The following is a 126,844-nucleotide window of genomic DNA, read 5'->3' on the forward strand; positions in this document are numbered from 1 at the left end:
AGGAGGGCACCATGGCTTAGTTGGCTAAAACACTTACCCGTAAGTAGGAGATCCTGGGTTCAACTCCCAGTGGTGCCTTGTTGCCAGCCCAAAGGGTCTTTTCTTCCCACCATTCTTCAACATGTAGCTGGAGTTGGTTTTACCTTTAGTTGAGCTTGGTGGTGCCCTCACAGTGGGAGTAGGATAATAGCAAAGAGCAGGAGGTGCCCTAGGGGTTTGATTTAGTGCAGCTTAGCTAGACTTGCTAAATCAAGCTCTGGAAGATGGATTGCAGCAGCGATCTCCACCAGAGTGAAGACATGGCCTAATGGTGCAATTAGTTAGATGCCGACACTAACAGCCCCACTGCTGGTAACTCACTGAGGCTACATCTACACTATAAGTTTTCTCCTTAAAAAATATGTTAATGAGGGACTCAATTGCATGAGTCACAATCTCATTTGCATATTTTCAGCCAATGGGCTTGTTGTGCAAAAACAAGTAGTGTGAACGTTTTTTTGCACAAAGCCCCTTTTTTCACAAGATTCTTATGCCCCCCAAAAAGAGGTATCCTGATCTTGCAGAAAAAGGGGGTTTTGCACAAAAAGAAAACTTCCACACTGCTTGTTTTTGCACAACAACCTCAGTGGAAAATCAGTTTGCCAGAAAATATGCAAATAAGATGAGACCCTCGTTAGCACCTTTTTTGCTGAGGAAATCCGTAGTGTAGACATAGCTGGAGATTCTGGTGCTGATCATGCAATAGAAGCACATTATGTTTAAACAGCTGCCGTATGAACGTACCTGAAAGTCACAAGGATCAATGATCTGTGTGAAAGGCAGGTGGCCAGTAATTAGAGCCCCATGGATGTTGTGTGCACAAGGGACGGTAGGAATGTGCACCAGTCAGTCTGATAACGGTGTTTAGTGTGTGTTTGTAACAGGCTCCTGCCCATCTCCGGTAGATTTGGGCACCTCCTCCACCAATTGCAATACACACTAGGCCGTTCCTCACCAGCTGGGTCTGGTTCTTGTTCTTCTGCACAGCACAGCCCGTGGAGACCAGAGACCTGCCATTGGGCTTCCAAATCACACCCTTGTTGAATGGATGGAAACAGAAACCAGACACACAGCGGGTTTGAGCTGGCTCCAGCTGAGGGACGGGTTTGCCTGGTTTATGGGCATTGGCACAGGACAGCAGTAAGGATTCGTCTTCATTTATAGAATCCAAAAAATAGAAACCTAGAATGTAAGGGAATTGGAGAGATAAATATTTCCATTGAATGGTCAGTTGGATTTGAAGTAACGCTCATATAATTTGTAGTCTATCTCTGAGCTACTCTCCCCGAAGTTTGCATTGTTAGGAGTTGAGAAGGAAATAAGAGGCTTTTGCAGCCCACGCACCCCTGGGCCTGTCTCTATCACTTCTGCCTCTTCCAGGTGAAGGGAGGCCGCTGGGCCCAGCATCTTTCTACCCAACCAAGGCCGGCTTTTGGGGAGAGGGAGGGGCCACTGGAGCTGCTTGGTCCCCTGGCTGTGTCCATGGGGAGGTGGCTCTGCTGAAAGCCAGACTGGTTTTCCTATTGCTAGGCAGGACTCTGCAATCCATGTTCTCTCCTGCTTTTGTAGCCTCTGTTGCCTTCTGCAGGTGTCCCTTCTGATGGGACAGGCATGTTCTTCTCTGGGTTTGGGTACCATGTTGCCCTAGGAAGGGATGTGGCCAAAACACAGGCCTGGCTGTGAGCAGGATTTGAACCTGCACAGGAAAACCCTATTGGATTTTATAAGGCCAACGCCTCAACAACTCGGCCATCACAGCTCAAAGTAACAGCAAGCCAGGGAAACTCATAAATAATCTCAGTACCCAGGCCTGACTTCACCTGACCCACAGAATTCACTCAGCAAAACATTTCTCCAGTCATGCAGAGGACCCCTGGCTGTTCTGGTCTGAGGCTGGCTTAGAGGGGAGTTCTGCTTCCAGGTCTCCCTCCTCCTTCTTGGTCTTCTTCCTTCCTTTCCCTCCTTCTTCCTCTTCTCGTTTCCCCTTTTCCTTCTTCTCCTTGGTCTCCTTGGACCCCAGTTTATATAGTGAAAATTGAGTCCTACTCAACCAATTATTTTAATATGATTTTACTAACCAAAGCTAACATACTATTATGATTTACCTAACCAATCACACTCCACCACCTTTGTTGATTTTCCCCCAGCAAAATTAATGATACAGCCGACAGAAACAGTTACAATCCAGACAGCGATCACACAGACAAACAATAGGAAAGTGAAGAGAATTATCATAGAGTTCAAGCGGAAACCTCACAAAGGAGATTCCAGGCAGCCAGGCCATGGGGGTCTCTGAAATTGCCCCTGTCCTGCCTGGCTGTTGCCAAGGTTGCTCTGTGAGGTCACTGTCTCTCAGTCAATAAGCTGAGGTGCTGTAAAAGTTCCTTGTGATGTCACTGCTGCTTTGCAGGCTCATGTCCTGCCCCTGGCCAGCCCCTTCACATGTGTGAGCTGCTCCCCCTCACTCAGGGCTGGTTCTGGGGCTCAAGCAGGGAACATCAGAGGCTGCTCAGGGGGGCACATTGCTAGGCCAGGGGCCCTCCTGTGGGGCTGTGAGTGTTGCTGTCCCTGCTGTACAGACAGGGCCATAGAGCCTCAGGAGGCTGTAGCAGTGGGAGACACTTCCCTGGTTTCGGGAGGGAGACGAAACGTCAAGGCCCATGACTCGGAGCCAGCTACAGATACCCATGGAAAGCTGATTTTCAGAGGGGTGTGATCAGCCCTTCCTGTGTATCTGGCTTCTTCAAAGGGGCTTAATCAGGAGCTAAAAGTTGAAGAAGGGAGATTTAGAAGGGAGAATTTCTTCCCCTGACAGCTTTTTCTGTGTGCTCCAGTGGCCTAATGGACAAGGCCCTAGCCTCCTAAGCCAGGGATTGTGGGTTCAAGTCCCATCTGGGGTGACAGTTTCTCTCACCGGCAAAGAGTTTACATTCCTCTGGTCTCTGAAACAATTAGTGTGGATGCTCCACAGTTGCTCTCTCCCTCTCTGCAGAAGCTGTTCAGACCCTGTACTAGCAAATGCTGGTGTAAGATGCAGATCTTAGTGCTAAAAGCCCAGGTATTCAAAGTCAGAATGAAGAGGCATATTTTACTCTAGAAGGCCCAGGAGTGACAGCCTGTGGCAGAGCAGGGTCTGTCTGGAGACAAAGTGGACCTGGGGATGAGAAGGCCCATAAGAGGCAGAGACTCCAGAGCAGTGGGGTGGTTAGTTATTTGGTCTGGCAAAAGGACAGAAAAACCCCAGGCCCTGAGCAGGGTGCGGGTGAAGCCCATGGGGCAGTTTGCCTGGTGGGGTTTGGAGCGTGGAGAAGCTGTGAAGCTCTGTGAGTGGATAAGGTCCCTGGCTGAGCTGCGCCACCAGCCTTATGTGCGACTCAAACTGTCCCTCGTCCCCTTTTGTGTCTCTGTTGCGCTTCCAGCTTCTTTCCTCAGGTATGTTCATCCGGCAAAGACCCCAGCAGGGATCTTGTATCTTCCTTTGTGCATCTCAGCTGCAGACACAGCCAGGGCTGGAAGGAAATTGCTGCACTTTGGGAGTCAAAGGTGTTGTCTGGGGCCACAGAGCAGTTTCACCCAATAGCTTGAGGGGGGCACCATGGCTTAGCTTGCCTTTTTTAAACAGGAGATCCTAGGTTCAACTCCCAGTGGTGCCTTGTTGCTTCCTTTGCTCACATTTTCCCAGGTCCTTCTGGGACACAGAAGAGGCCTCCCCTGGCCACCCATGGAACTGCTGGGCTGACCCAGGGCCTGAAAGGGGCTGTGGCTGCTGCTGACAGGGAAGAAGCTGGGAGGTAAGATGCTGATAGCAAGAGATTCCAGCTGCCTCTTTGCCCTGGGTCTCAGTGCACCATGCCAGCCAGCAGCCACCTTGACCAAATGTCAAACCAGCTGGACTAGCCAGCCCACGTCACAGTGAGTCGCTAGTGGCCCTGTCAGAGAAGAGCCATTGGCAGCTGCAGAGACATCCCTTCAGCTGCCGGACACGCCTTTCTAAAAGGGCTATTTATAAGCTGTGTTTGGGTTGGCTGGCTAGTAAAGTTGGTTAGTTCTTGAAGCTAGTAATGCCAAGGTCTTGGGTTCAAGCCCTGTGCTGGCCACAGATATGTTTGCTGTGGTGACTGTTCTACCCCTGTCTCCCTCCTTTAGCTGCCTGCTATGGACAGGGAAAGAGAAATAGGCAAAAGACTGTGAGCTTTTCAGGAAATAGGTCAGAAAACTGGTAAGAGGAGGCTCCAGCCTGCACAGACCCAGGGGCTAAAAGGGCCTTGGCCTGGCCTGCTTTCCCCAATAGCAGGGAAACTCTTCTCTTCCCTCTATTGTGGGGCTACTCATGGACCTGCTGGCTCAGCTGTTTAGAGCTTCATGGTAATAATGCCCAGGTCACGGGTACAAGCCCCATGCAGACCCCACAATAGCTGAATTAGTTTTGTTTGAGCTGCTCCCCACGAAAAGCCGTGAGAGGGAGCCCTTAGCTGTGGGACCCACTTGTGCCTGTTGTTCAGGGTTAAATAAGATCTCCCCCAGGAGGTTGCCTGTTCCCTTCCCACCTTGCATTGGCTGGGAATCAAATCAAGCAAGGGACAGCAAACGCCAGGCACCATCATAGTCTGGGCCACAGATAATGACCCTCTTGGAGCTGTGGTCCGAGGAGGAGTCCCCGCAGTCCATGTGGAGGAATGTGGACATTTTTGGCCAAATGGCCAATGGTCTAGGAAAGAAAGGCCACCTCCCTCCTACCAAGTCAGAGCCAAGGTCAAGGAATTGCGACAGGGGTATGTGAGGGAGGAACCACATTACTGTGCATGCTCTCTGAGAGGATGAAGAGCGGTGAGAGGCAGCCCGCAGCTGCAGAACCCATTTGTGCCTGTTTTTTCAGGGTTCAAATAAAAGGTCAGCAAGGAGCTATGATGCTCCCTCTTTACATTGCATTGGCTGGGAATCGAAGCCAGGTCAACTGCTTGGAAGGCAGTTATGCTCACCACTATACCTCCAATGCCTGCCTGCAAAGTTTCTGGGAAAATTAGTTAGGAAATCCTACATCTGCCGTGAGGCTAGCCAGAGGCGAGAGGGTGCCTGTGTGGTTTGGGTAAAGCAGAACTTCTTGGCTATTAGGCAGAGACCAGAAGTGGTGACGCTGGGGTAGTGGCTGCCCTGCACTCTGCGTGGTGTGAGGAGCTGGGCAGGAGAGGAGTCCCAGAGGTTGTTGGGTAGGAGAGTAGAGTTTATCAGACTTTGGGCTAAGCTCTAGAGCAGCCAAGGGAGAGGTGGGGAAGTGACTTCTGGATACTCTGTGTGGCCCGGGGATGCGGACCAAGAGCCGTCCTTGTGTTTTTTGCCGTAAAGTGTTGTTTCTGTGTCCTTTGCCTAAGATCGAGCACGTCTTCCTTTTGGAGAGCCATGTCACAGGTACAACCCCCAGAGACCCCTTCAGGGACACATCACAGGACCAAGCAGGGGGCAGCACACACCAGGCACTGTCAGTGTCTGGGCCAGAGATAAAGACCCTCTTGGAGCTGTGATCCAAGGGGGTGGGGGGTCTTTGCAGGCCCGGCAGTCCAGGTGGAGGAATGTGGACATTTATAAACATAAAAACATAAGAACGGCCATACTGAGTCAGATCTAAGGTCCGTCTAGCCCAGTGTCCTGTCTGCTGACAGTGGCCAGCACCAGGTGCCCCAGAGGGGGTGGACCGAAGACAACGATCAAGCGATTTGTCTCCTGCCATCCCGTCTCCAGCCTCTGACAAACAGAGGCCAGGGGCACCATTTTATCCCATGGCTAATAGCTTTTATGGACCTAACCTCCATGAAATTATCTAACATATGGCCCAATGGCTGATAGCCTTGCAGAGAAAGGCCACCTCCCCACTCCTGCATCCTAGACCAAGTCAGACCCAAGGTCAACGAATTGCGGGAGGGGTATGTGAGGGCCCGTGAGGGCAGGTCCCGCTCTGGGGAAGCACCGCAGCACTGTGCATACTGTGAGGAACTGGACCGAATCCCGGGGTGTGGGGAGCCCCTGTCTCCAGGGAGAGTTGTGGAGTCTGGGATGGAGACACCTGGGCAGCAGCAGCTGCAGCTTCAGGATGACAATGTTGATGACCTGCAGTGCCAGGAGACGCAGGAGGACTCACAAACGTCTTCAGGCAGCGGGGAGGGAACATCAGGTGAGTGCTGGGAGGTTGCAACACCCAGGACATGTCGACACTTGCAGTCTCCTTCAGGAGAGGGATGCAAATGGAGACATTCAAAATTGTAAATGAAACCGGGATTTAAATATCCCGCGCTCTATTTGCATAATCGTGTCCGGGTGCTGTTTCAAAATACTTTATTATGAAATAAAAAACACCGTTTAGATGCAGTTATTTGGGGAGAAAACCCTTCTTCTGAAATAACCCTTAAACACTCCCCTCTGGTCTGGACGTAACAGCAGTGTCAGCGTTTGCTAATCGGGGCTCTGGACAGCACCTGCACAGAGGGAGATGGCAACTGCGGGACGCCCTGACCCACTGTCCCAATGTCTCCCAGCAGAAAAGAAAACAAAAGAGGCCAATGCAAACAGACCCCTGGCAGCCAGGGAGTCAGCACGTCGGTGGGTGGGACAGGACGCTGGGGTCCGAGCTGGGCTCTAACTCGCTGGGTGACCTTGGCCCATTCAGTGAATCTCTCCCTGGCTCTATGGCCCTGTCTGTACAGCAGGGACAGCAACACTCACAGGCCCCACAGGAGGGGGCTGGTTTGATGCTTCACCCCATGGCCTAGCAAGGAGCCCCCAGGCTCCCCCTGTGTTCTGGGAGCCAGGTTTGCTGTGTGAATTCTGTGGGGCAGGTGAGGTGAGGCCTAGGCACTGGGATTAGTTACCAGTTTCTCAGGCCCTGGGGCACTGTTGCGCTCACAGCTGTGGTGGCTAAGTGGTTAGACTAGAAATCCGATAGGGTTTCCTTGTGCAGGTTCAAATCCTGCTCACAGCGAGGCCTGTGTTTTGGCCACACCCCTAACCTGGGCAACAAGCTGCACAACCCCTGAGCCACTCTCCCAGTCCCCAGTCAATCCCTTTCTGCGCCTTCGAGAGATACACGGGCCATGGTGCCTCATTACGGGTCCCTGAGCTCTAGGGGCTGCTGGGCCCTTTGTGTCTCTCAGCTGTAGAGGAAAAGGCTTCATGCCTGGTCCCTGCTCCCAGCTTGTTTGTGGCCAATAGGAGCTGCCTGCTTGAAGCCCTGGCCAGTCCCCACAAGCTCTTATTCACCCAGGCGTGTGACCTGTGCCCCCTGCGCAGGGAAGGAGCTGCCTGAGAAATGTGCTTGGCTGCTGGGAGTGTCTCCCAGTCAGAGCCTGCCTCTGGCACCCCAGCCCCTCCCTTCCCTCAGCCCACTGGCCCTCCCTGTGATGGAAAAGGGCAAAGACTTGTCAGATTTCATTAATACAGATGAGGCTGGCTTCCCTGACTGGGAATTGAACCCAGGCCTCAGCAGTGAAAGTGCTGAATCCTAACCACTAGACCATCAGGAACATGTGAACCAGGTTCTTTCCTTACCTAAACTAGCCTTTCACAGGAAGTGGGTCTGGCCCACGAAAGCTCATCATCTAATAAACCATCTTGTTAGTCTTTAAAGTGCTACATTGTCCTGCATTTTGCTTCAACTAGCCTTTCACAGGCCACTTTCTGTCCCCTTCAGGACATGGGTCCTTTTTCCATTGCCCAGAGGGGACAAGAACAGAAACCAAACAGAACATCAGAACAGCCAGACTGGGCCATGCCAGTTGCCCAACTAGCCCAGGATCCTGTCTCACAACAGCAGCCAATGTCATTGCCCAGTGGGAATCCTCGGGACAGACAATTGTTAAGTGACCCCTCCTGTTGCCCATTCTCAGCTTCTAGAATACACCAGCTAGGGACACCTGCCCTGTCCATCCTGGTTAAATGCCAATGATTGAACTTTCCTGCATTAAATTATCCAGTTCTGTTTTGGACCTTCTTGTAGATTTCACCTTCATAACATCCTCTGGCAAGGAGTTCCACTGGGCGCAAAAATGGTTCTTTTTTGTTTATTTTTAATTTGGCTACTTACCAGTTTCATTCTGTCACCCGGGATCTTGAGTTGGAGAAAAAAAATTCTTCTTGCTTTCTGCACCCCTGTCATTATTACATGAAACTCTGTCCCATCACCTCTGAGTCTAGACTACATCTAGACTGTGCTCCCCCCAGCATCCCCTCCCTCAGAAGAAACGCACCTAGTGGGGCACGGAGCTGCTGGGCCTGGTGGAGTGTTGGGAGAGGGGCTAGTGCTCCCTTTGTGCACGAGAGGTAGCAGGATTCACTCCCATCTTCTCCTGCCTGCTCGCTGGTGCTGAGGGGCCGGCCCCTTTCCTGCTGCCCCAACTCTTATTCCCACAATGCACTTTGTGCAGGGCCTGTTGGTCTTTGTGCCAAGGCGCAGGGCTGGGAGCCAGGACTCAGGACCCTTCCCCAAATATACAACCCCCTCCCCACCGCAAACCCTCTGTTCAGCTCACACTGTCCAGGTGCCTCCAGCATGGGCTGAGCAGGTGACCTGCTCTACAGCTGGGAGAGCATCAGGCACCTGACCACAAGTCTGATCAGTCTGGGGACCAAGCTCCATTGGGCCTCAGACACCCAGCACAGGAGTAAAACTGCCTCTGGCAAATCTCAGGACAAGAAATGTGAAACCCACGGAGCACAAGGAGCTCACAGCAACCAGCCCAGCAGGTCCCACTGAAGCTTGAATTCAGATTGTAGGATTCAAAGTCCTGAGTGCTGCATCTTACACCATGGGTCCTACATATACAGCTTCTGCTGGGGACCTGGGATATTCAGGTCTCAGGCTGGCCTCTGCTCTTCTGGCTTCCCACCAAGGCTATGTCTACATTCGCGGCTTCTTGCACGAGTAATATGCAAATGAGGCTAAGTGTGGAATATCTCCACCATTTTTTTCAGAAGAGGCTTTTGCTCAAGAAGGAGTTACATCTATTACTTTTCAGGAAGAACGGCATTGCGTAAGACGGTTTTTCTTGCACAAGAGGGGCAGTGTAGACGCTCCTTCTTGCACAAGAACCTCTTCTGAAAAAAATGGTGGCTCATTAGGTATGCAAATGAGGGTCAGCAAGATTCCATGCTTAGCCTCATTTGCATATTACTCGTGCAAGAAGCCGCGAGTGTAGACATAGCCCAACAGTTTCATCTCCCAGGACTCTCTGGCTACATCTCCACGGCACATTTATTTTGGAATAAGCTATTCTTGAACAGTGATACCTCGTTAGGGTCCAGCTCAGTCTGGGCTCACTGAGGGTCCATCCCACCTGAGATGTGTGTTACACAAAAGCCTCGTGTTCCCTGCCTAGTGCACAATACGGGCTGCAGGTATCTGTTTTGTGTGGTGGTGTAGCTCAGTGGCAGAGTGTTCAACTGCAGATCAAGTGGTCTTTGGCTCAAATTCAAGTGCCCCCTTAGGAAATTTTCCTTCAATAGAAACATTTACCTCTCCAGTTCTATTGCATCCTGGAATTCTGTTGTATGTGGACTCTTTAAATGAATACAAACCCTTAATGTTTTCTGGCACCAATACACATAAACCAGGCAAACCTGTTCCTCAGCTGGAACCAGCTCAAACCCGCTGTGTGTCTGGTTTGTGTTTCCAGCAATTCAACAAGGGTGTGATGTAGATGCCCATTGGCACGTTCTTGGTCTCTAAGGGCTGGGCTGTGCAGAAGAACAAGAACCACACCCAGCTGGGGAGGACGGGCTGCGGTCAACGTTCTGGAGTTCGATTTAGTGAGTCCAACTAAGACCAGAGAGCACCTGACTAGGGGCCAGAAATCTGCTCTTGCTGCCTTTGGTTTCCTGCTGCAGGGACATGGCCAAGCTCAACTGCAGGAAGCCGACTCCAGCTACATAAGGAGGGATGGTGGGAGGAGCAGACACATTGGCCAGGCACCACTGGGGGCTGCCTCCCTCACCTCCCCCGTACCTGGCAGGTGCCTGGGCCAGCTTAGCCATGGGGCCGCTCTCTGGGACAGCGAACATGGACACAAGGCAGGATTCTCTCATTCTAGGACCATTTGTTGGTTTTTCACCTGTCACAGCTACAGACTAGCAGGGCCCCACCGAAGGGAACGACTATGTGGCCCTCAGACCTTTTGTTTGCTGTTGCCCAGGAGCTGCTAAGCTCACAGCTGTGCTGGCCAAGTGGTTAAGGTGTTGGACTTAAAATCCACTAGGTTTTCCCAGCTAAGGTTCAAATCCTGCTCACAGCGAGGCCTGTGTTTTGGCCACACCTCTAACCAAAGCAACAAACCCCTGAGACACTCTCCCCACACTCCCCCTCCCCTGTCAATCCCCTTCTACTTCTTTCAGTGCCACATCCAGACTGAAGAGGACACTCTTTCTCTTTCTATGAGGCAGAAGGACGTGTCCAAAGAACAGGGTTTTCCAAAATTTGGTGCCCTGTAGCAGCAGATGGCAGGAGCCAAAGAGGCTTGACAGCCTGTTCCATCCCAGCGCGCCGCCCTCCCAGCCTGCTGCTGCTCCAGGAGGGGGTGTCAAGTCATGTGCATCGGGGCATTCGTGATGTCACGTGTGATACCAACACACAAAGCCCTGCCCCCCACCCCAGGAGTTACTGGCAGATGGGCACAGACCCTCTGTCCTCACCTCCTCACCTCTGCAACCAGCCATTCCCAAGGGGGTGAGTCTGGGCAGAAGGTGATTCCAGGACTCTGTTCCTGCCCTTGTGGCCAGAGACACCTGGACAGAGAAGCAGCCCCAAAAGGCCCCTCCATAGCTCAGCTTATAGAGCAGAGGACTGGAGCAGCTGCCCCTAGGTGGCTGGTTTGACTCTACTTCCAAGGAGAGTTCTTTTCCCCTCCCCTGGATGAGGCAGAGCAGGCAAGGCCCTTCTAGGGGGGACAGACAGGTTCTCTACAGAGGACCCAACCAACAGCTCAGCCACAGAAACAAAGGTCTCCTGCCAGAGCCAGGAAATGAACCAGACACCTTTAAATCTTCAGTTTAACACTGTCCCCACCAAGCTAGTTCAGCAGCTGTCAGGGAAGATTTTCCCCACAGCAGCACACAAGAGAGCAGCTGTTGCCAGTGGCCCTGTAGGGCAAGATGAGCTTGACCAAGCCTCAGACCAGCTGGACTAGCCAGCCCACATCACAGTGAGTCACTAGTGGCCCTGTCAGAGAAGAGCCCTTGGCAGCTGCAGAGACGTCCCTGTAGCTGTCTGTGGTGTCTTTTCCAGCACATGCCTTGTGAGGCTGCTGGCTTGGGTGTTTAATGCTTGATAATAGTAATGCCAAGGTTATGGGTTCAAGCCCCATGCTAGCGCCAAGGCTGTTTGGTTTGGTGCCCTGCCTTTGTGGACCTACCTGCTATGAACAGGGAAGGAAAAAAAAGTCCTGAAAGGTGGAAGAGTGGAAAGGAAGTATGGAGCAGAGTGTCAGCTCCTCCTCCTGTAGCACTGCCCATGTAGGAGAGAGAGAAGGGGCAGTTTGAGTCACTCAGCTCTGCCCCATGTGAAAAGGGCAAGTGTTGCCTTAGCAGTGAGGGAGAGGTGGGAAGGAGCCTGAAGTAACCTCTTGGGTCACAGCTGCTGTAACATGAGACAATGAGGTGAGAAAAATGACTAGACAGTGGCCAAGTGAAACATCAGGCTGGTTTCCCTGAGTGGGAATCAGACCAGACCAGCAAGAGTTTTGTATCCTAGCCACTAGACCACCAGAGACACCTGACACATGCCTCTTTGCTCACCCACACTAGCCTTTCGCAGGATGAGGGAGATGAGGGTCCATTCTCCCTTGCCCAAAGAGGACAAGAACAGAAACCAAACAGAACATCAAAGCAGCCAGACTGGGCCATGCCAGTTGCCCAACTAGCCCAGGATCCTGTCTCACAACAGCAGCCAATTTCATTGTCCCGAGGGAATCCTCAGGACAGACACTTGTTAAGTGATCCCTCCTGTCACCCATTCCCAGCTCCTGGAATACACTAACTAGGGACACCTGCCCTGTCCATCCTGGTTAAATGCCATTCATTGTGGCCACCAGGGCTTCCAAAGTTGAGTAGCTCTGCATTAAGGGTTCTTATTAATGTCAAGAACCTCAAGCAATGTAAAGCCAGAGTGTGATGGAACTGGAAAGGAAAATATTTCCACTAGAAGGAAATTTTCCAAGAGGGCACTTGGATTTGAACCAAGGACCACTTGATATGCAGTCAAACACTCTGCCACTGAGCTACACCCCCACAGAAGTCGGCATCTGCAGCCAATGTTGGGAACTGGACAAGGAACAAGAGACAAGAGGCTTTTGCATAACTCACATCCCATGTGCCACCCTTGGGCTTGGTCTCCACACTGAGCAGGTGGGTGGCAGGGGTCTGATACTGTCACAGCTGCAAGGCAAGTCACCCACCTGGCCCCTGAGCTCCATGTGGACAGCAGCCAGACCGTGTGAGTGGAACAGAGGGTCGTGGGGGGCGGGGATTTGTATATTTTAGGAAGGGTCCTGAGTCCTGGCTCCCAGCCATGCACCTTGGCAGAAAGACCAACGGCCCCTGCACAAAGCGCATTGTGGGAATAAGAGTTGGGGCAGCAGGAAAGGGGCCGGCCCCTCAGCACCAGCGAGTAGGTGTGAGAAGATGGGAGTGAATCCTGCTACTTCTCATGCGCAAAGGCAGCACTTTTCCAATGCAGCTAATTCTGCCCCACCTGCAACCTGCCTCCAGTGCTGCTGCCACTGTCTGGCCCAGGAGGGCTGGTGTCCAGCAGCTCTCTGCCCCAACGTGGATGGTTTTGGGGAGAGCAAGTAGGAAGTGGGGGTCGGGGCGGGAGGGCCACTGGAGCCACTTAGCCCCCTGGCTGGCTCTGCTAGTAAAAAGAAAAATTGGAAATTTCTCTCCTCATTGGAGAATGTGGGCATCGATCCCACTACCTCTCGCATGCGAAGCAAGCGCTCTACCACTTGAGCTAATTCCACTGCTTTATTTACAGAGGCCTTCTTGGAAGCTCTTCCCTTCTCCAAAGAGATGTCGGCCTTCTAGGTCAGTTAGTCCTGGGAAAGGAGAAGGCTCCAAAAAGGCCTCAAGGGCAGATCTCAAGGAGACTCCCTGCAGCAAAGCCATGGGGAGGGGGGGGGGGGTCTCTGAGATGGCCCCTGCCCTGCAGCCTGTCCCACCTGGCCATTGTCATGGACTCTCTGTGAGGTCACCACCTCCCAACCTCCATTAGCCAATAAGCTGAGGGGCTGCAAAAGGCCCTTGTGATGTCACTGCCACACCCACCCCTGCCCTCCAGGGCTAATGTCCTGCCCCAGGCAGCCCCTTTGCATGGCTGAGCTGCTCCCAGGGGTGAAATGACACATTTCTTACAGGGACTGTTCTATTGGGCACCACCCCTTGGGCTGGGCAGGAGGGAGGGGGAGGCTCAAGGCAGGAAGTTGGGGGAGGGGTTGTGATAGGACAGTACCTGTAAGAAATTAAAGTGTGGGTGACTCAAGGCAGGGATTTGGGGAGTGTGTGACGGGGCGGCTCAGGGCAGGGGTGAGGATGTGGGAGGGTAGAGAAGTCAGGGCACAGGATCTGGGATATGGGGGAGGCTTGGGGCTGGGACTGTGTGTGTCGAGGGGATCCCTCTGCTCTGTGCTCCCTGAGGCCCTTTAACACACATGGACTGACCTGGGCGCAGGCCAATGAGGGGGGTTTCAGTGAAGCTACACGTAAATGGATCCCTCTAGCAATCCCTGCCAGCCACACGCACAGGGGGAGGGGACTTTAGCCAAGGAAGCAGAAGCAGCCACTCTGAGGGAGGTTTAGAAGCAAAGATGGGCTGCTGCCAGGATGGATGAGGGGATGTCACAGGGCACGAGCATGATAAGGGGACCCGAGAGGGCCCTGCTGCACCGAGAGACATGCCAAAGCCTGGGATTGAACCAGGGACCTTTAAATGTTTCATCTAAGGCTCCGCACACTGAGCTGCCAACAAACCCGTCTGGCTCATTATTAACTGTCCAGGATGTTTGGCAGCCGTGTCACAGCCTGAGTGTTGCTCAGCACTAGTAGGAGACAGGGAGGGACAAAATGGTCTAATGGCACCTGCAGCCTTTCAGAACAACCCCCAATCCCAACCCCTAGGACCAGCCCTTCCCTCCATCCTTTCTGGGGTCTGAAGGGAATTGGCTGGATGCCAGCCCACCCCAGTGTCAGCCTAAGGATTGACTGGTCTGTAAAAGCTGCATCCTGGAAATGAGGAAGCAGCTAAAGTGACTCTGGTGGGACTGGAACCCACAATCTGTGAATGTCTAGCTGGACTCACATTAACCACCACAGCTTAGAAGTCCAACATGCTTTCCATTGCACCCCAGAGCCTGATGGGCTGGTGAGTTTGATATCTCCACTCTCTGCTTTGCAGCATGGCAATTGCTGGGGGGAGAGGGGGGGTCTGTCTCTTTTGGGAGGAAAGGAAGGAAGATGGAGGGGGGCCACTGAAATTAAAGGAGAGAGCTGTAATTGGAGAATGTGGGCATCGATCCCACTGCCTCTCGCATGCTAAGCGAGCGCTCTACCACTTGAGCTAATTCCCCTGCCTGCAAAAGGGTTTGCTGCCTCACCCACCTTGTTCCAGAGCCCACAACATCCCTGCGAGTGCTACTTGTGAGACTCACACCTGTGGGTCGGCTAGCTCAGAGGTTTAGAGGACGTGGTGCTCATATCACACTGACGCGTCTTAAGAGCAAGCCCCTTATTTCAAGCTATAACAGGCTCGCTATTCTGACGTCCCTGCATGGGGATTTATTTCCAAGTGCTGTGTAGCCAGCCCCAAATTACAAAATAAGCTATTTCAAAATAGGCGCATCGATTATTTTGAACTATGGGACGCACCCCTAGTGAGTTAGAGCTGAACTCTGCCCCCAGCTCCCTGCTTCACCCACCCACGTACTGACTCCCTCACTGCCATGGGGCTGTTTGCATTGGCCTCTTCTCTCTGTAGCCAGGCTTCAGCCAGGACTGAGACTCAGGCAGGAGAATGTGACCCGGCTCCCTGCACCTGGGCCCTGCATTTCTCATCCCTTCAGAGACACTTGCTAGTGGAGGAATCAATCACAGTCACATGAGTGTAGATTATGAAACTTTGTAGTTGTTGTTGCCTTGGAAACTCCCCACAGACCTTCCCCTGGGGTCCCGGGCAGCTGCTCACATTGCACAGCTCACTTCGAGGTGAGGGTGCTGTGTAGACGTGCCCGTCCTGTTGAGGGCCAGCCTGCTGGGGGGAGGCTCTGGCCACTTCCTTTCCTTGTCTCTCTCAGGCTGTGTCTACACTGCAGGGCTACGTCTACACTGCAGGCTTTTTGTGCTAGAGCAACTGCTCTTGTGTAAAATCTTGCAGCGCGTCTACACTGAAGGCACATTTTTGCGCAAGTAAATGTATAGTGCAGCATCAGACAACAGGGCTTCTTGCACAGAAGTTATTGCTCTCCCCACGAGGAATAAGCCCTCTTGTGCAAGAACTCGCCCACAAGGAGGCAGTGTGGACGGGCAACAGGGGATTCTTGCTCAAGCCGAATATCTAAAATGCCCGTCAGAGCTTTCCTGCGCAGGAGACCGTCCACACTGCCATGGGTGCTTTTACGGAAAAGCACTTCCCTTGTGCAACAGCACATGGCAGTGTGGACACAGTGTTGGGCAAGACCTTTTGCACAAAACAGTTCTTGAGCAAGAAGTCTGCAGGGTAGATGTAGCCAGGGGGTGTTTGGGTTTGTTACCAGCACTGAGCTTTGTACAACAGCCCAGGGAACATTGTGAAAAGGCAAAACCTTCCCGCCCTGGGTGTCCTTGGCCAGTCAGCAAGTGGCAGAAAGATTCCCTGAAGTGCTGACTTCAGGTGATTTGAAGCAAATTGTAACAGCTCAGATGAGGTGGCCGAGTGGTTAAGGCGATGGACTGCTAATCCATTGTGCTCTGCATGCATGGGTTCGAATCCCATCCTCCTCCTGTGTTTGCAGCCCTTTCTCTTGCCTCTCCCAGAGGTTCAGTGCCAGCCTCTCCTGCAACCCTGCCTGCCCCACAGGGGAAATCTCCACAGAAACACTCCCAGCTGGGACCCTCAATCCCTTCTGCCCTCAAGGGGAAACCTCACAAAGGAGATTCCAGGCAGCCAGGCCATGGGGGTCTCTGAGATGTCCCAGCCCTGCAGCCTGTCCCACCTGGCTGTTGCCATGGCCCCTCTGTGAGGTCACTGCCTCCCAGCCAATGAGCTGAGGTTCTGCAAAAGTTTCTTGTGATGTCACTGCTGCCTTGCAGGCTCATGTCCTGCCCCTGGCCAGCCCCTTGGCATGTGTGAGCTGCTCTCCCTGCCCCCCTTACTCAGGGCTGGTTCTGGGGCTCACACAGGGAACATCAGAGGCTGCTCAGGGGGCCACATTGCTAGGCCAGGGGCCCTCCTGTGGGGCTATGAGTGTTGCTGTCCCTGCTGTACAGACAGGGCCATAGAGTCTCAGGAGGCTGCAGTGGTGAGAGACACTTCTCTGGTTTCAGGAGCTAGATGAGATTTCAAGCCCCATGACTTGGAGTCAGCTACAGATACCCATGGAAAGCTGATTTTCAGAGGGGTGTGATCAGCCCTTCCTGTGTATCTGGCTTCTTCAAAGGGGCTTAATCAGGAGCTAAAAGTTGAAGAAGGGACATTTAGAAGGGAGAATTTCTGTCTCTGGCACTGTCCCACCTTACAAAGAATTTACATTCCTCTGCTTTCTGAGACAGTTGGCAAGGATGCTCCACAGTGGCTGTCTCTCTCTCTCCCTCTCTGCAGAAGCTGTTCAGACCCCTCACTAGCCAATGCTGGTGTCAGGTGCAGCTCTGAGTGCTAAAATCCCAGGGGTGCAAAGTCAGAATGAAGGGGATGCATTTTGCTCTAGAAGTGACAGCCGGAGGGAGGTGGCTGGAGCGGAGCAGGGTCTTTCTGGAGACAAAGAGGAGCCTGAGGATGAGAAGGCCCATGAGAGGCAGAGACTCCAGAGCGGGGGGGCTAGTTATTTGGTCTGGCAAACTGGCATGGCCCAGTCTGGCTGCTTTGATGTTCTATTTGGCTGTTCTTGTCCCCTCTGGGCAAGGGAGAATGGACCCTCCCCGCATCCTGAAGTGGACATTAAATGGCCTGTGAAAGGCTAGTGTAGGTGAGCAAGGAGACATGCTTTATGTGTCTCTGATGGTCTAGTGGTTAGGCTCCAGCACTTTCACTGCTGTGGCCTGGGTTCAATTCCCAGCCAGGGAAGCCCCTGGCAACTTTTACCAAACAACTCCATAGTCAACTTTAATGGCCTTAGTCAACTTTCTTGCCACATGTTACAGCAGCTGTGACCCAAGAGGTTAACTCAGGCTCCTTTCCCACCTCTCCCTCACTGCTAAAAAAAGGGTCTAATGGTGCCAGCAGCCTTTCAGAACATCCCCCAGCCCTTCCCTCCCCCTTGGCTGGGCACTGCCTGGGCTCAGGCCGCCCCAGTGCCAGCCTAAGGGCTCTGGAGAGGACAGGGCAGCTCCAGGGGCAGAGTCCTTTTTTCTGCAGTAGCTCAAACCCAGCCCCTTGGTTCCAACTAACTTTACTCCTCATTTTTTGCCCTCTGTGTCTCCCCCCCAACACCCCCCCCCCCCCCCCGGGAATACAGTCAGGACTTTTCCCTGTTGAAAGAACAAACTCTCTGGTTTTTATGTGGGGAATGTAGAACTGGGGAGGGGCTAAGGAAAGACCCTGGGAGGGGGGTGGAGGCTGGGAGGAAGGGCTAAGGCTGGCACCTTCCTCTGGTGGTCCCACTGCCTCCTGTCAGGGTCCTCAGCAGCGCTGGGGGGGGGCTCCAGGGGGAGAAGCTGGTTCAGGGGAACATGAGCTGCTGGGCCACTGAAGCAGGCCCCCAGCAGCAGCCTCTGTGCAGGGCTCACACGCTCCAGGCCTCCCGGTCATATTGAGTCTCCCCGTGTGGCTTGGGCTCCAGAGCCTGCCCCCCAGCTGGTGCCTTGAGGTAGCCACTGCAGCAGCAGGAATTTGGGCATCAGGTCCCCTGCTTTTGGGGACAGGAAGCCAGGCCAAGGCCCTTTTAGCCACTGGGGCTGTACACGCTGGAGCCTCCCCCTACCAGATCTCTGCCCTGATTCCTGCAAAGTTCACATTTTTGCTTCGTTTTGCTTTCCTGTCCATAGCAGGCAGCTAAAGGAAGGGAAGTTACCAAACCAAACACCACTCTGGCCAGCATGGGGCTCGAACCCATCACTTTGGTGTTATTAGTACCACACTCTAACCAACTGAGCTAGCCGGCCTACAAAAGTGCAGTTCACCAGTGGCCCTTTCAAGAAAGGCGCCTCAGGCAGCAGCAGGGACGTCTCTGCAGCTGCCAAGGGCTCTTCTCTGACAGGGCCACTAGAGACTCACTGTGACGTGGGCTGGCTAGTCCAGCTGGTTTGAGGGTTGGTCGAGGTGGCTGGCGGCCGGCAGACCCAGGGCAAAGAGAAGCTGGAATCTCTTGCTGCCAGCACCTTGCCTCCCAGCTTCTTCCCTGCCAGCAGCAGCCGCAGCCCCTTTCGGCCTCTGGGTCAGCCCGGGAAGGGAGGCAGGAAAGGGGCCTCAGTTTGCAGGTTTCCGAGTCCTGAGCATTGCCCATGACACCAACCACCCCTCAATCAACTAGGCCAAACTGGTGCCCAGTTCATGCCCACTGGGACCTGCTTTACTTGGTTTCTTTCCACCCAGAGCCCCCTTCTTCTTCTGGGCTGTGAGGAACATCCCTGGGATACTCTCATATCCCAGCACAGGGCCATCTCTCCAGTGACAGGAGATGGGGCTGGGCTTCTGACCTGCTCCTCTGACACCTCCTGTCAGTCAGCTCCATCACTCAGGGCATGCCAGGGAGTTGAGTGATTGTGCCCTTGAGTGGCCTTCTCAGTCAGCCAATCAGCTTTGTGAGGAGTTCATGGAGGCAGGGCAAAGAGCTCTCTTGTTAGGCCAGCAAGGAAGCAGCCAAGACCCCACCCCCAGGGATCCGGCTGGAGACTATGTGGAGGGAGCCGCTGCCTCTCCCCTGTGTAGCCGGCACTTTCCCAGTGGGGCAACTCTGCTCCCTGGGGCCTGTCTCTACCGCTTCTGTCACCACCAGGCAATGAGAGTGTGAGTGGACTCCCCAAGGGGTGCACGGTGAGAGGCAGGGGGCTGGCGGCTCAGGGAGGGGCGGTCCCAGGAGGCAGAGGGCACCTGTGACTCTCGGCTGGCAGCTGACACTCTGCTCCTTGCTTCCCTCCCGCTGCTTCACCTCCCAGGGCTTCTTTCTCCTTCCCTGTCCATAGCAGGCAGCTACACAAAGGCAAGTCACCAAACCAGACACCCCTGTGGCCAGCATGGGGCTTGCACCCACGACCTGGGCGTTATTAGCATCAAGCTCTAAACAGCTGAGCCAGCAGGCCCACGAGGGGCCCTTTGGGAAAGACCCCACAGGCAGCCACGAGCTCGTCTCTGATGGGGCCACAGGCAACTCACTGAGATGTGGGCTGGCTAGTCCAGAAGTCAGAGGAGCAGGAGCCTGGGTGGGTTCAGGGAGGCCTTGAGCAGGAGCAGGTTCGGGGGAGGGGCTGCTGGGCCACTGAAGCAGGTGACCAGGTGGTTGGCAGCAGCGCTGTGGGCTGGGCACATGGTCCCAGTTTCCTGGACATACAGAGCCTTGGGGCAGTCACTGCAGCAGCAGGAATTTGGGCATCAGGTGACCCCACTGGGGACAATGGAGGGAAGAGAAGAGTTTTGCCTACTCTTGGAGAAAGCAGGCCAGGCCAAGGCCCTTTTAGCCACTGGGTCTGTGCAGGCTGGAGCCTCCTCCTACCAGTTCTCTGGCCTGAGTCCTGCAAAGCTCTCAGCCTTTTGCCTGTTTCTGCTTCTCTATCCATAGCAGGCAGCTAAAGTGTGTGGTTGGCAGGGACAGAAGCAGTCACCACAGCAAACAACTGTGTGGCCAACATGGGGCTTGAACCCATGACCTTGGTGTTATTGGCACCACGCTCTAACCAACTGAGCTAGCCGGCCTTCAGGAGCTGAGCTTACAAATGGCCCTTTCAGAAAGGCACCTCCGGCAGCTGCAGGGATGTCTCTGAAGCTTCCAATGGCTCTTCTCTGACAGGGTCACTAGTGACTCACTGTGATGTGGGCTCACTAGTCCAGCTGGTTTGAGGTTTGGTCAAGGTGGCTGGCGGCCGGCAGACCCAGGGCAAAGAAGCAGCAGGAATCTCTTGCTGCCAGCACTTTGCCTCCCAGCTTCTTCCCTGTCGGCAGCAGCCGCAGCCCCTTTCAGCCACTGGGAAGAGAAGCAGGAATGGGGCCAAGTAGCGAGTCAGGCTGAGGGGGGCAGGCAAAGCTCATCTTGTCTTGCAGGGCCACTGGCAACAGTTTCTCTCTTGTGCGCTGCTGAGGAGAAAAACACCCTGAGAGGGACCAGAAAGACCCATTTAAAAGATTGTTTGGGGGGGAGGTACCTGCTAGCGCCAGGCGGGCAAGAGTCAGAGCCTGGCAGCTCCTGGGGACCACACAAGAGACCACAAGGGTAAGCAGCAAGCTCCAGGCAGGTTAAGTTTTAGGGCCCAGCCCATCTCAGCCAGGCAGATCATAGCATCAGACTGAGCTCCAGGGGGCATCGGACACAAAACTCTCTCTTTGGGGATTCTACAGATGAGGAGCCCAAAGCTCATAAAGTTCGAAGGTTTTGCAGCAACCAGCCCAACCCCAGCAAGACCCACAGAGATTTGAACTCAGCTCACAGGATTCAGAGTCTGAGTGCTGCCCCTTACAACATGGGACCTACATGAGCCAGCAGTGACTCAATTACACTGAACTGGAGCCTCAGCTCATGCCCACTGGGACCAGCTTTGCTTGTTTTCCTTCCACCCAGAGCCCCCTTCTTCTCCTGGGCTGCAAGGAGCATCCCTGGGACGCTCTGAGACAGGCACAGGACTGTCCCATAACCAGTCCCACCCCACCCCACCCCACCCCACCCCACCCAACCGGCTTTGGAAGAACAAAGGGAGGGGGGCCTAGCTAGACTGCTCCCTTCTTACACACTTCAAAAAGTCCATTTGTAAACAGGCCAAGGCCGTGTGGCCTAAAAGATAAAGCATCTGACTTTGGGTTGGATGACTACAGGGTTTGAGTCCCTTTGCAGTTGTGTTGACTGTGCTTGTGGGTTCTGGTATCTCGTGCTTGGAAAGGTTCTTTGTAACGATATGTATCCATTGGAAGGCCTCTAGCTATTCAGCAAATCTAACCTTTACCATTCTGCAGAGAGGCAGCAATTAACTGTACAGCCTGGGCTCACATTCCATCTAAATAGCATTTCAATAGGGTCACACTAGGCTGTGAGAAGGGGCTTGGATCCTAAGGACACCCACTGTCACCAAGTAAGAAACAGATCTCAGGGTGGGTAGAGAAAACTTAGTTAACAGCATTTTGTCTGGCAAAAAACTGCTTATCAGTGTTTGTGCAATTGGCATTCTATGATTATTCTCCTCACTTTCCTATTGTTTGTCTGTGTGATCGCTGTCTGGTTTGTAACTGTTTCTGTCTGCTGTATCATTAACGTTGCTGGGGGAAAATCAACAAAGGTGGTGGGATATGATTGGTTAGGTAAATCATAATAGTATGTTATCTTTGGTTAGTAACATTAAACTAAAATAATTGGTTAAGCAGGACTCAATTTTCACTCTAATAACTGGGGTCCAAGAAGGAGACCAGGGAGAAGAAGGAAAAGGGGAAACGAGAAGAGGAAGAAGGAGGAAAAGGGAAAGGAAGGGAGAAGACCAAGAAGGAGGAGGGAAGACGTGGAAGCAGAACTCACCTCCAAGGCAGCCTCAGACCAGAGCAGCCAGGACTCCTCTGCATGATTGTTGAAATGGTTTGCTGTGTGAATTTTGTCAGGTGACGTCAGGCCTGGACACTGGAATTAGTTACCAGTTTCCCTGAGCTGTTAAGTCTCAGACCTGTGATGGCCAAGTGGTTAAGGCATTGGACTAGAAATCCAATAGGGTTTCCCTGTGCAGGTTCAAATCCTGCTCACAGAGAGGCCTGTATTTTGGTCACACCCCTTCCTAGGCCAACAAGGTACCCAAACTCTGAGACCCGGGAGAAGAACCTGCCAGTCCCATCAGAAGGGACACCTGGGCTATGTCTACACTCACAGCTTCTTCCATGAGTAATATGCAAATGAAGCTAAGTTTGGAATATTACTGAGCCTCATTTGCATAGCTAATGAGCCACCATTTTTTTCAGAAGAGACTCTTGCACCAGAAGGAGCGTCTACACTGCCCCTTCTTGCACAAGAAAAACCCTCCTGCGCACTGCGATTACACCTATTACTTTTCACTAAACACAATTATCAGACTACCCGGTGCACATTCCTACCTTCCATTGTGCACACAACATACATGGGGCTCTAATTACTGGCCACCTGCCTTTCACACAGATCGTTGATCCTTGTGACTTTCAGGTACATTCACATGGCAGCTGTTTGAACATAATGTGCTTCTATTGCATGATCAGCACCCGAGTCTCGGGTTGCGTCTACACTGTGAGTTTTCTCAGCAAAAGATGTGCTAATGAGCAGGGCTTGCCAAGCAGCGGGAGCTCTGCTCGCCAGCCACGTGCTTTCACATGGTTCTGCGCATGTGCAGATCGCTCTGCTCCAGCTCTTCCGGGATGTAATTACTTACATCCATGGGCGAGTAGATTACATTATTTGCAGAGCCCTGGTAATGAGGGTCTCATTTACATGAGTCATGATCTCATTTGCATATTTTCTGACAAACTGGTTTTGTGCTAGGGTTGTTGTGCAAAAAACAAGCAGCATGGAAGTTTTCTGTTTGTGCAAAACCCCCTTTTTCTGCAAGATCAGGATACCTCTTTTTTGGGAGCATAAGAATCTTGTGGAAAAAGGGAAATTTGTGCAAAAAAAATGTTCACACTGCTTGTTTTTGCACAGCAATCCCATTGGCTGAAAATATGCAAATGAGATTGTGACTGATGCAATTGAGTCCCTCATTAACATATTTTTTACAGAGAAAACTTCTAGTGTAGCTGTAGTCTCTATGAGCCTCACTAAATCAAACGCCTAGGGCACCTCCTGCTCTTTGCTACTATCCTACTCCCACTGTGAGGGTACCACCAAGCTCAACTGAAGGTAAAACCAACTCCAGATACATGTTGAAGAATGGTGGGAAGAAAAGACCCATTGACCTGGCAACAAGGCACCCCTGGGAGTTGAACCCAGGATCTCCTGCTGACGAGGCAGGCGCTTTAGCCAACTAAGCCATGGTGCCCTCCTTGAAAGCAACCCTAAAACTGTTCTACTTTATGGTCCCAGACACCCCCTTCCCATTCCAAAGTGCAGCCGTTCCCCATTCCCCTCCAGCTCTTGCTCTTGCCATGACTCAAGGTCTGCGCAGCTGGTACCCAAAACCTTTCTGTCAATTGTAGCAGCAGGCCCCAAAGGGACAGACCCAAGGCAGCCGCCTGGTCCTAAGGCCGGGCCTGCAGCCAGGGGGAGGGAGAAGAATCTCTCCTTTCAGCTGGAGTTGAATCAGCCACCTAAGGGCACTTGCCGAGCACCCGCTACAGGCCTCTGCTCTGAGCTATGGAAGGTGCCTGGGGCAGGCTGCTTTGCCTATGTTGGCCCTCTCATGAGTGCCAGGGCAAGAGCCCCCCGAATGGGAGGGGCAGAGGAACCCAGCAGCACAGGGGTGTCACAGGCGCTTCACCCGCAGAAGGACCCTTGAGTGATTCAGGCAGAAACGCCGCGTCTCGCTCCCTGCAGCTCCCCTTGCTGCCCTGGCAGGCGCTGCCCCTTCTCCCACTGGCCTGGGCCTGGCCTCCCTCCCCGCCCGGCACCACAGAAAGCCCCTTGGCGTGAGCCTGGGCAAGCTTAGGCCCTGGGCTCTGGGGCCAGCCCCGTTGTGTGTCAGAGCCCCCTGGCCACAATGCTACTCCAGGGGGCCTGGTTCCAGGGCCTCCTAATCCCAGGGACTGGGGGGCTGGAGGCCTTTGCCCTGGAGCCTCAGAGCTCCCTCAGTGCCACCTGCCAGGAGGGGGAATCTCCCGCAGGGCCGGTGCGATGTAGGAACCTCTCCCAGGGCAGTGCCCCCAGCCCAGTCCCTGCCCCTTGTGGGGGCAGGTAAGAGATACCCCCTCCCCTTCCCCAGAGAGCAGCCCTCCAGGGCTATAGGGGGCGGATCTGGCCCAGGGCTGCTCCCAGCAGAGGTGGCTTTGATCCCAGCCTGGGTCCAGGGAAACTGCTCCCAGCTCCCAGCATGTGCGAGGCTGGGGGAGTGAGCAGATCAGCGTTTGCAGATATTTACACTTATTTGCATAATGCGTATGCAGATATGCAGGGCTCGGCAATTAGGGCAATCTGCCCGCCCGTGGTGAGTAGATTTTAGCCCGGTGCGGCGCTCAGTGCAGTCTGTGCATGCGCAGTGATATGTAAATAAAATGTTACTGGTCTGGCAAAAGTTTGTGAATGGTTTGTCTGTCCATGGTATAAACACAAAGGCTGGAAACACTGGCCTGATCCCTGGGAGCTTGCCGAATGCAAGGCAGGGAAAACATTGGGTGAAGGGAGGGGGCATATTTTCCCCACCAGGCCTTTGTTCCTCGGAATCCCTGGGGACGTTGGGTTTTGTCTCATTTTTCTTCCCTTTTCCCTGCTTCCCTCTTTGCTGTGAGGAGGGGGCAGCTCTCGCCCTTGCGGTGGGAAGCCATGGTACAGGGATGGGATGGGCACATGCTCTGAGAGGGAGTCCCTGGGCTGTTTGGGGAGAAAAGTTTCTCATGTCTACTTTCCTCCACGCCACCAGGATGGCCGAGTGGTTAAGGCGTTGGACTTAAGATCCAATAGATGTTTGTCTGTGTGGGTTCAAACCCCACTCCTGGTAACTTCCCTTCTTTGGTGAGACATTGATCAGGATGGTGTTTAATCCTGCTGTGAGGCAGGGGACTGGACTTTGTCTCTGAAGGTCCCTTGGGCTATGTCTGCACTGGTGGGTTCTTGTGCAAGAGCACATCCATGCTGGTGTGTGTGAGCTGTGCTTCTGTTCAAGAGCATCCATGGCAGTGTGGATGCTCTCTTGTGCAAGAAGCCCTTTCTTACCACACTTTACTATAAAACTTCTTGCACAAGAGCGAGTGGGCAGTGTGGCCCTTCTTGCGCAATAACCGACCAGTGTAGACACAGCCTTCCAGTTCTATTCCCAGTTCTGATTGGCTGAGCAGGGGCCAGTCACAGGGAAGAGACTCAGGACTTTGTTAAAGCGATGAAGAGTCCTGTGGCACCTTATAGACTATCTGAAGTGTAGGAGCATAAGCTTTCGTGGGCAAAGACCCACTTCGTCAGCCACTGGCTGAGCCATCCCTAGGCTGGGCTGTGCGGCTGTAGCAACTTTGAGGCACTTTATTCTGATCCATCAGGGTGTGAAACTCCAGACTGAGGGGGAGTTTCAGCATCAGGCTTCTGGGTCCTTTTCTTCAGTCCCCACCCCACTCAGTAACCCACCCCCAGCCTCTTCCAGCACAGCCTGCCCCACCTTCCCCTATAGGGCTTCCACAGGGACCTCTGTCCCAGGGAGAATGGGGAGCCCCTGCCCCCAGCATCCACCCAGCCTGCTGCTGCTCCCACAAGAGCAGAGGATTCACCCGACACAAGTAAGTGCCTCTGTCCCCCCTGACCCGCGCTGCTGGTTTTCCCTCCTATGTAGCTTGCTGGCCTAGGTAAGGTCACATGAGACTGCTCATATCACCCCCTCAGCACGGAGCCCTGGGCAGCCGCCCTGCTCGCTCAGGTCTCAGGCTGGCAGGGCCTGCAGGGATACTGGGTTTGAATGACAAGGTGTTGGAGCAGCTATTAAAAGGCTTCTTCCTTGGCAGGGGCTTTGTGCTTGTGGATTGGCTGTTTCTTGGATGACTGGTGCTTGCACATGCAGCTGGGCTTTAGCAAATCAGAATGAAGTGAGTCATGAGTAACCCAGCGCCTCTGGAAATGGGAGTGGAGTAAAAAGTACAATATTGTCTAACAAAAATAAACTAACTTGAATAAAAATCAAAGTGTGACTAAAATAAATGACTTGAGTAAAGTACAAACACCCAAAAAAGGTCTTGAGCAGTGTGATCAAGTATTTCTACTTAGTTATTTTCCACCTCTGCCCGGCAGGCAGGGGTTCTTGGCCCCTTGCTGGTCTGTGGACTGGCAGTTTGTTACCACTGACTTAGAGGAGCCCCAGGAACTGCAGTTTCAGGAAGAAACAGCAAGAGATTTTGATTGGCTGCCAGGTGCTCCACATGCTAATCAGGAGGCGTGTTTCTGTAAACAGGGACATGGAGCATATTCTAATATACAGATTTCTAAACCTAGTGGAGTGTGTTTGAATGGGACAAGCATTTTGCTGACATTATTTCTGTTTCACACAGATGTTGTGTGAAAACATTCCTCATGAGGAGAAAGTGAATGCACATGAATGTGGGTGTGTAGCGAGCAGGCTGCTGTTAAGACTGTGCTTTCAGGGATCATTTCTATAGTTGGTAACTAGAGAAATACAGCTGAAAGTGGTTGGTCTCGCTAGCCATGAGGATGAGTGATAGTGTTCTCTTCTGAGTATGAAGCAAGCAGACAGTGTTGTTTTAATGTAATTGCTGTCTGCTGTTGATGATTGTTCCTTCTTTCCTGTTGGGAAGCTGGAGGAAGAGAGCAGAAGCTGAGTGGTTGGCTACTGTCAAAATGTTTAAAATTAGTTTTCAAATAGAAAGGAGCAGGGATTTCACTTTATAATCCTGTCCTGGCTTTTCTTGAATTCCTGGTTTTACATGTGCTACCCTGATCCTGATGTCTTCATGTTGTTCTCTCACCAGCTTTTGGGTCTTTTTCCCTGAGCTTCTCACACTCAACTTAGCTAGTCTCTTAGATCTGCTTCATGCGTTGTCCCTCATCTGTTCCTTGGTGGCCCTGGGAGAGACAGATACTAGGTGCAGCCAGGTATTAATTATCCCTTGGGTTAGTGTCTTTCTCCCATAACTTGTAGCTAAGATATTTGTTAGTAACTGGCAGAGGCCGCTGGGGCTCACCCCCGAACAGGCGCCCACAGACTCAATATTGGTGCACAAGATGAAACTCACCCTGCTCCTGGAACAGAAACACTGATGAGCAGTGAGGCCCCTCCCTGGCAGCACTGAGCAGTGAGAGCTGAGTGACAGGGGAGGCAGGTCCAGGGGAGAAGGCTCCATGACTGCGTGAGAGGGAGGCTCTGCCCTGGCCAGTGGGGAATCGTTGCCTCTCCGAGGGGCCCAGGCCTGGTGAGTCATTTCCCCAGGTTACTGAGTGGGGGCTGGAGCCAGTTCTGTGTTGTCTCCTTCAACAATCAAAGCAAACCAATGGATCTTGTGCAGACCTGACTGCGCTGGGCTAGTGCTGTGTGTGCCACAGAGCTTCCTGCAGGGCTGCCCACACAGCAGAGGGGAGGGGCAGTTTGAGTCACCCATCTCTGCCCCTTCTGAAAATGGCAGGTGCTGTCTTAGCAGTGAGGGAGAGGTGGGAAGAAGCCTGAAGTAACCTCTTGGGTCACAGCTGCTGTAACGTGTGATAGTGAAATAAAAGGTTAGGCAGTTGTCCAGAGGGTAAATTGACCAGGGATCTGTGGCTGGTTTCTTGGAACCAGACAGGACTTGTTCGGGGTACGTGTGATATGGGTGCTAGGACCCCCCACCTGTGTATTAGGCCCGGGGCCATCTGGGGCACGGATATTGCTGAGGTGTCGGAGGGGTTTTGCTCGTGAGGCTTCAGGCAGGCAGCTGAAGCACTCTGAGACTGGTTTGTGGCCTATTTGGAGAGGTCACCAGTCTGGGGGCTGTAAGGAGCCCCAGATTTGAGCAATTAGCCCTGAGCGGACGTCCTCAGCTGTGCCCAGATACGGCCCGGTCCGTCACAGGGGACCATTCTCCCTTGTCCAGAGGGACAAGAACAGCCAAACAGAACATCAAAGCAGTCAGACTGGGCCATGCCAGTTGTCCAACTAGCCCAGAATCCTGTCTCAGGACAGCAGACAGTTATTAAGTGATCCTTCCCATCTCCCATTCCCAGCTTCTGGAATGCACCAGCTAGGGACACCTGCCCTGTCCATCCCGGTTAAATGCCATTGATTGACTTTTCCTGCATTAAATTATCCAATTTTGTTTTGGGCCTTCTGTGACGTAGTGGGGGTACTTGCTGGGCTGTGGTGACCCCTGCTGTCTGGAGCAAGACCCAGCAGGGAAAACCTCATTATGCAAAGCTAATGCCAAACTTGTTGAACCAGTGGCCAGACACCCCCCATGGAGAGGAACAAAGGAAGGTGGAAGGCTGCCCTGGCTGGGGGGCAGGGCTGGAAGTTGGTTAGTTGGTGGCTGGCTGTCTGTGAGCATGGAGGAGACAGCCTAGGGAGAGGAGCTGCAGTTTAGGGGCCCAGTCTCCCCCCAACTCAAGGGGGCCTGAGGCATCCTAGCCCAGCTCTGTGACCAGATTACATCTGTGCTGTGCTGTATCCTGGAGAGGCAATAAACTTCCTCTATTCCACCGGCTGGTGCGGTCTGTTTGTGCCATTTCGGGGTGCAGGAGACAGGGGACCCCCAACGCGCCGTCACACCTTCTTGCAGATTTCAGTTTTGCAACATCCTCTGGCAAGGAGTTCCACTGGGTGCAAAAATGCTTCCTTTTGGTTTATTTTTAACTTGGTTACTTATCAGATTCATTCTCTCACCCTGGTTCTTTAGTAGGAGAAAAAATAATTTCTGCACCCCTGTCATCATCACATAAACCCCTGTCCCATTGCCCCTTGCTTGTCCCTTTCCCAAGCTGAGAAGAAGAAGTTCCATGAACTCCTTGGAGCTGCTGTTCCAAAGAAGAGGCATTTCCCGTGGAGAAGATGCCAAGCCCAATCCCCTACACAGCGCCCCAGGAAATACCAATAGACATTGGGAAAGCTCCCTCTCGGGCACAAAGGCAGCACTTTTCCAATGGAGCTAATTCTGCCCCACCTGCCCCCTGCCTCCAGTGTTCCTGGCACTGCCTGGCCCAGGAGGGCTGGTGTCCAGCCGCTCTCTGCCTCAGTGTGGCTGGCTTTTGGGGAGAGCAACTAGGAAGTGGGGGAGGGGGGCTAGGGCAGCCACTTAGCCCCTGGCTGGCTCTGCCAGTAAAAGGATGATGATCTCCCTGAACACTGGAGAATGTGGGTATTGATCCCATTGCCTCTCACATGCAAAGTGAGCGCTCTACCACTTGAGCTAATTCCCCTGCTGTGTTAAGTTTGGCCTTCTTGGAGGCTCTTCCCTTCTCCACAGGGACGTCTGTCTTCTAGGTCAGTTAGTCGTGGGAAAGGAGAAGGCTCTGAAAAGGCCACAAGGGCAACTCTCAGGAAGGAGACTCCCTGCAGCAAAATCTTGGGTGGGGAGGGCAGCGGCAGGGTGTGGTCTCTTTGATGACCCCTGCCCTGCAGCCTGTCCCACCTGGTCATTGTCATGGACTCTCTGTGAGGTCATCACCTCCCAATCTCCTTTAGCCAATAAGATGTGGTGCTGCAAAAGCCCCTTGTGATGTCACTGCCACACCCACAGACCTGGCTCCCCTTTCTTTGCTACCAGCAATTGCCATGCTGCAAACCAGAGAGTGGAGATATCAGGCTCTGTGGTGCAATGGAAAGCATGTTGGACTTTTAAGCTGCAACAAAATACAGGACTATGTAGCACTTTAAAGACAAACAAGATGGTTTATTAGATGATGAGCTTTTGTGGGCCAGACCCACTTCCTCAGATCAAATAGTGGAAGAAAATTGTCACAACCATATATACCAAAGGATACGATTAAAAAAACCGAACACATATGAAAAGGACAAATCAAATTTCAGAACAGAACGGGGATGCGGGGGGGAAGGTAAATGTCTGTGACCTAATGATATTAGAGGTGATAATTGGGGAAGCTCTCTTTGTAATGGGTAAGATAACTAGAGTCTTTGTTAGGACCCCGCCGTAAAGTGTCGAATTTTAGCATGAATAACAGTTCAGAGGATTCCCTTTAAAGTGCAGTTTTAAAAGGCTTTTGAAGCAGGATGCAGGTAATTAAGTCATTGAGATAATGTCCTTTCTGAGTTAAAATGGCAAGAAACTGGTTTTTTTCTGTATTTTGTTTCAGCTACCCTAGACTAACGTGGCTACTATTCTATCACTCTTTTAAGCTGCAGCGATTCATGTGAGCCCAGCTAGACATTCAAAGTTTGTGGGTTCAAGTCCCATGAGTCTCACTTTAGCTGCTTTCTCATTTCCAGGGCACAGCTTTTACAGAACAGGCAATCCTTAGGGTGAAACTGGGGTGAGCTTGAGTCCAGACAGTTCCCAGCAGACCCCAGTGAGGATGGAGGGAAGGGCTGGTTCTCGCGGTTGGGGCTGGGCGTTGTTCTGAAAGGCTTCAGGTGCCATTAGATCGTTTTATCCCTCCCTGTCTCCTACCGGTGCTGAGCAACACTCAGGCTATGTCTGCCCTACACTGCTCTTCTGGGAAAAGCTACGCAAACTTCAAAACCCAATTTGTGCAGCTTTTTCTTCTGCTTTTTTTTTTTTTTTTGGAAGAGGCTTTTCCGACATTTGGCCTGTTGCACTGGGCAAGTCACACAAGGGAGGCAGCAGGCAGAGCCGGCCCAATGCACCAGCCTCCGAGGGCAGGGAGGCCAAGGCACAAGCAGCTGCCTGGCCTAATTTATCTGGCTTCCCCAGGTTGGCACCCAGGGGCATTATCAGCTGACGTTACCTCCTCTCTGTCACATGAGCATTGGGCTCATCAACAGGCTGGTCAGCAGCAGCTGCAGTTACCTGGGCACCGCAATAAGAGAAGACCCTGTGTTTCTGCCTGGTTTTGAACCAGGGACCTTTTGCGGGTGAGGCAAACATGATAACCACTACACCACAGAAACACATTTCAAGGTGTGGAACTTGTCTGACTGTTCTGTTCCTGGCTCTTTCTAACACCCTGCTCTGCAGGGAAGGGGATGCTCCTTGTGAACACTCCACCTCTTGTTCTCAGGGGAGCACCTAATTTCCTCACCAGCACCTTGAGATTTGTAGCTCAAAGCTGGAGCTGCTGTGGAAGGAGGTGAAGCTATAGAAGCTGACAGGGGACAATCAGCGGGCGGAGGGTTATTTTTTCTCCCCCCTGGGCTGATGTGGCTAGATCTGAGGAGAAGAAAATCCTCTTCCCTTCTCCTCAGAAGATGGAAATTGCAGTTGGTTCTCTCTTTGGTTCTACTAAAGCTGGACCCCAGGACTAGACTTTTTCTTTCTAAAACCCTGGTGAAAACTGAGAGCCAATTGCTCACAGGCTGAGAATGTGAGTTAAGGAAGGGCACCGCCCAGCATGGAGCTTGAACCCATGACCCTAAAATTAAGAGTCTCATGCTCTACCAACTGAGCTAGCCAGTCTGCCTGCAAAAAAGTTCCTAATATCCCATCTCAGTGTAACAGGAGCCAAGTGTTCTCCACTGCCTGACTCAAGGCTCTTTCTTGCCCCTAATGTGTGGTTCTGGTCTGTGGAGAGGTTTGAACTCGAACGCCACTCCCGACACACCCACTTCTTCCCCCACAAGGAACGGCCCCATTTCCATCTCTCCAGGGACTGGTCCGTTTTCTGCAAAATGCTCAACCTGTTTCATTTTCTGCAGGAACGAGTGGGATCCATGCGCCCTGTTCCCCAGTGAGAGGTATGTGTCCTCTTCCCCCCTTTCCACAGACACAGCAGGCCAGGGGGCTATAAGCCTCCAGAGGCCCCTTCCTACTTGGCCTCCCACAAAGCTGGGGTGCCAGAGGCAGGCTCTGGCTGGGAGACACTCCCAGCAGCCAAGCACATTTCTCAGGCAGCCCCTTCCCTGCGCAGGGGGCACAGGTCACACACCTGGGTGAATAAGAGCTTGTGGGGACTGGCCAGGGCTTCAAGCAGGCAGCTCCCATTGGCCACAAACAAGCTGGGAGCAGGGACCAGGCCTGAAGCCTTTTCCTCTACAGCTGTGACACACAAAGGGCCCAGCAGCCCCTTCTCTCAGCTGTGCGTGGGGGCAGGGCGAGCAGGGAATCTGCCTGAGGCTCCTTCCTGCCATGTTGGGTGGCTTCATGGGCTGGATCCAGCCCGCTGGCCTGTATTGCCCAGGCCTGGCTTAGAGGGAACCTTGGCTCTGGGCTGGGGGGGAGGGGCGCTGCGGAAAGGCCAGTCTGGCCTTCCTGGGCAGGGCATGACGACATGCGGCCAAACATCCTGGACAGAGAATTATAGGCCAGACAGGGCTCTTATCACAGCCAAAGTAGCTCAGTGGGGAGAGCGTTAGACTGAAGATCTAAAGGTCCCTGGTTCAATTCCAGGCTTTGGCATGCTCCAATAGGGGCTAATTACTTCAAGTTGATGGTTTTGCTTAGAGCTGTTATCACAACCTGCACTGCAGGAGGAAAGGGGAGATGAGCTGCATCCTGGGGCTCTTCCTGCTTTCTCTTGGCCCTGGGTCTCTATCCTGCCACAGGGCAGGTACAAGGGCTACAGTTGGGGGGAATCAGGTGACACCACAAAAAACACTCCCTGTTGGCAGTGCTGGAACATGGCACCACATGAGCATGTTGCTAACACCCATGTCTCCCCCCCTCAGGGCCACTAGAGATGTCCTTGCACCCTGGAGTTGTCTGTCTGGGCCATACACTCACACACACTGGCCCCTCCCTTTCTAGGGCAGGGCTCCTGTTGTTCCTTGCTTTACTCAACCTGGGAGTTGGGCTTATCCCCAAGCAGCAGGGGCTGTGTTTACCTGGGGAGCCACAAATAGGAGCAGAACCCCCTGTTCCCACTTTTTGCTTGGCTTTGAACCAGGAGCCTTTTGCACATTAAGCAAACACGATAACCACGATAGCCACCACCCCACAGAAACATGCTTGTCAGTTTTTTTCTGTACATAAACTTGGAGAAATATTCTGTTACTATTTCTTTGCCCAAGGCAGAGCAAGAGCAGGGAACAAGACCCCCCCTCCCAATACTTCTCTAGACCCTTTGCTCCCAACACGGGGTGGGGGTGCACCTCGGGAGGAGTGACCCACCTCATATCCCCAACATTTCTGCCCTTCATGGATGGACCTTTGGGGGAGGCCCAGATGCTCCATCCTCTCACTCAATTCCTATCACACACTGGAGCAGGGCAGCCCCCAAGGGTAGGGCTGAGCCATGGGGTGCTGGGCAAGGGGCAGAGGCTGCAGGAGCTGAGAGTTTCCCCAGAGCCCAGGGACCCATAACAAGGCACCATGCTCTATGTCTCTCTCAGAAGGCGCAGAAAGGGATTGACGGGACAGGGAGAGTGGCTCAGGGGTTGTGCAGTTTGTTGTCTGGTTAGGGGTGTGGTCAAAACACAGGCCTCGCTGTGAGCAGGATTTGAACCTGCGCAGGGAAACCCTATTGGATTTCAAGTCCAACACCTTAACCACTCGGCCATCACAGCTCTGAAGTCAGTAGAGTCCCAGGGACAGGGAAACTGGTAACTAATCCCAGTGCCCAGACCTGACGTCACCTCCCCCACCGAACTCACACAGCAAACCTGGCTCCCCGAGAACAGAGGGAGCTTCGGGGCTCATTGCTGGGCCATGGAGTGACGCATCAAACCAGCCCCCTCCTGTGGGCCTGTGAGTGTTGCTGTCCCTGCTGTACAGACAGGGCCATGGGGCCAGGGAGAGATTCACTGAATGGGCCAAGGTCACCCTGCGAGTTAGAGCCCAGCTCTGCCCCCAGCTCCCTGCCCCACCCACCGACGTGCTGACTCCCTCGCTGCCAGGGGGCAGTTTGCATTGGCCTCTTTTGTTTTCTTTTCTGCTGTGAGACATTGGGATAGTTGGCCAGGGCATCCCGCAGTTGCCATCTCCCTCTGTGCAGGTGCTGTCCAGAGCCCCGACTAGCAAACGCTGATACTGCTGTTAGGTCCAGACCAGAGGGGAGAGTTTAAGGGTTATTTCAGAAGAAGAGTTTTCTCCCAAAATAACTGCATCTAAACGTTGTTTTTTATTTCATAATAAAGTATTTTGAAACAGCGCCCAAACGCGATTATGCAAATGTAGCGCTGGATATTTAAATCCCAATTTCATTCACAATTTCGAATGTCTCCATTTGCATCCCTCTCCTGAAGGAGACTGCAAGTGTCGACATGTCCTGGGTGTTGCAACCTCCCAGCACTCACCTGATGTTCCCTCCCCACTGCCTGAAGCCATTTGGGAGTCCTCCTGTGTCTCCTGGAGCTGCAGGTCATCAGCGTTGTCATCCTGAAGCTGCAGCTGCTGCTGCCCAGGTGTCTCCATCCCAGACTCCACAACTCTCCCTGGAGACAGGGGCTTCCCACACCCCAGGATTCGGTCCAGTTCCTCACAGTATGCACAGTGCTGCGGTGCTTCCCCAGAGCGGGACCTGCCCTCACGGGTCCTCACGTACCCCTCCCGCAATTCGTTGACCTTGGGTCTGACTTGGTCTAGGATACAGGATGGGGGAGGTGGCCTTTCTCTGCAAGGCCATCAGCCATTGGGCCATATGCTAGATAATTTCATGGAGGTTAGGTCCATAAAAGGCTAGTAGCCAGGGGGTAGGAATGGTGCCCCTGGCCTCTGTTTGTCAGAGGCTGGAGACGGATGGCAGGACACAAATTGCTTGATCGTTGTCTTGGTTCACTCTCTCTGGGGCACCTGGTGTTGACCAGTGTCAGCAGACAGGCTACTGGGCTAGATGGACCTTTGGTCTGACCCACTATGGCTGTTCTTATGTTCATATGTTCACAATGTCCACATTCCCTCCTCCTGGACTGCCGGGCCTGCAGAGATTCCCCCTCGGATCACAGCTCCAAGAGGATCTTTATCTCTGGCCCAGATACTGACAGTGCCCGGTGTTTGCTGCCCCTTGCTTGGTCCTGTGATGTGTCCCTGGAGGAGTCTCTGGCGGCTTATGCTGTGACATGGCTCTCCGGAAGGCAGAAGCGCTAGATCTTAGCCAAACGACCCAGAAACAACACATTACGGCCAATAACACAAGGACGGCTCTTGGTCCGCATCCCCGAGCCACACAGAGTCTCCAGAAGTCAATTCCCCACTTCTCCCTTGGCTGCTCTAGAGCTTAGCCCAAAGGCCGATAAACTCTGCTCTCCCACCCAACAACCTCTGGGACTCCTCTCCCGCCCAGCTCCTCACACCACGGAGAGTGCAGGGCAGCCACTACCCCAGCGTTACCACTTCTGGTCTGTGCCTAATGGCCAAGAAGTTCTGCTTTACCCAAACCACACAGGCACCCTCTCGCCTCCAGCTAGCCTCATGGCAGACGTGGGCTTCCCTCACTAATTTTCCCAGCAGTTTTGCAGGTAGGCATTGGAGGTATAGTGGTGAGCATAGCTGCCTTCCAAGCAGTTAACTTGGGTTCAATTACCAGCCAATGCACTGTGAAGTGAGTGCATCAAAGCTCCTTGCTGAGCTTTTACTTGAACCCTGAAAAAACAGGCACAAATGGGTCCTGCAGCTCCTGGCTGCCTCTCACCCCTCTTCATCCTCTCCGAGAGCATGCACAGTAATGTGGTCCCTCCCTCACATACCCCTGCTGCAATTCCTTGACCTTGGCTCTGACTTGGTCTAGGCTGTGGGGGTAGGAGGGAGGTGGCCTTTCTTTGCTAGACCATTGGCCATTCAGCAATAAATGTCCACATTCCTCCGCATGGACTCCTCTGACCACAGCTCCAAGAGGGATTTTATCTGTGGCCCAGACAATGACAGTGCCTGGTGTTTGCTGCCCCTTGCTTGATTTGATTCCCAGCCAATACAAGGTGGGAAGGGAACAGGTAACCTCCTGGGGGAGATCTTATTTAACCCTGAGCAACAGGCACAAGTGGGTCCCACAGCCAAGGGCTCCCTCTCACCGCTTTTTGGGGGTTGCAGCCCAAAAAAACCTAATTTGGCTGTTGTGGGGTCTGCATGGGGCTTGTACCCGTGACCTGGGCATTATTAGCATCAAGCTCTAAACAGCTGAGCCAGCAGGCCCAGGAGTAGCCCCACAATAGAGGGAAGAGAAGAGTTTTCCCTGCTATTGGGGAAAGCAGGCCAGGCCAAGGCCCTTTTAGCCCCTGGGTCTGTGCAGACTGGAGCCTCCTCCTACCAACTCTCTGGTCTGTTTCCTGAAAAGCCTCAGCCTTTTGCCTGTTTCTGCTTCCCTGTCCATAGCAGGCAGCTAAAGGGAGGTAAAACAGTCAGCACAGCAAACAACTCCATGGCCAGCATGGGGCTTGAATGCATGACTTTGGCATTATCAGCACCATGCGCTAACCAACTCAGCTGTTGGGAAGAAGGAAACCACAAGCCTGGAGCAGGTGCAGAGGCTGCCATGACTGGCACTGGCAAGGCAAGGCTCTGACTGCAATTTCTGGGACAGGTAAGCCAGCACCACACGCCCTTGTGATTTCCTGGTGGTGTTCATGCTCAGAGAGCCTGAGGTGCAACCTCTACAGCTCCTGCAGCCATGGAGAGTGAGGGTCTGTGGGCATCAGGTGCTTCTCACTTGTGGTTTCCTTCTTCCCAACACTCCTCCCCAATCAGCCTTTTCCTGAACCAGCAGTTCAATGGGTGGCCAGGGGAGGCCTCTCCTGTGTCCCAGAAACATATAGGAAAATGTAAGCAAAGGCTGTAATAAGGCACCACTGGGAGTTGAACCCAGGTTTGTCTGTTTATAAGGCAGGTGCTTTAGCTACCTAAGCCACGGCGTCTTCCTTGGCCTGACAGCTGTAATTGCTCTACCGTATCGTCCCAGACAACACCTTTGACTCCCAAAGTGCAGCAATTTCCTTCCAGCCCTGGCAGTGTCTGCGGCTGAGATGCACAAAGGAAGATACAAAATCCTTGGTGGAGTCTTTGCCGGATGAACGTGCCTGAGGAAAGACACTGGAACTGCAACTGACACACAAAAGGGAACGAGGGACAGTTTGAGTCACACACACGGCAGGCGGCGCAGCACAGCCAGGGACCTTATCCACACATAGAGCTTCACAGCTTCTCCACCCCACCAGGCAAACTGCCCCATGGGCCTCGCCCGCACCATGATCAGGGCCTGGGGATTTTCTGTCACTTTGCCAGACCAAATATCTAGTCCTGCCCTCTGCACGGCTCTGGAGTCTTTGCCTCTCATGGGCCTTCTCATCCTCAGGCTCCGCTTTGTCTCCCGACAGACCCTGCTCTGCTACAGCCACCTTCCTCTGGCTGCCACTCCTGGGCCTTCTAGGGCAAAATGTGTCCCTTTGTTCTGACTTTGAATACCTGGGCTTTCAGCACTCAGATTTGCACCTAACACCAGCATTGGCTAGTGAGGGGTCTGAACAACTTCTGCTGGGAGGGAGACAACTGTGGAGCATCCTTTCTGAAAGCAAAAGGGCATAAACTCCTTGTCAGTGAAAGGAAACTGTCAGCCCAGGTGGGACTTGAACCCACAATCCCTGGCTTAGGAGGCCAGTGCCTTCTCCATTAGGCCACTGGGGCAAACAGAAAATGTTCTCAGGGAAAGAAATTCACCCTTCTAAATGTCCCTTCTTCAACTTTTAGCTCCTGATTAAGCCCCTTTGAAGAAGCCAGATACACAGGAAGGGCTGATCACACCCCTCTGAAAATCAGCTTTCCATGGGTATCGGTAGCTGGCTCCGAGTCATGGGCCTTGACATCTCCTCTCCCTCCCGAAACCAGGGAAGTGTCTCCCACCGCTGCAGCCTCCTGAGGCTCTATGGCCGTGTCTGTACAGCAGGGACAGCAACACTCACAGCCCCACAGGAGGGCCCCTGGCCTAGCAATGTGGCCCCCTGAGCAGCCTCTGATGTTCCCTGTGTGAGCCCCAGAACCAGCCCTGAGTGACGGGGGCAGAGGGGGGAGCAGAGGGGGGCAGAGGGGGGCTGGCCAGGGGCAGGACATGAGCCTGCAAGGCAGCAGTGACATCGCAAGGGCCTTGTGTAGCACCTCAGCTCATTGGCTGGGAGGCAGTGACCTCACAGAGGGTCCATGGCAACAGCCAGGTGGGACAGGCTGCAGGGCCAGGGCATCTCAGAGACCCCCAAGGCCTGGCTGCCTGGAATCTCCTTTGTGAGGTTTCCCCTTGAGGGCAGAAGGGATTGAGGGTCCCAGCTGGGAGTGTCTCTGTGGAGATTTCCCCTTTCCCCAGGCTGTATTGGGAGGGGCTGGGGCAGGCAGGGTTACAGGAGGGGCTGGCACTGAACCTCTGGGAGAGGCTAGGGAGAGGGCTGCAAACACATTGTGAGAATGGGATTTGAACAGTCCATCGCCTTAACCACCTTTCAGGTGCAGGGGTTTGTTTCAAATCAGCTAAAGTCAGCGCTTCAGGGAACCTTTGTGCCACTTCCTGGCTGGCCGGGGTCACCCAGGGCGGGAAGGTTTTGCCTTTTCACAATGTTCCCTGGGCTGTTGTACAAAGCTCAATGCTGGTAACAAACCCAAACACCCCCTGGCTACATCTGCCCTGCAGGCTTCTTGCTCAAGAACTGTTTTGTGCAAGAATTCTTGTGCAAAGGTCTTGTGTAACAGTGCGTCCACACTGCCATGTGCTTTTGCACAAGAAAAGTACTTTTATGCAAGAGAGCCCATGGTAGCGTGGACACTCTCCTTCCAAGAAAGCTCTGATGGGCATTTTAGCCACAGGGCTTTCTTGAGCAAGAGACCCCTGTTGCCATCCACACTGTGGATGAGTGATTGCGCAAGAGGGCTTATTTCTCTTGGGGAGAGGAATAACTCTTGCACAAGAAGCCCTGTTGTCTGATGCTGAACTATAAATTTACTTGAGCAAAAACGTGCCTGCAGTGTAGACACTCTGCAAGATTTTGGGCAAGAACAGCTGTTCTTGCACAAAAAACCTGCAGTGTAGACGTAGCCTTGCAGTGTAGATGCAGTCTGACAGAGACAAGGAAAGAAAGTAACCAGAGCCTCCCCCCAGCAGGCTGGCCCTCAACAGGCTGGGTGTGTCTACACAGCACCTCACCTTGAAATGAGCTGTGCAGTGTGAGCAGGCTGCCAGGGCCCCCAGGGGAAGGTCTGTGGGGAGTTTCCAAGGCAACAACAACAACATTTCATAATGTACAGTCATCTGTCTCTGAAGGGATGAGAAATGCAGGGCCCAGGTGCAGGGAGTCGGGTCACATTCTCCTACCTGAGTCTCAGTCCTGGCTGAAGCCTGGTTGCTGAGAGAAGAGGCCAATGCAAACAGCCCCATGGCAGTGAGGGAGTCAGTACATGTGTGGGTGGGCAGGGAGCTGGGGGCAGAGCTGGGCTCTAATTCGTCCCATAGCTCAGAATAAGCGATGTAATTGTGTAGTTTATTTCGAGTCAATTTTGAAATAGCTTATTTTGTAATTTGGCGCTGGCTGCACAGCGCTTAGTTCCAAATAAATCGCTATTGCGAAATGTCCCTCACTCCTCCTGCCATGAGGTTTGCAGGGACGTTGGAATAGCGAGCCCGTTATGGTTTGAAATAAAGGGCTTGCTCTTAAGACGCGTCAGTGTGATATGAGCACCACGTCCTAAACCTCTGAGCTAGCCGGCCCACGGGTGTCAGTCCCACAAGTGGCCCTTTCAGAAAGGAGCCTCGGGCAGCTCTGGAGCAAGGTAGGTGAGGCAGATAGCTTTTTCACAAGTAGGAGAGCTAGCTCAGCTGATAGAGCACTTGCTTAGCATGCAAAATGCAGTGGGATCAATGCCCACATTCTCCAGGTGCAGCTCAGTACTTATCTCTTATTTTCCCTGGCGGGGGCTCAGTGGCCCTCTCCCTCTTTCTACCTGCTCTCCCAAAAGAGACAGACCTGCCTCCCCTTTCTTGTCCCCCAGCAATGTACATGCTACAAAGCAGAGTGGAGATATCAATCTTAGCAGTCCATCAAGTTCATGGGACTTGAACCCACAATCTTCAAATGACTTGCTGGGTTCGCATTAACTACTGCAGCTTAAAAGTCCAACAAGTTTTCCATTGCACCACAGAGAGTGCTGAATTTGATATCTCCACTCTCTAGAACAGGGGCTGGACTTGATGGCCTTCTGTGGTCTCTTCCAGCTCTACAGTTCTATGACTCTCTGCTTTGCAGCATGGCAATTGCTGGGGGAAAGGAAAGGGGAGCCAGGTCTGTCTCTTTTGGGAGAGCAGGTAGGAAGAGGGAGGGGGCCACTGAGCCCCGACAGTGAAAATAAGGGATGAGAACTGAGCTGCAGTTGGAGAACGTGGGCATTGAGTGCTCACTTCACATGTGAGAGGCAGTGGGATCGATGCCCACATTCTCCAGTGGTAAAGATTTGCTCTTTCTTTTCCACAGAGAGAGCCAGCCAGGGGCTGTTTCCAAGGGCTCCTTCTCTTCCCATAAGGCAATGGGCTGGTTTCTGCAGTGTAGGGGATGTCACATTTGCCTCACTTGGAGCAGTTCCCTGGCTAAAAGTCAGGCAGGCAATGTCCAGCCTGTAACACCCAGTGGAGGGGATTCGCCTGCCTGGGGAGGGCAGGAACAGACCAGCACTTGGGAGCTTGGCTGCCAGCTGCTTAGCACATCTGGACACAGAAGAATCCTAAGACTTGGTTCTGCCAGGCTCCAGTTTCCCCTCTTCTGTTTCTTTTTAGCTCACTGTAAACTGCCTCCCAGCTGTGGGTGAGGCTGAGTGTGTGTGAAACCAGCTGCGCTTTGGCTGATTTTGTTAATTGTTTAAAAAGCCTCAGGCACCTCTTCTGCCTGGGGAGGTGTTTGTAATAGACGCCTAGTGTGACATCACCCTGGGGTTTTACCCCTTTAACCTCACCCAGAGAGTCCCAATGAGGGGGAAATCTCGCTCCCCTGGGGTACAGAGCCCCCAGAAGGGTCCGAGACAGGAGGTCAAATCAGTGAGGCAGGAGAGAAACCTAGAAGGAAAAACTTTATGATGCATGCATGCAGGCTGTCACTTCCAAGAGTGAAAGCAGCAGCAATGAGAGACAGATTCAGGTATCCTATATACAGAATGCTTAGACAGTTCAGTTGCTGATTGTTCTTCTTTAACATATCAAAGTCTCAGCAGAAGTACTCTGAGACTTCTGTTCACCCCAGGAGTGCTAGAAGTAAGTTTTTACAGTACACAAAGCCACATGAGAACTTGAGTGGAGGAGTCTACAAGGCAAACTGTGACAAAGATAAGGGTTTACATGACAAATTGTGACAGACTAGGAGTATCCATGAACTTGAGATGGGAGGCATTGTAAGGGTCTTGATTAGAGCTAATTTGATTTCTCTCTGTTACAGGGAGAGAGGCCTGGAAAACTTTTAACCCTTACAGCAGTTTTCTTTCAGAGAGTTTTGATTTCTGCACAGTCCCCCCTTTGACACAATTGACACAATTGGAGTTATTTGATTTTTCTCAGACACCGACAAGTCCACTCTTGTGTCAAGTGTTGGCATGTTTCATATCTAAGGAAACTCCTCCTCCCTTTTTCCTGCCAGTCCTTCCCGAGTAAGCTCTACCCTTCTGTGCCAATATTCCAATAAAGTGTATTATCCCACCAAGTCCCTGTGATACCAACTTCCTGCTTATTACCCATAGTTCCCGTGTGTCTATACCAGCATCTAAGACACAGATTAGATTTTGCCCAGGCCTAATGTTACCTGTCCCCACACAATTCACACAGCAAACCTGACTCCCAGAGCACAGGGGGAGTCTGTGGGCTCATTGCTGGGCCATGGGGTGAAGCAGCAAACCAGCCTCCTCCTGTGGGGCCTGTGAGTGTTGCTCAATCTGGGCCCCTGCACCTGGGGGAATGGCAAACAGTCTGGGGGCCACACAGAGACCCCGCGGGGCTGAGCAGGAAGTGGCTGGGACTTTGCTTTGTCTTTGGGCTTGTCTGTCTGCAGCCTGGAAACCTCCTGGCTCCTCAGACCACTGGTCTGGATGGAGCGCTACAGACGTCGGAATAATGGAATTGCTGTGTAGACGCTCCCATTGTTATTGCAGTGTAATGGCTGTTATTCCCAAGGAACACTGCTGTGTAGATGCAGCCTCAGAGAAATGCTTTGAACCCACTCCTCCATTTGGAGACCAGAACACCCAACTAAGGGAAAAACAGATCCTGGAGTCTGGCCCCTTAGACCACTCAGCCATCCTGACACCCATGCAGACACCTTCAATGGCAGTTTTCTTACATGTGTGAGTTGCTCGGGAGGCAAAGGGAGCACCTCTCTTTCCCCATCTAACAGCCACTCTACAGCCCAGCTGGGTTTATCCCCACTCACCCTCATTTAACGTTGTGAGGTGTTTTGCAGGGAACTGACAAGAAACAAAAGAGGAGAAAACTCTGGCTGGCAGAACTGAGGCTTGGGATTCTTCTGTGCCAGGGAGTCTGTGTCAGTGCCTGGGGATCCTGAGCTTGGTGGCTTCTGGGCTTGTTGGCTCCAGACCAGGGGTGTCTCTTCTGCAGGGCGATGCTTGTTCCTGGGGCTAACGCTTATCCCTGTGACACACTTTGTGCAGGGACCGTTGGTCTTTGTGCCACAGTACGTGTCTGGGACGTGGGAGTGAGGAACCTGCCTCAAATAGGCACGTATCCACCCCCCACAATGTTCTGCTTGAGACTCCGGAGCTCTGGCTTTGACTGGTGCCTGGCACATGGGGTATTAGATCCAGGGGGAGATTTCTAGAGCCCCACAACAGCTGCTGTTCACATGCAGATGTGCACATCTGTCTGGGGTTACTGGGCACCCGGCCTGCTTTCTGTCCCTGCCAACCTGGGCAAAGTGGCATCACTGGCTCAGGGGTTCCTCTCCTCAGCGCGCTGCAGAGAAAGCCCTTGTGTGTTAAAGGGCCTCAGGGAGCCCGGAGCAGAGGGAGCTGGGAATCTAGTCCCACTGATCCCTTCAACACACACACACAGTCCCAGCCCCAAGCCCCCCCACATCCCTAATCCTGTGCCCTGACTTCTTTACCCTTCCACATCCTCACCCCTGTCCTGAGCCCCACCCCCAACACACAATCCCCAAATCCCTGCCTTGAGCCTCCCACACTCCACTCCACACTGTAATTTCTTACAGGCACTGTCCTATCACAACCCCTCCCACAACTTCCTGCCTTGAGCCTCCCTATGCCCAAGGGGTGGTGCCCAATAGAACAGTCCCTGTAAGAAATGTGTCACTTTCACCCCTGGGAGCAGCTCAGCCATGCAAAGGGGCTGCCTGGGGCAGGACATTAGCCCTGGAGGGCAGGGGTGGGTGTGGCAGTGACATCACAAGGGCCTTTTGCAGCCCCTCAGCTAATTGGCTAAAGGAGGTTGGGCGGTGATGACCTCACAGAGAGTCCATGACAATGGCCAGGTGGGACAGGCTGCAGGGCAGAGGAAACCTCAGAGACTTTGCTGCTAGGAGTCTCAGAGCCCCCCATGGCTTTGCTGCAGGGAGTCTGCTGCTGGAGATCTGCCCTTGAGGCCAGAGAGAGAATGAGGGTCCCAAGCACAAGTGTGAGGAGGAGCCTCGTTGGAGCCTTCTCCTTTCCCGCCATTAGCTGACCTAGAAGACAGACATCTCTGTTGAGAAGGGAAGAGCCTCCAAGAGGGTCTGTGTTGCTACAACAGGGGAATTAGCTCAAGTGGTAGAGCGCTTGCTTAGCATGTGAGAGGTAGTGGGATCATTCTCCACTAAAGGGGAAATTTCCCCATTTTTTGCTCACGAAGGTAGAGCCAGCTGTGGGGCTAAGTGTCTCCTGTAGCCCCCTCCTGCTTCCTATTTTCTCTCCCCCAAAACCAGCCATGCTGGGGCAGAAGGCTGCTGGAGCTCAGCCTGGCAGTGACAGATGCAATGGTGACAGGCCCCAGGGGGCAGAGTTGCCCTGCTGGGAAAGTGCCTGCTACACAGGGGAGAGGCAGCGGCTCCCTCCACATGGTCTCCAGCCAACTCCCTGGGGGTGGGGTCTTGGCTGCTTCCTTATTGACATAACAAGAGAGCTCTTTGCCCTGCCTCCATGATCCTCATCACAAAGCTGATTGGCTGGCTGAGAATGCCACTCAAGGGCACAATCGCTCAGCTCCCTGGGATGCACTGAGTGATGGAGCAGACTGACAGGAGGTGTCAGTGGAGCAGGTCACCCACCTGGCCCCTGAGCTCAGCCCATGCTGGAGGCAGCCAGGCGGCTGGGAGGGAGCCAGAGCCGGGCAGGACCAGGGGACGGGAAAGGGGCGAGTCAGAGAACAGAGACAGGGGAGCAGTAAAGAACATCCACAAACCCAGCCTAACTCCTTGCCGGCTGCCATGTGAACCACGACTGCATCCGCCGCCAGCCCACAGCGCTTTCCCCGCCTAGCCCCCCAGCTCCTTAATGAGCCCTGCCCAGCAAGGGGCTCAGGACTCTGCCCACGGAGCTGCCATGTCCTCTCCAGAGCCCTTAGGTTGACACCGGGGAGGCTGAGTCCAGACAGTGCCCAGCGAGGGTGGAGGGAAGGGCTGGTACTTGGGGGTGGGGCCGGGGGCTGTTCTGAAAGGCTGCAGGCATCATTAGACCCTTTTGTCCTTCCCTGTCTCACCCCAGCGCTGAGCAACACTCAGTGTCGGTCTGAGCATCCATCCTGCTCTGGGACGTGTCTCTGTGGCAGGAACCTGCTGAAGGATAAACTTAACTGTTGTCAGTATGACCCCTGCTGTTAAAGTCTGGTCTTTGTAAAGAGGTACGTGCTTGAACACAGGGATACAAAAGGAGGGGACAGGTGAAACTGGTTTGAACCTGTTGTAAAGCCTGCAAAATGACAGTGAGGGGACAAATGATGATTGGAGGGAATTTGGTGCAAAGGGGCATGACCTGTATATGCAATTGTAAGTGTTCAGTCAAAGGGGGGTAATTACCATGTAAGAAAGTACAAAAGACCTTGCCTTTTGTTTGGGCATTGGCAGAAACTTTGCAGAAACTTTTTTTCTCCTGAGTATCCTGGAGGTTTTTGCCCTGGAATGCATTCCTGAATAAAGCTGGTTGCTTAAGAAGGGTGCCTGGAATTGATTTGGTAGGGGTTTTGGGCCCCCATCCGAACCCTCGGATTAATTTCTCTGTCATTTATGGTGTCAGAAGCGGGATGGATCGGGACACCAGGTGATTGTGACGAGCCGGACCGGAGAGACTGAACAGAAAGGCGCCATACAAATCGGTAAGAGATCCGTGTTAAAAATCTCACTGTTCTGTTCCTCTCTCCTTTCCTGAACGGTTGCTTTCACTGGCGGTAAGCGTCCACCCTACGTTAAGAACATCCTTCCCAAGCAACTGTAAGTCTTTCTCTTTTCTTTTTCTTTATTTTTTTTTGTTTTGAATAAGTTTGTTTAAAAGGGGACTGTGGGAAGACACAGAAACAGGGTCAGCTCAGGCTTGAAGCTGAGAGGAAGGCAGGTTAGTGCTGGATTGGAACTGTCTTATAGGTCAGGGGTCTCCAAACTTTTCTGCCCGAGGGCCGCATTAACTATCAAACAGCAGTTCGGGGGCCGACTACACACTTGAGGTCCAAATAAAAACAAATCAAAAAATGGATGTTGTTTTTAATTATTTATTTAATATTATTTTATTCAGTTATTATTTAATAACACATTGATACACTACACATGAACACCTGTATTAGTGTGAATGGTGAAATTGTTTCCTGGATGCCAAAATAGCAGACATTTCTGGCTTTAGAAATCACTGTTTGAAATTGGGGGTGGTTCAATATGTTCAGCCTAAGACACTCACACTTGAAGAGATGTGATCGCTCTCCTATCATGCAGGGAATGAGGTGACAATTTGTAACATAGCCTCATGGAACAAGGGGCATGCATTTTAATGGGAAAAGCTGGTTTGAAAGCAGACACGTTATCACTGTGCCACAGCAACCAGACCGCCTCCTGCAATGGGCACCAGCTCCTCAGCCCCGCCCCCGGAGAAGTAGCCCCTCGCTCCTAGCCCCTGAGAAACCACCGTCGGGTTTCCTCCCCTCCGTCCAGCCTCCCGCGATCTTCTGCCGCCGGGTCTGATCCGGAACCCGCCTTCGAGACCCCCCTTTTTCGCCCGCCCGGCCAAGCGGCACGCGGAGCCGTCCCTGACCTGGGCTACCTGCTGTCCCGTGCGCGCGCTGGGGCCTCGCGCAGCCGCCTGCGAATCCGTTTCTCCCGCTGACACCAATGCTCGGACTCAAGCGCCTCAGGGATAATCTTGCCGGCACGCGGAAGAAGGCGGGGCCAGACAAAAAGGTCTCCACGGGCCGGATGAGAGGGCCTCGCGGGCCGCATCCGGCCCGCGGGCCGTAGTTTGGAGACCCCTGTTATAGGTAATAGGACAGGGATTATGGGGAATAAAGGATCTAAGATAGAGCCAAAAACCCCATTGGGTAAAATGCTGCAGATTTATAGTCAGCCAGGGAAATTGCCAGCAGGTCTTAAGCTCAGGAGGCTGGCAAAGCTCACACACACGTGGAATGAATATACTTATGTAGAATCAGAATTGCAATTCCCAGTTCAAGGTACCTTTCAATTAGAGAAATTAAATTATTTAAAGGGTGTCTTAGAGTCCAGTCACCCCTCCCAAATGAATTATTGGCACCTCTGGGATGATCAGGCCTCTAAATTAAGAGATAAATCCAGAATGGCTAGCCTAAAGGACTCAAATGAAAAACTGAAAAAACAATTGGCAGAAATAAAGGAGAAATCTGACTCCTCTAAAGTTTGTCCACCTCCGTACGTTCCTACACCAAGCGCGCCCAGCGGAATCTACCCATCCATCTCGAAACCACCAGCTCCGCTGCCAGACCCACCTGAAGATCTATTGGACCTGTGGGTCCCCAATTTCCCGCCTCCCCTTCCCACCGACCTGCCCCAGCATCACCAAATATTGCTTACCGATCATTCAGCTGCATCAGCCCAGTTTGAATCCCCCGCACATACTCATACCTCTGCAGGGGCAGTGGGGAATGTCAACCTGGCCAATAAAACTTCAGATTGTGAGCATACTCAGAGTCCAGTAATTCTGAAGCGGTCAGAAGTCTCCTAAAAAATGCTGCAGCGGACATTGGCAAAAGACTTAAAGGACCTGGGGTTTGTTATAACTAAAATAGATCCCGAAAATAACTCAGTGACTATAAGTAATGAAGTAAATAAGGATGTGATTATTGAAGTTGGACCTAAAAGTTTCCCTGGACTGTTTAAAGAGAATATTAATCTTTTCCCAATCAGACAATTTCCTAATCCAGCAGGGGGTGCCCCAGCACTTATCCATGTCCCCTGGACACCTAATGACATCATGAATTTTAGACTTACTCTCCCAAAAATAAGAGAGGATCCTGTGGGCTTGCAAAGGGAGTTGCGCCAGATTTTTGAAGTTTATCAGCCTACCCACAGAGACATTGACATGCTACTCTTGGGAATAATGAAACCCCATGAGAAGCAAACTCTTTACACCCAAGCAAGGCGAGGCCCAGGGGATACTCCGGCCCACCTGGGTGAGCAATGGCCCCAAGATTTGCCAGGAATTCCTGCTACTGCTGCAGAACATACCGGGCTAGCAAATGACCGCACAGGTCTCCTGAATGCAATTACCAAAATGGTTCCAGTGCAAACTGATTGGTCTAAAGTATATAACTGCAAACAGAAGCCAGATGAAAGCCCTGTTGATTTTCAGGCAAGGCTCTTTGCAGCCATTAGAAAGTATAGCACCTTTAACCCAAATGATGCCAATATGCGCACTATGGTAGTAACCACCTTTGTGCAGAATTTAAGACCAGAAATTGGGGACAAGATTATTAATAATATGATTGGATGGAAAATGGAAACTACTAAGAAAATTTTGGAAGCTGCAACTCAGTTCTTTGACAACTTGCAAATAGAAAAACAAAAGAAAAAGGAACTTATAAATACCCTAATGGCACTACAAATACAAGATTTACAAGGCCACGGGCAACCAAAAGGTCAGAGGGAAGGCCCAAACAGACCCCGGCGTGGCCCTCAACCTAATGATGTGTGTAATTACTGTGGTGGGTTTGGCCATTGGAAAAATGAATGCCGTAAAAGACGACAAACTAGATTTAACCAGGGCCCCAACAAACAGTCCGGACCATCGCCACAAGAACAGAGGTGGCCCAATACTAACCCCTTTCCAGCAGGTGCACCCAACAGAGACTACCCTCCGGAGGACCGACAAAGAAGTAATCCATTCTGACTATGCCCAGAGGTTACTGATAAAACATTGCAATGCTCTCTGTTACCTTCTGTCTCTCTTTCTGCTACACCTGATGCCTTAGTTTCATTTTCCGTTAATGGAAACAAACATGAATTTCTAATTGATACTGGTGCCTCTCTTTCCACAATAAGAGAGGATGCAGCTCCCAGTCTGGCCAGAACTGGAGAAATAGTAAATGCTGTGGGGGTGGGGGGAGTAACTATACCCCATGCAATGAGTGAACCGTGTTCCTTAACCATTGGGCCTTTAACAGAGGAACATGCCTTTCTGTTATCTCCCACTACGCCTGTAAAGTTGATGGGTAGAAATCTGCTATGTAAATTGAATGCTACAATTTATTGTTCCCCTGAAGGGGTCTTTGTTAATATACCCCATAATCAGGCACCAAATTTCCTCATGATGTTAACAACAGACGGACAAGGTATAGACCCAGACTCCAAACTGGAGAGTGTGGAATTGGACCAGGTACCAACGTCTTTGTGGGCTTCTCACTCCAATGAAGTTGGGAAACTGTTAACAGCAGAGCCTGTACGGATCAGGTATAAACACGGCCGGCCTTACCCTCGAGTGTCTCAGTACCCCTTGTCCCAGGAAGCGGAGGAGGGCATAGCGCCTGTAATCTCCTCCCTGTTGGAACAAGGAGTGCTCATAAGAACACAGTCTGTGTGTAATACCCCAATACTTCCAGTCAAAAAGGAGGGGAAATTTGATGATCAAGGGAGACAGATATATAGATTTGTGCAGGACCTAAGAGCTGTAAATCAGTTTGTTATCCCCAGATTTCCTGTGGTTCCTAATCCAGCAACAATATTGTCCTCTATCCCTGCAGGTGCTAAATGTTTCTCTGTCATAGATTTATGTTCAGCCTTCTTCTCCATTCCCATTGATAAGGATTCAGTTTTTGTTTGCTTTTTCCTATAAAGGGGAGCAGCTGACCTGGACCAGACTTCCTCAAGGGTATACTGAAAGTCCCACCCTTTTCTCACAACTGTTAAAAAGGGACCTTGATTCAATTTCTTTGCCAAAAGAGTCTACCCTTGTTCAGTATGTTGATGATTTATTGATAGCCTCACCTAATCATGAAGCATGTAAAACGGATACTGTTCATTTGCTGTGTGAATTAGCAAAGAGAGGTCATAAAGCCTCCAAGGCAAAGCTCCAGTTCTGTAAAGCAGAGGTTGAATATTTGGGTCACCTCATATCCCAAGAAGGGCGAAAGCTTACTGATAAACACATAAGCTCTGTTCTTTCTCTCCCTCGCCCAGTAACTAAGAAACAGGTTCGGTCTCTCTTAGTTGCTGCTAGCTATTGCAGACAATGGATTCCTAATTTCTCAGGTCTTGTAAAACCCCTTGTATCTCTGACATGTGACAAGGTGAAGGATCCCGTCCCGTGGACAGAGGAGGAAGAAAAATCCTTTCAAAAAGTGAAAGCTGCTTTGGTCTCTCCACCCTCTCTTGGGCTCCCTGATTATGATAAACCCTTTACTCTTTTTTGCCACGAACAGGATCAGGTCGCTTCGGGAGTATTATGCCAGCCATTTGGAAATCGCCTTCGTCCTGTAGCTTATTTTAGTGCTCAGATTGACCCAGTAGCAAAGGGTTTCCCCCCGTGTCTTAGAGCTGTGGCCGCAGCTGCCGTACTATTAGAAAAAAGTCAATGCCTGGTATTGGGTCACCGCCTAACACTTGCTGTACCCCATGCAGTGCAAGCTTTGTTGAATAAGACTAAGACCCAGCATTTGTCAATGCAAAGACTGACTAACTATGAGAAAGCCCTTTTAGGAGCCCAGAATGTCTCTATAATACGCTGTTCTACTTTAAATCCTGCCACCCTTTTTCCTAACCCTACTGATGGAGAGCCCCATGAGATGGAACCCCATGATTGTTTAGCATTGGTGGACCTCACTTGTACCCCGCGATCTGATCTAAGGGACATTCCTTTGTCCAATCCTGATTTAGTGTATTACACTGATGGGTCATGTAAAAGGGATGATAGGGGAAACCTTATAAGCGGGTATGCTGTTGTTTCTGATCATGCAATAATTGAAGCTCATTCTCTTCCAGGGATAAAAAGTGCAGAAGCAGCTGAACTAATTGCTCTCACTCGTGCCTGTATTTTAGTTACTGATCAATCTGTTAACATTCATACTGACTCAATGTATGCTTTTAATATCTGTCATTCTGTAGGTCAGATTTGGAAACATCGAGGATTCTTAACATCCTCGGGAAGTGCTATTTCTAATGGATCCCCTGTTAATGACCTCTTGCTTGCTATTCAATTACCTTTTGCTATTTCTATTATGCATTGCAGTGCTCATACTGATAAAACTGATACTGTATCAGTAGGAAACAGACGGGAAGATTTTGCAGCCAAGAATGCAGCTGCCTGTGGACCTCCAGCTCCATTTCAAATCCTGGTTGCTGTTTCTGTTCCCCTGACTCTAAATGATTTATCCCTGTTGCAATCTAGGGCACCTGAGAAGGAACAACACAATTGGTACAAAGCTGGGTGTCGTATTCAAGATAATAACATTTGGCTTTCACCAGATGGACGACCTGTGGCTCCTTCTACGTTGGTGTCCCACTTGGCTACCATTACCCATGGAATAGGACATATGAACAAAAGGGGGGGTAGCAGACCAGATTCTGAAGCATTGGTATGCGCCCGGGATTCACCAAGCTGCTGCTAAAATCAACAGCAATTGTGCTACTTGCCAAAAGTTCTCTACCCAGGGTGGAGAAAAGACTACTCTGAGTGCTCATACTTGGGCCTATGGACCCTTCCAATATTTGCAGATTGATTTTATAGTTAACCCTTTCCTGTGGGTTCAAGTATTGTCTGGTTATTGTGTGTGTTCAGTGGTTGGGTGGAAGCTTTCCCTTGCCGCCGAGCGGACGCCACTACTGTGGTGAAGAAATTAGCTACTGAGGTGGTTCCCAGATTTGGAATCCCTTTAAAAATTGACTCGGATAAGGGAACCCATTTCACGGCCAAAATCCTGCAAGATCTGTGTAGAGCCCTCCACATAAAACAACGATTCCATACTCCATATCATCCCCAAAGTTCAGGGCATGTTGAAAGGAAAAACCTCGATATCAAACGGAAGTTAAGCAAGATTATCTCTGATACTGGACTCAAGTGGCCACAGGCATTGCCCCTTGCCCTCATACATATCCGAAATACCCCGAACCGCAAACATGGTCTCACCCCTCATGAAATCCTATTTGGGAGGCCAATTTTACTTGGATTTGAGCCTCCTGGAAAAATTAATCCTTCCCACTTGTCTGAATGTTATGACGAACTACTTCAATACTGTATACATCTGTCTAAAATTGCTTTTAGTCTCTCCTCTCAGGTTGCAGAAGCCTTACCTGTCCCAACTTATGTGCCTTGCCATGACGTGCAGCCAGGAAACTGGGTCCTGATAAAAGAATTCCGGAGGAAAGACTGCCTATCTCCAAGGTGGAATGACTACCAAGTCCTGCTGACTACCAACACAGCTGTGAAGGTAGCTGAGCGAGATTCTTTGATACACGCAAACCACGTGCGCCGCACCATTGACCCTCATAAGTTGTGTGAATTTGCCTCTCCCGATATATTGCCATTTTCCAGGAGGCTCAAATCCAAGTAAAATTGGCCTCCCAAATAGGATACATCATCGGAAATCAAAGACCTGGACCTCGTTCACTACGCTCTCACTACAGGCCAGATCCCTTCTGGTCCTACTAGTCACGTTGACATTCCACAAAATTCTACACCCGACCTTGCCATTGACCCTACCAGCATTTTGTCAGAGGACGGTGGGTTTTCTGAAAGCTGTTTTCCTTCCTCTAGATTTACTTATAACCTCCGTCTGCGCAAGTGCTGAAAGGATTACAATCCCTGCACAATGGCTAAACTCTTGTTCCTCCTTTGTATAGGCCTTATTTGGCTCCAAGGGGGGAATGGTATTGGTACTAACACCTTTCTGCAGATGACAGAAGGTATGGCACAAGCCGCAAACAAAACTAACTGTTGGGTGTGTGCCTGGGCACCACAAAGTGCATATAGTGGATACCCAATAGGTGCCCTTCCGTTAAACAAAACTGGACTAGTAAGTGATGCATTACTGGAACAAAATGACCAAACTGTGTGGTTCGATCAGACTGGGTGCATCCAATTATCATTCAGTGGTACAAGCCCCCTATGTAGGAATCTTACAGGTACCACCTTTGTCGGGAAATCAAGCTGCACACACATTCTAACAAAGGTGAATGGGACACAGGTATGGCATAATGGTTCCACTATGTCTACCGCAAACCTTTGGTGCACCCTATTCAAACCAGAAATAACCACCATATGGGGAGGGACCACTAGTACAGACCTTTGCAAGGAAGGTAACACCACCTTTGCGATGATGATATATCAGTCTGACTCGTGGAACATGTATAATTATTGGTGGATATGTGGTAAATTTGCCTATAAAAGGCTTCCGCAGAATGCCTCAGGGTTTTGTTACCTCGGTCTTGTGACACCAGCTATGAGGATTGTTGACACTTTGCCACCAGGGCATATCAGGAACAAGAGAGATGGGTCTTGGGAGAAAGCATGGAACTGGATAGAACAAACTGCCCTTGCAGTAGCTGAAACTACCATTCCATGGGTAGGGCAGGCAAAAACAAATCATGATTTAAAAACAATGTCCCTGCTTATGGAGAAATTCATGAATACCACAGAGGGGGCATTAGGTGTGGTACAGGAAAATTTAAATGAATTACAAATCTTTACCCAGCAAAACAGACTGGCTCTTGACTATCTACTAGCAGCTCAAGGAGGGGTATGTGGATTAATAGGCCCAGAGTGTTGTGTTAAAGTTTCTGATGTGAGTTCAAACTTAACCACAAGGATAAAGGAAATCCAAACATTATCTGTCCAGACAAAAACATTTAGAGAGCAGTGGCAAGACTGGAATCCTTTGAATTGGTTGGGAATAGAGTTAAGCGAACTCATGAAGAAAGTGGTGGGAGGAATATTGATGTTCCTTGTCTTAATATGCTCTATATACATAATGATACAGCTAGCCTTATGCTGTATTAAAAGGTGCTTACAAAAGATAGTAAATGTAGCAGAAAGCAAGGTACAACAGATGCTTCTGCTAAACGTACAGAACCCTCCCAAGAAAGACTACAAAGACACTTGCACGTTTGAGGATGAATGGGAAAGGATGCTTAAGATTGTGATCCACAAGTGGATCAAAGGGGGGAATGAAGGATAAACTTAACTGTTGTCAGTATGACCCCTGCTGTGACCTGGATGTTAAAGTCTGGTCTTTGTAAAGAGGTACGTGCTTGAACACAGGGATACAAAAGGAGGGGACAGGTGAAACTGGTTTGAACCTGTTGTAAGGCCTGCAAAATGACTGTGAGGGGACAAATGATGATTGGAGGGAATTTGGTGCAAAGGGGCATGACCTGTATATGCAATTGTAAGTGGTCAGTAAAAGGGGGGTAATTACCATGTAAGAAAGTACAAAAGACCTTCCTTTTGTTTGGGCAGTTGCAGAAACTTTGCAGAAACTTTTTTTTCTCCTGAGTATCCTGGAGGTTTTTGCCCTGGAATGCATTCCTGAATAAAGCTGGTTGCTGAAGAAGGGTGTCTAGAATTGATTTGGTAGGGGTTTTGGGCCCCCATCCGAACCCTCGGATTAAATTCTCCGTCATGCCTAACCCGCCCCCCACCGCCATCCCCCACCCTGTTCCACCCCCCTGTCTAAGCCTGAGAGAAAGTTCTTTCCGCCCTGGCTCATCCCTCCCTCCCCAGAGCTCACACTGATAAGAGGGTTTGGGGCTGGTTACACCTCTCTTGGCCCTGAAGCCAGTTGTGGGATCTCCCCACCCACACGGGCAGTTTGGCACCTGCACAGACTTTGTCTCTCTTCCCTGCAATTTCATGCATCTTCCCTCCACAAACAAACTGGGGGGAGGGGGTTCTTTTGGGTCGGGGCCACACACACGCACTGAGTGAGAAGCAAGAAAAACCCCTCACTGATATGGCCCACACCAGCTGGAGTGGCAGGAGGGAGGGAGGTGGGAAGGGGTGGCTAGAAAGCCAGTGCAGACTCCCCAATATCGGGGGGGTCCTGGAGCTTCAGGGGCCACATCCAGGCAAGTCCTGGGCCGTAGGTTCTCTGCTCCTGCTTTACAGTGTGAGCCAGGCAGCTTTAAGCAAACACGGACACCGAACAGGGATTCTCCGGGCCCTAGAGCCAAGCTGGGGGACGGCGGGTTTGCAGGAGGCTGCAGCTAAAACGTTTCCCTGCGTCCTGTCCCTGGCTCTGCAGGCCGGGGGCTGAGCTGGGGACAGACATGGGTGTTGCAGCCTGGCAGAGGAGAGGGGCTTTCATGTCAAAGGGGCTTTCACCCTTTCTGGAGAGGTTAAATTTCTGTTACTCAGCGAATGGAGTGGCAGATGCAGGGCTGCTCAACCCGGTTTTTTAAGGCAAGACCTTTTATGAAGTTCTGTTCAGAGAAGGACAAGCTCTGGAGCCGAGGGAGCTCTTCTGCAGGCCTCGCCCAGTTGGTCACATTCTGTCTCCAGGCCACAGCTCCAATGTCCCTGGAGTGGACCCGAAAAGCCCCAGGGGCCCATGCAAAGGGCTGGGGCTGCAGACGATCATTAGGAGGCCCCCGCGGGCTGCTCGTCCTTCAGCTCGGTGAGTTTGTCCGGGTGCAACAGGCAACAGACTCTATTGCCCCCCTGCCAGTCACCTGCTGATGCGGGATTGATGGGGGGGGCTCGCTTCCCCGCTGCCCCCGCCCCGCTGACACGCACAGGAGCAGCCCGAGGCGCGGGTGTTTCCACGGGAGGTGGCAGGGGGCAGGTGCCAGAGGGGACAGGAGCAGCCCCACGGGTGCGGGGTCCCCGCTGTGTCACCGTCCCCCCCAAAACGCACAAGCGCCGAGGGGGAGGCACGAACCCGCAACGGCCTCCTCCCCGCAGCCACGTGGGGCCCACGCGAGACCCTGCAGCCCCAGCCCCGCCCCTCGGACCGGACTGACCGGCATAGAGGTGGGGGCTGGTCACGTGTCCGCACCGTCACGCGTGGGTGGGCGGGGGAGACGCCGCAAGTCATTGCGCGGGAGGCGAACAGCAGCGCGCACCGGTCCCGCCCCCGAGTCCTGCCCGTTGCACGCGGCGCTGCCTCCCCAGCCCGGCAGTGAGGACCCCCCCCCCATTGTTACAGAGCTGAGATGGGGGCGGGGCTAGAGAGTCGGGGTCCTGATCTCACCGGCAGCCGCCGGACCGGCCCCTCGTGCGGGGGGTGTTTGCAGGGGCCACACCCGGCGGGGCGGGGGGAGGCTGGGTCCATTTCACACCCCAGTTCCCCCGGCTCCATCCCTGCAGACACGCTCCGGGCTCGGCTGCTCAGTCTGCCCCCCCACCCCAATCTCCGCGCCTTCCAGCGCCCCAAAGGCCACAGCCCCGCCCCCTTCACACGCACCCTGCCGGCTCCCCTTCTCCGGGGGGGGGGGGGGAGGAGGGCGCGGGGTCTGCAAGGAGCGAGGGCACCTGCATGTCCCCGCCTGTGGCCAGGCTGCAGGAGCGGGGCTGCTCCACCCAACGCCCCCTGGGTCCTAGCGCCCTGCCAGCTAGGGGCTCTTTGCCCCATGCGTGTCCCTGGCTGCGCGGGCTGCTCCCCCCACGGGCCATGCAGCTGCCAGGGCGATGGCTCCAGCTCCCCTGAGTTCTTGTGGAGTCGGATTAACCCGCTCCCAGGCTGTAGGAACCGCACCCCCCTCAGTTCCTCGCCCCCCCACCCTCTGCTGCAGCGGTTGCTGCTGGGGGCTGGTATCACATCTGCCCCACCCCCCGACCTTGGCTGATTCTGCTGGTCACCACACCCTTCAATCCCTGGCAGTGCGCTGGGAGCAGGGACATTCCCACCCCAGTGGGGCCCCTCTCCCCACTGACTGGTCCAGGGGTACGGGCTGGGGGGGGTGCGTCTGTCAGTTTCCCCTCCGGCCTATCTCCAGCCTTTGCTCCAGGACTGGGAGGTGCTGGTGTCTGGGACATTCCCAGCCCCATGTGCTGCTGCCCCTCTCTGCACCCCCTCATCCCCCTGCCTGTCACGAGCCCCTAGAGCAGGGGTGCAATATTGCCGTGGATATACAGGATACACCTGTCACAATGAGCAACCTCTACCTTTGCCCATCCCCCTCGGGGGCACCAGAACAGGAGGCCAAGGGCCCCTCCCACTGTTGAAGGTGAGCAGATCTGGCCTGGCCTCTTTTTTCATCAGTTGCCCCCTGCTCCTCCCCATTCTCCCGGGCTCTGCCCCCCTCCCTGGCCAGAATCTGGACCTTGCGCAAGGAAGAGAAGCCCTGGGGTGCCAATGCAGCTGGGGCCATCACAGACCCATCCACCTGGGGATCGGGGACTCGAAAGCTGCCGCTGGCTGTTGGGCCAGCCCTAGTACCCCTGCCCAGGGCAGATGGAGGGTCCATGGATCCCCCGCTGCCCAGACAGTTTTTACTGTGACATGAATGGGGTAAGAACCACAAGGGCAGTTGTGGGAAGCTTCAGACTCTCCACCTGCCCTGGATGGGGGGGGGACATGGGCTGGAGCTGCTCATGGGCCCCCCCACCAGTGTTCCCTGTAAGCTGAGCACTTGGGCAGCCATCCAGGACAGATTCAGGCACCGCCCAGGTGATGAGCAGAACCAGCCCCGCCAGTCTCTTTCTATGTGTGGTGCACATCTGCACCTGACTTGGTGCACAGAATGACATTTATTCCACATATTGATGGAACCAATTTGAGGGTAACCCTTCCCCGCAGGACAGCCTGAGTGACAGACACCTGCTCCCTCCCCAAGCCCCCCGACACTCTGGTTTCTGCCCGTCCCAAAGGAGCGTTTGCCCCAAGTCACTGGCACCTCCCGGCTGAAAGAAAACCCAGCGCATGCAGCCAGTCCTATGGCACCATCACCAACGATTTACTGGCCCAGAGAAGGGAAGGAGAGTTACTCACAGTGAATGCAGCAGCTGGACACACGCACACGGTGCTCTCGTGCCTGGCCCAAGGGAATAGAGGCTCTGGAGAGCCAGCTCCCTGTGTCCTGTAGCACCAGCTCACCAGCTGCAGATTCTTCAGTTTGTGCCTAAATTGAATAAATTGTACCAAAATACCAACATTGAGCCTGCCACTTGTAGAACCTAGTTTCATTTGTAGATGTGGTACAGGGAGAATCAAATGACACCTAAGAAGAGATGGCCAGGTCCACTTTTGCCAGATGCTAAGCACTATGAAATAAAATTGAACACTCAGCAAGTGGAGCAAAAATGGTGGAAGCAGAATGCAAGCCCCAGTGCATTTGGCCAAGCCAGAAAAGATGGAACTCTGTGTTCATGGCTGTGGAGAGAATTCAGTACATACTGAATGAACAAGGAGAAGGGTCCATGAGAAATGTGTTCCCAGGACTCCAAATTAGTATGCAAGAAGCAGTTCTTCACTTTATGCTTTTCTTTTTGTTAAAAACACAAACCCTGATCATTCTGTATTTGTATTAACATTATGTATTAACTGTACGACAGGCTGAATCCAGCAGAGCTGGTTTTATTGACAGAATGCGCCATGGTTATGGGCCCAGTGGTGAAGGCACTAAATAGTATCCAAGCAGAGACAAGCACACTAATGGAATGGATGCTCTGTAAATTATACCAGCTTCAGGGTATAGCTGAGTTCATTGTTTTTTAAGTTTATCCTGTACAGACTAATGGTCTGGTAGCACTTTATAGACAACAAAACATATAAATGGTATCAGGAGCTTTCGTGGGCACAGCCCACCTCTTCAGATGACTGGAGTTTTGAGTTTAGGATGTGCAGAGCCAAAATAAATAGGTCTGCACATCCTAAACTCAAAACTCTAGTCATCTGAAGAAGTGGGCTGTGCCCACGAAAGCTCATGATACCATCTATGACTGTGTCTAGATTGGCATGATTTTCCGGAAATGCTTTTAACGGAAAAGTTTTCTGTTAAAAGCATTTTTGGAACAGAACGTCTAGATTGGCACGGATGCTTTTCCGCAAAAGCACTTTTTGTGGAAAAGCATCAGTGCTAATCTAGATACACTTTTGCGCAAAAAAGCCCTGATCGCCATTTTCGCAATCGGGGCTTTTTTGCGCAAAACAGTACTGTGCTGTCTACACTGGCCCTCTTGCGCAAATAATTTGCAGAAGAATCAGACACAGTGGAAGAAGCAGCAGCAGCAGATGCAAAGAGCAGTGACAGCACTAGAAGAAGCAGCAGCAAAAGAAGAAACCAAAAAGGAAGTAGCAGCATCAATAGAAAAATGGAAACAGCAAGAGAAGAAGCAGAAGAAGAACAGAGGAAGGATCAACAGCAACAGAAAGAGCAGCAGGATAAGAAGGGAAGAAAAGAGGCAGAAGCAGAAGAGAAGAAACCTCAGCTGAAGTAGAAGCATCAGATCAGAAGAACAAGCAGCAGCAGAAGAAACATCAGAAGCAGCAGCAGAATAAAAGAGGCAGGAACAGCAGCAGAAGAAATTGCAGCAAGAGAAGCAGCGGAAACCAAAGCAACAGCAGCAGAACAACAATAATAAGTCTCAGCAGGAGAAGAGCAGAAGAAACAGGAAGTAGCAGCAGCAGGAAAAGAAACATAGAAGGAGCAGCAGATTTAAGCAGAAGAGGGAGACGCAGAAAAACAAGAAGCAGGAGAAGGAGCAGAAGAAACAGCAGCAGCGGTGCAAGAAGTAGCAGCATCAGAAGCAGATGAAAAGAAAAATCAGCAGCAACAGCAGAAGCCATCGACAGAAGAAGAAACAAGAGAGGGAAAAGCAAGCAGCAGCAATAGCAGAAACAAAAGAAGGAGCAGCCGGAGAAGGAGCAACAGAAGAACAAGCAGAAACAGCCGAAAGCAGCAGCACCCAAAGAAGTAAAAGCAGCAAAAAAACAAGCAGAGACAGAGAAGGAGCTGCAACTGAAGCAGCAGCAGCAGCAAGAACAGCACAATCCCGCCTCCCCACCACGCCCGATTTATAGTTCGCGTTAAAGACAGATTCTAGCTCGGATGTCGGGCAGGGCAGCCCCTCCCCAATCCCACGGGCTGGGGGAGCTGCCAGTGTCTGTCTCCCCCCCGCTGCGCTTGCTCCCATGTTCCCCGTCCAGCCCCTCCCCCGCATCCTCTCTGCTTCCCTTCACCCCCCCCCCCCAGTGTCCCCCTGTCCCAGCTCTGCCCCCCCCCAGCCCCAGAATTCTCCGCACGGCCCCTTCCACGCCCCCCTCCGCCCCACTCAGGCTTCCCACGTGGGGACGCCCCTGGGGAACAGCGCTCGCAGGGGGAGGCAGCGGTCGCCTGTTGGGGGGGGGGTGCAAGGATCTCCCGGCCCCTGGGTCCTAGCGCGAGGACTGTATCGGGGCAGGGGCAGGGGCACGTGGCTTCCTGCCGGAGACTTTCCCCGGCTCGCTGCGGCCTCGGCCCCTCCGGGCGGGGCGCTCCCGGGGCAGCTGCAAAGTCCCCCCCAGCCACACCCGGCTGCTCCCGGCCCGGGGCGGGCTCCGGCTGCGCGGGGCGGGGCCGCTGGGAATCGCAGCCCGGGCGGTTTGGGGAGAAATGTCCCGCCAGGGCCCTGGCCCCGTGTCCCCCCCCGGGACCCACGTGTGCAGGGACCCGCCTACAGATCCTCCCGCTGCCCCTATTGGCTGGTTGCAGAGCAGCGGGAGGCGGGGCCTGGCCCTGGTGTCACTGACTCGCTGCGCACGCGCAGTCTGGCCCCTCCCCCCGTTCCTCCTCGCCCCAGCCGGGTTTCAGTGAGTCCCGCGTCTGACTCCCCCCCCCCCCCCCCCCTGGCTACGCAACGAATTCTGAGGGAGCCGTTGGCGCCGTTGCTCGGTTCGCGGCTGCTTCTGAGAAGCGGGGGCAGGAGGGGTCGGAGGCGCTGAGGTGAGGGGGAGCCTGGGGGGCTCGGCGGGGAGACTGCGGGCTGGCTCGGGGGGCTGGGAGGGAGGCGGGTGCAGGGGAGTAGGAATGCGGGGGCCAGTGCCCAGGCGCGGGGCAGTGGGTTGCACGGGGGGGGGGGTGAGTGGGGCTGTGCCCAGGCACGAGGCAGTGGGTTGCACGGGGGGGGGGGTGAGTGGGGCTGTGCCCAGGCGCGGCGCAGTGGGTTGCACGGGGGGGGGGGGTGAGTGGGGCTGTGCCCAGGCGCGGGGCAGTGGGTTGCATGGGGGGGGGGTGAGTGGGGCTGTGCCCAGGCGCGGGGCAGTGGGTTGCACGGGGGGGCGGGGTGAGTGGGGCTGTGCCCAGGCGCGGGGCAGTGGGTTGCACGGGGGGGGCGGGGTGAGTGGGGCTGTGCCCAGGCACGAGGCAGTGGGTTGCACGGGGGGGCGGGGTGAGTGGGGCTGTGCCCAGGCACGAGGCAGTGGGTTGCACGGGGGGGGGGGTGAGTGGGGCTGTGCCCAGGCGCGGGGCAGTGGGTTGCACGGGGGGGGGGGTGAATGAGGCTGTGCTCAGGCGCGGGGCAGTGGGTTGCACGGGGGGGGGTGAGTGGGGCTGTGCCCAGGCGCGGGGCAGTGGGTTGCACGGGGGGGGGGTGAGTGGGGCTGTGCCCAGGCGCGGGGCAGTGGGTTGCACGGGGGGGGGGGGTGAGTGGGGCTGTGCCCAGGCGCGGGGCAGTGGGTTGCACGGGGGGGCGGGGTGAGTGGGGCTGTGCCCAGGCGCGGGGCAGTGGGTTGCACGGGGGGGGGCGGGGTGAGTGGGGCTGTGCCCAGGCACGAGGCAGTGGGTTGCACGGGGGGGGGGTGAGTGGGGCTGTGCCCAGGCGCGGGGCAGTGGGTTGCACGGGGGGGGGGGGGTGAATGAGGCTGTGCTCAGGCGCGGGGCAGTGGGTTGCACGGGGGGGGGTGAGTGGGGCTGTGCCCAGGCGCGGGGCAGTGGGTTGCACGGGGGGGGGGTGAATGGGGCTGTGCCCAGGCACGAGGCAGTGGGTTGCACGGGGGGGGGTGAATGGGGCTGTGCCCAGGCGCGGGGCAGTGGGTTGCACGGGGGGGGGGTGAATGGGGCTGTGCCCAGGCGCGGGGCAGTGGGTTGCACGGGGGGGGGGGGGTGAATGAGGCTGTGCTCAGGCGCGGGGCAGTGGGTTGCACGGGGGGGGGTGAGTGGGGCTGTGCCCAGGCGCGGGGCAGTGGGTTGCACGGGGGGGGGGTGAATGGGGCTGTGCCCAGGCACGAGGCAGTGGGTTGCACGGGGGGGGGTGAATGGGGCTGTGCCCAGGCGCGGGGCAGTGGGTTGCACGGGGGGGGGTGAATGGGGCTGTGCCCAGGCGCGGGGCAGTGGGTTGCACGGGGGGGGTGAGTGGGGCTGTGCCCAGGCGCGGGGCAGTGGGTTGCACGGGGGGGGGTGAGTGGGGCTGTGCCCAGGCGCGGGGCAGTGGGTTGCACGGGGGGGGTGAATGGGGCTGTGCCCAGGCGCGGGGCAGTGGGTTGCACGGGGGGGGTGAGTGGGGCTGTGCCCAGGCGCGGGGCAGTGGGTTGCATGGGGGGGGTGAGTGGGGCTGTGCCCAGGCACGAGGCAGTGGGTTGCACGGGAGGGGGGGGTGAATGGGGCTGTGCCCAGGCGCGGGGCAGTGGGTTGCACGGGGGGGGGTGAATGGGGCTGTGCCCAGGCACGAGGCAGTGGGTTGCACGGGGGGGGTGAGTGGGGCTGTGCCCAGGCGCGGGGCAGTGGGTTGCACGGGGGGGGGTGAGTGGGGCTGTGCCCAGGCGCGGGGCAGTGGGTTGCACGGGGGGGGGTGAATGGGGCTGTGCCCAGGCGCGGGGCAGTGGGTTGCATGGGGGGGGGTGAGTGGGGCTGTGCCCAGGCGCGAGGCAGTGGGTTGCACTGGGGGGGGTGAGTGGGGCTGTGCCCAGGTGCGGGGCAGTGGGTTGCACGGGGGGGGGTGAGTGGGGCTGTGCCCAGGCGCGGGGCAGTGGGTTGCACGGGGGGGGGTGAGTGGGGCTGTGCCCAGGCGCGGGGCAGTGGGTTGCACGGGGGGGGGTGAATGGGGCTGTGCCCAGGCGCGGGGCAGTGGGTTGCATGGGGGGGGGGTGAGTGGGGCTGTGCCCAGGCGCGGGGCAGTGGGTTGCACGGGGGGGGGGTGAGTGGGGCTGTGCCCAGGCGCGGGGCAGTGGTTTGCACGGGGGGGGGTGAATGGGGCTGTGCCCAGGCGCGGGGCAGTGGGTTGCACGGGGGGGGGGGGTGAATGGGGCTGTGCCCAGGCGCGGGGCAGTGGGTTGCACGGGGGGGGGTGAATGAGGCTGTGCTCAGGCGCGGGGCAGTGGGTTGCACGGGGGGGGGTGAATGGGGCTGTGCCCAGGCACGAGGCAGTGGGTTGCACGGGGGGGGGTGAGTGGGGCTGTGCCCAGGCGCGGGGCAGTGGGTTGCACGGGGGGGGGGTGAATGGGGCTGTGCCCAGGCGCGGGGCAGTGGGTTGCATGGGGGGGGTGAGTGGGGCTGTGCTCAGGCACGGGGCAGTGGGTTGCATGGGGGGGGTGAGTGGGGCTGTGCCCAGGCACGAGGCAGTGGGTTGCACGGGAGGGGGGGGTGAATGGGGCTGTGCCCAGGCGCGGGGCAGTGGGTTGCACGGGGGGGGGTGAATGGGGCTGTGCCCAGGCACGAGGCAGTGGGTTGCACGGGGGGGGGTGAGTGGGGCTGTGCCCAGGCGCGGGGCAGTGGGTTGCACGGGGGGGGGTGAGTGGGGCTGTGCCCAGGCGCGGGGCAGTGGGTTGCACGGGGGGGGGTGAATGGGGCTGTGCCCAGGCGCGGGGCAGTGGGTTGCATGGGGGGGGGTGAGTGGGGCTGTGCCCAGGCGCGAGGCAGTGGGTTGCACTGGGGGGGGTGAGTGGGGCTGTGCCCAGGTGCGGGGCAGTGGGTTGCACGGGGGGGGGTGAGTGGGGCTGTGCCCAGGCGCGGGGCAGTGGGTTGCACGGGGGGGGTGAGTGGGGCTGTGCCCAGGCGCGGGGCAGTGGGTTGCACGGGGGGGGGTGAATGGGGCTGTGCCCAGGCGCGGGGCAGTGGGTTGCATGGGGGGGGGTGAGTGGGGCTGTGCCCAGGCGCGGGGCAGTGGGTTGCACGGGGGGGGGTGAATGGGGCTGTGCTCAGGCGCGGGGCAGTGGGTTGCACGGGGGGGGGTGAGTGGGGCTGTGCCCAGGCGCGGGGCAGTGGGTTGCACGGGGGGGGGGTGAATGGGGCTGTGCCCAGGCACGAGGCAGTGGGTTGCACGGGGGGGGGTGAATGGGGCTGTGCCCAGGCGCGGGGCAGTGGGTTGCACGGGGGGGGGGTGAATGGGGCTGTGCCCAGGCGCGGGGCAGTGGGTTGCACGGGGGGGGGGGGTGAATGAGGCTGTGCTCAGGCGCGGGGCAGTGGGTTGCACGGGGGGGGGTGAGTGGGGCTGTGCCCAGGCGCGGGGCAGTGGGTTGCACGGGGGGGGGGTGAATGGGGCTGTGCCCAGGCACGAGGCAGTGGGTTGCACGGGGGGGGGTGAATGGGGCTGTGCCCAGGCGCGGGGCAGTGGGTTGCACGGGGGGGGGTGAATGGGGCTGTGCCCAGGCGCGGGGCAGTGGGTTGCACGGGGGGGGTGAGTGGGGCTGTGCCCAGGCGCGGGGCAGTGGGTTGCACGGGGGGGGTGAGTGGGGCTGTGCCCAGGCGCGGGGCAGTGGGTTGCACGGGGGGGGTGAATGGGGCTGTGCCCAGGCGCGGGGCAGTGGGTTGCACGGGGGGGGTGAGTGGGGCTGTGCCCAGGCGCGGGGCAGTGGGTTGCATGGGGGGGGTGAGTGGGGCTGTGCCCAGGCACGAGGCAGTGGGTTGCACGGGAGGGGGGGGTGAATGGGGCTGTGCCCAGGCGCGGGGCAGTGGGTTGCACGGGGGGGGGTGAATGGGGCTGTGCCCAGGCACGAGGCAGTGGGTTGCACGGGGGGGGTGAGTGGGGCTGTGCCCAGGCGCGGGGCAGTGGGTTGCACGGGGGGGGGTGAGTGGGGCTGTGCCCAGGCGCGGGGCAGTGGGTTGCACGGGGGGGGGGGTGAATGGGGCTGTGCCCAGGCGCGGGGCAGTGGGTTGCATGGGGGGGGGTGAGTGGGGCTGTGCCCAGGCGCGAGGCAGTGGGTTGCACTGGGGGGGGTGAGTGGGGCTGTGCCCAGGTGCGGGGCAGTGGGTTGCACGGGGGGGGGTGAGTGGGGCTGTGCCCAGGCGCGGGGCAGTGGGTTGCACGGGGGGGGGTGAGTGGGGCTGTGCCCAGGCGCGGGGCAGTGGGTTGCACGGGGGGGGGTGAATGGGGCTGTGCCCAGGCGCGGGGCAGTGGGTTGCATGGGGGGGGGTGAGTGGGGCTGTGCCCAGGCGCGGGGCAGTGGGTTGCACGGGGGGGGGGGTGAGTGGGGCTGTGCCCAGGCGCGGGGCAGTGGTTTGCACGGGGGGGGGGGTGAATGGGGCTGTGCCCAGGCGCGGGGCAGTGGGTTGCACGGGGGGGGGGGTGAATGGGGCTGTGCCCAGGCGCGGGGCAGTGGGTTGCACGGGGGGGGGTGAATGAGGCTGTGCTCAGGCGCGGGGCAGTGGGTTGCACGGGGGGGGGTGAATGGGGCTGTGCCCAGGCACGAGGCAGTGGGTTGCACGGGGGGGGGTGAGTGGGGCTGTGCCCAGGCGCGGGGCAGTGGGTTGCACGGGGGGGGGGGTGAATGGGGCTGTGCCCAGGCGCGGGGCAGTGGGTTGCACGGGAGGGGGGGGTGAATGGGGCTGTGCCCAGGCGCGGGGCAGTGGGTTGCACGGGGGGGGGGTGAATGGGGCTGTGCCCAGGCACGAGGCAGTGGGTTGCACGGGGGGGGGTGAGTGGGGCTGTGCCCAGGCGCGGGGCAGTGGGTTGCACGGGGGGGGGGTGAGTGGGGCTGTGCCCAGGCGCGGGGCAGTGGGTTGCACGGGGGGGGGGGTGAATGGGGCTGTGCCCAGGCGCGGGGCAGTGGGTTGCATGGGGGGGGGTGAGTGGGGCTGTGCCCAGGCGCGAGGCAGTGGGTTGCACTGGGGGGGGTGAGTGGGGCTGTGCCCAGGTGCGGGGCAGTGGGTTGCACGGGGGGGGGTGAGTGGGGCTGTGCCCAGGCGCGGGGCAGTGGGTTGCACGGGGGGGGGTGAGTGGGGCTGTGCCCAGGCGCGGGGCAGTGGGTTGCACGGGGGGGGGTGAATGGGGCTGTGCCCAGGCGCGGGGCAGTGGGTTGCATGGGGGGGGGGTGAGTGGGGCTGTGCCCAGGCGCGGGGCAGTGGGTTGCACGGGGGGGGGGGGGTGAGTGGGGCTGTGCCCAGGCGCGGGGCAGTGGTTTGCACGGGGGGGGGGGGTGAATGGGGCTGTGCCCAGGCGCGGGGCAGTGGGTTGCACGGGGGGGGGGGTGAATGGGGCTGTGCCCAGGCGCGGGGCAGTGGGTTGCACGGGGGGGGGGTGAATGAGGCTGTGCTCAGGCGCGGGGCAGTGGGTTGCACGGGGGGGGGGTGAATGGGGCTGTGCCCAGGCACGAGGCAGTGGGTTGCACGGGGGGGGGTGAGTGGGGCTGTGCCCAGGCGCGGGGCAGTGGGTTGCACGGGGGGGGGGTGAATGGGGCTGTGCCCAGGCGCGGGGCAGTGGGTTGCATGGGGGGGTGAGTGGGGCTGTGCTCAGGCACGGGGCAGTGGGTTGCATGGGGGGGGTGAGTGGGGCTGTGCCCAGGCACGAGGCAGTGGGTTGCACGGGAGGGGGGGGTGAATGGGGCTGTGCCCAGGCGCGGGGCAGTGGGTTGCACGGGGGGGGGTGAATGGGGCTGTGCCCAGGCACGAGGCAGTGGGTTGCACGGGGGGGGGGTGAGTGGGGCTGTGCCCAGGCGCGGGGCAGTGGGTTGCACGGGGGGGGGTGAGTGGGGCTGTGCCCAGGCGCGGGGCAGTGGGTTGCACGGGGGGGGGGTGAATGGGGCTGTGCCCAGGCGCGGGGCAGTGGGTTGCACGGGGGGGGGGTGAATGGGGCTGTGCCCAGGCGCGGGGCAGTGGGTTGCATGGGGGGGGGTGAGTGGGGCTGTGCCCAGGCGCGAGGCAGTGGGTTGCACTGGGGGGGGTGAGTGGGGCTGTGCCCAGGTGCGGGGCAGTGGGTTGCACGGGGGGGGGTGAGTGGGGCTGTGCCCAGGCGCGGGGCAGTGGGTTGCACGGGGGGGGGTGAGTGGGGCTGTGCCCAGGCGCGGGGCAGTGGGTTGCACGGGGGGGGGGTGAATGGGGCTGTGCCCAGGCGCGGGGCAGTGGGTTGCATGGGGGGGGGTGAGTGGGGCTGTGCCCAGGCGCGAGGCAGTGGGTTGCACGGGGGGGGGTGAGTGGGGCTGTGCCCAGGTGCGGGGCAGTGGGTTGCACGGGGGGGGGGGTGAGTGGGGCTGTGCCCAGGCGCGAGGCAGTGGGTTGCATGGGGGGGGGTGAGTGGGGCTGTGCCCAGGCGCGAGGCAGTGGGTTGCATGGGGGGGGGTGAGTGGGGCTGTGCCCAGGTGCGGGGCAGTGGGTTGCACGGGGGGGGGGGGGTGAGTGGGGCTGTGCCCAGGCGCGGGGCAGTGGGTTGCACGGGGGGGGGGGTGAGTGGGGCTGTGCCCAGGCGCGGGGCAGTGGGTTGCACGGGGGGGGGGGGTGAATGGGGCTGTGCCCCGGCGCGGGGCAGTGGGTTGCACGGGGGGGGGGGTGAGTGGGGCTGTGCCCAGGCGCGAGGCAGTGGGTTGCACGGGGGGGGGTGAGTGGGGCTGTGCCCAGGCGCGGGGCAGTGGGTTGCACGGGGGGGGGTGAGTGGGGCTGTGCCCAGGCGCGGGGCAGTGGGTTGCACGGGGGGGGGGTGAGTGGGGCTGTGCCCAGGCGCGGGGCAGTGGGTTGCACGGGGGGGCGGTGAATGGGGCTGTGCCCAGGCGCGAGGCAGTGGGTTGCACGGGGGGGGGTGAGTGGGGCTGTGCCCAGGCACGGGGCAGTGGGTTGCACGGGGGGGCGGGGTGAATGGGGCTGTGCCCAGGCGCGGGGCAGTGGGTTGCACGGGGGGGGGTGAGTGGGGCTGTGCCCAGGCGCGGCGCAGTGGGTTGCACGGGGGGGGGTGAGTGGGGCTGTGCCCAGGTGCGGGGCAGTGGGTTGCACGGGGGGGGGGGGTGAGTGGGGCTGTGCCCAGGCGCGAGGCAGTGGGTTGCACGGGGGGGGCGGGGTGAGTGGGGCTGTGCCCAGGCGCGGGGCAGTGGGTTGCACGGGGGGGGGGTGAGTGGGGCTGTGCCCAGGCGCGAGGCAGTGGGTTGCACGGGGGGGGGCGGGGTGAGTGGGGCTGTGCCCAGGCGCGGGGCAGTGGGTTGCACGGGGGGGGGTGAATGGGGCTGTGCCCAGGCGCGGGGCAGTGGGTTGCACGGGGGGGGGTGAATGGGGCTGTGCCCAGGCACGAGGCAGTGGGTTGCACGGGGGGGGGTGAGTGGGGCTGTGCCCAGGCGCGGGGCAGTGGGTTGCACGGGGGGGGGGGTGAGTGGGGCTGTGCCCAGGCGCGGGGCAGTGGGTTGCACGGGGGGGGGGTGAGTGGGGCTGAGCCCAGGCGCGGGGCAGTGGGTTGCACGGGGGGGGGTGAATGGGGCTGTGCCCAGGCACGGGGCAGTGGGTTGTACGGGGGGGGGGGTGAATGGGGCTGTGCCCAGGCACGAGGCAGTGGGTTGCACGGGGGGGGGGGTGAATGGGGCTGTGCCCAGGCGCGGGGCAGTGGGTTGCACCGGGGGGGGTGAATGGGGCTGTGCCCAGGCACGGGGCAGTGGGTTGCACGGGGGGGGGTGAATGGGGCTGTGCCCAGGCACGAGGCAGTGGGTTGCACGGGGGGGGGCGGGGTGAGTGGGGCTGTGCCCAGGCGCGGGGCAGTGGGTTGCACGGGGGGGGGGTGAATGGGGCTGTGCCCAGGCGCGGGGCAGTGGGTTGCACGGGGGGGGGGGGTGAGTGGGGCTGTGCCCAGGCACGAGGCAGTGGGTTGCACGGGGGGGGGGGTGAATGGGGCTGTGCCCAGGCGTGGGGCAGTGGGTTGCACGGGGGGGGGTGAATGGGGCTGTGCCCAGGCACGAGGCAGTGGGTTGCACGGGGGGGGGTGAGTGGGGCTGTGCCCAGGCGCGGGGCAGTGGGTTGCACGGGGGGGGGGTGAATGGGGCTGTGCCCAGGCGCGGGGCAGTGGGTTGCATGGGGGGGGGTGAGTGGGGCTGTGCCCAGGCGCGAGGCAGTGGGTTGCACGGGGGGGGGTGAGTGGGGCTGTGCCCAGGTGCGGGGCAGTGGGTTGCACGGGGGGGGGTGAGTGGGGCTGTGCCCAGGCGCGGGGCAGTGGGTTGCACGGGGGGGGGTGAGTGGGGCTGTGCCCAGGCGCGGGGCAGTGGGTTGCACGGGGGGGGGTGAATGGGGCTGTGCCCAGGCGCGGGGCAGTGGGTTGCATGGGGGGGGGTGAGTGGGGCTGTGCCCAGGCGCGAGGCAGTGGGTTGCACGGGGGGGGGTGAGTGGGGCTGTGCCCAGGTGCGGGGCAGTGGGTTGCACGGGGGGGGGGGGGTGAGTGGGGCTGTGCCCAGGCGCGAGGCAGTGGGTTGCATGGGGGGGGGTGAGTGGGGCTGTGCCCAGGCGCGAGGCAGTGGGTTGCATGGGGGGGGGTGAGTGGGGCTGTGCCCAGGTGCGGGGCAGTGGGTTGCACGGGGGGGGGGGGTGAGTGGGGCTGTGCCCAGGCGCGGGGCAGTGGGTTGCACGGGGGGGGGGGGTGAGTGGGGCTGTGCCCAGGCGCGGGGCAGTGGGTTGCACGGGGGGGGGGGTGAATGGGGCTGTGCCCAGGCGCGGGGCAGTGGGTTGCACGGGGGGGGGGGGTGAGTGGGGCTGTGCCCAGGCGCGAGGCAGTGGGTTGCACGGGGGGGGGTGAGTGGGGCTGTGCCCAGGCGCGGGGCAGTGGGTTGCACGGGGGGGGGTGAGTGGGGCTGTGCCAGGCGCGGGGCAGTGGGTTGCACGGGTGGGGGGTGAGTGGGGCTGTGCCCAGGCGCGGGGCAGTGGGTTGCACGGGGGGGGCGGTGAATGGGGCTGTGCCCAGGCGCGAGGCAGTGGGTTGCACGGGGGGGGGTGAGTGGGGCTGTGCCCAGGCACGGGGCAGTGGGTTGCACGGGGGGGCGGGGTGAATGGGGCTGTGCCCAGGCGCGGGGCAGTGGGTTGCACGGGGGGGGGGTGAGTGGGGCTGTGCCCAGGCGCGGCGCAGTGGGTTGCACGGGGGGGGGGTGAGTGGGGCTGTGCCCAGGTGCGGGGCAGTGGGTTGCACGGGGGGGGGGGGTGAATGGGGCTGTGCCCAGGCGCGAGGCAGTGGGTTGCACGGGGGGGGCGGGGTGAGTGGGGCTGTGCCCAGGCGCGGGGCAGTGGGTTGCACGGGGGGGGGGGTGAGTGGGGCTGTGCCCAGGCGCGAGGCAGTGGGTTGCACGGGGGGGGGCGGGGTGAGTGGGGCTGTGCCCAGGCGCGGGGCAGTGGGTTGCACGGGGGGGGGTGAATGGGGCTGTGCCCAGGCGCGGGGCAGTGGGTTGCACGGGGGGGGGTGAATGGGGCTGTGCCCAGGCACGAGGCAGTGGGTTGCACGGGGGGGGGTGAGTGGGGCTGTGCCCAGGCGCGGGGCAGTGGGTTGCACGGGGGGGGGGTGAGTGGGGCTGTGCCCAGGCGCGGGGCAGTGGGTTGCACGGGGGGGGGTGAATGGGGCTGTGCCCAGGCACGGGGCAGTGGGTTGCACGGGGGGGGGCGGGGTGAGTGGGGCTGTGCCCAGGCGCGGGGCAGTGGGTTGCACGGGGGGGGGTGAATGGGGCTGTGCTCAGGCGCGGGGCAGTGCGTTGCACGGGGGGGCGGTGAATGGGGCTGTGCCCAGGCGCGGGGCAGTGCGTTGCACGGGGGGGCGGTGAATGGGGCTGTGCCCAGGCGCGGGGCAGTGGGTTGCACGGGGGGGGGTGAATGGGGCTGTGCTCAGGCACGGGGCAGTGGGTTGCACGGGGGGGGGGTGAATGGGGCTGTGCCCAGGCACGAGGCAGTGGGTTGCACGGGGGGGGGCGGGGTGAGTGGGGCTGTGCCCAGGCGCGGGGCAGTGGGTTGCACGGGGGGGGGGTGAATGGGGCTGTGCCCAGGCGCGGGGCAGTGGGTTGCACGGGGGGGGGGTGAATGGGGCTGTGCCCAGGCGCGGGGCAGTGGGTTGCACGGGGGGGGTGTGAATGGGGCTGTGCCCAGGCGCGGGGCAGTGGGTTGCACGGGGGGGGGGTGTGAATGGGGCTGTGCCCAGGCGCGGGGCAGTGGGTTGCACGGGGGGGGGTGAGTGGGGCTGTGCCCAGGCGCGGGCAGTGGGTTGCATGGGGGGGGGTGAGTGGGGCTGTGCCCAGGCACGAGGCAGTGGGTTGCACGGGGGGGGGTGAATGGGGCTGTGCCCAGGCACGAGGCAGTGGGTTGCACGGGGGGGGGGTGAATGGGGCTGTGCCCAGGCGCGGGGCAGTGGGTTGCACGGGGGGGGGTGAATGGGGCTGTGCCCAGGCACGAGGCAGTGGGTTGCACGGGGGGGGGTGAATGGGGCTGTGCCCAGGCGTGGGGCAGTGGGTTGCACGGAGTGGGGTGAGTGGGGCTGTGCCCAGGCGCGGGGCAGTGGGTTGCATGGGGGGGGGTGAGTGGGGCTGTGCCCAGGCACGAGGCAGTGGGTTGCACGGGGGGGGGGTGAATGGGGCTGTGCCCAGGTGCGGGGCAGTGGGTTGCACGGGGGGGGGGGTGAGTGGGGCTGTGCCCAGGCGCGGGGCAGTGGGTTGCACGGGGGGGATGAATGGGGCTGTGCCCAGGCACGAGGCAGTGGGTTGCACGGGGGGGGGGGGTGAATGGGGCTGTGCCCAGGCGCGGGGCAGTGGGTTGCACGGGGGGGGGGTGAATGGGGCTGTGCCCAGGCGCGGGGCAGTGGGTTGCACGGAGGGGGGTGAGTGGGGCTGTGCCCAGGCGCGGGGCAGTGGGTTGCATGGGGGGGGGTGAGTGGGGCTGTGCCCAGGCGCGGGGCAGTGGGTTGCATGGGGGGGGGTGAATGGGGCTGTGCCCAGGCGCGGGGCAGTGGGTTGCACGGGGGGGGGGTGAATGGGGCTGTGCCCAGGCGCGGGGCAGTGGGTTGCACGGGGGGGGGGGGGTGAGTGGGGCTGTGCCCAGGCGCGGGGCAGTGGGTTGCACGGGGGGGCGGTGAATGGGGCTGTGCCCAGGCGCGGGGCAGTGGGTTGCACGGGGGGGGGGGTGAGTGGGGCTGTGCCCAGGCGCGGGGCAGTGGGTTGCATGGGGGGGGGGGTGAATGGGGCTGTGCCCAGGCGCGAGGCAGTGGGTTGCACGGGGGGGGGTGAGTGGGGCTGTGCCCAGGCACGGGGCAGTGGGTTGAACGGGGGGGGCGGGGTGAATGGGGCTGTGCCCAGGCGCGGGGCAGTGGGTTGCATGGGGGGGATGAGTGGGGCTGTGCCCAGGCGCGGGGCAGTGGGTTGCACGGGGGGGGGTGAGTGGGGCTGTGCCCAGGCGCGGGGCAGTGGGTTGCACGGGGGGGGGGTGAGTGGGGCTGTGCCCAGGCGCGGGGCAGTGGGTTGCACGGGGGGGGCGGTGAATGGGGCTGTGCCCAGGCGCGAGGCAGTGGGTTGCACGGGGGGGGGGGTGAGTGGTGCTGTGCCCAGGCACGGGGCAGTGGGTTGCACGGGGGGGCGGGGTGAATGGGGCTGTGCCCAGGCGCGGGGCAGTGGGTTGCACGGGGGGGGGGTGAGTGGGGCTGTGCCCAGGCGCGGCGCAGTGGGTTGCACGGGGGGGGGGTGAGTGGGGCTGTGCCCAGGTGCGGGGCAGTGGGTTGCACGGGGGGGGGGGGGGGGTGTGGGGCTGTGCCCAGGCGCGAGGCAGTGGGTTGCACGGGGGGGGGCGGGGTGAGTGGGGCTGTGCCCAGGCGCGGGGCAGTGGGTTGCACGGGGGGGGGGGTGAGTGGGGCTGTGCCCAGGCGCGAGGCAGTGGGTTGCACTGGGGGGGGCGGGGTGAGTGGGGCTGTGCCCAGGCGCGGGGCAGTGGGTTGCACGGGGGGGGTGAATGGGGCTGTGCCCAGGCGCGGGGCAGTGGGTTGCACGGGGGGGGGTGAATGGGGCTGTGCCCAGGCACGAGGCAGTGGGTTGCACGGGGGGGGGTGAGTGGGGCTGTGCCCAGGCGCGGGGCAGTGGGTTGCACGGGGGGGGGGGTGAGTGGGGCTGTGCCCAGGCACGAGCAGTGGGTTGCACGGGGGGGGGGGTGAGTGGGGCTGTGCCCAGGCGCGGGGCAGTGGGTTGTACGGGGGGGGGGGGTGAATGGGGCTGTGCCCAGGCACGAGGCAGTGGGTTGCACGGGGGGGGGCGGGGTGAGTGGGGCTGTGCCCAGGCGCGGGGCAGTGGGTTGCACGGGGGGGGGTGAATGGGGCTGTGCTCAGGCGCGGGGCAGTGGGTTGCACGGGGGGGGGGTGACTGGGGCTGTGCCCAGGCACGGGGCAGTGGGTTGCACGGGGGGGGGTGAATGGGGCTGTGCCCAGGCACGAGGCAGTGGGTTGCACGGGGGGGGGCGGGGTGAGTGGGGCTGTGCCCAGGCGCGGGGCAGTGGGTTGCACGGGGGGGGGTGAATGGGGCTGTGCCCAGGCGCGGGGCAGTGGGTTGCACGGGGGGGGGGTGAGTGGGGCTGTGCCCAGTCACGAGGCAGTGGGTTTGCACGGGGGGGGGGTGAGTGGGGCTGTGCCCAGGCGCGGGGCAGTGGGTTGCACGGGGGGGGGGGGTGAGTGGGGCTGTGCCCAGGCACGAGGCAGTGGGTTGCACGGGGGGGGGTGAGTGGGGCTGTGCCCAGGCGCGGGCAGTGGGTTGCACGGGGGGGGGTGAATGGGGCTGTGCCCAGGCACGGGGCAGTGGGTTGTACGGGGGGGGGGGTGAATGGGGCTGTGCCCAGGCACGAGGCAGTGGGTTGCACGGGGGGGGGCGGGGTGAGTGGGGCTGTGCCCAGGCGCGGGGCAGTGGGTTGCACGGGGGGGGGTGAATGGGGCTGTGCTCAGGCGCGGGGCAGTGGGTTGCACGGGGGGGGGGTGACTGGGGCTGTGCCCAGGCACGGGGCAGTGGGTTGCACGGGGGGGGTGAATGGGGCTGTGCCCAGGCACGAGGCAGTGGGTTGCACGGGGGGGGGCGGGGTGAGTGGGGCTGTGCCCAGGCGCGGGGCAGTGGGTTGCACGGGGGGGGGTGAATGGGGCTGTGCTCAGGCGCGGGCCAGTGGGTTGCACGGGGGGGGGTGAATGGGGCTGTGCCCAGGCGCGGGGCAGTGGGTTGCACGGGGGGGGGGGTGAATGGGGCTGTGCCCAGGCGCGGGGCAGTGGGTTGCAGGGGTGGGGCGGGGTGAGTGGGGCTGTGCCCAGGCGCGGGGCAGTGGGTTGCACGGGGGGGGGGTGAATGGGGCTGTGCCCAGGCACGAGGCATTGGGTTGCACGGGGGGGGGTGAGTGGGGCTGTGCCCAGGCGCGGGGCAGTGGGTTGCACGGGGGGGGGGGGTGAGTGGGGATGTGCCCAGGCACGAGGCAGTGGGTTGCACGGGGGGGGGGGGTGAGTGGGGATGTGCCCAGGCGCGAGGCAGTGGGTTGCACGGGGGGGGGGGGGGTGAGTGGGGATGTGCCCAGGCGCGAGGCAGTGGGTTGCACGGGGGGGGGGGGGTGAGTGGGGCTGTGCCCAGGCACGGGGCAGTGGGTTGCACGGGGGGGGGGGGTGAGTGGGGATGTGCCCAGGCACGAGGCAGTGGGTTGCACGGGGGGGGGGGGTGAATGGGGCTGTGCCCAGGCACGAGGCAGTGGGTTGCACGGGGGGGGGTGAATGGGGCTGTGCCCAGGCGCGGGGCAGTGGGTTGCACGGGGGGGGGGGGTGAGTGGGGCTGTGCCCAGGCGCGGGGCAGTGGGTTGCACGGGGGGGGCGGGGTGAGTGGGGCTGTGCCCAGGCGCGGGGCAGTGGGTTGCACGGGGGGGGGGTGAATGGGGCTGTGCCCAGGCACGAGGCAGTGGGTTGCACGGGGGGGGGTGAATGGGGCTGTGCCCAGGCGCGGGGCAGTGGGTTGCACGGGGGGGGGGGTGAGTGGGGCTGTGCCCAGGCGCGGGGCAGTGGGTTGCACGGGGGGGGCGGGGTGAGTGGGGCTGTGCCCAGGCGCGGGGCAGTGGGTTGCACGGGGGGGGGGTGAATGGGGCTGTGCTCAGGCGCGGGCCAGTGGGTTGCACGGGGGGGGGTGAATGGGGCTGTGCCCAGGCGCGGGGCAGTGGGTTGCACGGGGGGGGGGTGAATGGGGCTGTGCCCAGGCGCGGGGCAGTGGGTTGCACGGGGGGGGCGGGGTGAGTGGGGCTGTGCCCAGGCGCGGGGCAGTGGGTTGCACGGGGGGGGGGTGAATGGGGCTGTGCCCAGGCACGAGGCATTGGGTTGCACGGGGGGGGGTGAGTGGGGCTGTGCCCAGGCGCGGGGCAGTGGGTTGCACGGGGGGGGGGGGGTGAGTGGGGCTGTGCCCAGGCGCGGGGCAGTGGGTTGCACGGGGGGGGCGGTGAATGGGGCTGTGCCCAGGCGCGGGGCAGTGGGTTGCACGGGGGGGGGGGTGAGTGGGGCTGTGCCCAGGCGCGGGGCAGTGGGTTGCACGGGGGGGGGTGAGTGGGGCTGTGCCCAGGCGCGGGGCAGTGGGTTGCACGGGGGGGGGGGTGAGTGGGGCTGTGCCCAGGCGCGGGGCAGTGGGTTGCACGGGGGGGGGTGAGTGGGGCTGTGCCCAGGCGCGGGGCAGTGGGTTGCACGGGGGGGCGGTGAATGGGGCTGTGCCCAGGCGCGGGGCAGTGGGTTGCACGGGGGGGGGTGAGTGGGGCTGTGCCCAGGCGCGGGGCAGTGGGTTGCACGGGGGGGGGGGTGAGTGGGGCTGTGCCCAGGCGCGGGGCAGTGGGTTGCATGGGGGGGGGGTGAATGGGGCTGTGCCCAGGCGCGAGGCAGTGGGTTGCACGGGGGGGGGTGAGTGGGGCTGTGCCCAGGCACGGGGCAGTGGGTTGAACGGGGGGGCGGGGTGAATGGGGCTGTGCCCAGGCGCGGGGCAGTGGGTTGCACGGGGGGGGGATGAGTGGGGCTGTGCCCAGGCGCGGGGCAGTGGGTTGCACGGGGGGGGGTGAGTGGGGCTGTGCCCAGGCGCGGGGCAGTGGGTTGCACGGGGGGGGGGTGAGTGGGGCTGTGCCCAGGCGCGGGGCAGTGGGTTGCACGGGGGGGCGGTGAATGGGGCTGTGCCCAGGCGCGAGGCAGTGGGTTGCACGGGGGGGGGGTGAGTGGTGCTGTGCCCAGGCACGGGGCAGTGGGTTGCACGGGGGGGCGGGGTGAATGGGGCTGTGCCCAGGCGCGGGGCAGTGGGTTGCACGGGGGGGGGTGAGTGGGGCTGTGCCCAGGCGCGGCGCAGTGGGTTGCACGGGGGGGGGTGAGTGGGGCTGTGCCCAGGTGCGGGGCAGTGGGTTGCACGGGGGGGGGGGGGGGTGTGGGGCTGTGCCCAGGCGCGAGGCAGTGGGTTGCACGGGGGGGGCGGGGTGAGTGGGGCTGTGCCCAGGCGCGGGGCAGTGGGTTGCACGGGGGGGGGGGTGAGTGGGGCTGTGCCCAGGCGCGAGGCAGTGGGTTGCACTGGGGGGGGCGGGGTGAGTGGGGCTGTGCCCAGGCGCGGGGCAGTGGGTTGCACGGGGGGGGGTGAATGGGGCTGTGCCCAGGCGCGGGGCAGTGGGTTGCACGGGGGGGGGTGAATGGGGCTGTGCCCAGGCACGAGGCAGTGGGTTGCACGGGGGGGGGTGAGTGGGGCTGTGCCCAGGCGCGGGGCAGTGGGTTGCACGGGGGGGGGGGTGAGTGGGGCTGTGCCCAGGCACGAGGCAGTGGGTTGCACGGGGGGGGGGTGAGTGGGGCTGTGCCCAGGCGCGGGGCAGTGGGTTGTACGGGGGGGGGGGGTGAATGGGGCTGTGCCCAGGCACGAGGCAGTGGGTTGCACGGGGGGGGGCGGGGTGAGTGGGGCTGTGCCCAGGCGCGGGGCAGTGGGTTGCACGGGGGGGGGGTGAATGGGGCTGTGCCCAGGCGCGGGGCAGTGGGTTGCACGGGGGGGGTGTGAATGGGGCTGTGCCCAGGCGCGGGGCAGTGGGTTGCACGGGGGGGGGTGTGAATGGGGCTGTGCCCAGGCGCGGGGCAGTGGGTTGCACGGGGGGGGGTGAGTGGGGCTGTGCCCAGGCACGAGGCAGTGGGTTGCACGGGGGGGGGGGTGAATGGGGCTGTGCCCAGGCGCGGGGCAGTGGGTTGCACGGGGGGGGGGGTGAGTGGGGCTGTGCCCAGGCACGAGGCAGTGGGTTGCACGGGGGGGGGGGTGAATGGGGCTGTGCCCAGGCGCGGGGCAGTGGGTTGCACGGGGGGGGGTGAATGGGGCTGTGCCCAGGCACGAGGCAGTGGGTTGCACGGGGGGGGGTGAATGGGGCTGTGCCCAGGCGCGGGGCAGTGGGTTGCACGGAGGGGGGTGAGTGGGGCTGTGCCCAGGCGCGGGGCAGTGGGTTGCGTGGGGGGGGGGTGAGTGGGGCTGTGCCCAGGCACGAGGCAGTGGGTTGCACGGGGGGGGGTGAATGGGGCTGTGCCCAGGTGCGGGGCAGTGGGTTGCACGGGGGGGGGGGTGAGTGGGGCTGTGCCCAGGCGCGGGGCAGTGGGTTGCATGGGGGGGATGAATGGGGCTGTGCCCAGGCACGAGGCAGTGGGTTGCACGGGGGGGGGGGTGAATGGGGCTGTGCCCAGGCGCGGGGCAGTGGGTTGCACGGGGGGGGGGGTGAATGGGGCTGTGCCCAGGCGCGGGGCAGTGGGTTGCACGGGGGGGGGGGTGAATGGGGCTGTGCCCAGGCGCGGGGCAGTGGGTTGCATGGGGGGGGGTGAGTGGGGCTGTGCCCAGGCGCGGGGCAGTGGGTTGCATGGGGGGGGGTGAATGGGGCTGTGCCCAGGCGCGGGGCAGTGGGTTGCACGGGGGGGGGTGAATGGGGCTGTGCCCAGGCGCGGGGCAGTGGGTTGCACGGGGGGGGGGGGTGAATGGGGCTGTGCCCAGGCGCGGGGCAGTGGGTTGCACGGGGGGGGGTGAATGGGGCTGTGCCCAGGCGCGGGGCAGTGGGTTGCACGGGGGGGGGGGTGAATGGGGCTGTGCTCAGGCGCGGGGCAGTGGGTTGCACGGGGGGGGTGAGTGGGGCTGTGCCCAGGCGTGGGGCAGTGGGTTGCACGGGGGGGGGTGAGTGGGGCTGTGCCCAGGCGCGGGGCAGTGGGTTGCACGGGGGAGGGGGTGAATGGGGCTGTGCCCAGGCGCGAGGCAGTGGGTTGCACGGGGGGGGGGGTGAGTGGGGCTGTGCCCAGGCGCGAGGCAGTGGGTTGCACGGGGGGGGGTGAGTGGGGCTGTGCCCAGGCGCGAGGCAGTGGGTTGCACAGGGGGGGGTGAGTGGGGCTGTGCCCAGGCACGAGGCAGTGGGTTGCACGGGGGGGGGGGTGAATGGGGCTGTGCCCAGGCGCGGGGCAGTGGGTTGCACGGGGGGGGGGGTGAGTGGGGCTGTGCCCAGGCGCGGGGCAGTGGGTTGCACGGGGGGGGGGTGAGTGGGGCTGTGCCCAGGCGCGAGGCAGTGGGTTGCACGGGGGGGGCGGGGTGAGTGGGGCTGTGCCCAGGCACGAGGCAGTGGGTTGCACGGGGGGGGGGTGAGTGGGGCTGTGCCCAGGCGCGGGGCAGTGGGTTGCATGGGGGGGGGGTGAGTGGGGCTGTGCCCAGGCGCGGGGCAGTGGGTTGCACGGGGGGGGTGAATGGGGCTGTGCTCAGGCGCGGGGCAGTGGGTTGCACGGGGGGGGGTGAATGGGGCTGTGCCCAGGCGCGGGGCAGTGGGTTGCACGGGGGGGGCGGGGTGAGTGGGGCTGTGCCCACGCGCGGGGCAGTGGGTTGCACGGGGGGGGGCGGGGTGAGTGGGGCTGTGCCCAGGCGCGAGGCAGTGGGTTGCACGGGGGGGGGTGAATGGGGCTGTGCCCAGGCGCGAGGCAGTGGGTTGCACGCGGGGGCGGGGTGAATGGGGCTGTGCCCAGGCGCGGGGCAGTGGGTTGCACGGGGGGGGCGGGGTGAGTGGGGCTGTGCCCAGGCGCGAGGCAGTGGGTTGCACGGGGGGCGGGGTGAATGGGGCTGTGCCCAGGCGCGGGGCAGTGGGTTGCACGGGGGGGCGGGGTGAGTGGGGCTGTGCCCAGGCACGGGGCAGTGGGTTGCACGGGGGGGGCGGGGTGAGTGGGGCTGTGCCCAGGCACGAGGCAGTGGTGTTCCGGGGGGGGGTGAGTGGGGCTGTGCCCAGGCGCGGGGCAGTGGGTTGCACGGGGGGGGCGGGGTGCGTGGGGCTGTGCCCAGGCGCGGGGCAGTGGGTTGCACGGGGGGGGGGGCGGGGTGCGTGGGGCTGTGCCCAGGCGCGGGGCAGTGGTGTTCCAGGGGGGTTGCAAGGTCCAGGAGTGGGTACAAAGATGGGTTTACAGGAGGGCTCTGGCGGGGATGGGGGGGCTTTTTTTGTAAATGTGGGCCACAAGGTGCGAATGCCCCCCCACCACATGGTCCCCCAAGTGACCAAGCCCCCCGTGGGCTGATTTCTGCCCCGCTCCACCAACAGCAAGACCCTGCCCCGACTGGCTGGAGCGCGCTTACTTGGCGGACTATGAGCCTTTGCCTCCCCCATCTGTACGGACCTCTGGGTTCCTTTTCTTTTACATAGGAGCATTCATCTCTTTCTTGTGATTTTTGATCCTCATGCACCAATCCCAAATTCTCATGGGCCGCACACTGAAACTGGGATTGGTCCTGCTTTGGGCAGGGGTTTGGACTTGATGACCCCGAGGTCTCTTTCAGCTCTACGATTCTATGAAACTTGTCAGTCATTTTCTTTCCATCGTTGGGTTTTCTTCGTATGCCCAGGAATGCTAATCAGTGGAATGAATGATGTTGGGTTTTTTTTGTTATCTATCCAGTGGTATCTATGGGAATGTAGCTATTAAAAGTTAGGCTAGATGAGGGTGGGGAACCTGGAGGCTGAATGGGGACGGCCCTCAAGGTTCATGCCCCCCTCCCAAGCATTCGGGAGCCTTCACTGGAGCTCTAGCTTCCCTGCTGCCCCACCACAGAACTGGAGTACACAATCTATTACTCTGGGCCCATGTAGGCTGTGGTGTGTGAGGGGAATGTGAGCAGTGACTTTCTCCTTCTCGGGGGCCATGTCAGTGAGGTGGTTCTTTTTGTGACTTTTTGTTGTTCTTGTTTGGCTTTTTGCTTCTCGCTTTTGTGCAGCCCCTGACTGAATTTTTTTGTGGGTCAGCAGCCCCCAGCCCCAGAAAGGTTCTCCAGCCTTGTGCCGGGGCATACATTTTATACATATGCTTGTAGAACCATTTGATCTTTGTTTAGGGTAAAACGTAACCAATTTCCACCATGCCATTAATTGTCTCCCCCCTTCTGTAACATTTTCCCACAACAGTTTTCCTATTTCTAAAATTTCCTTGGATACCTTCCCGGATTATATGAATAATCAATTGCTGATTTATTTCCTGGGCCTTTGTACAGGCTAATCCTAAGGATGCATTTTCTTGTATTGATCCCATAGTTCCTGCTAACAGTAACATTTCCTTTTCCCCTGTGGTTGACATACTGGCAATATTCTAGAAAATTGTTGTCCCAGCCCTAATTTTGATAAGCATGCACTGATAGGCTTTTCTACCTCTTGTATTTCAGCTGTGCTTGTTTGCCAATACCTCTGTAGTGGCATCTAGTATTCCAGCTCCTAGTGCAGTTCCACCCAAAATGGTTTCCAATACATGCTTTGGGGTTCTTTTTCTTATGGGTCTGACATGATAGCATAATTCTAGCCATGCTGCCCACCCCTAATAAAATGTAGATATGGGGCACAGTGAGCACCTTGGGCACACTTAACCCAGTACAGTCCAACTCAATTTGATTTAGGGATTATATTAGTGACATAATGACTTTCTGATCCAGTTTTATTGCATGTGGTGCATTTAATGGGTGTGTCAAAGCAAATGCCTCACTCAGTTTACGCGGCTAAACAGCCAAGTGAGCCAAACGTGGTCCCAGCAAAGTCGGGCCCAGTAAGGCTGGCTAATATAATCAATCCTAGTATTTTATACCCTTAACCAAACAAGTCTGATGTCAGGGCAAGAAATCAAAGAACTTCAAAGAGGAATTATTATCAGCATAGAAAGAAACAGGTTAAAAGGGAGTTCGAGCTTCAGCTCAAAATAGTTCATTAACACATTCCAACAGCGCATCCCTCTGGTCTCTCCCCACCTCGGTGAAGGCCAGTTCACTCCCTCGTGCAGACACAAGAAACTGAAATGGCTTTTGTTATACAGAATGGCTTCTAGCTAAATATAAAATAGCTTCATCAACTCCCCCCTTTTAGCTTTTTAAAGGCTAACCATGAAACCGTTTTACATCTCCATTTTCATCAAAGCCTTTATATACATTTCTTGTTCCTCTCTCTGCTCATCATATTTTAACATCATTACTTCCACATTCCCTTTAGTGAGGGTCTGTCCCTTGTTTTCTAGAATACAAGAAATACAGCATTTGATTAGCAAGAAACAAAACAAAAATAAGCACAAAAGAATATAGCCAATACTAAAACTACACCTTGCAAAATCCAAGTTCCCACATGTCCAAACCAGCCTCCTAACCAATCCCAGAGGGTCCAGTCTTCCCCCTGCCTTAAGCGTTCCCATTGTTTAATGGGCCATTCATTTGAGTGTTGTTCAGTGGAACTGGAATCATTGGGGTGCCTCCTTCTGAATGTACAGGACTGTGAGCACATATCCAGCAACCTGTGGAATTAAATTCTTGGGAAACTTGGTTCATTAAAAGCATAAACACATTTGAACCTATAGGTTATAACTACTAGGTATTAAAAACAAGATTAAGCATAAGCTCAACATGAATTGTTTGTCCAGCCTCATGCTGGCTGTTCTTCAGGACTTTGTAGATTGCTTCACCTATCGCTGGCAGGTCCTTCTGGGCCGCAGCTGGTACCTTGGCCTCGGTCTTTCAGGACCGTCTACTTCAGGGCTTGGATTGCCGGTACCAAGCCTGGGCTGATCCCCGTCTGCTTCTGGACCTGGGTCTCCGGTACCAGGTCTGTGGTGCTCCTTGTTGGGGCCAACTTCTGTAGGGGCCAGGACAGGTTTGCAATGGGATGTGTGAATCCAGGTGTGCAATCCTTCGCACTTTACAGCAGTATGGGTGGTCAGAAGGACTTGGTAGGGACCCTTCCACCTAGGTTCTAGGGCAGTCTTTCGCTGGTGAACTTTCACGCAAACCCAGTCTCCTGGTTGTAGTTTATAGCACGGCTCAGTCGGGGCCTCTTGGAAGGCGTCCTTAACCTGTGAATGATAGGACTGTACACACCTCATAAGTTCCTGACAATACTTGACTATGCTTCCTTTAATGAGTATGGCATCAGCCAGGTTAATGTCTGGGCTGCTTAACAGTCTCATAGGTCGGCCACATGCAATCTCATGTGGACTGAGTCCAGTTTTCCGATTAGGAGTGGCTCTCATGCTCATTAGGGCAATCGGGAGTGCTTCTACCCATGTTAAACCAGAGTCCTCACATATCTTAGCAAGTTTGTTCTTTAAAATCCCGTTACGTCTCTCTACTGCTCCTGCGCTCTCCGGGTGTCGCGGGCAGTGCAGTGCTTGTCTGATAGAGTAGTACTTTGTCAGTTTTTGAACAATTTGTCCAGTTAAGTGGGTACCTCTATCACTGGAGATCACCAGGGGTATTCCCCATGATGGGATGTAATGATTTAGAAGTTTCTTAGCTACTGTGATGGCATCCGCTTTCCTGCAGGGATAAGCTTCTACCCATCCCGAAAACAAACAAACAATAACCAGCACATATTCAAAGGATTGACATTTAGGCAATTGAATAAAGTCCATTTGTAAATTCAGAAATGGTCCTAAAGGCGGAGGTCTGGTTGCCGGAACTGTCTTTACAGGTTTACCCACGTTGTGGGCTTGGCAGACAGGGCAAGCCAGACAGTAATCTTTTGCTGCTTGGGAGAATTTGGGAGCAAACCAATTTTGCTTTAGGATTGCCACCATCCCCCCCTTTGCCAACGTGCGACAATCCATGGAGCACGGAGGCAAGGTGAGGTAGCAAGACCACTGGGGCAACAATGCGGCCGTCAGAGCTGCGCCACAAATGATCTGGGTGCAAGGTGCACCCTGCCAGTCTCCACTCCTGCTTTTCTGATTCTGGGGCTTGGTCCTGCAGGAGGGCCGGTTCTGACAGAGATGGCAAAGGAGCTGGCAGTGGTGGGAAAGAAGGGTACAATGCTTCAGCCCGAGGAGGACATAGGGCGGCTGCCTTAGCAGCCCGATCGGCCATGTCATTTCCTAATGCAACTTCATTAGAGGAAGAGGAATGACCTACACACTTAACAATAGCAAGAGCCGAAGGTAAAAGTACTGCATCAAGTAAAGCGGCTACATAAGGCCCATTCTTTATAGAGTGGCCAGAGGAAGTAAGGAAACCTCGCTGCTTCCAGAGCGTACCAAAATCATGAACTACGCCAAAAGCATACCGGGAGTCAGTGTAGATAGTAGCAGATGCTCCTGCGGCAATGTGACAAGCCCTTGTTAGAGCTATTAATTCTGCCACCTGTGCGGAAGAAACAGCAGGTAGAGGAGCAGATTCTATGACATCCCAGACAGAACAAACTGCATAGCCTGCTACTAAAACTCCACTAGAATTATAAAAACAAGAACCGTCTGTATACAGTATAAAATCAGGGTTATCTAAAGGCATTTCAAACAGGTCTGGTCTTGGAGAGGTGACGGCTTGCACAACTTGCAAACAGTCATGAGGCTCCCTCTCATGGGGTGCAGGGAGCAGTGTAGCGGGATTTAAAGAGTCACAGCGAATTACAGAGACCTTGGGAGAAGCAAAGAGAAGCCGTTCATATTTAACAAGACGGGCATTAGAAAGGTGCTGGGTTTTCCCTTTTAAAAGTAATGCTGACACCGAATGAGGAACAGCCAGTGTTAATGGAGATTGTAAAACCAAAGGTTCTGCTTGCTCTAAAATCCGTGCTGCTGCCGCAATTGCACGGAGGCACGGTGGAAATGAGGCCACAACGGGGTCAAGATAGGTGCTGTAATAAGCAAGAGGGTGGTATTTATCACCATGTTTCTGCACTAGTACACCTAAAGCACATCCTTCTTTTTCATGACAGAACAAAGTGAAATGACGGGAGTAATCGGGCAAGCCCAGAGCTGGAGCAGAAGCTAGTGTTTGTTTCAAAGACGAGAAAGCAGTGTCTTGCTGAGATCCCCACGGTATAGGGGAAGGGGTTGCATTACGGGTGAGCTCCTGGAGCAGTTTGGCTAGGTGAGAAAAGTTAGGAATCCATTGTCTGCAGTAGCCAGCCATACCGAGGAAAGAGCGGACTTGGGAGGGGGTAGTGGGTTTAGGGGCAGAAAGGATTGCCTGGATTCTATCAGCAGAGAGGTGACGGCTCCCTGCCAAGAGGTCATGGCCCAAATACCGAACCGTGGGCTTGCAGAGCTGAAGTTTTTGTTTAGACACTTTATGACCCTTATTAGCTAAAGCAGTGAGAAGTACAACAGAATCTAATCTGCAGGCCTCAAGGGAAGCGCTACAAAGAAGCAAATCATCTACATATTGAATAAGAGTAGAGCCAGAAGGGAATGTAATGTCAGAGAGATCCTGCCGTAGAATTTGTGAAAAGTAGGTGGGAGAATCTCTAAACCCTTGTGGCAGAACGGTCCAACAGTATTGCTGTCCTTTATAAGTAAAAGCAGTAAGATATTGGCAATCAGGGTGGAGGGGAACACTGAAAAAGGCGGAGGAGAGATCAACGACAGTAAAATGGGTGGAATCAGGTGGGATAGAGGAGAGAATAGTGGTCGGGTTAGGCACAACAGGAAATTGAGAAATGACAATAGCATTAATAGCTCAAAGGTCCTGGACGAAACGATAGGTGTCCCTTCCTGGTTTCTTTATAGGCAGTATAGGAGTATTACACTCACTTGTACAGCGAACAAGAACACCTTGTGCCAAGAGATCAGAAATAACAGGCTGAATTCCTGCCTCAGCTGCAGGATTCAATGGGTATTGGGTAATTCGGGGCAGACGCTTAGTTTTGTCAACAGAAATGTAAACGGGATCCACTGATATCCTGCCTACTTCGTTTGGGGTGGTGGCCCACAAACAGTTGGGGACCTGGGACAAAAGATCAGCATCCGAATCAGGAATTAAGGGAAATAGTTCAGTGTCAGGACCCTGCAACAGGTCCTCCACCTCCTGTCGGGTCTGTGCAGGCACTTCAAGATAAACCCCATCAGGAGTACAGAAAATAGTGCAACGTAATCTGCACAATAAATCTCTTCCTAATAGATTCACAGGGGAAGTAGGACTTAGGAGAAAGGAATGATGCTCAGAAATAGGTCCTAGTACAAGAGGCACGGGTTTAGAAACAGGGTGAGGCACGACTTGATTAGAAATACCAACTGCATTAACAACCTGGTTAGAAATAGGAATAGAGAAAGAAGACGCTTGGAGAGTGGACCTGCTAGCACCTGTGTCCACTAAAACCTGGGTGTTTTGTCCAGCAACTTGGCAAGTGAGGGTGCCGTCAGAATTCAGGGGAATAAGCGGAGATAAAAGGGTGAAGTTGCAATCCTCCTCTGGGCACCCCTATTGACTCTCAGCCCTTGCTAAAGTAAACTGACCCTGCGGGGGTCTGAAAGCTACAGGCTCTGGCTGCATGGGGCGGTTTGGGTACTGACTTTTCCAGTGTCCTGGCTGTTTGCAATAGTGACAAGTGTTTGCATTTATCCTGGGGTTGCCACGGCCAGCAGAATTTCCAGACCAGGGTGAGCCCCGGGACTGTCGTTCTATGGGACACCCCCGACCCCTGCCTGTTTTAGTAGGCAGTGATTGCAGAACCATAAGCTTAGGTTCTTTGTCCTGCTTAGCCTTTATACACTGTCTGCAGTGGTTTGCCACTGTCAGAAGCTCCTCTAAGGGTTTAGTTTCCCAGCCAATGGTTATCTGTTTTAACAGGGTCTGGATAGCTGGATCCAGTCCAGTAACAAAAGCGGCACCCAGCGCTTGCTTGGCAGTGTCAGCTGGGTTTTCAATGCCAGAGTGCCTTTCAAACACTTTAGTAAGCCTTTCTAAATAGGCACCTGGTGATTCATTTTCTTCCTGTTTGCAGGTGCTAATTTTAGCCCAATTCGGAAGTTTGGGAAAGACTTGAAGGATACTATCAAGCAGTCCATTTCTAGCTTGGGTGAGAGCCTCTTTATTAGCTGCTAAATCTGGGTCTCCTGAAATAGGTCCAGGTGGCCAGCCTGCCTTCTTTAAAATCTTTTTACGCTTATCATCAGGCAGAATCACCCTCAAAAGCAGATCGAGGTCTTGCCAGTTAGGATCATAAGACCGTATTACTAGTGCCAGTTCTGCTTTAAATTTTACCGGGTCCTCTTCTACTGAGGGAAAATCTTTGGCCATGGCGTGTAATTCGGTTTTGGTCCATGGTTGTTAAACCTACATACGCCCTCCTTGTGGGTTTGGGACTTCCCGTAAAGGATAAGCGGCGACGGGGCTATTATTCCCCGTCTCAATACGTGCCACTGATCGTTGTCCCTTAGGAGTTGCTGGCTGGAGGAGAATAGTGCTTCCCCCAAAAATCTTATATGTAATCGGGAACACTCCAGTTCCTGGTTTTTCCTTCTCAGTCACAGCCTGGCTTCCTGAAGCTACTTGGGGCTCGGGAGCTGGAGGTGGGGCTGGGAATGGCGGGGGATTCCACTCGGGGCACAGGACATCATTCATGTCATCCTGTGAATCGGGGTTTGGGAGACAAGGATACAATTGCCCAACAGGTGGTGCACTAGGCTTAGTTATCACTGCTTTTGATTGAGTGCCAGCCTCTTTCAGCAGTTTAATCTGTGTTTGCAGTTTTTCCTGAGTATCTTTAAAGCTTCTTAATTGAGATTCTTTCTGCCTTTTAAAAGTTTCTTCATACCATGGTAGATAGGCAGACCATTGCAGATCGGGAGTTTTCGCTCCACGACCCTCAAGAACCTCCCTTAAATGTAAAATTTTAGTTACATCAAAACTCCCTTTCAATGGGAATTGCAATTTTGGGTCATTTTGAGTATACAAATTCCACTTATCCAGTAACTTGCAAGTATTTTTCCCATAGTGGGTATACATAAAGAAAGCCGGACTGTCCTTAGAAGGCACTGGAATTCCTGTAGACTGACCTATCCCCATTTTCTGCGTGCGCTTAATTCTGTAAGACACCGAACCAAAGTCCGCCTGCTTACACCATATTCTGCGAGTCACCGAATCAGAATTCGCCTGCTTGCTCTGCGAGTCACCGAATCAGAATTCGCCTGCTTGCTCTGCAAGTCACTGAATCAGGATCCGCCTGCTCGCTCTGCGAGTCACCGAATCAAGAATTCACCTGCTCGCACTGGTCCCCCCCCCTTTTTTGTTGCGAGGCACTGGACTCAAGGTCCACCTGCCTCGCAGGGGTTTCCGGCACCTGCCCCAGCCCGGCAGAACACCACGTCCTGGCGCCTGGAGACAGCCTGGAGGAATGGGGCACTATGGCCTGGGGTTAGCCTCAGAGGTCAGTACTACGCCCACAAATAACGGAGAGAGACAACAAAGCTTCCCCACAGTTCCGTGTGCCGAGAGAGAGTAATGGCACCACACCAGCTTTTAGCGTCCGAACACAGAGGGTCCAGCGCATGGCTGCCTCACTAGAGACACCGGTGTGCCCTTTTGGAACTGTGACACATAAGACAGGCCTAATAGACAAAGACAGACACAGACAGACAAAAATGTTAGCCGCTCCACAAAATTGAATTCCATAGCTCCCCTTACCCCGATGGCCGGCCGTCACTCCAAATCCCAAGCCCTCACTAGGAGATTTCGTAACAGGTATCTCCTTACCTTCTATTGAGCACTCTGAGAGGTTTGGAAGTGGAGTGCTGGTCCGTCCATATGGGCAAGTGGCGCGTTAGGGATCTCGGTGGAATCTCCAAATTGTTGAAGCAAACGCCTCACTCAGTTTACGCGGCTAAACAGACAGTTTTATTGGCCAATAAAAGCAAAATGAGCCAAATGTGGTCCCAGCAAAGTCGGGCCCAGTAAGGCTGGCTAATACAATCAATCCTAGTATTTTATACCCTTAACCAAACAAGTCTGACGTCAGGGCAAGAAATCAAAGAACTTCAAAGAGGAATTATTATCAGCATAGAAAGAAACAGGTTAAAAGGGAGTTCGAGCTTCAGCTCAAAATAGTTCATTAACACATTCCAACAGCGCATCCCTCTGGTCTCTCCGCACCTCGGTGAAGGCCAGTTCACTCCCTCGTGCAGACACAAGAAACTGAAATGGCTTTTGTTATACAGAATGGCTTCTAGCTAACTATAAAATAGCTTCATCAGGTGCTTTCTTGATTTTTTTGCAAGGGCTTCCCCCAAGCCAGATTAACTCCTTTGGGAACGTGGGGATTGTAGATTTTGTGGGGCCCCTAAGCTCTGGGGTGGGAACAACATTAAGGGGCTCAATCTGTGGGAAGGGGCTTTATCAGAGGCAGCAAGGGGTGGGACCAGGAGCCTGTGCTGGGGGTAGCCAGTTTAAAAGCTGGTTCCCCTAGCACCATCTCTGCAGGGGACAGAGAGGCAGAGGTGCAGTGGGAGACCTGCACCTCCGCTTTTTAAAAGTAGTAAGAGACTTCAGCGTCTGGGACCCCAAGTGAGCTAGGACTTGGCTGCCCTGGATTGTGCCTGGCTCCAGACCACCTGCAGCTCTGCCTTTTGAATATGGTAAGAGCCTGGTAGCTGTTACTTATGCTGACAGTGCATCCTGAAAAATCCATGACAGTCCCCATTTTTAACTTCCTGTCCCGGTGTTGTACTTAAAGTATTGCATGGGGTCTTTTTTTGTGGGGGGGGGGGGGGAAGCAAAATGCCACCTATATCAATAAGCACTTATCGTATGCTTATGATGTATCACGCTCATGAACTCGCATACACACACACTAGCACACTGCATCTTGTTGTTACCAGTAGTTGCTCCCCCTAACAGTACTGGTCGGGTGAGTTAGGTGGGGGAGCAGTGGAGCCGGGCTTCTGCTAATCCGGGTTAGTGCTCCCATGTTGACAAGACAACAAGGGCCCATTGTTCTTGTAACTTTTCTTGCATCTCGCTTCCATCCCCTCTCCAACCACTCCAACATCCTGGAAGGGCTTGTTTTCCATGACTTACCCATTCAAACCTCATTCACTCAATGGGGAATACAGAAAGGGGATACAAAGACATTCTCTTTACCCTACTAATTTTTAGGGACTAGTCTACAAGATACAAAGTTTTAAAAGACTTAATACTGTTACTGCAGAAACAGATGACCATAGTGCGGATGGGGTAAATGGAACTGCTTTATTGCCTACGCACACTTACCTCTGGCGTTTAACACAACATCTGAGTGGCAACCAATTGGCATTAGTCAGACCCTTTTTCCTAAAACTTTATTTAGTAATGTTAACTTTCATAAAATGAATATTAATTAGCAAATAATGAATACAATTATACCTGTCCCTAATTACTATTTACAGAATTTCTAAACGAATCATCACTTTCTACACTACAAACTTTCTGAATCAGCAGGTTTCAGAGATTAGAAGATATTTAACCCAGAATATATTTTATACAGCGCCAATGAGACTAAGCAAAAGATGCAGCAAAGTAGAGCAGCTGCCTGCTTGTCTATTTTTCTAGGCTGCAAAAACAAGAGCATGTTCAAGGGTAGTGCCTACTGTGGCTGAACTCCTTCCCACCATCCCAAACCCCTCTTCATTTTACATATCCCAACAAATACAATGATTTATAGAAAACTTGTGAAAGGATTTAATACAAAATTAAAACTTCAGTGAGAGAGTGATTAATACAAAGATGTATCTACTCTGCTGTCATTGAGAAGCACTAAAAGGTTCCAACAAGCCCAGAGACTACAAATGCAGCTGCCTGCTGCTGTTTCCCCTCCCCCTCCTTCCCTGGGGGAATTGGCATCAGCAGGAGGGAATACCCGTTGGGACTGCAAGAAAAAATGATTTGTGAGGGGATCAGCTGGGCTGGGGGAAGGTATCCAGGTGCTCAACTGGGCTGAGGGGGAGGCACATGTCAGGGACTTTAATTCGGACGGCCTTCATTCGTTGTCTGACCTCAAAGAGACAGGCAATACTAGCAAGATCGAATCACAAGCTCTTTATTGAATAGTGCGCACTACAATAGAAAGCGGCCCGTCTCCTAAGTGAACCAGCCATGATTTCGGTAACAATAAGATTATATAGACAGTTCCGTCGCATCATAAAACATTTGCCCAAGCATCTCAGCCTCTCCTTTAATTAGTTAGAAGCTTCTAGTGTTAATGCGTATACTTCATGGCCTTAAGCAATTCATAATACGTCAACAGCTTTCTTATCAGCCCAGAAGGCAAGTACCAAACAAGGAGACAGGGAGTTAAAACAACAGAGGGCAGAGACAGTTCGTTAAGATCAGGGTGAGAACAGAAACAGGGAGTTACCTTATCAGTTCTCAAACTAGCTGTTCCCATCACAACCGGTATAGGAATGCAGCCTTTCACTTATTTTACTTCTGCAACTCAAGCAAGTATGTAGGGAGCGCCTCCTTGCTTGAACTATGTCTCTAGTTCTGCTCAGGGACTACCCAGAAACCTTTGTTAACCTCTTTCCTTGATCTGTCTTAACATAACTTCACTGGGCTCAATTCTCTAGGGCCTAACACACAGAAACCTGAGCATGGAGCTCAGCTGGCCTGTGAACATGTCACTCTACTCCCAGCCTGCTTCTGCACCCTGCCTCCTACTCAGTCCTTGCAACTTCTCCCCCTTCTGCACCCCCCCATCCATCCCTATCTCACTCATTGACAGCCTTATCACACATACTGAACCCCTCATTTTTGTCCCCACCTTAGGGCCTAAGGGTGTCCATAAATTCACCAGAAAAGAAAATTGTTCTATGGGAAGCCCTGAACCTCAGTCCTCCCTGTCCCTTCCCCTCACCTAGGGAATCACTGGAGGAATGAAGAGTCTGAATTGGGGGGGCCACATCAGTGAGGTTGGGAGGAGTTTTTTGTTCTCACTTGTGTGGTCCCCAGCTGATTTTTCTGTGGCTCAGAAAAGATTGCCTACCCTTGCCATTAATAGAGAAAACATTGAAACCTTTTGTGTTGGACATGAATTAATACTTTATTTTATTTAAAATGAAGTTTAATATAGGCATTTGTTCCTTTGAATCACATGGATGCGTTGTTTAAAGGGACAGCCACCAAACAGCTGATGCATGGATTAGCTGTGTCGTGGCTGCCCATTTGATCCACTCATCTCTGCGATTTGAAAGGGGCAGCAGCGGGGAGCCCAGGGGCAGCTGGAGACTCCCTAACTGACCTTAGGCTTCCCGGGAAATGCCGTAGGGAGCCCAGGATCAGCTGGAGGGTCCTCTTCTGATCCCAAGTTCCATGGCTTTGCAATGCTGGGGACTCTAGTGCATTTCAAAAAAGGCACCCGTGTGCGTCCCGGAGTCAGCAGAACTTCCTGCTGGCCCTGGGCTGTACACGGAGTTCCATTGACTAGTTGGCTAGTCAGTTAACTGCATTTTAATATTCTTAGTTAGGTCACACTGGCTCCCAGTCCCCTGTGACAAGCCCTTCTCCACAGCAAGTTGGATTCCCCACAGAGAGAGGCTGATCTTGACACTGGCACAGTCCCTGTTTGTGGGGCACCACATTCCTCACAAACAGGCTGCTCCAGACAAGAGCAACCCCTGTCGGTCTGGGACTTACCCGCACTGTGGCTCTTCATTTACATGGTGTATTAGGAGTTACCCAGGCAGGCAGCCCAATTCAGTTCTGGCTCATGTGGGGTTCAAGAGCTCAGACACCATCTCCACCAGGCAGGTATCTGATGATAGAGAGGCAGAAGCACAGGATGACAGGCAGCTGGTCTGTGAGGGGAGTTGATTTTTAAACTGGCTCCCCTTTTGGACCAGCTTTCACTTGGCACCCCTCGCAAAGTGGCAGTGGCCCCCTTGGGAATAGGGCCAGAGTGTACTGGCTGACAGTCCTGCCCCAAGGGACTATAGAATAGTCAAGTAGCCGAAAAGAATGTATGTAGTTACTTGACTATTCAATTAACCAATCACTAACTCCTCTATCCCAGGCTGTATCTTGCCCAGCCCGGCTCTTCGGACTCAGAATTTAAAAGGGAAATAGGCACAGGCAGCCACTCTCTGCACTGTCCCCCCCAACAAACAGCACCCAATTTAACCTGTATGTTAAAAACAATCTCATCATTTGCAGGGTCTGACCCAACAGGGCTGATCTGGTGCTGCTCTGATTTCTGCTCAGGATTTAGTGTCAGACCAGAGACACTGCTGCCCAATCCTAACAAGGAGCTGAGCTGGGGGTTAGTTCAGAGTAGATGCGAGTTCAGTGACAGTTGGTGTTTGGTGTCCATTCTAGTGCAACTAGATGGTTCAGTTCCCAGCAGTGCCCCGGGATGTAGGGAGAGGGATTGGGAGTGGGCTCTGGGACTGGCTACAGTGGGGGACTGAATTTGGAGTGTGGAGCCTGCATCATAGACTTTAAGGTCAGACGGGACCATTATGATCATCTAGTCTGACCCCCTGCACAGTGCAGGCCACAGAATTTCACCCACCCCTCAGTTACCAGGTGGATGTAGGATGGACTGAGAAGAGCCATAACTTTTTTCTAACTTCAGATCAGTTTAAAAACCCTGATTCTCTGGTCTGGCTCAGTTCTGGCGAGTCCAGCTGTGCCAATGGAATCTGCAGCTACTGAGCTGTCCCTGGGAGCTTCAGGGCAGCCCAGGGGCTCAGGCATGTGGGGAAAGGGCCCCTGCTTGTTGCGCAGGCAGAGGAGGCTGGTGTCTGTCTCTACTCGGGTTACAGGGCCCTAGAGCAGGTGAGTTTCCTGGGTCAGATGCTGCTGCCGCTGATGACATGATCTGGGAGTCCAGACTGAGCAATGGGTCTGTAGCAGGGAACTGTTCATTGCACCCCTCTGTGCCCACCCCGGGTGGGGATGTTCCTCAATGCCTGTTACTTGCCCTATAGGGCAGCCCCAGGCTCTGCTGGCATCAGCTCCCGGTGACCGGGAGAGAACTGGGGGACAAAACTTGGGAGGGGCAGGAAAGTGACTCAGCCAGGAAAGTGACTCAGCCAAACCAGCCTCTTCCAGCCTGAGTTTGTACCAGAGGGGAGGAGGGTCCCTGTGTGTCTGCGGGTCCCAGAGCTGCTGCCTTAGTGGCACAGCCAGGCTCCCACTGAAGAGCAAACACGCATGGGCACCGGGCAGGCACCAGCGCTCCCAGCGGATGGGAGAGGGCAGGAGTCAGGAAGGGGACTGGGGAGACCAGAAGGGGCAGCAGTGCAGGAAGTTGGGAGAGAGGTTCCCAGACCTCCAACCTGCCCAGACCCATTTACTGCCTCACCCTGGGCAAATTGACTGTCCTGGCAGCAAGAGGCAGGGAAGGAAAAGCCAGTTCCTGCCCTCCCAGCCCCCATGTGATGCATTGGGGTGGGGGGCTTGCTGGCCTCAAGGACAAGGTTGGGGGATCCCCCAGAGGGGCAGGTTTGGAACTTCTGCTCTTTTCTAGTGTCTGTCTCAGAGACTCTATCCCAGAGAGGGTGTTACAGTGCCTCGTGGGTGACCCCTGGTGGGAGGGGCCAGGTCTGTGTTGTCACCTCACTGAAGTGTGTCAGCACAGTGGGGCCTAGAGCATCTGTCTGTAGGGAGGGAGCCTGGGAAACTGGGGTGTGAAATGTTTCCAGCCCCCTTTGGAAACCTCCCCAGTCGCCCCTCTCTCCCTGACAGGCTGAAGAATCACGTCTCTTCTTTGCTCTGGATTGTCCCATCTTGCAGGAGGCAGGGCAGGGAAATGGCTGTGGTGGAGCTGGCTCAGGTAGGGGATTGTGTGGGGAGCTGCAGGGGGGGCTATTGCAGAGAGGGAGGGGCAGGGAATACACAGGGTGAGCCAGGGAGGGGACAGAGTGGGTAAACTTGCTGGGGCTTGCTCAGTCTAGGGCCTGATGGTCTGAACAGGCCCATTGGGAGGAGGGTGAACACTCTCCTGTTTCTGAAAGAGGAAACCCCATGGACAGGGCTGGGACAATTGGTCAGAGTCTCCATTGTTCCATCAATGGCTACTAGCCAGGCTGGGCAGGGAGGGTGTCTGGAGCCTCTGTTTGCCAGATGCTGGGAATGGGCACCGGGGTGGATCACTTGGTGGTTCCCTGTTCTGTTCATTCCCTCTGGGGCACCTGCATTGACCACTGTGGGCAGACAGGACACTGGGCTGGAGGGGCCTTTGGTCTGACCCAGCCTGGCCATTCCTGTTGCTGTTTCTCATACTTGAGACAGAGCTCAATAGCCAGAGGCTGCCATGAAATGGGAAGGGGCTGGGATTCCTGTCCCTGTGGCCTGTGCCGAGCTCTGCTCCCACCTCAACCTGTGGCTGGAAGGGGGTAACTGAGAAGACACTGCCCTGATCCATCTGGGAGACACAAGGAGCTCTCCCCTCTCTCTCCCTGGAGCCTCCTGGCCTCTCTGGGCAGAGTGGGGTGGGATTCTGCTCCTCGGGCCCCCTCCATTGTGACGGGTGTGGCTGCGGCTGGGGTGTCAGGCACTGAGTGGGAGTTCCCTATTTCAGGTGCCAGTGACCTTCGAGGAGCTGTCTGTGTATTTCACCGTGGGGCAGGGGGCGCTGCTGAGCCCCGCGCAGAGAGACCTCTATGAGGACGTCATGCAGGAGAACTATGAGACAGTGGCCTCGCTGGGTAAGGATTCCTGCGCCCTCAGCTAGCAAAGCCCTGGGGCCGGCGTTTCTGCATCGAGTCAGGTTCTTCCTTGGTCAGTTAGGCTACGTCTACACTGCACTCAAAACTCAAAATAAGAGTTTGTTTTGAGTTTATTTCAAAATAAAGTGCTATTTAGAGTCATCCTTTAACCCTCCTGGAATGAGGGTTACTGGGATACCGAACTAGTGCACCTATTCTTTTGAAAAATAGTTTGAAATAACAGATGGCTTGTGAAGATTGGGAGCTATTTCAGGATACCTGTGGTATCCTGAAATAGCACTGTAGGGTAAATATACCCTTAGATTAGAGGGACATGGGGCCTACAGCCCCCATGTGAGAGACACTTTCATCCCCATGCCCCCTTCTGAGGAACAGGGCAGTCAGACACCTAACGAAATGGTAATTCATCCTCCTCTCCCCAGCTTTCAGGGGCCAGAACCAAAGTACTGTCCTGCCTGTTATTTCTCCTGCACACACCGATCATCTGCCTTCATGGGTCTGGCTCCATCTGTGGAGGCATCTGGGCTGCACAGATTTAGAAATTGCCCAGAATTCAACCCCAAGGCTGTGTGTGAGTCAGCTAGTGCTCCAGAGCCCACCAATGATTTATAGTCCTAGGGTGCATGTCTACACAGCAGTTATTTCATAATATCAGACTGCTTCTTCCAACTTCTGTAAACCTCATTCTGTGAAGAATAACAACTCCTCCCAAATAGCTATTTCGTAATAAGGCGTGTGTAGATGCTCCACTTCTGTTATTTTGAAATAGCCCCTCCCCAGGCCCATTCAAAGTTATTCTTCCAGGAGCTCTTTATAGAGAAAGCTTGTCTACATTAAGGAAGCCTGCCTCAGACTCATTTTGAGGTTTCTTTGCAGCGTAGACGTGCTATTTCGAAATAAGTGATTTTGGAATAACTCTTCTGGAATAGCTCATTCCAAATTAACTGTGCAGTGTAGATGTAGCCCTAGTGAGGGCATGACAACACCTTCTGTCCCCCAGGAGTGGGGAGTCACAGGCTCTGCACCCCCATCTGCAGCCAGACATGACTCTCAGCCGGAAGGTAAAACAAAATATTTATTACTCCACGGGGACACAGCGTAGAACAGACTTGTTAGCACAGGAACCAGGAGTAATCAGTACAAGCCATCTTGGGGAGACGGGAACCCAGAGTCAAGGGTCCTGCTTCCATCTCTGCCCCCAAGCCAGCAAGACACTTCCACCTTCCACAGCTCATTCCTGACTGCAGCCAACTCCAACTCCAAACTTTCTCCAGTTTCCCAGGAAAAAGGTGTCGCTTGGTCCCATTATGAACATGCTGGCCTAAGCATCCTCCCTCAGCAAGTCACCCTTCCCCCCCAATTCCCATCCCCATCGAGATAGCTGTGCAGAGGTCAGGGAAACTGAGGCACACCCACATGGGTTTACTACAGGACAGTACAAATCACATGCAACACAAGAAAGCAAACACAGTGAATACAATCCTAGCATTGTCACATCCCCACTCCAGTCTGCCCCAGAAGTCTGCTGCTCTCAAGATGTCTGAGTTACCCAGTCCCATGTAGGACGAGATTGAGATCAGGGAATGTTCCTTGTGATGCATACTCTGCGCAGACTCTATGTGCCTTCACCTTGTCTGATCTCACCCCTTTCAGGATTCTCCATTCTCAAACCTGACCTGATCGCTCAGCTGGAACGAGGGGAAGAGCTGTGGGTCCCAGATCTCCAGCCCTTCAAAGAAATGGAGATCCTGAGAGGCACCCACACAGGTGAGGAGTCAGGGAAACTGACACAGAAACCATCCAGTGAGTACAGGAAAAATCTGGGACTCCCAAAAATGAGCAGTGAGTGAGAGCCCTCACTTCCGCTCCATGTCTCCCATGTAGGGTTGCAGGAATCATCCGGGCAAATAGCTGTCAGGGGTCCCCAGCCATCCTGTTAGTTGTCAGCGGTTTCCTCCCTTCATTTCCTTCCCTGGGAGTGTTTGGGTGGGGTGTGGAGAAAGAATGCAATGTCTCAGTTTCCCGAACTATTACTGTGCTGTGCTTTCTGTCTTAGGGATGTGAAGGACTAGTCGACTATCTGAAAAGCAAATGCCTATTGGATCATCAACAGACTAGTCACTTCCCCCGCCCCTTGTTGCCTCTGTCACAAGGCAGGGAGAGTGGGGGTACTTCAAAGCGGTAGTACCACTTGAAGTCTGGGGCCAGACCCTGGGCTCCACACGGTCCTGCTGCTTTGAAACGCTGCTTGCAGCCCAGGACTAGCTGGGGTGTCTCCAGGCTGCACGTGGCATTTCAAAGGGGTGGTACCGCGTGGAGCCTGGGATCAGCTAGGGGCTCCCATCTGACCCCATGCTCCTTGCAGTACTGCTGCTTTCAGATGCTGCATGGAGCCCGGCACAAGGCTTCTTGTAGCATTTCAAAGTGGCAGCACCATGTGGAGCCCGGGGTCAGTGGAGGAGTCCCAAGCTGACACTGGACTCCGCTTTTAAACCCCAAGACTAGGTCTGATCATTCCAGTGTTTGGAAGGGGCTGGATCTACAGTATTTCACTGCATCGAGTTCCACTTAGCTGGTGAATCCATCTTATCTCAAGCAGCGAAGAGCTGCCTTGTCCAGTCCCTGGGCAACATTGTGCCATTCTGATCGCAGCCCTGGGAAGAAGCCCTGAAATTTCCCATCCTAGGGGTTAGATCAGTGGTCTCCAACCTTTTTAAACACAAGATCACTTTTTAAATGTAAGTGCAATGTAAGATCTACCTCAAACCCAGATGCCCTGTCCTGCTTCCTTCCTGTCACTTCTTTGAGGCCCTGATGCTGATCCACCCCTTTTCTGAGGCCTCACCCTGCTCACTCCATGCTCCTTCCTCCCCCATTCTCACACTTTCACCAGGCTTGATAGGGGATTGGGGTGCAGGCTTTGCTCTTGGGCCATGGGGTTTGGAGTATGGGAGGGGCTCTAGGCTTAGCCCAGGGCAGGGGATTGGGGCCCAGGAGGAGTTTCAGGGTGCTAGCTGTGGGAAGGAGTTTGGGTGCAGGGGGACTTAAATCTGGGATAGGAGGTTAGGTGCAGGACGAGGTTCAGGGCTGGGACAGGGGTTCAGGAAGCAGGCTCTGGCTGGGCACCATTTAACTGAGATGGCTTCCGGGTGGTGAAGCAGTGGGGTTAAGGCAGACTTGCTCCTGCCCTGGCCCTGAACCACTCCTAAAAGCAGCTGTCATGTACAGCACTAGCTGCATGGCACCGTGTGCGGCCCCTCATCTACAGGCACTGAGCCCACAGCTTCTACTGGCCACGATACCCCATTATTGATCAATGGGAGCTGCAGGAGTGGTGTCTGCAAGCAAGGACAATATGTGGAGACCCCCTGCTTTGCCTTGCTCAGGGGCTGCAGGGACATGCCAGCCTCTTCCAGGAGCAGCAATTGCCATAGGGATAATGACTCCAGCCATGACAGGTTAGAACTCACTACTCAACTAATTAAATTTAAGTGTAAGAGAGAAATGAAAGTTATGAAACGCACAGACCAGTCAGAAACCAAAACTAACCCACTTTGCAAGCAGTAACAGAAGTAACAACAAGCCACCACGTACCTGTTGGGTCGGGAGATGTGAGTGAAGGACAGAATGACAGACACATACAGTGGCTGCATCTAGACTGGCAAGTTTTTACGCAAAAGCAGATGCTTTTGCGGAAGAACTTGCCAGCTGTCTACACTGGCCGCTTGAATTTGCGCAAGAACACTGACGAGCTAATGTAAGATTGTCAGTGTTCTTGCGCAAATACTATGCTGCTCCCACTCGGGAAAAAGCCCTCTTGCACAGAAGCATTTGCGCAAGAGGGCCAGTGTAGACAGCTAAAAACTGTTTTGCGCAAAAAAGCCCCAATGGCGATTGGGGCTTTCTTACGTAAAACTGCATCTAGATTGGCACGGACGCTTTTCCGCAAAAAGTGCTTTTGCACAAAAGCGTCTGTGCCAATCTAGATGCTCTTTTCTGCAAATGCTTTTAATGGAAAAACTTTTCCGTTAAAAGCATTTGCGGAAAATCATGCCAGTCTAGATGTAGTCAGTGTGTGTGACAGAGACTTGCATTGCCAAGCTCCCTCCATCCCCTTCTCTGTGTGGAGATAGGGTACAGCAGTGGGAGAGGAGGGACACCCTGACATCAGCACCCCCTCCCCTCCCTCTCACACTCTGCACAGCAAGCAGGAAGCTCCCATGGGGGTAGCTCCAAAGCAGAGTGCAGGAGCAGCATGACAGCAGGTGGAGAGGCAACTGAAGTGCCAACTCTTGATAGCTTCCTGGCCCAACCAGTCAGGATTACCGGTCAGGCTCTAAGATCTACTGGTAGACCCCGATCCACTGTTTGCTGACCACTGGGTTAGATTAAACTCTTGCTGAAGACACAGCTGTGTTTAATCTGCTGTAGGCTGCTTTTTTAATAGCACTGTTGTTTTTTGTCTGTTTACACATGAACATAGTCACATTCTCTTGTTTCTGCATCGTCTTCTAGAAATGTGTACCATAGTAAACAGTCTATTTTCCATTTTTAGATTACTATCTAAGATGGAGAAAAATAACTCAAAGTGAAAACAATTGCTATGTAAAATATCAAAAAGGAAGTAACTACTGAAGGCAAGGAAAGTCATTGGAAGGGAGCTGAAGTATTCCCTTTTATTTCTAGCATGCAGCAAAACTGTAACTGGAAATTGACAAAGCAAAAATCCATAACAATATCCAGTTAAAATCCACTATCAATCATTATATCAGTAAAGAGAAATATTTTCCCAGACTTATTTAATTTGGAGACATGTGAAATATTGTCCAGCACTGTATATTGGCTACAGAAAATTTAGGGTTTAAAATACGTTTCTGGTGATAAATTTTCACAAAATAGATTTTGGTGTAGGCACAGAAACTTTTTCACCATTTTAACCTAATTTCCATATGCACTCAGATTAATAGTTTGATAACAGTTCCAAGTTGTCTAGTTTTAAATCATTTCCCAAGAGATGTAGGAGACAAAATGATCCAGTTGGACATGCTCTAACACATTGGTGTATGAGCAGATGGAAGAGAAGTGTCTATAAAGTAGGAATTCAAAGGGGGCATTTCCCCAGAACCCGGGATCAGCTGGGGAGAGCACTTCCCTGGGTTCCACAGCAGCTACTCCTTTGAAACACCAGAGGTGACATTTTAAACGGGCAGCCATAGAGCAGATGGAAGAGAAGAGTCTATAAAACATCTTATTTTTAAAGAAGTGTGGGTTTATTTATTTTACTGCCATTAAATGTGTCAATGTACAATCAACACTCAAGGTGACTCAGATTTTCAGGCATTTTGGCACCCCTCCAAGATTTCTCCACCTCACTGGGACCAAAAATCTTTGGATTTCTGATAGATTTTTTTACCTGTTGCTAACAGCTCTCTACAACTCTTTCAACAAAGAAATTTAACTCACTGTTTTCTTTTTAATATTGGTTGGGGTGGGAGGGTGTTTGTTTTTGTAAATACTCACAGTAGAACAGGTGCAAGAGAAGCATAATCACATTTTCTTGCTGATAGCCTGATCCAAAAACCTGTTGAAAAGGTCTGTCAAGCAGCCAAAATGCTACCAAAAGCCAAAAATGTAGTAAGAAAATATCCCAGCACTGAGACGGGGGTAACATGAGTCTGCGGCTCTTCAGTTGTACTCCAAAGTCTGTCTTTGTACTCTCGGCCTGGTAACAAAACTGCCCCGCTTCTGCTCCCTTCTCCCTGCCCCGTAGCGCATGTCTCAGATGAGGTATCCTGAGCAGGCGGGAGTGAAATGAGTAGCTGCAGGGCTCAGTCTGACATGCTGGGTGGGAAATGCTTATGCCAGTGACAAGTGACACAAGCTGCAGGAGGGATGGGGCTGCACGAAGGGCCTGGACAATTCCTGCAACAGCAAATCGGGGAAACGAGTGTTTCCGGCCCCACCCTTTGTTACTGGCTCTGCATCCTAGTGTGTGAGCAACACCCTGATCTCAGGGGCACTGTTGAGGAGGGGGAGGGCTCACCCCCACAGTGATGCACAATAGTGGTAAGTGTGCACACACACAACTCGCTCTGCTCACTGATGGAAAATCTGGGTGAGGCCCTACCACTCAGGTCCACCTGCCCCACCCTGGCACACAGTAGCCCCCCACACCCAGATGCCCCTCACCTCAGCTCCTCCAGTTCCTCCTGCTCCTCCTCCCACCCCTCATTTCCCAGGAGCAGCAGTGCAGTGAATAACAGCACCACGGGCTCCTTCAGGGTGTGCGCTGCATACACAGTGACCACTGCAGGGGCTGCTGCCTTCCAGACACCAATGGTAGCAGGGGGTGGGTGGGGCCTGAGCAGGGGTAGGCCGTGACTGGTCGCTGGCGGGCGGGCGGATGTACTGAAAACAACATGCTCAGGGGCTGGCCCAGATGGCACTTCCCTGCTGGGTGAGGGGCACTCACCTGCAAGCAGGGCGTGAGGCAGGCAAATGTTTTAGCTGCAGTCCCTGCAAACCTGCCATGGCCAGGCCTGGCTTTAGGGTAGGAGTGGGCAATAATTTTTGATGGGGGGGCACTCCCAAGATTTTGGAAAGTCTTCGAGGGCTGTACTCTTCTATAATATTTATGGAGATGCAGGGTCTGGGATGGAGGTTGGGTGCACATGGGAGCTTGGGGTAATGGACTGGGGTGCAGGAAGGGGACTGGAGTATGGGAGGGAGTTGGGATGAGGCAGGCAGTTGTGACCTAGGGCAGGGGACTGTAGTGTAGGGGTGTGCTGGGCCGGGTCGGGTCTGGGCACAACTGAGGGCATCCACTCAGGTCGAATTGCTCAAACTTGGGGCTCCTTACAACCCCTGACTGGAGGCCTTTCCCAAATAGGCCACAAACCAGCTGAGCACTTCAGCTGCCGATCTGGCCAGCCAGAAGCCTCACGAGCAAAAACCCCTCAGACATCCCAGCTCTTCCTATGTTTCAATCAGCCCCAGGCCTAACAATAGGTGAGGTGTTATAGACCCCAATCTCACCTGCCCTAATGGGTTCTTTTGGTCCCAAGAAACTAGCCACAGTTCCCAGGTCAATTTACACTCTGGATCTTACTTACAGAATCATGCTTAGCCAATCCTTTAGCATTTAACGTCTAAAGATTTATTATTAAAAGAAAGAAAACCATGAGAGTAAGGTTGTTAAAGGATAAGACATTACTTGCATCGAATCTCACTGTTTTTGATACAGGCTCTTAGCAGAAGTGTTATAACTACTATCTTAAAAGTCTCTGGTGTACGTCTGTGGCATAGTGGGGGGGGCTGTCTGCTCTGTAACCTGGAGTCCCCCTGAGCTATGAGGTGAGATTCTCACTGACTCTGTGTATTAACTCAGACACCTAGGCTATGTCTACACTTGCGACTTCTTGTGTGAGTAATATGCAAATGAGGCTAAGCATGGAATATAGCTGAGCCTCATTTGCATATCTAATGAACCACCATTTTTTCAGAAGAGGCTCTTGTGCAAGAAGGAGCGTCTACACTGCCCCTTGCACAAGAAAAACCCTCTTACGCAATGCCGCTACATCTATTACTTGACAGGAAAAACGGCATTGCGCCAGAGGGTTTTTCTTGCACAAGAAGGGGCAGTGTAGACGCTACTTCTTGTGCAAGAGCCTCTTCTGAAAAAATGGTGGCTCATTAGGTATGCAAATGAGGCTCGGCAATATTCCACGCTTAGCCTCATTTGCATATTACTTGTGCAAGAAGCTGCGAATGTAGACATAGCCCTAGGCTCAGCCTCCCGGGGGAGAGACAAAGGGAGGAAGGTGGAGACCAACACCTGGCTGGGGACAGAATTGGGAGGAAGGGCAGAAGCACAGGAGAAGGGGCTAGGGAGGAGTCGGGATTGTAGGACTCAAGGGGGGGCCTGAGGCTTCCTGTCCCCAGTTCCTGTAACCAGATAATAGTGCTGCGCTGGATCTTGGAGACGCAATAAACTCTCTCAATCCTACTAGCTGGTGGAGTCTGTTTGTGCCACTATGGGGGTGGAGGAGACGGGAAACCCCAATGCACTGTCATAGCATCCTATGTCAGGATGAGTCCACGGTTCTTTCCGGCTCGTTGTTCCCTGCAAGGCTGCATCTGGGATTCGAAGCAAAACTGAAGACTAAGATGGACCCTGCCACATGGCATTTTATATATCTATCCCCTGGACTCTCCAAGTTGGAGTGGGTCACATGGTCAGTGGCCAGGCATTCCTTCAGGGCTGTGTCTACATTGGCACCCTTTTCCGGAAAAGGGATGCTAATGAGACACTTCGGAATTGCAAATGCCCCGGGGATTTAAATTTTCCCCGCGGCATTTGCATGTACATGTCTGCCGCTTTTTTCCGGCTCGGGGCTTTGCTGGAGAAAAGCGCCAGCCTAGACAGGCATCTTGCGGAAAATAAACCCTTTTCTGGAAGATCCCTTATTCCTGATTTTAAGTAGGAATAAGGGATCTTCCGGAAAAGGGTTTATTTTCCGCAAGATGCCTGTCTAGACTGGCGCTTTTCTCCGGCAAAGCCCCAAGCCGGAAAAAAGCGGCAGACATGTTCATGCAAATGCTGCGGGGAAAATTTAAATCCCCGGGGCATTTGCAATTCCGAAGTGTCTCATTAGCATCCCTTTTCTGGAAAAGGGTGCCAATGAAGACACAGCCTACATGTTTATAACTCCACATACAGATATTATACAATTACATGAGCATATACAGAATTAGTAGAACAGAAGCTTTCATGTGATGCCTCATATGGTCCCCATTGTACAGATTTTTGGAGCAAACGCTCCCCCCTGATAAGTGCAGCAGTGATCTGTCTGTTCCCCTTAAAATCCAGTAATAGGACAAGGGGCTTGGGATGTGACCTAGGGTAGGAGGGGATTGTGATTGGGGCAGGAGATTGGGGTGCCAGATCTAAGAGGAGGTGTGGATATAAGAGGGGACAGAAGGTTTGGGTATGTTGACTTGAGGGGGGGGGGCAGAGAATTGGGGCAGGAAAGGGCTGGAGTGTCAGATGCAGGCTGTGGCCAAGAGACTTACTTACCAGCTTCCAAACTAGCCTGCCTCTCTGCAGAGCTTAAAATGTTTCCCAGGAGCTTGCCTGGCCATGTGCTTCCTGAAAACCTGAACTTTGGAGAGAGGATGTGATTCTTCTTGGTTGTCTGTTACTTCAACAAGCCGCTCTCATTGGCTGGTTTCTGCCAGAATTTGGCCAATGGGAATGTGTTCAGGGTGAGGCAGCTCCTAAAACTCCCCCCCCCCTCCAGTTTCAAAACAGAAATGGAGCCCTGCAGCCACTTTTGGGGATGTCCCACGGGGCTGTGGGGGAAGCCGAGGAGCCTGCCTCAGAGTCTCTGCTGTCTCTGCCAGCCAGATTTGGTGACTTGGAGGGCCAGATCCAGCCCATAGCCTGGCTTTAAGATCTATAGAATGCCTGTTTGGTTTCTGTGCCTGCTTAAAGCTGACTGGCTCACACTGTAAAACAGGAGCAGGGAACCTTTGGCCTGAAGAGCTGGATCTGGCCCCTGAAGCTCAGGGAACCCTCGATATTGGGGAGCCTGCTCTGGTCCCCAACACAAAAAAGATTCTTTTTTTAATCCCTTTTCAAATAAAGCCAGAAACAGTTTACACTTAGCAATGTCTAGATTGCAGCAAAGCTATGCATCTAAGGAACACGTCCGAAAAAGCGGATATGTTCTTCCACCATCCTTTAAACCTCATTTCAGGAGGAAGAAGGGATGGCTCGAAAGATAAGGTTTTTCCGAAATTTGGTGCTATGGGGTAATAGAGCTCTATGCCTGGCTAGCTGGGCCAAGTGTAATGGCTTGTGTCACAGACGGGGTCAGACTGCAGGGCTAATATTCCTCTTGGATAGTATAAATCTATAAATGTTAGGGTCTCATCCTGCAAACGCTCACCAAATGTGTTTAATAATAAACATTCGATTGGCATTAACTTCACTTCATCTCTGTTGTGGGGAGGGGTAATAAAGTCTCTGTTGGTTTAGTCCCTATGAAAGGACCTGACTCTGTACTACAAGTATATGGAGGAAAACTAGGTATTTTAGCTGCAGGAACCTAAATTTAGATCCCTTCACAGGCAGCATAATTAGTGGATTGTTTCTGAAAAACACTGGGTGCTCAGGATTGAATGCAATTGTTGCAGGTGCAGTAATGTTGAAACTCAAGCTAGGTATTGAGAGAAATGAATGTGGATTTGGGATCTAACTCATGTGTTGTCTTTATGAAATATCTAGACTCAGCATTTGCCCATAAGGGCAGAGTCTAGCATATGTGTAACCAGGGACACAGTTTGGGCAGAATGGGGGTGTGGAAAGGAATAAAGCCTTTCTGAAATGTCTCCAATTGCCCTTCACCCCCAACAGGCTGCAAAACACCCATGTCTGTCTCCAGCTCAGCCCCTGGCCTGCAGAGCCAGGGACAGGAAATGGCCGTGGCGAAGCCAGTGACCTTCAAGGAGGTGGCTGTGTATTTCTCTGAGGAGGAATGGGCTCTGCTGGACCCGGGCCAGAGAGCCCTCTACTGGGATGTGATGCAGGAGAATTATGAGGCAGTGAGCTGGCTGGGTAAGGATTCTTGTCCCCTTGTGTAACAGAAGCTGGGTGGGCTCTGGAGCAGCTTGGTTGGGTTTGGTTCAGGGTCCCTCATTGCCCCCATCCCTAACGTCAGGAGTATCCACCCCAGTAATCCTGGCTCCTGTGAGAGAGACTGTCCCCTCTGCGACCCCTCCTAGGAGAAGCAGGTTCAGGGACATAACAGTGGTGCTGCTCTTCCCACAGCCAAGGTTTCCATGGACTTCCCATCATCTTGCCTATGTTTTACCTTGGCCAGAGGTGTCAGTGGAAGGGCCCAGACAAGAACAGCAGGTACTAGAGTTGTGGGGCTGGGTGTGACTCCTCTTAGGTCCTGCAGGCTCTCCTTGTGCCGGTGGCCAGAGCCCCTGGGAGGACAGTGCAATCTCAGAATCCTTTTCTGCTTCTGGTAGATTGTTTCCAGCCCAGAGGGGCACCAAATGGCTGGCCTGACTGACCACAAGAGAGAGGCTGGGAAACCCCAAAAAGGCTGTACCTGGGGAGCTGAGCTGCAGGAACACCCTGACACCCTGTGGAAGCAGCAGCTATTGTGGGCAGCTGGCAGGGACCACCGAGGCACAGGCATCAGGAGCATGGAGCTTAGGCAGTGCCTGAAGCAATCAGCCAAGGGTTCATTTTGCTGCTGGGACAACTTTACCTGCCTCCTTCTGGCCCAAGTAGAACATCTGAGCCAAAGAACAGGGTGAGCCAAGCCCCCCAGCAAGGAGCTTTGTAGACAGAGCCCTTGGGCACCTAGAGCTCTGCTGAGTCCTTTCTCTCCAAGTCCTAGTGACCTGCCATGTGCAGCTACAGTCTGTACCCTGCCTGGGGGCCTCGGTGTCAGACCTGCCAGCCCTCACTATAGCGCCCCTTCTGAGCAGTGGGGTCCTGTCCTGTCCTGGGGAGGGAGGGATGGAAAGGGCCGTGGGGGAGACTTAGATGTACTTTAGAGAGTGCAGTAGAGTGCTCCGCTCCCCTGGGGAATCATCTGGGCCATTCCAGAGGAAGAGGGGATGCATCTTTACTGCAGGTTAGTGTGTTCTGGGATCTTGTACCAGCCAGAGCCCAGTCTCTGCAAGGTGGGGAAGGTGCCTCTCTTAGAGGGCAACTCAGATCCTGACTCTGGAAGGAGTAATGGCACAGACCTTAATAAACAAGATCAACTCTTTTAATTGCTCCCCAAACTGTATTTCCTGTCTCCAAAGCTCATGTGATCTCCTGGGAGGAGCAGGAAGAGGAGTTACAGATCCCATATCTCCAGGGCTGTGAGAGAGGGGAGATCATCAGTAACACCCACACAGGTGAGCAATTAGCTAAACTGACTCAGAATCTAATTTCTGTGTCCTCATAGCAGATTTCAGTTGTGCATTTTCATAAAATCTGACTGACCCTTCAGCCTCTCTTGAACACCAATTGGAGGGTGCTGGGTGGGCAAAAGGGTTTGGGGGAAGGAGGGTGAACTTAGCTCATGATTATTCAATCTTTCCAGCCATTTTTGGGGTGTGGTCCTCCTTTTCTATTTCCCTTTTATAGTTTTCTTTCAGCAAACTGAGTGATTTCTGTCTGGATTCTCTTTCCCAACAGATGATGGGAGGCTGAGTGAGGACCATGACAAAAGTCTTCAGGAGGAAAGACCAGAGCGAATGGCTCCATGTGGGATTATGTTGGGAATATCTGAAGGGCATGTTTCTCAGAGTCCTAAGCAAGGAGAGACCTGTAAGAGACAGCATAGCCCACAAAGGCATCAGGGAAACCATCCAGGAGTGGGACAAGGTAAATACAGTCTCAGAAGCAGGAGGTTAAAAACAAACACAGAAATTGTTCAACAGAAAATCCCCCATCAAGAGTCACCCTGTGCAACTCTTATAAAACATGGAAGAGCCCACACAGGAGAGAAACCCTTCATCTGCTCTGCCTGTGGGAAAGGCTTCAGTCGAAGGTCGCACCTTTCTAGACATAAAAAAATCCACACAGGAGAGAAACCCTTCATCTGCTCTGCCTGTGGGAAAGGCTTCAGTCGAAGGTCGCACCTTGCTAGACATAAAAAAATCCACACAGGAGAGAAACCCTTCAGCTGCTCTGCCTGTGGGAAAAGCTTCAGGGAGAGTTCAGCCCTTGTTGCACATAGGAGAACCCACACAGGAGAGAAACCCTTCAGCTGCTCTGACTGTGGGAAAATCTTCAGTGCAAGTTCATACCTTGCTAGACACAAAAAAATCCACAGAGGAGAGAGAACCTTCAGCTGCTCTGCCTGTGGGAAAAGCTTCATTCAGAGCTCACACCTTGTCATCCATAGAAAAATCCACACAGGAGAGAAACCCTTCAACTGCTCTGCCTGTGGGAAAAGCTTCATCTGGAGGTCACACCTTACTAGACATAAAAAAATCCACACTGAAGAGAAACCCTTCAGCTGCTCTGACTGTGGGAAATGCTTCAGTAAGAGGTCACAGTTTGTTAGACATAGGAGAAGCCACACGCAGGAGAAACCCTTCAGCTGCTCTGACTGTGGGAAATGCTTCAGTAAGAGGTCACAGTTTGTTAGCCATAGGAGAACCCACACAGGAGAGAAACCCTTCAGCTGCTCTGACTGTGGGAAAAGCTTCAGTACGAGTTCACACCTTGCTAGACATAAAAAAATCCACACAGGAGAGAGAAACTTCAGCTGCTCTGCCTGTGGGAAAAGCTTCAGTCAGAGCTCATACCTTGTCATCCATAAAAAAATCCACACAGGAGAGAAACCCTTCAGCTGCTCTGCCTGTGGGAAAAGCTTCAGTCGGAAGTCACAACTTGTTTTGCATGGAAAAATCCACACAGGAGAGAAACCCTTCAGCTGCTCTGCCTGTGGGAAAAGCTTCAGGGAGAGTTCAACCCTTGTTGCACATAGGAGAACCCACACAGGAGAGAAACCCTTCAGCTGCTCTGACTGTGGGAAATGCTTCAGTAACAGGTCACCGTTTGTTAGCCATAGGAGAGCCCACACAGGAGAGAAACCCTTCAGTTGCTCTGACTGTGGGAAATGCTTCAATAACAGGTCACAGTTTGTTAGCCATAGGAGAGCCCACACAGGGGAGAAACCCTTCAGCTGCTCTGACTGTGGGAAAAGCTTCAGTCACAGGTCAAACCTTGTTAGGCATAGGAGAACCCACACAGGAGAGAAACCCTTCAGCTGCTCTGCCTGTGGGAAAAGCTTCAGTCGGAAGTCACAGCTTGTCATCCATAGAAAAATCCACACAGGAGAGAAACCCTTCAGTTGCTCTGACTGTGGGAAATGCTTCAATAACAGGTCACAGTTTGTTAGCCATAGGAGAGCCCACACAGGGGAGAAACCCCTCAGCTGCTCTGACTGTGGGAAAAGCTTCAGTCAGAGGTCAAACCTTGTTAGGCATAGGAGAACCCACACAGGAGAGAAACCCTTCAGCTGCTCTGACTGTGGGAAAAGCTTCAGTCGGAAGTCACACCTTGTCATCCATAGAAAAATCCACACAGGAGAGAAACCCTTCAGCTGCTCTGCCTGTGGGAAAAGCTTCAGTCGGAAGTCACACCTTGTCATCCATAGAAAAATCCACACAGGAGGGAAATCCTTCAGCTGCTCTGCCTGTGGGAAAAGCTTCAGTCAGAAGTCACACCTTTTCTTGCATGGAAAAATCCACACAGGAGAGAAACCCTTCAGCTGCTCTGAGTGTGGGAAAAGCTTCAGGTTGAGTTTAACCCTTGTTGCACATAGGAGAACCCACACCAGAGAGCTGCTTCAGCTGCTCTGACTGTGGGAAATGCTTCAGAAACAGGTCACAGTTTGTTAGAGATAGGAGAAGCCACACAGGGAGAAACCCTTCAGTTGCTCCGACTGTGGGAAATGCTTCAGTAACAGGTCAGTTTGTTAGACTTAAGAGAATCCACACAGGGGAGAAACCCTTCAGCTGCTCTGACTATGGGAAAAGCTTCACTCGGAGGTGACACCTTGTTAGGCATAGGAGAACCCACACAGGAGAGAAACCTGTCAGCTGCTCTGACTGCAGGGGAATACTTCAGTGTGAGTTCAAGCCTTGTGGCACATAGGAAAACCCACATAGGGGAGAAACTCTATATTAGAGGTGGGCAAAAGCCTCTCAATGGGCAGAATCGAGCCCACTTAAAGTTTTGATTCTGTCTGCTAATGGGCACGTGCTGCTAGGGAATGAGCTCAGCCCCATTCCCCTTCCTGTCATGCAGACACTGGAGAGGAGGCAGCAATGGGGCTGAGGCTTCACTGCATGATCTAGAGCCAGCCCCAGAGCCTGAGGGCACTGCTACCCCAGCAGCTCTGCCTTCTAAGGCTGACTCATGGCCACAGCAATGGTATCTGTGTCACCAGAGCCATGTGGCCATGGCAGGGTGCCTCTGAAGTGGCTCTGGGCTGCATGGCTGTGGCAAGAGCCCCTCTGGCCCCAGGCCATGTGGCTGCAACAGCTATGCCTCTGGTCTCCAGGGCTGACCCACAGCTGCATGGCTGTGGCAGTGTTGTCTCCAGCCTGTGGTGTCCTCTGCAGCAGATGGGACAGCATTGCTTCAGATGTTTCTGTAAGGGAGCACAAGTCAGGTAATGTTCCCCTTCATTCCCAGAACCCCCATTCCATTCCCTTCAATTCCCTCCCCCCAACACCCAGCACCCCCAGCTTGCTCTGACACCCTCCCTTGTTCTTGCACCCTCTACTTGGCCACACGCTGCACTTTCCCTTGTTCCTGCTTCCTCCATCTGGCCAGACACTCTACACGCAGCCTGCTTCTGCACTCCAGCTCTCTCCCAGCTCTTGCACCCCATCCCTATTCTGTTTGCTATCAGTCTTGCCTCACACAGTATCCCTCATTTTTGTACCTATCCCAGAGCCTAATGGTGTTTGTAAAATCCACTAACTCCAGAACCCCAGAAAAGTAAATCTGGTCTATGGTAAGCCCTGAACCTCAGTCCCCCTTCCTTTCTCCTCACCCTATGAGGCTGGGGCAGCAGAGGAGTGAGGTGCCTCAGTTGGGCCACATCAGTGAGTTTTTGGGGGGGGGTGGAGGAGTTTTTTGGCTTCTCACTTGTGTGGTCACCAACTGATTTTTCTGTGGGTCAGTGATCCCCAACTCAAAATTGGTTCTTCACTCTTGCCTTAAAGAAAACATTGAAGCTTTTTATGTTAGTTGTAATGTTCTTCTTATTTGAAATGAAGTTTTACTAAGTAACATGAGAAACTCAAAATGCTTAATCTGTTTTATAATGTAAATTAAACTGATCTCCCCAGCTGCAGTACTAGCAAAATAATGAAAGTGTAATTATATAATTAACCATGAGTGTCCATTAGCAACTGGTAGTCCATGAAAAGGTTTGCATTCACCCACGTGGCCTACAGGGTGTGTGGCGGAAAGAGCCCCTCCCACTCTCCCTGGAGAGTCCATGGCCCCAGAGAGGCAGGTTAAATCTTTGTACACCCCTTTGGAACTGCTGACTCCTGTTGTTCTTCTAAACTATTGGCTGAGCAATCCCTAAGCAGGGCTGTGGGTCTGTAGCTCATCGGAGGGCACTCTATTCTGATCAGTCAGGGTGCGAAACTCCAGATTGATGGTGAGTTGCAAAATTAGGGCTTCTGGGTCCTATTCCTAGTGTTGTTCCAGACTGGCTGTGTGATGTCAGACAAGGCCCTTTGCCTTTCTCAGCCTTCGTGCCTCCCTCTGTCAGTTGGATGTAATGATTCTCCTGCCTGCCCCATGGCAGGGGCAGCTGGGGAGCTGTAAGGAGACGTAAGAGAGTTACTATCAGCAGTGAATAATAGGAGGTGCGCTATCACCTGGAGTCAGTACAGATACTGGGGTAGTGCGCTGCCCCGCACTAGAGGTGGCCCTGGACTGTGGGCTGGAGATCAGGAGGGGCATCTGCACGGCCAGAAGCAGCTGGTGGTGCCGCAATCACAAACCACTGGGCAAACACGGCGCGACCGGATGATGCCGCCGGTGACATCACATGTGAGCCCCGGAGGGGCGGGATGGGGAGCGCGGGGGCGGGGCCGGCAATAGATGCCGAGGCAGGCAGTTTAAAAGGGGCAAGGAGCCCCGATGAAGGGGGTGGTGAGCCGGAGCGAGGCAACACACACCCCAGGAGGAGAGGGACGGTAAGTCTGGCTCTGCACTGGGAGCCATAGGAGTTGGGGAAGAAGTGGCCCAGGGCAGGCCGTGGAACCCGTGAGTGGAGGGTTTAGGGGCTACAGCCCCCTCCACCGAGTAGGGACAAGAGTCCCTGCCTTAGGGGCCGGGGCTAGGAGAGAGGAAGGGCCCAAGCCCCCTTCCCCGACCTGGGGGTCAATTTACGCTGAACCCCTAGGGGCTCTTGCAAACACAAACACAGTCCGGAGTAGGACCGGTCAGAGAGAACCACGTGTAGGTGCCTAATGCCATAGACATTTTCCGTCTCATATGGGTGAAGTCTGGGACAATTTGTGGGAACTGTTGATGCCCCCTTCCATTGTTCAGCATCCCATGTGAACCCCCCCCCCCAACCAGTGCACACAGGGCCAGAAGCAGGCAAGTCTTCTTGTGACCACTAGATGGTTCTGCAACATCCCAATCTGATTATCTGGATATTTGATGATCTGATCTGGGCTCATCCTAATTCAATATGGCTCATGGGGCTCTACCCTGTAACAGCTGCAACCGCCAATGGTATTGCTATTGTATTGTGTGTCAGGGGACTGCTGGCACCTCACTACAACTGATCAGGACAGGGTGGGTTAAATATCCCCCAGCACCAACAGGTAGAGGAAGGGTTGATGGGAATCAGGGCCTTTAAACAGCTGACAGTTCCTGGGGGCCAATGAGGGAAGGCCAAGGCTACAGGGCAGCATGATGGATAAGGGGGACAGCTAATAAGGGAGCCAAGATGCTGGAGTAGGGTCATATCCTCTATATGAGCTGCAATTGCTCAGATCGGGTTCAGACAAAGTGGGGCTGAGCTAGAGAGAGAGCAGAGCCCAAGCTGAGCTAGGGAGCAGGGTTGGGTGAGCCAGAGAGAGACAGAAAGCAGCCAGGCAGCATGACAGTGCTGGGTGCAGAAGCAGCCCAGACAGCTCTCCTGTGCACAGAGCAGGCTGCAGACACCAGAGTGGGGAAAGAAGCAGCCCAGAGGCTGGGAGGCAGACCAGCATCAGTTTGGCAGCAGAATGGGGCTATTGTTGGAGCAATTCAGAGCTGGGAGCAGCTAGGCAGAGCGAGCGGGAATCCTGGGTTGAGGGCCTGGCACTAGGAGATCCCACCAGTCCAAAGGCCTGGCGAGCCATTCTTGGAGGGAATCATTACCCTGATGCTGAGAGGGGAAGGGTTGACACTGATGAGGAGGGTTCTGCCACCTAGCACCTGAAGGCCTATGGCCACCACCAGAGCAATTGTCTGACACACAGCAGAGCTGAGCACTGGAAAGGAAGCTTGGGGCAGTCTCTGAACTTCCCATAGGTATATCAGATAGGTGTGTGTGATGTCCTCAAGCCACACAGCATGACTGTGTGTTTTCTTTTAACCTTTCTCATTTTCCCTTTCCTTAATTGCTATTTAATAAATGGCCCTTGCTCTGACCTGCATGTAGCCATAGAATCATAGAACTTGAAGGGAACTGGACCATTGAGTTCAGTTCCCTGCATTCATGACTGGACTAAGCACCATCTAGACCATGCCTGATGGGTATTCGTCTAATCACCTCTTTAAAATCTCCAGTGATAGGGTCAGGTCTGTTCCCCATTCTGGCACTCTGAGTGCAGAAGGTGAGGGCCCACAAGAGACCTTAAAAATACTTTGCCTCTCTAGGCTTCTGCGTAAAAGCTCCCCAAGGTCACAGATTCTCTGCCCTTTGGAGACAGGCTGCTACCACCATGTGAAAACCTCTTTTTCTCTTGTACCCAGGACGAAGCATTTAGAACTTCTTCTAGATGCCACATGAGATCTTGGGGGGCAGGGGAGGGGAAGAATACCTGTAATGTCTGATTACATGCTTAAGACTGAGAGGTCAGCTTACACAGAACTCCTATTTCCTTCTAGGACACAAGAATCAAATCATCACCTTCAAAAAAGGTGATTTTATTAACAAAACAAAAAGTTATACTTGATAAAGCATACTTGGTTGCTAGGTGTTTTAATGCAACTGAGAAAAGAACATTAATAGCAAAGCGAAATTCATCCCTGGGATTCATCGTAAGGTTACAGTGGAGGGGAAGGGGGAGAGGGACCATTGACTTAGCACAGAGAAGTTTAACCAAACAACAAAACAAATCAAATAACCTTATTATATCTAAATAGATATTTCCAGTCTACTCATACCTGTGCTTTCAAGGTCCAGTCTATTTCCGTGCCCTGTATTCTTTGTAGGTAAGGTAATTCTGCCTGGTTCAATTCATCTTGTTCCTCCAGCTCCTGACTTAAAACTCACACAAAGGAACATAGGTGGATTTCTCTTCCAAGTCAAATGCCAATACTTTATTTTTGGTTCTGGCTTCCTGCCCACATTTTCTAGCTACCTCGATTGAACTCTTTTAGTTACTGAATATGGAGATGTTTAGAAAAGGTCAGCACTCCTCTCCATCACACACCTCTCAAATCACAGACTGGGCCAGACGGGCGGTCCACACTGGCTGTGATTTTTTTTCTGGCTGTTTAGGCGAAAACATAATATACCTGCTCACAATAAATTCACTGCTGAATATACAAAGAACTAAACAAGATCCCCATGCATGCCCAGAATACAATGACTTAGATATAGGGAGAATTTTAACTGGCTTAGTCCAGAAAACTTTCATGGGAGTGTGCATCAGCCACTTTGTTAGAAGCTCCTGAGATGTGTTGTATGTCAAAGACAAAGTCTTGGGGAGCCAAACTCCACTGCAGGAGTATCCTGTTAGTCTCTTTGACCGTGTGAAATCATTTCAGAGCAGAATGGTCAGTCTGTAGATGAAAGTGCCATCTCCAAATACATGGCTTCTCTAGAGTGTATATGCATTCCTTCTCGGAGACAGACCAGTGGCTTTCCAGCTCTAAGAGCTTTTTATGGAGGAACACAACAGGGTGGAAATATTGATCTGGCCAGTATGAAACCCTCTCTCAGTTCCTACCCCAGACATGTGTGTTTCTTTTTCTGATTTATCTTTGCATAGGACTGTGGTTTTACATGAAGGGTAAGCAGAGCTCAAAGCTGTGCAGAGGTCTTGCCAAGGGCACATCTGCTTCTCCACAGTCCATGGCTGCTCAGCAGCTTTTGTAACTCTGACCAAGCACCTTACCAAACTGTCTTACTTCAGAGGCTGGACCAGCCAGACTCTGCTTTCAGGTTTGGAGGGTAAGTAGGAAGAAACAAATAGCTTAATGCAAATAAATGCAAGATGTGTTAGATATTACAGGTGATATAAAAAGAAAAGACAAGAGAAGGCTTATAACATCCCTTTGGCTTGTTGGTGACTCCTGACTCCCAGAGCTTGGGGACAGTGTGAGAGTATCATAGTTGAGCCATAGGGTTCAGCATCAAACCAGCCCCCACCTGTGGGATGTGTAATTGTGCTGGAATCTGGTTATTCTTGTCTGTGGACAACAGGAAACAGTCTGATGGTCCACACGGAGAATCCTTTTGGAATGATGTAGAGCAGTGGTCTCCAACCTTTTTACTCCCAAGATCTGTTTAAATCTCAGCACAGGCGAAGATCTACCGCCCCGCCCTTTCTATTCTCCTCCTGTCCATCACTTGCTATCCCCAGCCCTTACTTACACCCTCTGATAAAGTTTATTTTTAAATTATGCGATACATACAATTAAAATCACGTGTTTATAGTTATGAAATAAATGGTCTGTTTTTTATACATGCTATTTAAATCTAAAATGAAGCATTTATAATTATACATTTTGTGGGGACAGAGTAATGCGGCTGGGGGCAGGGGAGAGGGAACAGGGTGCTGGGAGGGCAGAGGACAGGGTTCTGCAGCAGGGGACAGAGTGCCAGTGGGGACAGGTTTCTGCAGCTGGGGACAGGGTGCCAGTGGGGACAGAGTTCGGGGAGTGGGGACGGGAATAGGGACAGAGTTCTGTAGCTGGGGATAGGAGAGTGGGGACAGAGTTCTGTAGTTGAGGACGGGAGTGGGGACAGCATTCTGTAGCTGGGGACAGGGGAGTGGGGATGGGAGTGGGAACAGCGTTCTGTAGGTGGGGACAGCGTTCTGTGGCTTGGGAGTGGGGGCTGGGGAGTGGGGTGCCAGTGGAGGCAGAGAGTCCCTTGCATCTCCCTCCTCCCAGCATTCTCCGCCCCCCAGGGAAACCAGCGCATCCCTGCACAGCAAAGCCCCACACGCGCGCGCCTGCCCAGGGGGCCAACCCCCCCCCCATGCAGGGAAGCCCCGTGCTGGGAAGCCCCGCGTGAACACCTGCCCCGGGGCCAACACCCCCCCCTGCGCGCACTAGGAAACCCCCTGTGTGCCTCTCGCGGGGCTGACTCACCCCTCCTGTGCAGTTCAGGGGGCTAGCAGAGCAGCGAGCGCACTTCTGGAATTGCCAAAAGTGGCACTAAGCTGCGGGACTTCTGAAGCCAACACTACTTCCGTTTTCTCTTGAGGTAAGTAGTGGGGCTTCTGGGGGGTGGGAGGGAAATGGGGGCGGGGTGGACAGGACGCCTCACGAGCGACTGGTCGAGGCCTCGAGATCGACCAGTAGCTCGCGATCGATCTGTTGGTGACCACAGATGTAGAGGCAACTGAGGGCTCTGTTTTGCTGCCTACAGCAAATCCTCCAGGGACTGCATGGTACTGGGTGGAAATAGTGTCACTTGTGCAGCAGCACAGAGTAGTTTGCATATTAAACTCTGATGCCAAATGAATACTTGGAGAAAGCGGCTCCTGATTACATATTCAGTGTTCAATACCACAAGATTCATAAGGACTGTGGTTGGTTCTTTGATTTGAGGCAAAGGGCTTGTTCTCACTGCCTAGGTGCTCTGGAAATGAGACTCTGCACAGCCAGGAAAATCAGCTTTTTTCCTTCCTTTACTCTCACTGTGGCATTAATGAAAGCCACAGTGGTGCCCAGCCCAGCAGGTTCTGCTCACAGTGGGTCACCTAGCCCAGCCAGCTTCTTAAGGTTCCAATTCACTTGAATTCATGCTCCCAGAAATGTGGCATCGAATTTGTGGCTCACACACATGCACAAACCCAAAGCCAAACTCCAAAGCCGGCTCTGCTGCAAGAGCTGCCCAGGGACCCTCCTTTGGCCCAGCAGGGACTCAGGGATTCAGCCGGATTGTCCCTCAGGGACACAGCGACCCAGACTCACCTTTGGTTTTTGAACAGACACTTGAAGGCACAGGAGACCTGGGGCCCAGCAGCTTCCTGCCCTGCCAGGTCTGACTTTTTAAGAGGTCCGGTGGGAAGAAGGAAGGGCCACTTGAGGGGCTTAGCCCCTGGCTGGCTCTGCCTGTGAACAGCAGGAAAGAGACACCCCTGCCCCTGCGGAATGTGGCTCTGGGCACGAGTCCCAATGCTCCCCATGCAAAGAGAAAATGAAGGGGAGGGGCTCCCAGGCTCTGCTCTTGCAGAATCACCCACCTGGGAGAACAAAATTGATTTGTGGCACATTGTGCACAATGAGGAATGCAAATGTGACGGGAGAAGCTGTGGAAGGCAGAGACCCAGCATATCCCCTGCCTCCTTACGTGTCACTAGAAACACTCTGTTGTATTACCCAGGAACTCAGTAATGACAATGACATTAATAGAATTTACACTAGGATCTGATCTTGATTTTGATTTTGTTCCTGACACCAGAAGCACAGGTCCCTGACATTGTATCTCTCACCAGTGGATTCTTATGGCCCCAATAAAAACACAACTCAAATATAAATTTAACCAGGCTATTAAAAGAATGTGAACAGTACACAGCATATGACAACACAGAAATTAACCCCAATACAACCGGTAAACCAGCCCCACACCCTCGAACCAGAAGAGAAAGAAGATAGAAAAGAATCCCCCAATATAGCAAGGTAAGTTAAAACACTTTACAGGTGTCTGGCTTAGATGGGAGATGACACTTGGCAGATGGAGGGAAAGATTCAAGCAGCCTAGGACCTTCTACCATTCAGCAGGTAATCTGCTGTCTGGGAGGAACGCTAGGTGATCCCACACTGCTATTCAGGGCTCCAGGCCAATCACAGACTCCTTGAGCTTCCAAGGGCTTTCACCACAAGGATCAAGATCCAGGGTGAGTGGAAGGAACCAGAGAACCCTGCTGAGTGTCCCCTAATCACAAGTCCCCACACCCTTTGGTGGAGGCTGTGAAGGGAGGTGCCCACAGTGATTCAAAGATTCCTGTCACTCAGGCAGCTTCTTTACTGTGGCTGGATCTGTAGGCCTCACTCCTAGCCTTCACCATGAAGAGAGCAGAACCACACACGCTGTCAGGTGGATGACCACGAAGCAGTAGCCAAGTGTTCAGGAGGAGCAGCTCTACCCCTCAGACTGACAGTTCTTTTCATAGCAGCAAGGGGGTTGAGTACACTGTCTCTGTGCCATGTGCAAAATGTCCTGTGGCTTGTGCAGCATTGTGCACCCCTGAGGTAATTTTCAGGTTTGACATGAAGAACCAGATGGAGCTGGTTTTCCAGTGCAGGGCACAATCCAAGATGGAGTTTAGTAAGACAAAATGGAGTCCATCATACTAATAAAGAGTCTTTAGTCCTTACAGTATCTGCCTAAGGATTGCCTGTTCTGTAAAAGCTGCACCCTGGAAATGAGAAAGCAGCTAAAGTGACCCTGGTGGGATTTGAACCCATAGTCTTTGAACAATTGGCCTGGCTCATACTTATAAATACAGCACAGAATACCAATATGCTTTTAATCGCATTACAGAATCTGATGAGCTTGCTATCTCTGTTCTCTTCTTTGCAGCATGGCAATTGCTGGGGGAAAAGAAAGGGGAGCTGGGTCTGTCTTTTTTGGGAGAGCAAGTAGGAAGAGACAGGGGCCACTGAGCTGCCCTGACAGCAACAACAAGTGAGGAGGTTAGGTCTGCAATTGGAGAACATGGGCATCAATCCCACTGTCTCTTGTGTGCTAAATGAGTACTCTACCACTTGAGCTAATTCCCCTGCTTGCTAGCTTTTCTTCTGCCCCACCTCTCTTGTTTCCCAGCCGACAACATTCCTGTGGCTGCTGGAGGCTCCTTTCTGAAAGGGCCACTGATGAGACTGACACCCGTGGGCCGGCTATCTCAGAGGTGTAGAACGTGGTGCTCATATGACACAGATGCGTCTTAAGAACAAGCCCCTAATTTCAAACCATAATGGGCTCGCTATTCCGATATCCCTGCAAACCTCATGGCACGAGGAGTGAGGGACGTTTTGGAAGAGCAATTTATTTCGAAAGGAGTGCGTAGCCAGGGCCGCATTACAGAATAAGCTATTTCAACATTGACTGGAAATAAGCTACACAATTGTATCGCTTATTTTGAGCTATGTAATGCACCCCTAGTGATTTAGAGCCCAGCTCTGCCCCCAGCTCTGTACCCCACCCACCAACCTGCTGACTTACTCGCTGCCAGGGATCCGTTTGCATTGGCCTCTTCTGTCTGGAACCAGGTTTAAGCCATGACTGAGACTCTGAGCAAGGGGGTGGGGGGGGTCTGAGTGTGGTAGGGAGTGTGTGGGTTTCTCTTGCTCAGCTCTTCTCCCCCAGCAATTGCTCTGTTGCAAAGCAGAGAAGGAGGGACAGGTGCATTGCTGGGCTCTGGTGCAGTGGAAAGTGTGTTGGAGTTGTAAGCAGATGTGCTCAGGGTGAGCTCAGATTAGTCATTCAAAGGTGGTTGGTTCAAATCCCACCAGAGTTGCTTTAGCTGCTCTATGATTTCCACAGGAGCTTTTACAATACAGGCTGGACCTGCTCCTGTTGCATGATGGGAGTGACAGGGAGGTTGTGACCCCAGGACCTCTGTGTGAGACTCCTGGGTGGGGTCACAGTACACAAGAGAGAGTCCTTGAGTACCACATGCTGGCCACCAAGTCCTTCTCCATGGTTGTCTGAGTGCAAGAGATGTGCCTCTAACTCCCTGGTCGGGGAGGGGACAAACACAGGGCCAGTTGAAAGGGGCTCTGACACTCCAGCAGCGGGGCTGTCCGGCCCTTCAGCCGGATTCAGACCAGGCCGGTCAGAGCCTTTGGCGCTGGCTAAGGGGGATTCGTCACTTGCTTCCTTGGGAGCCAGGGTCACATTGCAGAACTCCCCAGGGCTGTCCCACGGCACTGCCAGGCCAGACCCAGCCTCTCTCCCATGTCCTCAGCAACGTGGCTGCATTTTATCCTTCCCCTTCAGTAACAACCGGCCATTCCCTGCCAGCCCCAGCCACTGTGGGTCCTGCTCCCTTCATCAGGAGCAGCATGAGCACCAGCATAGCTCCCTGCTGAGGCTGCAGCTGTGGGAGACAAGATGTCAAGACTTCAATTTTCGCCCAGGACTCTGAGCCAGCTGCACATACCTACTGAGAACTGATTTTCATAGAAGGTGTCAGCCCTTCCTGTGTATCTGACTTCTTCAAAGGGGCTGTATCAGGCACCTAAAAGTTAGGAAAGAACATTTAGGAGGGTGAATTTCTGTTACTATTTCCTGTGTTCCCTAGTGGCCTAATGGACAAGGCACTGGTTTCTTACACCAGCAATTGTGGGTTCAAATCCCACCTGGGGTTGAGAGTTTCCCAATCATAAGTCTTCATTGAGACAATTGGCAAGTATGCTCTGCAGGAGCTGTTCAAGTCCTTTACTAGAAAATGCTGACACTGGTGTTAGGGGTGTGTGTGGGAGCAGGGCTGGCCTTAGGCAGATTGGACTGATTCCCTGTAATCAGGCCCTGCACCTAAGGGGGCCCTTTGTCCCTGAACCTGGAAGTGCTGGTGAGTGACTATTCAGAGCTGGGGCCCTGCTCCAGCAATATGGGGAGCTGGGTCTCTCCCCTGGCTCTGCCTGGAGTGGGCCCAGGCCCCCCCTGTGTGTCCTCCCACCCTACCCCCAGAGCATCCCCTTTGCCCCTGGACTGTCCCTGCCATGTGTAGTTCAGTGCAACTCCCCCTTGCTGGCTGCTCCTGCCATGTGCAGTTACAGGTGTGCAGGGAGAATGCTGGGGCATGATGTGATGTCACCACCCAGGATTTTAAAACTTCTGGGAGGCACATTGCAGGGAGGCACATTGCAGGGCATGGCTGGCTCCGGGTTCAGCCTCCGGGGCCTGAGTGCAGACTCCGGCCCCGCAAAGTGGAAGGCAGAAGGTAGGGAAGGGGCCTGTGCGGAGGGGATGGGAGGGGAGGCCAGAGGGGAAAGGGCTGGGGGGGAAGGCACCAAGAAATGGTGGAGGAGAGACAAAAGGCAGGGGGCCAAGTGCAGACAATGAGGGAACAGGCAGGAGGGGAGGTGTCAGTGGGAGGGGGACAGGGTGATCCTGGGAGAGGAGAGGCGAGGAGAGGGGAAGGGCATTGAGGGCTAGAGGGGAAGGGCATTGAGGGCTAGAGGGGGAGGGAGAGGTGCTGGGAGAAGGTGTGAAAGAAGGGGTGGGCATGAGAAAGGTGGAGATGGGGAAAGGCATGTGTGGGAGCACAGGGGGCAGGAGGGGAATGGGTGCAGAGAGTGGTGTGAGGGTGGTCATCAGGGATAAAGAGAGCAAAGGGGGAAGGGGCAGTGAGAGAAGGGGGAGGCGCCAGAAGTGTGCAGGGCTAAGGGAAGGTGCAGGTGCCAGGGGATTTTGGGGTGAAGCAGAAGGGCAGACACCTGCAGAGGAGGGACCAGCACCAGAGGAGAGAAGCAGGGAAGGTGTGTAGAAGGAGGTGTTAGAAGAAGGGTAGCTCACCTGATCAGAGTGGGGCTACTGGAGGAGTGGGCACAGGGAGAAGAGAAGGGCTGGTGGAGGGGGGCAGGTTGCAGGAGGGCTGAGGGCAGTGAGAAGGGCAGGAGTCAGGACAGCAGAGGAGAGTGAGGAGTTGGGGGGCAGCAGGCACCAAGGAAGATGATGGAGCAAGGGGAAGAGACATGGCAGTAGAGAGAAAAGGTGAAGATTTATAAAATATTTATTAATAACTTGGTATGCTGCCCATGGCCAGTTTGTTTGCGCCCTGCAGTGCAGTTTGGGTTTATGTGAGGATCAACACGTGGCCGGCGAGTGGGAGTCAAAACAAAAAAGTTGTCAGTGTAATGATCTTCTGTTGATATGTGTTTTAGTAGTTAAATTCTTGGACTGTCATTGCTCATGAAAAGTGCTGACACATGGGCAGATATCGGGTAAATATTGCATTTTATTAATATCAGCAGAACTGACTTAAATGGGGCCTGTGTATTGTGTAGTCTTGCCTTAATCTTTGTATTCATGCCTGTCAGTGTGAGAGAAGCGATTTGTATATATTTGCTTACATATGCAACCACGCTTAAGCTGAGGCCCTCAGCGTGTTCTGTAAGTATCAGTGTGGCCCCTGGAGCTTCCAAGGTTGAGTTGCCCTAGCTCATCCCTGACAGGTGTCTGTCTAACATGGTCTTAAATATCTCCAGTGATGGAGATTCCACAATCTCAATAGGCAATTTATTCCAGTGTTTAACCACCCCGACAGACAGGAAGTTTTCCCTAATGTCCAACCTAAACTTCCCTTGCTGCAATTTAAGCCCATTGCTTCTCATCCTAACCTCAGAAGCCAAGCAGAACAATTTTTCTTCCTCCTCCTTATGATACTCTTTTAGATACTTGAAAGCTGCTCTCATGTCCCTTTTTGGTCTTCTCTTTTCCAAGGTAAACAAGGCCAATTCCTTCAGCCTTGCCTCAGATCTCATATTCTCTAGACCTTTCATCATTTGTGTAGATCTTCTCTGGACTTTCTCCAGTTTCTCCACGTTTCCTGAAATGTGGCACCCAGAACTGGACATGATACTCCAGCTGAGGCCTAATGTAGATGGCTCATTCCCTGCCTAGGGGACGTGAGATTGGGCAGGTTAATTTCCAGTCCTCCTGTTTATTCTTTTCCAAAGCCAGGAGGGCACAGTAGTTCTGATGGGGGCTCTGCAGGAAGGCAGCCTGGACTGCCCCCCTGCCTGAAACCTTGTGCAGTTTTTAAACAGCTGTCCAGCCCACCCTAGAGGTGACTGCATTTCAGCGTGCCTGAAGCAACACTGCACCAGTAATGGACAGGAGAATGGTCCCGGGCATGGCTTGCTCATGACTGCTTCAGTCCCATCAATGGACCTCAGCCTCTTTCATTCCACTCCCCCGCTTTGCAATGGGGCTGTAGACTCTGGGGGAGAGGGCTGGAGACAGGCAGAGGTGTCTCCCTGCAGCAGATGTAGACACGTCTCTGTATTAATCATTCTCTCATTGAAGTTATTAGCTTTGTAGTGAGTCCTTTTACATGGAAACTTTGTATTATGTCTTGGTAGACTAGTCCCTAGGACAAGTGAGGCAGAGACTGTCCCTGTGGGGTGAATGAGGTGGGAATGGATAAGGTGGAAGGTGAGTACCTCTGGGCAGTTACAAAGGTTGGAGTGGGGATGGAAGCCAGATCCAAGACCAATGAGCCCTGGGAAGTGGGCCCATTGAAAGGAGACTGAACCTGTGGATGCCGTGGCGGTCAGCAGCAAGGGCTTGCTTTGGGAAGCCCCCTCTCTGGAGGTAAATGTGGCAGCATTGAGACACAACCCAGAAGCAGGCTCCACAGACACTAATTGCAGAATCATGGGATGGCTCTCACAGCTCTTGCACATGCACAAGATGTTAGATCTGCAGAAGGGGGGGCAGTGGCACAGTGAGGGGGCTGGAGGAGTCAGTTGCCCTTGGGAGAAAAATAATATGAAATTTAGTTTAAAATATATGTCACACATTTCTAAAAGGAATACCATATCTCCTGCCTTTTTTCTATTTTTGTCTTTTTAGACCCCCCAGTTAACATTTTCAAAAGCACTTGAGTGACTAAAGTCATTTTTGAAAATTGGACTTGGAAATCTAAGCTCAGATTTTCAAAGATAATTAAGCTCCTAAAGAGACAGTTGCCAACTCGGATCTTCAAAGATATCTATCTGATCTTTACACACCTTTGAAAATCTGGTCAAAAGTGTCCTAGTCAGTTCTGAACGTGAGATGTAGGAGCCCAGGCCTAATTCCTTCAGGCTTTTTTTTTTTTAATTTGAACATTTATTTACACTAATTCCCCTCCTTTCTCTTTCACTATCCAATAAATGCATGGATCAAATTTATAGGTGCTTTGTGAATATGCTGACTTGAGAGTGGAAAGATTTCATATTTTTATGTATGATTCCTGGTAACCCAGCTCAAATATGAAAAACTAGGTTGATACATGTTCATATCAGGAGCTGTTGAATTGAGTTCACCATTTGCAGTATCTTATTAGGATGTTTAGTGGAGAAGATTTTATTTATACTGTGGGCAAAGCATGGTCTCACAAGAATTCCTCCATTGTTTTACCATGAGTCTCAAAACATTTGGTGAGAGAAATGTAGCCGTGTTAGTCTGGTGTAGCTGAAACAAAATACAGGACTATGGAGTACTTTAAAGACTAACAAGATGGTTTATTAGGTGATGAGCTTTCGTGGGCCAGACCCACTTCCTCAGATCAAATAGTGAAAGAAAATTGTCACAATCATATATACCAAAGGATACAATTAAAAAAATGAACACATATGAAAAGGACAAATCAAATTTCAGAACAGAAGGAGGATGGGGGGGCAAAGGTAAATGTCTGTGAGCTAATGATATTAGAGGTGATAACTGGGGAAGCTATCTTTGTAATGGGTAAGATAATTAGATTCTTTATTCAGACTCAGATGTAAAGTGTTGAATATTTCCTAAAGGCCTAGAGTCAATTGATTATGTAGGAATATCAGCTTTCATTTAAAAAAAGTTCTCTATACTTCTGGTCCTTACAGCTAAGGAGGAAAGCTTTAAAACATGAACCCTAAATACTCAAGAAACAATAGGCCAATAAAAATCCAACATGTTTTAGTTTCAAAAAATCTTATGATTCTCATAACTTTGTATAGGCATTCCTTATGATTTTTGGGTTGGCAATACTGCTCTTTGATTGGTGAATTTAGAGAGGTCTCTCCCTTCAGTTTCTCTTTCCACCCTCCTTTTTTGTCACAGGTCATCAGAGAATCATAGAGACAATGGGGAGTAGGGTGAGTCCATGACTATGGTTAATGACTGGTCAGGGTGACTAACTATTAGCTCATTCGGACCACTGGCTGATATCTACTGCCATCTGTTAATCAACTGTAGGAAAAGGCTTCACGAGCAGACCTTATTTATATAGACATACCTATTTTGCCACAGAGATCAGTAGACACACTTGCTGTGTCAAGGTGATCAATTTTGGCTGTTTTGGGTTGAAATTCACTTAAGACTTGGAGCTAGGAGAATGAAATGTTGTTATCCATATTGTATGATTAAAAGGTAAAAGACCTGAACTTAATATGACCTGGCTTAGGGTCTACCATAACTTGAACACTAAGCAGAGGATAGTGAGTCACATCTAACTGAAAATCACAGAAGATGGAAACAGGTTTTATTTCTGGTGGTGTAGAGTCTATTTGGGAGTCTGCAATTATATCTGACACTTTACATCCAGGCTGTGTCTACATTGGCACCCTTTTCTGGAAAAGGGATGCTAATGAGACCAGTCGGAATTGCAAATGCCACGGGGATTTAAATTTTCCCCGTGGCATTTACAATTCCGACTGGTCTCATTAGCATCCCTTTTCCGGAAAAGGGTGCCAGTGTAGACAGAGCCCCAGTGTTTAAAGGCAGAGCTGACTAGAATCAATTGAGAGTCCTTGTCTTGTCTCAGTGATTGCTTGAGCAAAAATCATTGATAAAATCTTATCTTGGTCCTTATCTTGATAAACTCAACATGCAGGCAGTGTGTTGAAGGGCAGTGCAAAGGAGGCAATGGTGGGGAGGTACCATATTACTTAGTGAAATCATTGGGGCTGAAATCACTAAGGACTGGAATTTGACCACAGAACTGACACTTTCTTAACAAAGACTCAATTTTTGCTATTTAAAAGTAAATCAATGTAACAGAAAACTGCAACGCTCTCTGGTAACTTTTTAAAAATCAAACTTTAAACTTTATTGAAAAGATTGGCTAGTTTGCAATTGAAAATATTTGACCTACACTTAAGGCAGCTGATTTAATTTTGTGTAAAATTTTGCATAATAAAGGATGGCATTTTTTAAAAATGTTCAACTATATTGATATACATTTTGATCAGCTCTACTTCTGATGTGATATTTGTGTGTGGTTGTGGTTTGTTGTGTGGGTGGGTTTTTTTTTCCTCAACAAAGAATCCCGGGTGGTGGGGCCCCGCCAAAACTGTTTGAATTGGGCCCTGCACTTCCTAAAGACGGCTCTGTGTGGGAGGAGGGGCAGTGTTTGCTATAACACTGCTATTTACTGTTGAAGGATTCTGTGAGATACTGTTTATATGAATGAGATACAGTGTTAAGGTCATCATCAGAGCCAGATGGCTGGGGGAGAATGTGAGGTGAAGACTTACTGTCAGGCTATGTCTACATTGGCAAGATTTTGCGCAAATATTTTTAACACAAGAGTTTTTGCATTAAAGTATTTTCGCAAGAGAGCATCTACACTGGCATGTGCTTTTGCGCAAAAGCATCCGTGCCAGTGTAGATGCTCTCTTGTGCAAGAAAGCTCCGATAGCCATTATAGCCATTGGGCTTTCTTGCACAAGAAATTCACGTTGCCTGTCTACACTGGCCGCTTGTGCAAGAACAGTTGCACAAGAGGGCTTCTTTCTGAGTAGGAGCATCATAGTTCTTATGCAAGAAACACTGATTTCACACATTAGAACGTTAGTGTTCTTGTGCAAGAATTCCCTGCCAGTGTGGACAGGCAGCATGTTTTTGTGCAAAATCATGCCAATGTACACACAGCCTCAGTATGTAGCCATTGTCAGGGTACACACATTTTTCCTATCCCACATGGGGATAGGAAAAACGTGAGCAAAGGCTGCACTTGTAGTTGAACCCAGGATCTCCTGTTTACAAGGCAAGTGCTTTAGCCAGCTAAGCCATCACACTCTCCTTAAGCAAGGCTTTAAACTGTTCTACTTTATGGTTCCAGACAACTTCATTGCCTCCCAACGTTTGGTCATTTCCCATTTCCCTCCAGCCTTCCAGCCCTGGCGGTGTCTGGCTCCCTGGGCACAGAAAGCTACAGCTCAGTGGGCAGAGGCTCTAACATGTATATCTACCCCACCTGTCTGGACTGTAGAGTTGGCCTTGAGGTTTGGCAGGGTTGTGTGGAGGAAGAAGTGCAGCAAATGTTGAGCATCTGGATTGTAAACTCCTGGTTCTCCGGGTTTGGGATGGAGCCCTCAGGGACCTAGCCTCCTTTGATTTGGTCCCTTCCTCAGGGCACAAAATTGACAACAGAGAATTCCCCTGCAGCAATTTGTGTTGGCCAAACAGTTAGCCACCGAATATTTGCCCAAGTGTAAGTAGAGCAACTGAAGAAAGCAGTTAGTGTGGTGTAGTGGTTCTCACCTTTGCCCGATAGACACAAAGTCCTTGGTTTGAAACCAGTCAGAAAAACAACATTCCTTCTTATTGGGGCTCCCCTTGATGCCCACAAGGCAGTTCCAGTGCAGAGATGAACAGCTTCAGGCATGTGTTGTGTGCTGGTAGACAGCTCAGCAGGTTAGGCTGAGATTGGAGGAGGCAGGGCTAGGGCTGAGACTTCTCAGTGGTGCCTTGCCTGGGACCAGGTCATTGCGGCCACACAGTCCAGGGCCCACCCTGGAAGTGCCACTACTTTGGCTGTGCACCTTTTGGGCATTATGGCCATTGCCTTTGCTGCAAGAGG

The 126,844-nt window shown here is 54.6% G+C and overlaps 1 protein-coding gene and 13 non-coding genes across 14 annotated transcripts; 6 read left to right on the forward strand and 8 right to left on the reverse strand.

The window, feature by feature from the left end:
• Nucleotides 1–7,478: 7,478 nt before the first annotated feature.
• TRNAE-UUC (transfer RNA glutamic acid (anticodon UUC)) lies at nt 7,479–7,550 on the reverse strand. Its single transcript has one exon. It is a non-coding gene; the product is annotated as a tRNA-Glu (tRNA).
• A 4,681-nt stretch (nt 7,551–12,231) lies between these two features.
• TRNAC-GCA (transfer RNA cysteine (anticodon GCA)) lies at nt 12,232–12,303 on the reverse strand. The gene has a single exon. It is a non-coding gene; the product is annotated as a tRNA-Cys (tRNA).
• Nucleotides 12,304–14,563: 2,260 nt separating this feature from the next.
• TRNAA-AGC (transfer RNA alanine (anticodon AGC)) lies at nt 14,564–14,636 on the reverse strand. The gene has a single exon. It is a non-coding gene; the product is annotated as a tRNA-Ala (tRNA).
• Nucleotides 14,637–15,962: 1,326 nt separating this feature from the next.
• TRNAS-GCU (transfer RNA serine (anticodon GCU)) lies at nt 15,963–16,044 on the forward strand. Its single transcript has one exon. It is a non-coding gene; the product is annotated as a tRNA-Ser (tRNA).
• A 3,989-nt stretch (nt 16,045–20,033) lies between these two features.
• Nucleotides 20,034–20,107, reverse strand: TRNAI-AAU (transfer RNA isoleucine (anticodon AAU)). The gene has a single exon. It is a non-coding gene; the product is annotated as a tRNA-Ile (tRNA).
• A 1,942-nt stretch (nt 20,108–22,049) lies between these two features.
• On the forward strand, nt 22,050–22,131 carry TRNAS-AGA (transfer RNA serine (anticodon AGA)). Its single transcript has one exon. It is a non-coding gene; the product is annotated as a tRNA-Ser (tRNA).
• A 1,180-nt stretch (nt 22,132–23,311) lies between these two features.
• On the reverse strand, nt 23,312–23,385 carry TRNAT-CGU (transfer RNA threonine (anticodon CGU)). Its single transcript has one exon. It is a non-coding gene; the product is annotated as a tRNA-Thr (tRNA).
• A 1,528-nt stretch (nt 23,386–24,913) lies between these two features.
• On the forward strand, nt 24,914–24,996 carry TRNAL-UAA (transfer RNA leucine (anticodon UAA)). Its single transcript has one exon. It is a non-coding gene; the product is annotated as a tRNA-Leu (tRNA).
• Nucleotides 24,997–26,601: 1,605 nt separating this feature from the next.
• LOC142820566 (small nucleolar RNA U3) lies at nt 26,602–26,817 on the forward strand. The gene has a single exon (XR_012897793.1). It is a non-coding gene; the product is annotated as a small nucleolar RNA U3 (small nucleolar RNA).
• A 4,659-nt stretch (nt 26,818–31,476) lies between these two features.
• On the reverse strand, nt 31,477–31,549 carry TRNAK-CUU (transfer RNA lysine (anticodon CUU)). The gene has a single exon. It is a non-coding gene; the product is annotated as a tRNA-Lys (tRNA).
• An 866-nt stretch (nt 31,550–32,415) lies between these two features.
• On the forward strand, nt 32,416–32,488 carry TRNAF-GAA (transfer RNA phenylalanine (anticodon GAA)). Its single transcript has one exon. It is a non-coding gene; the product is annotated as a tRNA-Phe (tRNA).
• Nucleotides 32,489–33,512: 1,024 nt separating this feature from the next.
• On the reverse strand, nt 33,513–33,594 carry TRNAS-UGA (transfer RNA serine (anticodon UGA)). The gene has a single exon. It is a non-coding gene; the product is annotated as a tRNA-Ser (tRNA).
• Nucleotides 33,595–37,563: 3,969 nt separating this feature from the next.
• TRNAR-CCU (transfer RNA arginine (anticodon CCU)) lies at nt 37,564–37,639 on the reverse strand. The gene has a single exon. It is a non-coding gene; the product is annotated as a tRNA-Arg (tRNA).
• A 22,549-nt stretch (nt 37,640–60,188) lies between these two features.
• Nucleotides 60,189–115,514, forward strand: LOC102449828 (uncharacterized). The gene is given in 9 exon segments (XM_075909462.1): nt 60,189–60,276; nt 93,402–93,441; nt 94,189–94,315; nt 95,990–96,103; nt 104,754–104,954; nt 106,166–106,261; nt 106,545–108,696; nt 108,698–108,974; nt 108,976–115,514. Coding segments are annotated over 8 exon segments (3,117 nt in total). The 5' UTR covers nt 60,189–60,276; nt 93,402–93,417; the 3' UTR covers nt 109,102–115,514.
• Nucleotides 115,515–126,844: the final 11,330 nt, after the last annotated feature.

The sequence above is a fragment of the Pelodiscus sinensis genome, chromosome 26 (assembly GCF_049634645.1).
Source record: "Pelodiscus sinensis isolate JC-2024 chromosome 26, ASM4963464v1, whole genome shotgun sequence".
NCBI lineage: Eukaryota > Metazoa > Chordata > Testudines > Trionychidae > Pelodiscus > Pelodiscus sinensis.